The 121,896-nt window shown below is 50.3% G+C and overlaps 3 protein-coding genes and 2 pseudogenes across 9 annotated transcripts; 3 read left to right on the top strand and 2 right to left on the bottom strand.

Moving 5' to 3' along the window:
• Positions 1–19,253: 19,253 nt before the first annotated feature.
• On the top strand, positions 19,254–29,834 carry C20H1orf174 (chromosome 20 C1orf174 homolog). The gene is made up of 4 exons (XM_007980838.3): positions 19,254–19,373; positions 26,332–26,445; positions 27,879–28,367; positions 28,902–29,834. The coding sequence occupies exons 1-4, from the start codon at positions 19,359–19,361 to the stop codon at positions 29,010–29,012; spliced, it is 729 nt and encodes a 242-aa protein (XP_007979029.3). The 5' UTR covers positions 19,254–19,358; the 3' UTR covers positions 29,013–29,834.
• Positions 29,835–33,883: 4,049 nt separating this feature from the next.
• DFFB (DNA fragmentation factor subunit beta) lies at positions 33,884–65,248 on the bottom strand. 7 transcript variants are annotated; one of them, XM_037985140.2, is made up of 8 exons: positions 64,786–65,248; positions 63,693–63,841; positions 55,225–55,413; positions 52,015–52,094; positions 50,077–50,247; positions 47,327–47,427; positions 40,778–40,905; positions 36,022–36,122 (listed from the first exon to the last, which is right to left on the bottom strand). In XM_037985140.2, the coding sequence occupies exons 1-8, from the start codon at positions 64,935–64,937 to the stop codon at positions 36,118–36,120; spliced, it is 975 nt and encodes a 324-aa protein (XP_037841068.2). In that variant the 5' UTR covers positions 64,938–65,248; the 3' UTR covers positions 36,022–36,117. The 7 variants fall into 7 exon arrangements, with proteins under 7 accessions (XP_037841067.2, XP_037841066.2, XP_037841069.2 ...); XM_037985139.2 differs by lacking the exon at positions 40,778–40,905 and having other exon boundaries at positions 33,884–36,122; positions 63,715–63,841; positions 64,824–65,241; XM_037985138.2 differs by lacking the exon at positions 40,778–40,905 and having other exon boundaries at positions 33,884–36,122; positions 64,786–65,241.
• LOC119619343 (ATP synthase subunit g, mitochondrial pseudogene) lies at positions 37,147–37,835 on the top strand (annotated as a pseudogene).
• Positions 65,249–65,278: 30 nt separating the features above from the next.
• CEP104 (centrosomal protein 104) lies at positions 65,279–110,777 on the top strand. The gene is made up of 22 exons (XM_007980840.3): positions 65,279–65,672; positions 70,528–70,654; positions 74,672–74,845; positions 75,865–76,003; positions 77,821–77,883; positions 78,189–78,265; positions 82,699–82,867; positions 83,358–83,513; positions 84,924–85,151; positions 85,715–85,912; positions 87,306–87,473; positions 88,135–88,308; positions 90,612–90,788; positions 91,520–91,726; positions 92,131–92,238; positions 95,773–95,809; positions 96,082–96,148; positions 96,844–96,952; positions 98,783–98,921; positions 99,104–99,171; positions 106,216–106,306; positions 107,102–110,777. The coding sequence occupies exons 2-22, from the start codon at positions 70,542–70,544 to the stop codon at positions 107,215–107,217; spliced, it is 2,778 nt and encodes a 925-aa protein (XP_007979031.3). The 5' UTR covers positions 65,279–65,672; positions 70,528–70,541; the 3' UTR covers positions 107,218–110,777.
• A 6,645-nt stretch (positions 110,778–117,422) lies between these two features.
• LOC103225723 (large ribosomal subunit protein eL31-like) lies at positions 117,423–119,740 on the bottom strand (annotated as a pseudogene).
• Between the last annotated feature and the right edge of the window lie 2,156 nt (positions 119,741–121,896).

Consider the following 121,896-nt stretch of genomic DNA (forward strand, 5'->3'; position numbering starts at 1 on the left):
AGCCCTTTGTAGCTGGTGAATTGCCAATAGAGGTCCAGAGGTGGGGGTGTACTGCTGGGAGAATGAGATGCCCTCAGACACCCTGTCCTCCAGCGCTGCAGAACAGCCCTCTGCCTGGCAAGTCCAGGGGTGGTGATCCTGGAAATAAATCCCCTACGCTATTAACCCGGGAGGGCTCTCGGTCTGTCTGTCTGGTCACGACCTGCCATCACTCCAGCATTCAGGGCCATCTGCAGCCAGTGTTTTGGATGAGAATTTGACCTGGAATTAGCTCAAGAGTTTCCTGGGAACTCTGCTGCGTGAACACAGCGAAGCACCTCTGCAGGTTGTTTTTGGTCCCCCATGAGCAGAAACACATGAGCTTATTCCAAAAATAAGGAGGTTACACATGCTGACGCCCCACCCCAGGCAAAGACTCCTATGTAATCCAGGTGCTTTCCGTGGCTCCCTTGCAAGGCAGCTCTTCACAAAGAAAGCCTGCCTCAGAGACGCGCCTGAGCCTGGCTCTGTGGGATGTGAGGCTCCATCGTATTTGCAAAGGGGCCCTTTATTAGTCCGTTTTCATGCTGTGGATAAAGACATACCCGAAACTCAGCAATCTACTAACGAAAGAGGTTTAATGGACTTACAGTTCCACGTGGCTGGGGAGGCCTCACAATCGTGGCGGAAGACAAAGAGGAGCAAGTCACATCTTACATGGATGGCAGCAGGCAAAAAGAGAGCTTACGCAGGGAAACTCCCCCTTATAAAACCATCAGATCTTGTGAGACTTATTCACTATCATGAGAGCAGCACAGGAAAAACCTGCCCCCATGATTCAACTACTTCCCACAGGGTCCATCCCACAACACGTGGAAATTCAAGGTGAGATTTGGGTGGGGACACAGTCAAACCATATCAGGTCCCCTTTGGAATGCCAGTGCCCCCATTCACATTTGCACCCTCCAACTTGGCCTAGCTAGCTCCAGAGAGTGGATGACCACACGCGAGAGGAAAGGAGCAGAAGGAGAATTCAACCTGTTGAGCCCCTTCAATGGGAATATGCCCATCCTGGTGCCACGCGTGACACATGCCTTGTCACAGAAGCAGGCACAGTAGGCTTCGATGTCTTGGCACCCAGCACACACTTTCCCTGCCCTGGAGACCACCCATGCCCTTCTGGCAGTGGGGTGACCTCAGGATGGAGCCTACTCCACCCAGCTCCAGGGCAAGCCTGACCCATCAGCTCCGGCAGTCCCCTGGCACCAATGGCAGGGCCTGGGACCTCATCAGAGAGCAGGGACCACAGATACACTCCCAGGTGGTTGGAATCTGGGAGGATGCAGGCCCTGGGCTTTGGCCATGTCTTGCCCCAATCTGGAACTCGAGACTGAAGCCCACAAGGAGGTGACAAGAACCAGAGAGGGAGGCTAGACCCCAGGATTTGCAGTTATGAGGCTACACCCCGGGATTTGCAGTTACGAGATCTAAGTCCTTTCTTTGGCTTCAGCCGATTAGGGTTGCTTCTCCTCATCACCTGCAACCCAGAGAGCTAGAATAGATACAGCCCCCCTGTCAGATAAGGGAACCAAGGCTCAGAGCGACCAGGCAATGCAATCAGGTTCATGCCACTATTTACCTGCAGAGCTGAGCTTAAAACTGGAACTCAGATCTGTCTGCATCTACCTAGAATACAACATTCAGTTCATCAAAGGCAGAGACCATTATCTAATGGACCAGTAAGAAAGAATTTAAAATGCTGCCAATTAAACTTTAACACAATGCTTTCTGATTATCTATAATTTAATTTTAAAATTTGCTATGCTTTGGGAGGCCAATGTGGGAGGATCATTTGAGCCCAGGAGTTCAAGGCTGCAGTGAGCTGGGATTGCACTGCTGCATCCCAGCCTGGGCCACAGAGTGAGACCCTGTCTCTTAAAAAATAAAATAAATAAAATTACTTTCAAAATTCTTATAGACTTAAAAGGGCTTTTTTTTCTTTCTTTCTTTCTTTTTTGAGACGGAGTCTTGCTCTGTTGCCCAGGCTGGAGTGTGGTGGTGCAATCTCCACTCACTGCAAGCTCCGCCTCCCGGGTTCACGCCATTCTCCTGCCTCAGCCTCCCGTGTGGCTGGGACTACAGGCGCCCACCACCGCACCCGGCTAATTTTTGTATTTTTAGTAGAGACAGGGTTTCACCGTGTTAGCCAGGATGGTCTCGATCTCCTGACCTCGTGATCTGCCCATCTCGGCCTCCCAAAGTGCTGGGATTACAGGCATGAGCCACTGCGCCCGGCCTTTTTTCTTTCTTTTCCTTTTTTTTTTTTTTTTTTTTTTTTGGCATCCTAATTTCCCTCATTATACACAAACAAAAGAGGAAAACGTAAGTAAATCTGTTTTTGTTTTTGTTTTTTTTTTGAGACAAAGAGTCTCACTCTGTTGTCCAGGCTGGAGTGCAGTGGTGCGCTCTCAGCTCACTGCAACCTCTGCCTCCCAGGTTCAAGCAATTCTCCTGCCTCGGCCTCCCGAGTAACTAGGATTACACACACGTGCCACCACACCCAGCTAATTTTTGTATTTTTAGTAGAGATGGGGTTTCACCATGTTGGCCAGGCTGGTCTCAAACTCCTGACCTCCAATGACCCACCCGCCTTGGCTTCCCTCCCAAAGTGCTGGGATTACAGGTGTGAGCCACCGCACCCAGCCAATCTCTGTTATTTCTAAATGTCCTCACCATCAGAGCCCCTTCACCTGAGCACCCCCGACTCATGGCGCCGATGTCTGTGAGCCCCCATGCAGCGCCACCCTCTGGGTCGTCATCAGGAGCCACGAGACAGAGCGCTTCTGCTAAGAGGGGCCCACTGCTGTGTCTTCCAAGCTGATGACGCCCACTCCAAGTGTGAATGCTGGTCTCTTCTAAAACAAGTTGAGGGAGGGTTTTCTGCAACAAGAACCCTTTACTCCTTCCTCAGTTGGTCCGTACGTGGTTTGTGGACTGGGGTGTCAAGGCTGCAGTTGTCCACATGGCACCAGGAATAACCGCCAAGTTCACGTGTGATTAGAGATTTCATATGCTGAGATTGTTTTTTTAATTCACATGTGAGCAGACAACGGCAACTGCAGCCCGGATGCCGCACTTGCTGTCAGACGCATCCCAATTCAGAGACGCTGGGGTGGGAAAGGATGTGTGTCAGATTGCATGAAACAGATCAGAACGCGCACCCCGCTCTGGAGTTTGCAGAGCACTTACTCATTCATTAACTATCTCATTCGATTTTCAACACATCAATGGAAAGTATTTTTATCTGTACTGTAGGGATCGGAGATCCAGAAGCTATGCATTCCCTGGCCACATAGCTACTGCGTGGCAGGGCCCAGATCCAAGCCCAAGCTTTCTGCCTCCAGAGTCGACATTCTGTTTAAAATCAGGGAAATACCAAGGTGGAAGAGAGAAAGTTGGTGGCTTTAAAATGCTATTTAAAAAACTATCTGTTGTCAAGGTCTTGAGGGGACCCAAATAATATCACCCTTCTTCCCACCCAAGTTCTGGACCGAATAAGAAACGAGACAAATGTGTCTGCAGATGGAGAATCAAAGTCTCTGTTGTTACAAGTGAGGCCAGGCAGGCCGTGCAGCTCTGCAGGAGAGTCAGGTGGGCTCCTGCCCCGGAGCAGACCAACTGGAGGCTGAGCTGGTGGGACAGACACACTCACCACCCCCTGCCTCACCCCGATCCAGCCGAGAGGGGACAAGGAAGAGATGGGATGCCTTCAGCACACAGCCTGGCATATTTTATCTGAATCGACCTGGCAAGGGTGGACCATGGGCTGTCACCCACCAGGAAGTTCCCTGTGCCACCAAGGGGAGGAGGGAGGGCCAGGGGCCACAATGTCCCACATGGGTGTCCTTCACTGGGAGAGAACATCAGGAGTGCACACTAAACACCCCCACCCAACCCCACACGGTTCGTCTTGGTTCTGGGGCTATCGGAAGGTTTCATCTCGGGAGAGCTGCTCTCCTGTTTGATGGGAACCCCGCCCGTGGCCTTAGGATGACACGGAGATGATGCCTAGAGCCTGCTTTGAAGTCAGGGAGGCTGAGACAGAGGAGCTGAGCTGCTCTGGGCAGCGACTGTCACATGGTCCAGTCTAGATTCACTCAAGAAAGCAGTCAGTTACTCTATGGATTTCAGGAAAGGGGGTTCCATATGAGAATGAAGGTTTTTACAACTGTGGGGGTGGCTGGGGGAGGCAGGTCTGGAGTGGGGATGGTCACTAACTCATCCACCTGAAGCCTGGGAGCAGGGAGGAAACCAGAGTGTTGGGGGAGTCCCAGGAACCGAGGCCACCTGTGTCCAGCCCCCCAACACTTCACTTGGCACCGGGGCTAGGGAGGCTCGGTGGAGCCACTGGGCCTGCTATAGCCACCGCATCAACAAAGCCCCGGGGTGTGACCATCCTCACAGTGGCCACCAGTACCTCCCACACCCCCCAGCTCCGCTCATCCTTCCCCAAACCTCACATGCATTCAGCATCTGCCACCCCAACTCCCATCCCAGCAAGACAGGTTCTGGGACACGGAGCCTCCAGTCATGGCAGGGATGGCGAGTTGACCGCAGACGCTCTGGCCCTCCGGCTGCGGTGAGAGACGCAGGTGTCCGAATGTTCAGGAGAGAGGGGCGCTCCAGCTGCAGGAACTGAGAAGAGTTGCTGGCTGGGGGTGTGGACAGAAATCCCATGGAGGGCCCCGGGTGGAGGAGGGACTAACGACTGTGCAGAATGGTGGGAGTCAAGGTTCCTCTTAAATCTCTTCCCTTTCTGGGGCATTCGGGAGTCAAGGGACTCAAGGGCGGCCATCGCAGAGCCAGGCGGGGTGTTGGGAGCGCCGAGGGAGGATGCTGACATGGCCGCCCAGAGCAGGGCTGAGGGCCACAGCCAGTGCTGCCCTGGGGAAACGGTAAGCCCCCCAGGGGTCAAAGTAGGATGATGGCAGTCCCAGAGGACAGGCGCGGGGTGCACGTTACGTTTTCCTGGGGACGGCGAGGCCACGGTGACACAGCCATCACTGACGTGGTCCAAGAACCCAAACACTGACTCCAGCAAACAGTGAGGTCAATACCCGCGCTCACCCACATTCCTGGATGTCACCACGAAGGGCCCAGCCAAGTCCACGGGGGTGCTCTCGAGCCCTCGGTGGCTGCAGGGGCCATAGGTCTTGGCTGGCTCTCGCGTCCGGCGGCATCCCCGCACAGACCCCTGGCTTTCCTGCCGGAGATGGTTTCACATCAGGATGCTGAGAGCCGCAGCCCTGCCCCAGCACTGCCAACCCCTCCTTCAGCCTCAGTGTGGTCTCAGGTGCTGGGACCAACCTCGCTGTGTGTGTGTTTGTTGTTCATTTCCATCTCCCCAGTGAGACCCCGGCCTTCACGACGCATTCGGGCAGCTGCATTCACTGCTGAGACCCCCAGAGTTTACCTCAATATCAGCACATAATAGATATTCAGTAAAAACCTGAAGAACACGCTGGGAGCGGCAGCTACGTCTGGAATCTCAGCACTGTGGGAGGCCGAGGCAGGTGGATCACTTGAGGCCAGGAGTTTGAGACCAGCCTGGCCACATGGTGAAACCCCATCTCAACCAAAAATATAAAAAATTAGCCGAGTGTGGTGGTGCATGCTTATAATCCCAGCTACTTGGGTGGCTGAGGCAGGAGAACCTGGGAGGTGGAGGTTACAGTGAGCTGAGATCGTGCCATTGCACTCCAGCCTGGGCAACACAGTGAGACTCCATCTCAAAAAAAAAACCAACAACTTGATGATCAGATAGATGATCAATACTTCAAGTGGTTTCCAGCCCAAACCTCTCCAGTCAAGGCCCCAAACGAGAACCTCCTGGTTTCATTAACATAGGTTTGCCTAATGGCAACATTGGCCAAACCTAATGTTGATACAATTTTACTTTCCCATCTTTCCCTAAATGGAAAAAAAAAAAAAAAGTATTATCATTTGTCAGTGTCTTTCAAATGCTTGGAACAGAGAGGGAGACCTGTGGACCTGGGCTTGGCCTGCCTGAGCATGCCTGGGAGGAGGCATCCCCACCAGGTCTCCAGGAAGGGGAGGGGATTACAGCACCCCCTGAGTCCAGAGGACCCCCAGAAAGCACATCCAGCCACCCTCCATCCACACCGACCCAGTGGCCTCACCCAGACACCAACAGGCTGTGTCTTTTCAAGGTACCAGTGCAACTGGGCCTGGGGGCTTGAAGGTCAGAGGTCAGGGGTCAGTACAGTTGAAACCAGATAGGAGATTGTGTCAAACTCCAGAGAGATGGGGTGACCCCCTCACTGCCTCCTGTAGCCCCCAGGCTGCTTCCCGCAAAGCAGGGTCCACCTGGGCTCACTGAGCCCCCAGTGCGGTACGAGGGCAGAGGCTTGAGCAGAAGCCCACCAGGGTCTGGTCGCCAGACAAACCCAGTCCTGGTGAGGTCAGAGGCAGGCTCAAGGAGGAGGCCTGAGGCAGGAACAGAAATGTTGACCACGGTGTCAGTGGGGGCGGCACCGAAACCCACGTCTGCCTCCAAGAGCAAGAAGCTCAGCCTTTCTCTGCCTAGGCCTCTCCTTCAGGCTCGTGCAGTTCCAGCCCACAGAGCTGTGGATAGCTGCAGCAGACACAACAGAAGCAGCCAGCCGGCGTGTGGCCTGCACATCTTGGGGGCTCAGCAGGTGGCACGGCTGTGATTGTGAGGTGGCCTTGGTGTGGCCATGTGTGAGGATGACCTGCACCTAGGCTGGCTGAGGCTCTGCTCCTAGGAGATGAGGTTGCGGACAGGCGGTCTTCTTGAGGGGAGCCCAAATGCCAGCCCAGGGTGGTGGGCCCCTCAGTCAGCCCAGGTCAGGCCAGGGTTGCATGCCCCTGGAAGCCACAGCTCCATTCCCGTGCGCTTGGCTGTACTCACTCGATGCCAGGCCCCAGCAGCACCAGGTAGCAGCTCCCTGGACATGGGAAGACCATGCCTGCATCTGTGTTAGCGCTGGCTGTGGGGGCCCAGCGACCTGTCTGACCCCATGGCCAGCAGCTGGCCCCGGGGAGAGCAGGGCCTTCAGGACGGCACTCCCAGACCTCACTTTGTTTAGGATCCGCTCACTGCCAGACCTTCAGGGTGCAGTCTCTCCTCACAGGTCCTGTGGCGTCGCAACCGCTGAAAACCGTAGCCCCATCAGGCTCAGGAGGGGCAGGAGGAGCCGGCACCCACGTGGGCTTCACCCTGCTCCCAATGACAGGCACTGGCGCTCTCCAGACGGCAGTGCTGTGCTTGCCGGATAGTCTGCTGGGTGGACCTGCCAGCTGGCACCGGTTTAATTCCCACTCCCCTTCCTTGCCCCGAAGACTTGGGATAAAGGCCCAAAGTGCATGCCCAGAGGGTGGCTGGAAACCTCCCAGCCCCAGCGATTGTGGGGACCACCTATGTTAAAGGAAGACTGGCCTCTTGGGAGAGCGCCAAGGCACACATCCTCAGAAACCCTGGGGACCCATCAGCACCTCCCCAGGTCCCCCAGACACGCCGCCACAGCAAGATGAACTTGGCCAGTGGCACCCACTCTTCCCACTGGTCTGTAGGCGGTGGGTTCATGCCCAGATGCCAAGGCCCAGAAGCAGAGTGACGGACAAGGCCGGAGACAAAGGAAGAGAAAGGAGACGCTGGGGGAAGGGAGAGGGAATGAAAAGTGTTTGGAATGGCAAATAGGGGAGGGAGCTGAGGCCAAGAGAAGAATCTAGCCCTTTCCTCAAGGGAGACAGATGGGCGAGGCCAGGACCCAGCCCCGGGGGCAGGTTCCAGGCTCAGTCCAGGGCCTGAACTGTTGTGGGCCTCAGTTTCCCCATCTGCGAATGACGGATTCGGACCCGTACATCCAAGAGCTTCCTCCAACACAATTAACTGGTGACCAGACAACGTGCCTGGGAGGAGGAAGGAGGGAGCCAGATGAACCTCGGCCTGAACCCCAAGTCCTGCTGGGCCTCCTGGGTCTCAGTGGGTGGAGGCCACCATGAACTTGGAGATCTGAAGCTCAGGCCACCTGCTGGCAAGGCCCCTGTGGGTAGGGGCAGCCTAAAGAACTCAGCAGAGGGGCTGGGCTCCTGAGAACGGCTGGGGGAGGGTCCCCCTGGGCAGCAAAGGCTGCATGAAGGAAAAGACTAGCAGAGCAGGGGGTGCAGGGAGCAGCGCGGACACTCAACCCAGGCGGGAGCAAAGCCTCAGCACAGCACCCACCACCCTGAAATCTCCTCACCAGCTCAGAACCTGCCGGGAGAGCCGGGAGGAAGTGGCGGTCACTGGGATTCACGCTGTTTCCAGACCAGACAGCAGCGGACACGGAGCTCAGAGGCCCCGGCCTAGCCCACAACTCCCTCCCTGAGCCCCCGCGGGAAGCAGCTGCCGCCTCTCACGAACACATTCTTAATTCAGTGATTTCACTCCCTGGTGCTTGCCAAGGTATTGGATACCTGAGAAGCCAAAGATTCACATTCTCTACAGAGGCAGCTGCTGCCCCCATCCTGGCCTGCTCAGAAGACTCTAAAGGCTGTTAGTGAGCAACAGAGCTGTGTGCTGAGCCCTGCCTGCCGCCCGGGTACCCTCCGAGAGCAATCCTGAGAGCGTCCCAGGAAAAGGCCGGCAAGGCCGCCACGCCTGCCGCACCGGCTTCGTTACCCTGTCTCATCCTGCCCCCTGGCGTCGGGACTGCAGACACCTGAGCTGGCTCCTAACTAAGGCGGCCAAGGATGGCTCTCCAGGCGGCCGTCCCCTACTCAACAGGGGTCTGCACCAGTCCTCCTCCGGGAAGGATGCCCTGCAGAGACCCACATGGCCATGAACACGGAGAGTCCAGGTCTAACTCGATCTCGGCACCTCCTTGCTGTGTGATCCTGAGCAAGGTGTGTCCCCTCTGTGCGCCTCCGTCTCCCCAGGTGTCAACAGTGGACAATGAAAGAACCCATCTGTCTCACAGGGTTGCCGGGAGAATCACGAGATGATCTGAGCAAGAGGATCTGTGCCAGGCCCAAGCCAGGGCCCCCTCAAAACACGCAGCCCTCAGAGGAGCTCAGCCACCAGCAGGTCTACGGCACCACCCACGGTGTAGCCACGCAGCCAGGGGCTCCTCCTCTCCCAGAATGCCTGCCTCCCCCAGTGCCAGCCGCCGCTGTTGCAGGTGAACAGCCTATTCTCTGTGCAGGTGGAAGCCTGCAGCCGCACAGAAGTTGGGGTGGCTGGGCGTGCAGGGCTGGGGTGCTGCATTGCTTCTGAGTCCGCACATCCTGCTTCTCCATCGTCCTCGGGAGACTCTCGGGGACCCAGTGCCCAGCTTGAGAGAGAAATGGAAACTCCAGGCCTGGACCACAGGAGCTCAGTGGCAGCCCTGCCATTTCAGGGAGTCAGACGTCCCTGACGCTGGGCGTCCTCGCAGCAGAGTTTAAAAAGCCATTGCTAGGAAAAGCCCCACTGGGAACATCACGCTGAAAATCTCTGTTTGGATGCAGCACTTTGCCCCAAGGGTGCCAACAACCACAGACAACCACAGACACGGGTGCTATGTGCACCAAACCATCAACACCCCACTGACCTTAAAATGTGCTGACTTCTTTAAAATCCCAGGAAGAAATTAATAACAACATCTAGGGCAAGGATAACGAATTTTTCACTAAGTGGGAAGGCTGGCCTCTGGTTTGGAGAAGAGTCCGGGTCAAACTGGGTCCAGCCAAGTGAGGAACCTCAGTCCGGTTCCCATGGCCTTGGGGACGGACGAGGCCTTCACAGCCTGGGGACCCGTTTTCCTCACCCCAGTGACAGGGTGGAAGTCACCTTACAAATCACCACGGTGCACACCCCCCGGGCTGCGGCAGCCCATGCTCTGCAGACATGCAAATATTAAGACAACATTATCTGCACGCCTCTCCACAGGAAGGTTGCATCCCCTTAGCAGTGGGATCAAAAACTTTTTAGTAAATTAAAAAATTATTCAAAAGAACATTTCTCTCTCACTGAGAAAAAGGCAGGGTGCCTCCTTTTTCCTGAGAGGAAAAATCCGCTGTAAAATCTCTCTCTTTGTAATCAGGTACACACAATAGGCATTAATTCCAGGGAATTTCAACAGAAATCAGAAAAAAAAGAGATAAGAAAGTTCCAACCAGCCTCCGAAAAGGGGCATTCCAGACCCACCAGGGAGATATTCTATTCCCTTTTCTCCTTAGGTCACTTGTGTGTGGGGGCAGGAATGTCTGCGGTAGGAATTTAATCCTGCCCCAAAGAGGCCTGACCTCTGTCCTCAGCCACTGGGAGGTGACCTCCACGATGTCCTGCCTGATAGGAGTCATTGTTTGCCCAGGGCCTTGGGTCACGTGGGAGAGCCCAGTGATGTGACTCAGGGTGGAGGACAGCCACCATGATGGCCTCAGAGTGGGGCTGGCCATGCCAGAAAGACCAACGGTGTCATGGAGGGTGGGAGATGGGGCCATGTGGTGTCAATCAGCCCAAGGACAGAGACTGGCCATTTGGGTGGTCACTCCATCAGCCGTGCCCATGTAATGGGGCCCCAGTGAGAACCTGGACACTGTGGCTTGAGGCTGGCCCTGGCTCATGCTACCACATCGACGCAGGAGAGTCACACGTCCCAGTCCCACAGGGAAGGGACAGCAGGAGCTCTGCTCGGGGCACTTTTCCTGGACTCTGTCCCCTGCCTCCCCTCCTTCGGCCGATCTTAAATCTGTATCCTTTCCCGGTAAGGAACTGACGTATGTAGATGTTGTTCCCACTCAGACAGGCTGGCTCCCTTTCTGGCTTCTGCCACGACTGGAGGCTTCCTGAGGCCTCCCCAGCAGCTGAGCAGGTGCCACCGTGCTCCCCGTACAGCCTGCAGACCCGGGAGCCAATTATACCTCTTTTCTTCATAAATCACCCAGTCTCAGGTATTTCTTCACAGCAGTTCAAGAATGGACTAATACAGAAACCATAACTGTGAGTGTAACAGCTTTCAGGGAGTTCCAGGAGTCCTTCCAGTGAATCATCGAACCCAAGGGTGGCCCTAGGTGCCTGAACTTGTGATAGGTACCAGGGTGAGGCCTTGTGTGGACTGTGTCCTTGACCTTTGTAACTGGCCTGAACTCTTATCGAGTGTGTGTGTGTGTGTGTGTGTGTGCGCGCGCGCGTGTGTGTGTGAGACAGAGAGAGAGCAAGAGAGGAGAGAGAGAGAGAGGAGAGAGAGAGAGAGAGGAAACAGAGAGAGAGAAACAGAGAAATTCCCGACCTGATATAAATCTATTTTCCGGAATACTAAAGTTATACATCTTGGAACTGACAAATCCAAGGGAAAAATTATCCCCACCCCAGCCTCTAAATTCATGCAACTGAGTTAGCTTGAGAACGTCCAAGAATTCCAGACGGTTAAGTCCAAAATTCAAGATAAGGCACAGATATTGTTAGCTGCTCCTGGTCCACAAGCCAACACCCCTACAAACCCAGAGACACACGTGGAGACCAGATAACCACCAGGACTGGCCTCCATTCTGTGCCCAGACTTTGAAAAGGAGGATGGAGCCAGGCAGGGGGGGAACCTGCGCTAGAACAAGACGAGGTGAAACCATTGCACGAGGTGGCCTAGAGGGAGCCGGGAGCAAGCCAGCCCTGCAAAGCCCCCACCTGAGAAGCCAGGTTATGCCCGCCCCATCAGTTCACACCCGTCGGCGGCTGCGAGCGGGCGGTGGTGACCCTGGCTCTGCACTCAAGTTTGCGGACGCTGCCGTTCATGCAGCACTTAGCTGCCTCGAGACGCACTGACCTGAATCTGTTCTGGATTCTTAGCAAGCAGCATGACAAGGAAGTCACAGTCGCAGGGCCCTCGGTAGGCAAGTGTCCTTCGAGGAAACTGGGGAATCCTCCGTGCAGCGGAGCGAGCCTGGGTGAGCAGAGACCGGCCATCGGCCATTCCACTCCCAGGGCCCACGAGCAGGGCAGACCCCTCCCGACCGATGTAGAGAAGTCTCGTCTCTGAAACATGCCACCAACACACAGTCTCTACTGTCCTGCATCCCTAAACGCAGAGTGACGCCTATCCACGGCTCCCTTTCAAGTGGCTGAGACACTAGGCGGGAAGGCCCACAAGCCCCACCCCACCATCCAGCCGCACCCCTGCCTTCCCGCCCCAGCCCTGCCTTCCCACCGCACCCTTGCCTTGCGGCTCGCTCCTTCCTGCATCTTCCCATGGCCTATGCTGCCCCTAGGGGGCCCTCATGGCCTTTACTGTCAGCTAGTGAGGACAAAGCACCCCGTGACATCTCGGTAGCTCAGATGAAACCTGTTTGACTTGAAAGCTGATGATTTTAGCTCCCGAAGGCCACATGGGGGAATCAAACTGGACTTGAGGGCCATGGTTCCCAGTCCTGCCTGGGTCTGTGTCCTGCCAAAATGCAACACCCATGAGAACTGGGCAGGGCCCCACAGTGTCTCCTCTTGGGTGGCCTTGACGTGTGTCGGTGGCCGCCGAGGACGGATGCTTGGGTTTCAACAAAGGCAACCCGATCACGCAGCGGCGCCAAGACAGGCTGCGGGGCAGGGGAACCTCGGAACCCTGCAGTCTCTGCCCTGGGTGCACGCAGTTCTTCAGAAGTCCTCATCCTGCCCACGGCCTGAGCATGGCTACACGGCCACGGAGGGAAAAACAGCTGCCCGTCTATGACTAGTACGTTTTCGGGAACACCCATTTATCTGTCGGCTGTCCCTGCTATGCCCCTGATGTTTGGCCAAGTGAGCCTACGGGGTGCTGGGCACACGAGCATCTGCGAGTGGGAGGCAGACATGGATCTGTCCACACGCCCGCTCCCAGCCTGAACCTCACTCTGCCATCGGCACGATCCCTGGCCAGTTTCCACCACCAGCGGCCCCTGCCTGAAGGCAAGGGAGCTCTCAAAATAGGGCTTTTCATCTTGGTGTTTCTCTTTCTGACTGCCCAAAGGTTCTCATAAAATGGCATTTCTTTTTTCATCTAGCTGGAAGTTCAGCCTTTTCCAAGCTCTGTAAATCCCAGGCCTTTTCTTCAAAGGACACTGCAGCGTGATCCCAGTGGAGGGCTGGCAGTGAGACGCAATGTGGCCCACCACTCGGAGCTTTTATGCTGGATGACGTTGGAGTTCACGATTTGAATATTCCCCCCTGGTGTGCGGTTTCACTGATACCCAAATAGAGCGCGTTCTTCACATGGTCAGGGCACGCAGACACTACGGGGTTCCCGAGGTTCCCTGCTCTACATCCTCTCTCTGCAGCTGTGGGCGTGCACCGTGACTCCCCATGGAGGGTGCAGCTCCACCCCGGCGGGAGCAGCGCCCACAGCTCCCACAGCCCTGCCTGTGCGCTGCCTGCAGTGCTCTGCAACGTGCGTGCAGAGAGCCCAACAAACGTCTGATGAATGAAACCAGTGGACTCCACCAGGAGACAAGTCCTGGCCTCCACTGGAGCATCTCCATGGGGCCTGTGTCGGTGAAAAGTGGAAGCAAGCGAGTTCTCCTAGGTAGACCTCCACATCCTGCCTACTTACACAGTGACTGTGAGCTGCCATCAATAAGAACAGATGCACAATTTCTAGAACACACACAATTAGGTGCCCATAAAAAACAGAAACCAAAAATTAAAAGACAAGTCAATGAGAAAGAACAAAACAAAACCACAATATTGAGAAACTTTAAGGAAGGCTCAAATTTCCTGGCAAGGGGCAGAGAGGGGCCAGGGCTGGGCATGAGCCCGGGAAGAGACAGCCAGGCCGGGCTGACCCAGCTGGGTCAGGCCATGGGTCATGACCTCCAGGAGACCACAGAGCACCAGACTGGGGCAGGTGCCACGGACCCGCTGCTGCCTCCTGATCCCAGCAAGTCGTAGGACATGTGAAGCAGAAAATGGTCTACTCTACTCAAACCTGGTCACGTCACAGACTATTGATCAGTCTACAAAGTGGGCTACAAGAGTCCAGGGGCTCTTCAGCCCCCAGTGAGAGCCCCAAGGGGGCAGGCATTGGGCCCCTCCACCCGCACCTCCTTCACCATCTCTGCACGGCGCCGACAGTTCCTCCATACTTCACACCTGATTCTGACGCCACCAACTCCAGAAGAGACCCTCTGCCCCACGCTGGTGGCTCCCTGAGGCTTCTGGGCATCTTCCAACTGCCCCAGGGCGAGCCCTGTGAGTCTATCGGGCGCCCTACCAGGCTCGGAGCCTATATCCTTCTCTGCTGTGTCCTTCATTCAGGGCAGGACCTTGGCACATGCGCACGGGCAGACACGGGAGGAGCTGTGATACTTTCCGACAGCAGACGGCTGTCCTACCACAGGGTTATTTTTGCCCAGCTAAGTCAGGTGGACCAAGAGGATAGGAGACGGTGGGCTATTAAGAAAACATTAGTTTAGGTCAACTCAAAGAGAACTTTTCTCTTTTTTATGACGAAGTCTCACTCTGTCGCCCAGGCTGGAGTGCAGTGGCGCAATGACATTTTAAAAGCATGCTGCAAGCTTTTTTTCCCCTGCCTTCTCCCTCCCTCTCTCTCTCTATTACATCTTTCTTTTAATTATAAAGGGCCAGTATGCAAGAGACAACCCCTCCTCATACAGGCCACCATCTGTTGGCAGGAACACGATGTGCTCTGGCCGGGGTGGCCTCAGTTAACCAGTCTCCCAACTGCCAGTCAGTTGGAAAATCTCTTCAACTTTCTCACTGGCCCTGCGGTGTCTGTCAAAGGCAAATACTGAGCCGGGGCACAGCAGTGTTTAAGTTGGAATCTGTGGTATGGGCAAGAATGCAAAGTTCCCTCCAATCCACAATCCTCAAGTTCTCTGTGCGTGTCTCACCCCCAGCCAGTCAGCCAGCCCGCCAATGTCCCCTGGGTATCACCAGCCTCCGTTAACAAAACACGGACCCTGCCTTCCGGGGCTTACAGTTCACGTGGGGGGCCAGCCACGTACCAACCGGCACAGACTTCACACACCTGCCACCATGAGGAGTCTCCCTGTGCCCTGACCTGGCCGGGCAGGGGCACAGCTAATCAGGAATAAGAACGGAAGCAGACACTGGGAACCCGGGAAGCCGTGGCGCAGAGGTGGCTTCAGCCGAGCCTGGTTTTCTGCTCCCTCCAGGGTCTCCTGCAATTCCACATGGCAGCTTGAGGGAGAGTGGGGGAGAGGATTCTAGATTGGCTCCTCTGCCCACGCCAACACCTCCCACCTCGTCAGGAGGGGCAGCCTGTCCAGACAGGGCTCCACTGCACACTCAGCCCTGACTAGGAGGCCTTGTTTCCCCGGGGTGGGCCTGAAAGGGGCCTGAATCCTGGAGGATGAGGGAGGGAGAGGGGGCCCCAGCCACTTCCTCCCAGGATCCTCGCCTGACACCCCCAGCCCTGTGCTGTTGCCCATGTGGGCTCTCCCCCGTGGCTCTCATCACATTGCAAATGTACAATTCTGTGTGATGATTCCACGCCTGGGCTCGTGCCTGGCCCAGTCCCCAGCACACGGTGGAACCTGATACGTTGAGTGAATTAGTGGATGTGCTATGCTCTCTCTGGGATAGAGGGGGAGAAACGGGCCTGGCCCGCCACGGGGTCCTGGCGGAAGAGTGCAGAATGCTACAAAAGCAGTAACCGGATGACTGAATCTGGGGGGCAAGGGGGCATCCGGGAAGGGCCCCCTGAGGACAGGAGATTTAAGCCAAGTTGAGGTTTGAGGAACGGATTAGCCAGGCAAAACGTGGGCTGGGGGGCTGGGGAAAGGTTTTCAAGCAGAGGGAAGTGGGGAAGAGGCTTTGCAGCGGTCAGGGGCTCAGGGAGGCAATGTGGACAGCAGAGGGGCAGGGGAGCAGGTGCTGGGACTCTGGACTCTGTGCGTCTGGACTCCCAGGAGCAGGGAGTGGCAACAGTGGGCAAGCTCAGGAGCCCTTCTGCACACTCATTCAACAAACACCTGCTGGGCAGCCACAGTGTGCCAGGCACCATGCCAGGACTTACAGGCCACTCTAAGACTATGGCTCTGGATCCCAGAAGCAGGGATCACCCCAACAGCTGTGGGCCACCCAGGCCACAGGAAAAGGTGAGACCAGCCATGGGGCTTCAAAGTCTAGAATTAACAGCAACCGGCATCTGATAGGATGTGGGCAGGGTGAGAGAGACGTTCACGAATGGCCTGGGTGTCAGGCCTTAGCAGCTGGGAGGCCAGAAACCATCCTCATCCCAGACCCGGGGAGGGGACAGACCACAGTGGTGAAGTGAAGGAGAGTGCCCTTTGGGATGTTCAAGTCCACACGGCTTGGAGCCCAGAGCCCCCTTCGGGCGGGTGAGGCCAGGCAGTGAGGCGTTTACATCAACTGGCACCAACCACAAACAAGACAGGCAAACACCAGCCAAGCCCCAGTGGATGAGAACTCTGAGCTCCCAAGGACTGGGAAATAAAACCACTGAACCAAGCTTATTATGAAAACCAATCTCTGCGAAAATGGGACAGGCTAGGTGTTTAACAAAGTATCGCTGGCTCTCATTTTTTTCTGAACAGCTGGCAGCGATTATATTAAGTTTCCGTTTCGAATGGATTTCCTGCCAGTTACACATTTGTCTCCTCCCCTGCTGTACAACATGGGAAAAAACACGGGAGAATCGCGGGGCTGGGCTGGGAAGAGAGAGGATACAACAGCCAGGTAGGAGCGTGTGTGAGTGTGCACACACCAGGGATGCAAGCATCTTCACTCATTGCCGAAAGCAAAACCCCACGTGCAGTCTAATTTCAGGGCTCCACCTAATTACCAAACATCACGCTTCTAAAGAGAGTGGAGGCTGCATAGAGCTCAAGCTGGCAGGATCCTTAAATACTCTCTCTTCTCAGGCACTAAAAGGAGGCATCAGCTGCATGTCTGGGCTTTGAGGGAGTCATACCGTAAGAGCAGGCACACTGATGCTTTTGGAAGAGATTATTAATCACACCCTGCCTTGGAACAGTGCACAGAAGGACCCCAAGCAGGCCAGAATTCACAATGCAACGCAGTTCACTTTTCAACCTTTGTAGTTTAAGTGGAAAACCTAATGCTTCTAACAAAACTGCCTGATTTAAATGCTCTCACTTGCAAAAAACTAATAATGATTTTAAAAGGAAATACGACTCTCATTTATTTGCAAAGCACAGTACCGGCTGCTGGATGAGCCCTGTGCCCGAGCACCTGGGAGCCCGCCCTGGACTGGGCAGCCACGTGCAAGCAGAGAGGGGAGGGGCCAGGTGTCCTCGGCCACTGACGTGGTTTCCACCTCGTCCCCTTTTCTGAAGACACACATCCTAGAGCCCAGAGAACTCAAGGGCTGGAGGGTTTCAGGCAAGGCTGGATTTCATTTCTATGTTAAAATTCTTAAGAATAGGCCGGGCGCGGTGGCTCAAGCCTGTAATCCCAGCACTTTGGGAGGCCGAGACGGGCGGATCGCGAGGTCAGGAGATCGAGACCATCCTGGCTAACACAGTGAAACCCCGTCTCTACTGAAAAATACGAAAAACTAGCAGGGCGAGGTGGCGGGCGCCTGTAGTCCCAGTTACTCGGGAGGCTGAGGCAGGAGAATGGCGTGAACCTGGGAGGCGGAGCTTGCAGTGAGCTGAGATCCGGCCACTGCACTCCAGCCTGGGCGACAGAGCGAGACTCCGTCTCAAAAAAAAAAAAAAAAAAAAAAAAAAAAATTCTTAAGAATAGAAAAGTGGGCTGGGCGCGGTGGCTCACGCCTGTAATCCCAGCACTTTGGGAGGCCAAGGTGGGCGGAATATTTGAGGTCAGGCGTTCAAGACCAGCCTGACCAACGTGGTGAAACCCCATCTCTACCAAAAATACAAAAATTAGCCAGGCGTGGTGGCGCGTGCCTGAAATCCCAGCCACTCATGAGGCTGAGGCAGGAGAATCGCTTGAACCCAGAAGGCGGAGGTTGCAGTGAGCTGAGATCACGCCACTGCACTCCAGCCTGGGCGACAAAGTGAGACTCCGTCTCAAATAAAAAATAAAAAATAAAAAACAGAACAGTGGTCCTCAGCTTTATAAACACCTCCCTTAGCTGATGTGAAGGCCAGGATGTCAAGCAGCGGCCGAGGAGGACGCATCACAGCAGCCCAGGCCTGCTAAAGGAGTGTCTGCTGGAGGCGTGGCCGCTGTGCGTCCACTCAGACCTGATAGGGTGTGGCCACTGGAGGAGGCGTGGCCGCTGCGGGTCCACCCAGGCGCGCTAGGGGCGTGGCCACCTGAGGAGGCGCGGCCGCTGCGAATCCACTTTTGCCCCGTAGAGTAACCGGACAGCGGAGGGGTCAGTTCCCGCCTTGCACGTGACAGGGGGTGAGAACCGGACCCCCAGCCTGACGCTGGACCCCGGCCTCCTGGGCCCACCGATGCCCTCCACTAAGGCCCACTCCCGCCCGCGACGTGGGGGACAGCAGAGGCCACCCCAACCCAAAGCGGCATCTTGCAGGGCAGCCCAGCCTGCGACAAGCGCGCAAAGTTCCCTAGCAGGACCGCAGCAAGGGCAGGTCTAGGGGTCCCTCGCGCTGCTCAACGCCGCTAACGGGCGCTCAGAAACCAGCGCTCTGGGCACTGCAGAAAGCACTTCCCGCCCTCCTACAGGCTCTTGGCCAGGGACTGCCAGGGGAGGCGCCCCTCTCCAACATGGCGGCCACGGACGCACCAGGGAAGAGCCCCTCACAAACATGGCCGTCCGCCGCTCTCAAACATGGGGGCCACAGGGGCTTCAAGAGAAGCAACCCTCACGAACATAGTTGCCTGCCCCTCTCAAACATAGCGGCCACAGGCGCACCAAGAGAAGCGCCCGTTACAAACATGGCCGTCCGCCCCTCTCAAACATGATGGCCAAAGAAGCTTCAACGCAAGTGCCCCTAAAGAACATTGTGGCCCACACCTCTCAAAACATGGCGGCCACAGGTGCACCAAGGGAAGCGCCGTTCACGAACATGGTCGTCCGCCCCTTTCAAATATGGCAAACACAGAAGCTACAAAAAAAGCACCACCACTCCCAAACATAACCTCCCAGGCCTGCCATGGGCGTGGGAAACATAGCGGCTACAGGGGTAGCAAGGGACGCGCCCTCACGAACATGGCCTGCCACAGGACGACTTACTGCTCCAGTGTCCCAGCACTGGCCCAAAGCCCGCGAGCTGCGCCAGCCGCTTACGTAAAAGCCAACACTGTGGGGTCACATGACGAGGGCGCTGCGCTGTGATTGGCTCTGCTGACGTCGGACGCCGCTGCGGCGCGCTCTGCAGACTCCGGGTCGCCGCTCCGCCGGGACGCGTTGGTCCGGGGCGCGCGGTTCTTGGCTGTGGCGCTCACACTCATGAGGAGCCGGAAGGTGAGGGATGGTGCTCGGCAGCAGCTGCGCTGGACAGGGCGGGGACTCCGGGCCACCTGCCGTCTGGAGAGCCGGGGCGAGGTCACGGGTTGCCTGTGACCTAGGAACGGCCTCCGCTTGGGCCTCGCCCCCGGGAGAAGCGGGGGGCTCCAGGCCACACTCCCGGGAGAAGGGGAGCTCCCAGACCACGCCCCCGGGAGAAGGGAGGGGCTCCAGGGCAAGCTCCCGGGAGAAGGAGGGCTCCCAGGTCACGCCCCTGGGAAAGGGGGAATCCGGGCCACGCCCCCGGGAGAAGGGGCGCTCCCAAGCCACACCCCCAGGAGAAGGGGAGCTCCCAGGCCACGCACCGGGGAGAACGGGGACCCCGGGCCACGCCCTAGGGAGAAATGGAGCTCAGAGGTCACGTCCCCGGGAAAAGGGGCCTCCCAGGTTATCGCCCCCCGCAGAAGGGGGGCTCCGGGCCATGCCCCCAGGAGAAGGGGAGCTCCCAGGCCACGCTGCCGGGAGAAGGGGGCTCCGGTCCACGTCCTCGGGAGAAGTGGAGCTCACAGGTCACGTCCCGGGGAGATGGGGGCCTCCCAGGCCACGCCCCCTTGAAGGGAGATTTCAGGCCACTTTCACAGGAGGGTGGGGTGCCCTCTCCAGAACTGGTTTCAACTCCTGGTAGTGCTGGATGCTGCGGAGCTGAGTTTGTGCCCCTCAACTGCTGCCACTCCAGTGGAGGTCACACAGCGTGTGACCTCAGGTTGGCCCCATGTACTTAATGTGCTAAAAGTGGGGTGATGTGGGATCCACCCAGAGGGTGGTGAGGATTTAAGGGGGGTGCCAGTGTCTGGCAAGGGGCAAGTGCTTACCGCTTGGGTTTAACAGTTAAAGGTGAAAGACCCTTTTCACAGTGCACCTGGCGCGGGTCCAGGTCCACCTGGGAGGCTCTGAGCTGCTTGGAGGCTCTCCTGGTTTATTCAAATGGAGTGACCACTTGTGAATTCCAACTCCTTTTGCTATTTTTAATCTTTGAACCAAAACTAGGCAGCATACACTTGGATCTTTTTTTAAATCCAGTCTGGTAGTTTCTGCCTTTTGATTGAATTGTTTAGCCCGTGCACATTTAATATTATTGATATACTGTAGTTAGGTTTACATATGCCATTTTACTTTTTCTTTACTTTATACAAGTCTGTCTTTTTCTTCCCCTATTCCTTCTTTAAGTGGATTAAAGTGAATATTTTCTAATGTAGCATTTTAATTTAATGATTTTTTTACTACTTTTTTTGAGTTTTTTCCAGTGCTTGCTCTGTGTTTTACCATATACATCTTAATCTTCATACTCTCCATATACATATTAAGCTTCAGATTTGTACTAGGTTAATTCCAAGTGACACGGAAAGGTTACCGTTATATGGTTATTTTTGTGGTATTTTGTTATATGTATTACATCTGGTAATGTTACAAACTCAACAATACAGTGTGATCATTATTACTTTCTGTCTGTGGTCATTTCCTCAACCAGTAGGGCTTTGCCTTCACCCACTTTCTTTGTTTTGTTATTGGCAAATATAGTACACGTCTATATTATATACATGTTATTGTATACAATTGCTTTTTAAATTATGAGAAGGAGGTAGAAAAATAGGCATTTAAACTATCTTTATAAGAACATAATTACATTTACTGGTGCTGTTTGTGTGGGCGTGTGTGGGTTTGAATTACTGTCTGGGGTCACTTGCTTTCAGCCTGACGAACTTCTTTTAGTATTTCTTGTAAAGTGAATTTTTATTTTGTTTTTTTGTTTTGAGACCGGAGTCTCGCTCTGTTGCCCAGGCTGGAGTGCAGAGGTGTGATCTCAGCCAACTGCAGCCTCCACCTCCCAGGTTCAAATGATTCTCACCTCAGCCTCTGGAACTGCTGGGATTACAGGAGCCCGCCCCTACGCTGGGCTAATTTTTGTATTTTTACTGGAGATGGGGTTTCACCATGTTGACCAGGCTGGTCTAAAACTGACCTCAGGTGATCCACCACCTCAGCCTCCCAAAGTGCTGGGATTACAGGCATAAGCCACCATGCCCAGCCCATTTTTGAAGTATAGCTTTGCTGGATATAGGATTCTTGGTTAACAGGTTTGTTTGAGTACTTTGAATATGTTTGAATATTCTCCATTGTTTCAGTCAGTGGTTCATTTATTGAGGTTCCTGTCTAAGTGGCTTTCTTCTTGTGGCTTTCAAGATTTTGTTCTCTTATGACTTTCAAGATTTTACCTTTGATCTTTGTATTTTTACAGTGATGTGTCTGTGGATCTCTTTGCATGTATCCTATTTGGAGTTCAGTTCATTAAGATTCCTGGATATGGGGTCAGGTACGGTGGCTCCCACCTGTAATCCCAGCACTTTGGGAGGCCGAGGCAGGCAGATCACGAGGTCAGGAGATCAAGACCATCCTGGCTAACGTGGTGAAACCCCGTCTCTACTAAAAATACAAAAAAGTATCCAGGCGTGGTGGTATACACCTGTAGTCCCAGCTACTCAGGAGGCTGAGGCAGGAGAATGGCGTGAACCTGGGAGGCGGAACTTGAAGTGAGCCGAGATTGCACCACTGCACTCCAGCCTGGGTGACAGAGCGAGACTCCGTCTAAAAAAAAAACAAAACAAAACAAACAAAAAGAGTCCTGGATATGTAGGTTGTTTTTCTATAAATTTGAGAAGTTCTCAGCTGTTATTTCTTCAAATATTTTTTCTGCTCCTTTGTCTTTACATTTTTGTGGTTCTTATTATGTGTGTGTTAGTGCACTTAATGGCGTCCAGCATTTCTCTGCGGCTTGCTTTATTTTTCTTCATTCTTTTTTTCTGTGTTCTTCAGCGTGCATAATCTATCGCTCTACCTTCAAGTTTGCTTATCCTGCCAGTTCATGTCTACTATTGAGCCCTTCTAGTGAATTTTGTTATTTCAGGTTTTGTACTTTTCTACTCCAGAATTTCCATTTGGTTTTTAAGTAATTTCTCTTTATTGATAGTCTCTTTGATGCAACGTTATCTTATTTTTCTTCTTTATTCATGATCTTGATCTTGTTTATCATGGCTACCTTGTCCTTTATATATGTATAAATCTAACGTCTGGTCACTCTCACAGACAGCTTCTGTGGCCTGCTTTTATTCCAGTGTGTGAGTCTGCTTTTCTGTTTCTTTGAGTGCTTCATAATTTTTTGTTGGAATTATGTCTTCATAATTTTTTTGACATTTTAGATAATATATTTTAGCAATTCTGGGTACTGTCCGCAACCCTGGGGCTTGTCATTGTTGATATGCTTATTTGTTTAGCAACTGAGTAGATTGTTTTGATATATATTTCCCCTGCCACAGTGTTCAGCCTCTGATATTGCTGGTGGGGGGTGGCACCCAGCTTTGGGTATGCCCACAGCCACCCTGGATGACAGTGGTTTTAGCGGGGTCCTTTTCCTCTTTCCCTGACCACATCCGGCTGTTAAACTTTACTAATGCCAGCTTATTGTGCTATTCTCAGCAACAGCCTAGGCATAAGTTGCTCTGCAAACTAATCCGATCAAATTGTGGCTTCTTTGAAGGGATATTTTCTAAGGTCAGTGTTTGATTAGTTTGTTCTAGGCCCAAGACGGCTCCTTCCAGCCATGGTAGTCTCTGGCTCTCTTCTGCAAACTAGTTGGCTACAACTTGGCCTATTGCTTGATTCTCCACTGCCCCCACTCCTTCATCACAGCCTCCACTGTTCTTGAGCAAGCTCCCTTAGGCTTGAACTTCTCCACATTCCATTGCAGTGAATTTGGTGCCTTTGGGGAGACTTAAGAACTGTCTGTTTAGTTGCCTGCCCCTCACCCCAGGCAGAGCCTCTGAGCCAGGGCCATGCAGCTGAGGACAGTAATAGGCTTCTCTCTGAATGGGGGTTGGGGGAGCCAGCAGCAGCCTGAGATCCCCCAAGTTTGCCTCCCCCGGCCTGGAACCACCTTACATCTAGGACAAGGTTGATGGGGCCCCAGTCTTCTTGGTTCACTGGGCGGAGCCTCCTGCAGAGGCTCAAACCCTGCTTGTAGAAGGGAGCCAAGGTGAAGCCTCCATTCTATAAATAGGGTCTGAGCAGAAAGGAATTCCCCTCTTCTCAATCCTACTCACTCAGGACCTAGTCTCAGCCACAGGTGGGATGAGAGCAGAAAGGGAAGCACTGCTGTCCTGCCTCTCCTGGGAAGAAACCCCGCCGCCTGGGAGCTGGGGAGGTGGCTCTGTGTTCTTGACTGCAGCAGGATGGCGCTTAAATGCCACAGACTCTCCATGTCCTTACCGAATGTATGTAGGTGTTCCAGAGCAAGTGTTTCTTCGTTTGCTGGGTTCCCGTAGGACCATTCCCAAAGGCTCTCTAAATGACTGTTGGGGGACTGCTCATCACCTTCTTTGAGTAGGAGGTCAGTGAAGCTCCTCAGGCCATCATGCTGAAGTCAGTCTCGGCCAGCCCTTTTGGAGAAACCATGTTTGTGCTTGTGACATACCAGTTATTAAACAATCTACTGGAATCAGGAGAATCTCAATGATGAGAAAGTCTTTCCTTTTTTGGATTGCGGGAGCAACCCAAGCTGCCCAACTGCAGAGCAGGAATCTGCAAGTGAGACTGTGACCAATTCCTGACATTTTGGAGTTGACACCTTGGAGGTGGTTAATCCATGGTGAAACTGAAGCTAAGCTGCTCTCATATTTTGATTCCTGTCAATCCGGAGGGGCCAGCAAGTTGCCTGCTCAGGTGTCTGTAACAGCCCGTGCTTCCAGGCCCACGAGATCGTCTGGCTTTTCTCTGCGGAAGGGGCCGAAAGGTCCACCTGATGAACCTGTTGCACGCAAAAAGTTCAGAACCACTGCTGCCTAGATGCTGACAGAAACCTTGAGAAGCACCTGCTGTGGGAAAAGATCTGCAGGCCTAGAACACAGAGCGGGTGACAGCTTCTTCATTTCAGTCCTCACCTCAGGCAGCTTTTGGGGGTCGTATCTAGGGTGAGCTGTTGTGATGGAACAGAGATTTGGAGGCCAGGCATCACTTGTGTAACCTCATAAGCTCCTCACCCAAGTCGTCCTCATCTGAAATGGGCGTGCCACTCCTTTAAAGCTGCTCAGGCACCGAGGCAGGCTCCCCACGCAGCATACTCCGCGCAGAGCAGCAAAGTGCCCGGAGGAGGACTCACAGCAAGGAGGAGAGGAGGGTCAGTGGCTTTCTAGGACAGAGACGTCTTTTCCCTACAATGGCGTTTTAGGGAGATGGGCTTATTTAGGACCCAGTGGGAGGATTTTGATGAGAGACGTTTATGGCAACTCTTAGCAAGTTCTGTCACCTCTGTTGCCTCAGTAACCTTGGTGTAACTGTGACCATGACATCTGCGGGGCTCTCAGCAAAGCCCTGCCCTTGTAAGAGGACGGAGGCCCAGCCCCTCCGTGTGCTGTGGTAGCAGGCACTTCACCCAGCCTGTGGGTACCTGGTGTGCCCTGTGTACAGCTGGCAGGTGTCCTGGCCTCTGGTGGGCTGCTGCCTGCTCTTCTCCCTCCTGTTTCAGACGCACGCTCTGACTGCCACAGTATCACACGGCCTTGGAGCTGCCACCCCATAGGGCTTCTGGAACTGTCTTGGGCTATGGAGTGCACGGCAGAGACAGATTATTTCTATTTTTTTTTTTTCCTTTATTTCTCTTATCTGCTGTTGGGCAGGGTGCTCTTCGTCCGTCCCCTTCTGAGTTCCAGTTCTAGGACCTGTTGGCAGCAGCTCCTGGACCTTTCCTGGCCACGTCAACCTGCATTGCTCCTGTTTATTGCTTCTGCTGCTCACACTCCTTCCTTTCGAGTTTTCTAAGTGCGTGTGATATCTGGACTGGATTCTGGAACAGAAGAACCGTTCATGGAGAAACTGATAAAATACAAATACAATCTGTAGTTTAGTGAAGAATCCTGTACTGTTGCTTAGTTTTTAATGTTGACAATGTCCTGTAGTTGTTTAACATTAGTGGAAGCTGAGTGAAGGCTACATGGCAACTCTCTGTACTATTTTACTATTATTATTTTTTCACAGACATGGTCTTACTCTGTCACCCGAGTGGAGTGCAGTGGTGCAGTCATAGCTCACTGCAGCCTCAAACTCCTGGGATCAAGCGATCCTCTCACCTCAGCCTCTCACGTAGCTGGAACTAGAGGTGCACACCACCACACTTGGCTAATTTTTTTTAAAATTTTTTTAAAGATGGGATCTCGCTGTGTTACCCAGGCTGGTCTTGAACTCCTGGGCTCAAGCAGTCCTCCTACCTCAGCCTCCCAAGTAGCTAGGATTACAGGTATGAGCTATCACACCACTTTCTTTGTACTATTTTTTGCAACTTTTCTGAAAACCGAAAATTATTCCTCAATAGTTATTTTAAATGTGATGTCTTTACTTAATTTCTTTCTTGTTATTAGAAGAGTTTGCTTTGCATTCAGGATAAAAGAGAGGTGGACCAGTTTGTTAATGTTAAGATTTGTGAAACAGTAGCTAGCTGCTTTCAGCTAATAGAATAGAACTCTAATTTGAGGGAGAGAAACTTTGGTTTCCTCATGTTACCTTTTTCTAAGAACTTTGACAATGTATAAAAGTTGGAGATCCTTCTAAGGAAGGCATGTGCTGCTTATTCTAAATGCTTCGAAGTTGACTTAATTCCCACTAATGGACAAATGGTGGTTACTGGAGACATACGAGGTAAGGGGGACAGATTGTCCCAAGCCTCCGAGATCGTGGAAAGAGTAGATCCTGTATCCTAATCCCAGGCACAGTTTGGTTTGGATTTACACATTCGGGCCACAGCTGTCTCCACAAAGATGATAAAATCCTGGAGTGGGAGGGGCTGTCTTCGGGTGTTTAGGTGGGAAGTTCTCGTCTGCACGGTCACGCCGCCTTCCTGAGATCGCTCTCTGAGTGGCTCTCAATCTGTCAGCTCACAGGTGCAGTGCGGTCTTCGGCGCGCTTGAAAGCACGAAGTTGTTCAGCAGCCGGGTTGGCCTCTGCCCAGGAAGCCGCTGGTTCCACGTCTGCCAAGACAGCATGTCTGGTGAGCCCTGTTACCATGGAGAACGCCAGGATCCTGACTCTAGGGTCCATTTTTATACAAAATTGCCACTCCAAGATGTGTTGCTTTATAAAAATATCGAATGTTACTTGTCTGCCAGAGGGGGACTATTTCAGAAGAAAAGGTGACAGCACTGTAATTGCCTTCAGAGAAAGACACACTTGGCAGGTCGGGGCTGACTTTCCTAGCACCTCCCTACCCGTGTGTGTGTCCAGACCAGGCTCTGATCCTAGCACTGCACACCCGTGTGTGTGTCTAAACCCGGGCTCTGATGCTAGCACCTCCCCACCCGTGTGTGTGTGTCTAGACCCGGGCTCTGATGCTAGCACCTCCCCACCCGTGTGTGTGTGTCTAGACCCGGGCTCTGATGCTAGCACCTCCCCACCCGTGTGTGTGTGTCTAGACCCGGGCTCTGATGCTAGCACCTCCCCACCCGTGTGTGTGTGTCTAGACCCGGGCTCTGATGCTAGCACCTCCCCACCCGTGTGTGTGTGTCTAGACCCGGGCTCTGATGCTAGCACCTCCCCACCCGTGTGTGTGTGTCTAGACCCGGGCTCTGATGCTAGCACCTCCCCACCCGTGTGTGTGTGTCTAGACCCGGGCTCTGATGCTAGCACCTCCCCACCCGTGTGTGTGTGTCTGGACCCAGGCTCTGATGCTAGCACCTGCCCACCCGTGTGTGTGTCTAGACCAGGCCTGAGGCCACTTGTGCTCATTGTTCTGTTCTTAGATGGGCTGTCGAGTCATGCTGGCTCATTGCCGTGCAGCCTCACCCCCAGAGGCTTGAAGAGAAAGGCAGAGTGGGTGGGGAAAGGAATCTCATGCCATCTGCCGTTCACCCTAGCCCAGCCATCACTCACTTCCGAGGAGTGAGTTCCTGAACTTCCCGGTGAAGTAGAGCCGCTTCCTGGAGCCCACAGCTGAGGGGCTGGGACTTGGCCATATGCCAGCATATAGCACAGAGCTTTGCTCATAATGAGGTGCTTGGTACAATTTTGTCAAAGTCAATTTAACAAATATTTCTTGAGCACCTACTGTGTGCCAGGCACTAATTGGTGAATAAAGCAAAGACCCCTTCCTTCCCAGAGCTTATGCCCTAGCAGAAATGAATGAAAGCTGGGTTCTTTTATTGTAATTGTATAACATATAAATGTGTGCTTCAGAATTCGCCTCAGGAGCTGTAACACCACTAGGGAAAACTGAAAGTGTAGGAGTGATGTGGGGTGTGTCTAAATTCAGTCTCCGTTGTATTTTGTCCCTTGGTGGCAGAACAGTGAAATGGCGATCTGTGAAAGTTGTGGTCACAGCATCTTCATCATTTCAGATGTGAGAAGAAATACTAGCCTCTGGATTGAAGCCTGTTTTATTTGCTAGATGTGTCTGGTTCCCCTTACATTTTTTTTTTTTCTTGACAGACTTCCTCATCCCACAAAGCCACAGACAGGCGAACGTCCAAGAAGTTCAAATGTGACAAAGGTCATCTTGTGAAGTCAGAATTACAGAAGCTTGTCCCTAAGAATGACAGCGCTTCTTTGCCAAAAGTGACACCTGAGGCCCCTTGTAAAAATGAGTTTGCTGAAAGCAGTGCCTTGCTTCCAGGCAGCGAGGCCGGCATTTCCGTGCAGCGGGGGGCTGCAGGTCTTCCCCTCGGTGGCTGCAGAGTTGTGAGTGACTCTCGCTTAGCAAAGACTAAAGACGGCCTGTCCGTGCCGAAGCACAGTGCCGGGTCAGGAGCAGAAGAATCCAATAGCAGCTCCACTGTGCAGAAGGAGAATGAGCCAGGGCTAGAGACAGAGGACGTGCAGAAGCCACCACTTCAGATGGACAACAGTATCTTTCTGGATGACGACAGCAATCAGCCAATGCCTGTGAGCCGGTTCTTTGGAAACGTCGAGCTCATGCAGGTAAGGGCGGCGCCTTCCTCCTCCCATGGGTACTCAGGCAGCCAGCCGCACTTTCAAGTCACACACTCCCCACTCAGTGCAGGTAAATAATGCCTCGACACAACATTAAACATAAATTAATCATTTGAACCCACGAGGAGAAAATGAAAACATTGGCTAATTGGGGGCCCTCCCTCCATCTCCCGAGCTGAGAATCACTGCCATTGGGAAAGGCAGCGGTGGGAGGGGGCCTCCCGCAGCCACAGGTGTGTTTCCATGAAATCATGAAATCGGGTTTGTGGTTTTTTTGAACATCCACCCCACACTCGCTGTTGCTTTCTTTTGTTTTGAACCCAGCATCTTTCCTTCTTTTTACCCGGTCAGCCCAGTAGGGAGGAAGCTGTCCTCTCGAGGCGAATGCTGGGACTCAGGCGTTTTCACGCGTCTGAAAGGGAAGAGCGCTCTGCGAGCCCCAGAGCTGCTGGATGGGGCACACGGCAGATGCGGGTGCAGATGTGTGTTGCTCGTGACTGAAGCCATGTTTTCTTCTCTAAGGACCTCCCACCTGCGTCTTCATCGTGTCCTTCAATGAGCAGACGAGAGTTCAGAAAAATGCATTTCAGAGCCAAAGACGACGATGATGATGATGATGACGCAGAAATGTAGAGACCGTACAAAATGATGTCCTTGCCCTATTTCATACCATTAACAATTTGACAGTTTAGCACATTACAAGATTTATATAAAATGTATCTCCAAGAGAATGTCTTAATCAGACTTCAGAACTGACCCATCAAAGTCAATAGTGCAAAGCACTGAATACCTGTGGAGGAGACACTCATGGGAACTCAAACTCGGACAGTCTTTGAGGTTGCAAAGCTGCTGTACTGTGCCAATGTCCTTTCTTTTTTTTTTTTTTTTTCTTGAAGACAGAGTTTCTTTCTTGTCCCCCAGGCTGGCATGCAATGGCGCCATCTCGGCTCACTGCAACCTCCACCTCCCGGGTTCAAGTGATTCTCTTGCCTCAGCCTCCTGAGTAGCTGAGATTACAGGCGTGCGCCACCATGCCCAGCTAGTTTTTGTATTATTAGTAGACACAGGGGTTTCACCATGTTGGCCAGGCTGGTCTCAAACTGCTGACCTCAGGTGATCCGCCTGCCTCAGCCTCCCAGAGTGCTGGGATGACAGGTGTGAGCCACCATGCCTAGCCAGTGTCCTTCTTGTACACGTACATACATGGTGACGGCTTGAGTCAGCTGCAGGGCAGTGGGCTCAGTGAGAGGGATTTTTGTAAAGACAGCTCTTCACTTCAGCTCAGTAGCTTTGGTCATAGGCAAGTTTGTTTTCCATTATCATAATTTGATCATACTTGTGATGAATTCAATGCTAGTTCTTAAAGAACTCTTATTTCTGTATGCAGAGCTAACGTTTACTTTGGAAATTTTGCAAAATACACGTAAGAAAGAAATAAAATATATTTTGAAAATATTTTGAAAGCAGTCGTATGTTCTAAAACTGGATTCCTTTTTCAATGCCTGGGAGCTGAGTGGAGGAAGTGCATCCTGCCTCAGTCTCCTGCTCCCAAATGTTCATAAGGCGGGGTCCATCTTTTTTTTTTTTTTTTTGAGACTGAGTCTCTCTGTTGCCCAGGCTGGAGTGCAGTGGCGTGATCTCGGCTCACTGTGAACTCTGCCTTCCGGGTTCAAGCGATTGTCCAGCCTCAGCCTCTCAAGTAGCTGGGATTACAGGCATGCACCACCATGCCTGGCTAATTTTTCATATTTTTAGTAGAGACGGGATTTCACCATGTTGGCCAGGCTGGTCTCGAACTCCTGACCTCAGGTGATCCGCCCGCCTTGGCCTCCCACAGTGTTGGGATGACAGGCGTGAGCCACTGCGCCTGGCACGGGTCCATCTTTTAGACCCGTTCACCACTGAGGCCCTTGGGACAGGGCCTCTTCCCTTCTCTTGAGTGTACTTCCACGCCCACTTGTCTGCCGCAGAAGTGTCAGGCTTTCCTAGTGTGTGTGGTGGAGAAGGCCAGGCTCTCCTCCAGGCCACAGAGAGGTCCGTGTGCAGCTGCCTGACAAGAGCCGCCCTCCCCAGCCCCAGCGGCATCAGGGAGCACGTCGCTGCGTGTGCTCGCCCAGGGCAGTGGAGAGAAGCCGTCGGGAGCGCTGTCTCCATGGCCTCTTCCTGCCACCACCTGCACATAGAAGCCGAGTGGACCAAGCAGGAGCAAGCTGGGGTCCCTGGGTGACGAAGGACGGGGAGAAGTTGCCTGGGATGCGGGAGACTGTGTGGGCCTTTTCATGAGGGAGCAAGTCAGTCTCGCTGGTTTGAGCTTTTATACGTTTCTAGTTTAATTACAAGAGCAGCTAGAATTAACCCTGTGAAAATGTCCTGTGAAGCACAGGAAGGATTTTCCATAATAGATGAATTGGAAGCAAAATACAGTTGAAGCGCCCTATGAGAAGTGTTTCTGCTCCTTACTGTTCAAACACTGCCCTCCCTGAAGCTGTCATTCTCCACTTCTAATGTGATCCTTTTCTCATGAGCTGTGACCTTCACCTGCTTTGAATAACTTTGTGATTTATTGATCAACAAACTATAATTTGGAAATGTGTCTTGTAAAGTCATTTTATGATAACCAGGGAAATTAATTTACAACTTTTGCCAGGCACAGTGGCTCACACCTGTAATCCCAACACTTTGGGAGGCCAAGGCAGGCAGATCACTTCAGGTCAGGAGTTGGAGAACAGCCTGGCCAACATGGTGAAACCCTGTCTCTACTAAAAATACAAAAATTAGCTGGGTATGCTGGTGGGCGCCTGTAATCCTAGCTACCTGGGAGGCTAAGGCAGACACTTGAAGATCACTTGAACCCAGACACTTCAAGGCAGACTACTTGAAGATCACTTGAACCCAGGAGGCGGAGGCAGATCACTTGAAGGCAGGCACTTGAAGATCACTTGAACCCAGGAGGCGGAGGTTGCAGTGAGCTGAGATCGTGCCATTGCACTCCAGCCTGGGCAACAGAGCAAGACTCTGCCTCTAAATAAACAAATAAATAAAGTACAGCTTTAGATTGCTGCATGAATAACTATTAATAACAGCACCTATCTTGGTGGTGATGAGAATTTTTCCATCCTCTAAGCAGAGTTCAGTGAGGTGCGCGGTCCCAAACGATGATACACCTGCAGAGGAGACGCAGCACGCAGAGTGGAAAGTGTGTACATTCCTGGGGCCACCCCTGTTCACTCACAGTTGTTAACCTGCACTAACAAGCACTCCCAGGTAGAAACACTTTCCTAGTCTACATGTGGACTGTAGCCTGCACAGACCTAGGGGGATGGAACAAAGGGGGACAAATGAGGGAATAAAAGACAAGATACAAAAGAGTGTATTTGTGCTGATGCACAGCCCTGGCGCAGGCCGACTGTGGCTCTGCCTACAGTGCGCTTCCTCCTTAGCGGCAGGAAGGTCATGTCTTGTGGTCATGTTCGCTGCAGCTTTGCCGTCTGGTGGGAGCCTGGCGTTGGGCTGGTTGAGGCTGTCTGCAGGCCCCTACTGAGCTCTTCCCTTGGAAGCTTCTTACGGATGCCAGGATCTCCCAGCAGGTGACCCTCAGCCCCACAGAATACACGATTCCACACTCTTAGCTCCTAGAATTTTTCTCCCTCTTGTGTGAGAATGGACAGACCACACACTCTTTGTTGCAGAGGTTCAGCCATCTTTTCTAACCTGAGACTCTGGGTGACGTAACTCCTGATAGGTGGTAGCTCTTTGTAACAATCACCAGCACCTCGCCCCAGCCAAGGGCCGGGAAGCAAGAAAAAAAGCAATGACCAAAACACCACGTCACAGCCAGGAGAGCCTTGGACGCGTCACACACAGCTCAGCAAGTCTGGGTTTCCGGTGTCTCACCTCCTGGAGAAATGAAGCCTCAAGTCAGAAAGGGTGAGGAGGGGCACAGACGAGGCCCAACAACAGCAGGGTGGCGCAGAAGGCCTGAGGGACACAAAACGTCCGAGGCCTAGTCTTGGGCAGTGGGGCAGCACTGTGGAGCCATGTGGTAGAGGCATAGCAGCCCTGAGTGTCCAGGGCAAGGTGGCACAGCACGCCTGGACTGCTGAGAAGGAAGGACTTCCCTCAAGAATGCGTCTTAGGCCGGGCGCGGTGGCTCAAGCCTGTAATCCCAGCACTTTGGGAGGCCGAGACAGGCGGATCACGAGGTCAGGAGATCGAGACCATCCTGGCTAACACGGTGAAACCCCGTCTCTACTAAAAAAATAAAAAAAAAAAACTAGCCGGGCGAGGTGGCGGGCGCCTGTAGTCCCAGCTACTCGGGAGGCTGAGGCAGGAGAATGGCGTGAACCTGGGAGGCGGAGCTTGCAGTGAGCTGAGATCCGGCCACTGTACTCCAGCCTGGGCGACAGAGCGAGACTCCGCCTCAAAAAAAAAAAAAAAAAAAAAAGAATGCGTCTTGCTCCAGGTGCAGGGGCTCACGCCTGTAATCCCAGCACTTCAGGAGGCCAGGGGGGGTGGACCGCTTGCGCCCAGGAGTTCGAGACCAACCGGGACAACGCAGTGAGACCTTCTCTACAAACATAAACATAAATTAGCTAGGCATGGTGACACACGCCTGGAGTCTCAGTTACTCCGGAGGCTGAGGCAGGAGAATCACTTAAACCCAGAAATTCAAGGCTGCAGTGAGTTGAGATCACACCACTGTACTCCAGCCTGGATGACAGAGCAAGACCCTGTCTCAAAAAACAGACAATGATAGAATGTGTCTCTGAAAAAGGCCCAGTTCTATGGCTGGAAAACAGAGCAGCTCGTCTCCTGAGGCTGGAGCAATGGAGCTGGAAGGGCCTCACAGCTGTCCAGGCCAGGCTCCTTGCTGCACAGGTGGGATCTGCTGGCTCCAGAGAGTTCTTCAGACCCTGCAAGAGGGATCTGAGAAGAGGAACCAGGCCCCCTGGTTCCCAGGCCTTGACTCTCCCACTGTTTGTCCTTCCCTGATCAGAGCAGATAAATACCACCGTACCATAGATGGGACTTCTAGAAATTCCCCACACAGGACTGGGTGATTCTAAGGTATTGCTTTAGCTCTCTGAAGAAAATGTAACAATGAAGTCAATTTGTAAAAGATCACAGACTCCGGCCGGGTGCGGTGGCTCAAGCCTGTAATCCCAGCACTTTGGGAGGCCGAGACGGGCGGATCACGAGGTCAGGAGATCGAGACCATCCTGGCTAACACGGTGAAACCCCATCTCTACTAAAAATACAAAAAAAAAAAAACTAGCCGGGCGAGGTGGCGGGCGCCTGTAGTCCCAGCTACTCCGGAGGCTGAGGCAGGAGAATGGCGTAAACCCGGGAGGCGGAGCTTGCAGTGAGCTGAGATCCGGCCACTGCAGTCCAGCCCGGGCTACAGAGCAAGACTCCGTCTCAAAAAAAAAAAAAAAGATCACAGACTCCATATTTTTAATCCTTATTTTCAGCATCCTCAATGAGTACAAACTTTTTGACATGTCTATTTTTGAAAAATCTTTATTGCTTTTCTTGATTGTACAACACATGTAAAAATTCAAATATTACAAAATGACTTAATTTAAAAAGTACATTTTAACATAGTATAAATGCCCATTTCAAAAAATTCAAGTATCATAAAATACATGATGTAGAAAATGAGCCCTCTGTAATCCAGCCCTACCCCCGTATCCCCCAGGATTACTGCTGTTCAGATCCGCGTGTTTCCTTCCAGATCGTCTCTGGCACCTGCCACCCACATGGCCTACATGAGCTCCATATGATCTGAGATGATAGTAACGCTGATCAACCAGCAGGGTTCAGCTGCCGGTGCACTGAACAGCTTCCAGTTTCTACACAGAAACACTTTCCTCATCAAAGCTTGAAACTGCGACATAGTTTTGCACTATGTAAATGTATCAGGTTGAATCATGAAATTAATGAACGCTGACCATTTTGGGCCTAGAAAACGGCAATTTCATGTGGTTCAACATAATAGCTATGGCCCTACTCATAGGCATTGAGGAGTTTCCTACTTTTTGCCATTATGAACATTCAGCAGGCCAGGTGCAGTGGCTCATGCCTGTAATCCCAGCACTTCGGGAGGCCAAGGCGGGCAGATGACCTGAGGTCAGGAGTTCAAGAACAGCCCGGCCAACATGGTGAAACCCCGTTTCTACTGAAAACACAAAAATTAACTGGCCATGGTGGCGGGCACCTGTAATGCCAGCTACTTGGGAGGCCGAGGCAGGAGAATCGCTTGAACCCAAGAGGTGGAGGTTGCAGTGAGCCAAGATTGCACCACTGCACTCCAGCCTGGGCTACAGAGTGAGACCCTATCACACACAAAAAAAAAATCAGCAGGGAATGTCCTTGTATGTTCTTTATGGAGTACAAACATCTTGCTCCCAAAGCATGACACCTCTCTTTTGGGCATTTAGAAGAGGCAAGAAGGATGAAGCTGCCCATTTGCCATGGAAATGGAGACCCAGCAGAGAGCTGATGCATAAACAACTCATCCCTCAAGCAAGAGTGGCCTTCAGCCATCACACCATTTCAGTATGGTGACCACATTACGTGAGCAAACCCAACACAGGCAAAACCAGAGAACAGAAGAATTCCTCAGCTCAGAGACAAATCTTATCCCTACTGACCGGTATGACCAGGAACTCACAGAAATGCAGCGAGTACACCAAAGCTGTCCTCTGGAAGTTGGGCTGTCAGAAGGTATAAAAAATGATTTTCAGGCTGGGTGCGGTGGCTCACACCTGTCATCCCAGCACTTTGGGAGGCCGAGGCAGGCGGATGACTTGAGGTCAGGAGTTTGAGACCAGCTTGGCCAACATAGTGAAACTCTGTCTCTACTAAAAATACACAAAATTGGCTGGGTTTGGTGGCAGGCACCTGTAATCCCAGCTACTCGGGAGCCTGAGGCAGGAGAATCACTTGAACCCAGAAGGCGGATGTTGCAGTGAGCTGAGATCACGCCACTGCACTCCAGCCTGGGCAACAAAAATGAAACTCTGGGCTGGGTGCGGTGGCTCACACCTGTAATCCCAGCACTTTGGGAGGCCGAGGCAGGCGGATCACGAGGTCAGGAGATCGAGACCATCCTGGCTAACACAGTGAAACCCTGTCTCTACTAAAAAAGACAAAAAAATTAGCCAGGCGTGGTAGTGAGCGCCTGTAGTCCCAGCTACTCGGGAGGCTAAGGCAGGAGAATGGCGTGAACCCAGGAGGCAGAGCCTGCAGTGAGCCGAGATCGTGCCACTGCACTCCAGCCTGGGCAACAGAGTGAGACTCCGTCTCAAAAAAAAAAAAAAATGAAACTCTGTCTACAAAACAAAAAAAAACAACAATTCGTAAATGTACTGAAATCAGATTTGCAGGAAACATGTTTTAAGGTTTTTTCCAGGACTACTGGAGTGACCAAAAAAAAAAAAAAGGCACCTGTTAAAATGACGCACACGTCAGGCCTCGAACCAAGACCAGAACGTAGTGTGTACGTGTCACTAGCGTTTCCGCACAGGCCGCTTCCGCTTCAACCTTGGCTGGGGTTTGTAGATTCTGTTCGGGTCACAGTTGAGCTTGTGGATGGTTTTCTTATGGCAGACAATGTGCACTAGTTTTAGGTTCTCTGAGGTAAACAGCAGGCCATAAAAATACTCCCAGTCCACTTCTCTTCCGTCTTGTTCCTTAATTGCTTCCACCAGTGTAGGAATGATGGTGCGTTTCTTTTCTATTCTGCAAAGTAAGGTTAGAAACATCATTTTCTGTGGTCACAGTGCCACAGGCAACAGGTCACAGCAGCGCACTGCAGTCACAACTCTTCCCAAATTCCCCTAAGTGCCGTCACAGACACGCGGCCGAGCCAGCTGGCCAGGTCTGTCAAGCAGAGCCTGATGCAAGCAGCCTTGCTCATGTTACTTTTTAAAACTCGACTTGTGGCCGGGCACGGTGGCTCACGCCTGTAATCCCAACACTTTGGGAGGCCAAGGCGGGCAGATCACTTGAGGTCAGGAGTTCGAGACCAGCTTAGCCAACATACTGAAACTCTGTCTCTACTAAAAATACACAAAATTGGCTGGGCATGGTGGTGGGCAACTGTAATTCCAGCTACTTGGGAGGCTAAGGCAGGAGAATCACTTGAACCCTGGCGGTGGAGGTTGCAGTGAGCCAAGATCACGCCACTGCACTCCAGCGTGGGCAACAAAAGCAAAACATCATCTCAAAAAAAAAAAAAGACTTTTGTCACTGTTCAGAATACTGAAAAGTACGTGGAAAATAAAGGGGGTCAACCACCTTCCCATCACTTACAGTCACCCACCAACAACTGGCTTAACTGACTCCATGTTTCATCCACATATAGATTTACCCCCAAAAACATTACATGATAGGACATGAAAATTTTACAAACAGAGCCTTACAAAGGAAGCTGAAGTCACTTTTGATCCCACTTGTAATCTCATGTCCCTCCTTCCCCTCACAGGTAATCACTATTAAGGGTTTGCTAATGATCTTTCCAATCCTAATCTTATACCGTTATACACATATATGTGTGTCTGTTTAAAAAACTACATGAGGCCAGGCACAGTGGCTCACACCTGTAATCCCAGCACTTTGGGAGGCTGAGGCAGGCGGATCACCTGAGGTCAGGAGTTCAAGACCAGCCTGGCCAAGATGGCAAAACGTCATCTCTACTAAAAACACAAAAATTAGCTGGGCATGCTAATGTGTGCCTGTAATCCCAGCTGCCCAAGAGGCTGAAGCAGGAGAACTGCTTGAACCCTGGAGGCAGACTTTGCAGAGAGCAGCACTGTGCCACCGCACTCCAGCCTGGGCAACAGAGTGAGATTCTGTCTGAAAAAAAGAAAACAAAAAACTGTTCCGGGCGACGGACTTCGCATCCCAGAACCATGGCCCAATTTGTCCGTAACCTTGTGGAGAAGACCCTGGCTCTGGTGAACGCTGCTGTGACTTACTCGAGGCCTCGATTGGCCACATGTTGGTACTATGCCAAGGTTGAGCTGGTTCCTCCCACCCCTGCTGAGATCCCTAGAGCTATTCAGAGCCTGAAAAAAATAGTCAATAGTGCTCAGACTGGTAGCTTCAAACAGCTCACAGTTAAGGAAGCTGTGCTGAATGGTGTGGTGGCCACTGAGGTGTTGATGTGGTTTTATGTTGGAGAGATCACAGGCAAGCGTGGCATCATTGGCTATGATGTTTGAAGACCAATCTTTAACATCTGGTTATATTTGATTTATTATTTGAGTGTTATTGGACCATGTGTGATCAGACTGCTATCTGAATAAAATAAGATTTGTCAAAAAAAAAAAAAAAAAAGAAAACAAAAAACTACATGAGGCTAGGCGCAGTGGCTCACGTCCATAATTCTAACACTTTGAGAGGCTGAGGTGGGCGATCGCTTGAGGCCAGAAGTTTGAGACCTGCCTAGCCAACATGGTGAAACCCCGCTTCTACAAAAAATACAAACAAATTAGCCAGGCATAGTACTGCACGCCTGTAATCCCAGCTACTACTCAGGAGGCTGAGGCCTGAAAATCGCTTGAACCCGGGAGGCGGAGGTTGCAGTGAGCCAAGATCATGCCACTGCATTCTAGCCCGATTAGAGCGAGACTGTCCCAAGCACACACACACACCATGATATTGCTGTTTCACTTATAAACCATTTGGAAGACTGTGCAGTAACAAGCATAGGAACTTGCAAACTGACAAGGTGGGATTGGAGACCGCATGGCCAGGAAGGTTTATGGTGGGTGGCGATAAACTGGTGCAGACCCCTCTCCCTGCAACCCACAGAAATGCTGAGCTGCAGTCGCCTTTTTTTTTTTTTTTTTTTTGAAACAGAGTCTTGCTCTGTCACCCAGGCTGGAGTACAGTGGCACGATCTCGGCTCACTGCAATGTCCGCCTCCTGGGTTCAAGACATTCTCCTGCCTCAACCTCCTGAGTAGCTAGAATTATAGGCATGCACCACCACACCCAGCTAATTTTTGTATTTGTATTTTGTATTTTTAGTACAGACAGGGTTTCACCATGTTGGTCAGGCTGGCCTTGAACTCCTGACCTCGGCCTCCCACAGTGCTGAGATTACAGGCGTGAGCCACCACACCCGGCCAAAAGTCACCTTGTTAAAATACTTAGTTGAGATCAAAAGAAAGGGGCTCCCCAGCTGCCAGAAACCAAAGAGAAATTAGTGGACACAGGCAAGCTATGGTTCGGGGGCTCACCAGGGTTCCAGTCCCTGATACAGGCCCAGGGGACCCTAGAAAGACAGGGAGGTGGGACCAAGACCCCTGCCATAGCCATTAAGGGGGATAGAAAAACTTGAGCAGAGCCCGGTGCTTGGGTAAGAGGAAGGGAAACCCACTGAACCCATTATCTAATGCTGTAGAAGCAGCCGCCACCAAACGCAGTGGCTTCCGGGGGTTGGCCTTGGGGGCCTTCTGCTGGTGTTGCCTGGTACACTCGGGGGCTGTGTCTGATGGAGGGTGGCCTACGGCTGGGCCGTTCTCCCTGTCCTCTTCCATCCTGAAGGGGTCAGGACAGGCTCCCTCACATGGTGACGGCAGTGTTCAGAGGGGACAAGTCCCCCAGGCAAGCAGGCCTCTGTTAGCTCAGTGTTGCCTTCGCTGGTGTCACGTGGACAAGCCCGAATTCAGCGTGGGGAGAGAAGGCAGGGGAGCACACAGGGTGTGGACACCGAGAGTGCGTTCCTGTCCCCGCCTTCACGGTCATCCGCAGAACGCAGGGTGTACGGCCCAAAGTACACAACCAACAAGGCAGGGAACCACAAGCAAGAAATGGCAGGAAGTTACTTCCAAGCCACGGAAACCCTGGGCATCTGCAGGAATCAAATCCGAACCCACGAACAGCCACACTGAAGGGGCGCCGTGACCCCCCAGAGCACAGCGGAGGCCTACAGGAAACACTTCCCACTGAAGCCAGCTCCAGGCCCAAACACACAGCAGCAGAAGCTCCACCAGAGCCACGCTGAAGGCACCGTGACACCCCGGATCACCACGGAGGCCTACAGGATACACTTCCCACTGAAGCCAGCTCCAGGCCCAAACACACAGCAGCAGAAGCTCCACCAGAGCCACGCTGAAGGCGCTATGACACACTGGAGCACCACAGAGGCCTACGGGATACACTTCCCACTGAAGCCAGCTCCGGGCCCAAACACACAGCAGCAGAAGCTCCACCAGCAGGAGAGGCCGACCCAGCAGTGGCACAGGGCTGCCCACACGACAGACCCTTTAGGAGCCCAGCACAGTCCACAAGGACCCTCGCTCCTGACACCAACTACAGCGGGGAGGTGTCCCTGAGACCACCTCAGACTCCATAACTCCCTGAAAGGACTCGCAGATTCCCCAGTGAGCCGGTGGACTCAAGGTTATCGTTTCTTACAGCTGCAGATGAAAATCAGCCAAGGTTATGAGGCACAGGGCGGGCGGTCCAGGAAGGTTCCAATCCCAGAGCTTCCAGCTGTCCCCTCCCTGTGGGGTCATGGCCAGCCCTCACTTCCCCAAGCACTAACTTCCACAGCCCTCTGTGACAACACTGCCAACCGGGAAGCTCACCGGGCCTGGATGCCAGCCTTCACCGGGGCTCACACAGACATGGCTGATGGCCCACGGGGCCAACCTCCGCCTCAAACCCTCTAGAGGCCAAGCTGTCCCAAAGCCCCCACCCTAAATCACCCCATTAAACTATCCAGTGACCCAAGGTCCCCAGGTGAACAAAGACACTCCTACCAGGCAGGACATTTCAAGGCATTGGAGTTTACCTCCCAGGGCTCAAGAGAAAATGCCAGACCTCTCTGCGGGCAAGGCTGAATGCTTTAGTGTGTGACCATAAAACAAATATGCTTAAAATGGATGATTACTGAGTAAAGTGATTAAAAAGAAATGGAAATAATGAAAACAGACTGGCATAAAAAAGGCTTGTTTTATAAAGAACCCAAAAGCACTTCTTTTGGACTCTTTAGGAACCCAGAAAAGGAAGTATGTACTCAGTGGACAGAATGGACACATGACAGCTGAAGAGAGAATTCCTGAACGATACAGGAGTGTCTTAGTGCGCTCCAGCTGCCAGAGGAAAATACCACAGACGGAGTATTTACTCTCTCACAGTCCTGGAGGCTGGAAGAGCAGGTGCCCGCAGGCCGGGTGCTGGTGAGGGCTCTCCTCCTGACTGGTAGATGGCCGCCTCCTCACTGTGTCCTTACGTGGTAGGGAGAGAGGGAGAGTGAGCTCCCTTCCCATTTTATAAGGACACCACTCCTACTGGATTAGGCCCCACCCTCAGGACCTTCATTATCTCCCAAAGACCTTATCACCTGATGCAGTCACATTGGGGATTAGGGTTTCAACATACGAATTTTGGGGGACACGATGGAGTCCACAGCAGAAAGTCCCAGTGAGACAGCAGCCCAGACGCAGGCACAGCGTGAGGAGAGCAGAATGAGGGGGTCCAACACACAGCTAACGGGCACTCCTGGAAAACTGCACAGGCAGAATCAAAGAGAAGCCACACCTCATCAACATGGAAGCATTTTCCAAAACCAAAGAAAAGCGTGTCCTCAGCACAAGGAATTCAAGTCCCAGGCAGAATTCAAAGGAAAGAGCTCTACCTACTTACCATTTTCCAAGAGGAAGAGAAAAATCTAAAACTACCATTAAAAAGGCAGAAAATTAGGCTGCCAAAAGACTTCTCACAAACAGATTCCAGAAGACAATGGAGTTGTTCTTCAAAGTACTGAAGGTAGGTATCTGTCATCCTAGAATTCAGTACTAACTAAATAATTACTCAAGAGTGGAAGCTGAACGGATCTTTTCGAACGCTGAGTAGAGTTTACCCCTCACAGCCACTCATAGAAGAAACACTAAGGGCTACACATCAGTAATCAGAAAATGAACCCAGAGGTGAGATGCAAGAAGCACTGGCAAATGCAGTCGCAGGTGAATCTGTTGATAAATAAATGGAAGTGTTGACCATAAAACCACACCAGCATTTTGTGCAGGATTAAAATAAGGTGAGACAAGAACGCTAAAGAATACTGCAGAGGGTCACTACAAGGCCGGCCCGGGAGAGGGGACAGCAGCAGTGCCCTCTTCCAGTATCACTAACATTGGGGACACCATAAACGTCAAACCACGCAAGGGTAGGGTGATGGGCAAGGGAAAGAAGGAAACTCAAGTCAGTCAAGAGAAGGCACAGAAGAGACCAGAAGAAACCAGAAGAAAGTGAAGATGCGGCATAGTGGATAAAAACCCAGAGTAAAGCAGCTAAAATCCAATCTATGTATTCACTCAACAAAATGGTCAACAGAGATTCACTGAGTGGGCTTAGCGTGGTGGCTCACACCTGTAATCCCAGCACTTTGGGAGGCTGAGGTGGGCAGATCACTTGAGGTCAGGAGCTCGAGACCAGCCTGGACAACATAGTGAAACCCTGTGTCTACTAAAAATACAAAAATTAGCTAGGCATGGTGGCGGGCACCTATAGTCCTAGCTACTCGGGAGGCTGAGGCACAAGAATTGCTTGAACCTAGGAGGCAGAGGTTGCAGTGAGCCAAGATTGTGCCACTGCACTCCAGCCTGGTGACAGAGACTCCATCTCAAAAAAAAAAAAAAAGAAAAAAAAGATATTCACTGAGTGGCCACCATGGCCAAACTCTATCCCACGTCCCACACACTGGGGACGCAGAGTCATGTTCTAGGAGACAGTAGCTGTCACCACACCTGCAGCAGGTTCCCACTGTGGCTGAATGACAGAATCTCAGGTTAGATGAAGACAAGAAGGCCGTTACCCTTGGCTAACAAGGGATAAGCCCAAACCTAATGGCACACAAAGGCCAGAGGAAAGGGGTGGAAACGCCACAGGACCGAGAGAGAGCGGGCACAGAATAGAAACCTGGCACACTGGAACTGAGGTGCTGAGCGTTATGAACACCCACAAACGCTGACCAGTTACAAGGAAACAGACCACAACGAACGGCAGGCAGGAACGCAAGACACCGCACACAAACACGAAAACATGTTCGAAACTAAAAGGACTTCTGAACAACCCATGGATCGAAAACAAAATCATAACGTAAATCATGCAGTCTCAAAACAACTCCAGCCGGGCGCGGTGGCTCACACCTGTGATCCCAGCACTTTGGGAGGCTGAGGGGGGTGGATCACTTGAGGTCAGGAGTTCGAGACCAACTCGGTCAACATGGTGAAACCCCGTCTCTACCAAAAATACAAAAATTAGCCAGGCGGGGTGGCGCATGCCTATAATCCCAGCTACTTGGAAGGCTGAGGCATGAAAATTTGCTGGAACCTGGGAGGCAGAGGTTGCAGTGAGCCAAGCTCACGCCACTGCACTCCAGCCTGGGTGATACAGTAAGACTCTGCCTCAAAAAAAAAAAAAAAAAAAAAAACTGAACTCCCAAGACACAGCTCATGCAGCCTAGGAGAAACTGCGTTAAGCATAGGTTAGATACAAAAGAGACACAAACTAATGAAGCAGCAAGAAGAAACCCACAAAGGTAGAAGGTAGGAATAAAAAAAAGCAAAGGTCAATAAAGTGAAGTAAAGGGCTGAAGACAGCTGTGAAGAGACAAAAAGGAAAGTTCTCCAGAGGCAGGGCTCACACAGGCCATGAGGACCCTGCTATGGTGCTAAAGACACGTCCCTAGAGCTCCAGGAAAGGGGAGCTTTCCAGGCCCCACTCACCACAGCCCTCCCACCACAGGCAGGATTCTCCTGGGCTGAGAAGTCAGGCCCACCCAGAGCCCACATGGACACTCCGCGTGCCACCTTCTGCCCAGGGGCCCCTGAACCGCACAGGCTCTGGGCCAGGCCATCCTCCTCGGACAGGCTGAGCCCCACAGCCCGTGCTCTTCAGTCGGAGAGGGAAGGTGTTCCAAGCCTGGATGCTCTCTGTGCAGGCCCCTGGTGTGAGGTGGCACTAAGGGTGGGAAGAGAAGGGGCAAGCAGCAGGTGGCAGGCCGTGTTTGGGCTCCACTACCATGCACATCCCGGAAATGGGAGAGGCCTGCAAATTCTTCTCGAACCTTCCCAGCCATGATGCTACATAAGTCCAGGAAGGGGGATAGCATGCATTTTATTGCATCGTTAGCTTTTTTTGTTTTTTGTTTTTTTTGAGACGGAGTCTCGCTCTGTCGCCCAGGCTGGAGTGCAGTGGCCAGATCTCAGCTCACTGCAAGCTCCGCCTCCCGGGTTTACGCCATTCTCCTGCCTCAGCCTCCCGAGTAGCTGGGACTACAGACGCCCGCCACATCACCCGGCTAGTTTTTTGTATTTTTTAGTAAAGACGGGGTTTCACCGTGTTAGCCAGGATGGTCTCGATCTCCTGACCTCGTGATCTGCCCGTCTCGGCCTCCCAAAGTGCTGGGATTACAGGCTTGAGCCACCACGCCCGGCCTGCATCGTTAGCTTTTATTCTTAAATAGTTAAATATGTGACACGTGGTGTCAACCCCCACAAACGTCAGGGCAGGCCTGTGGCAAACAGACCAGTGTCTCTGCAACCTTCTGAAGACCGGTGCTAAAAACGACATTTTTAATTAAAACCCAACGCACTTATCTGTGTGTGAGTATACATATTTAGGAAGCGTGAGAGAAAATATAACTGCAGCAAACACTTGGTGAAATATTCCTCTGACTCACGCTGTCCCGTCTGCTATTTTCATCTGTACTCTGTTCTAGGATGGCCTATTTCACTCTGTAAATGCTGGTTGTGTCCCCTAGGTTGACGTCCCCACCCACCATGATCTTGAAAGGGACAAGAGCATTTGGACGGCCGGGAGAAAACATTTTTGGGTACTTGGTGCACGTGGCAAGGGGCCCAACAAACCAGCAAAGAGTAGGAGAATCTCTTTCGGATAGACAGGGCAGGGAAGGATTTCTTAACACACAAAAGGAACATCTGAGCACATTAACATTTAAAACCTGGGCCAGGCGCAGTGGCTCATGCCATAATCCCAGCACTTTGGGAGACTGTGGCAGGCGGTTCACAAGGTCAGGAGATTGAGACCATCCTGGCTGACACGGTGAAACCCTGTCTCTACTAAAAACTTCAAAAAAAATTAGCCAGGCATGGTGGCGGGCGCCTGTAGTCCCAGCTACTCGGGAGGCTGAGGCAGGAGAATGGCGTGAACCCGAGAGGCAGAGCTTGCAGTGATCCAAGATTGCACCACTGCACTCCAGCCTGGGTGACAGAGCGAGACTCCGTCTCAAAAAAATGAAAGAAAATAAATTAAACTTGTTGTGGGCCAGGCACAGTGGTTCATGCCTATAATTCCAACGCTTTGGGAAGCCAAGGTGGGTAGATTACTTGAGGTCAGGAGTTTGAGACCAGCCTGGCCAACATGGCAAAACCCCATCTCTACTTAAAAAAATACAAAAATTAGCCAGGTGTGGTGGTGTGCACCTATAGTCCCAGCTACTCGGGAGGCTGAGGCAGGAGAATCGCTTGAATCTAGGAGGTGGAGGTGGCAGTGAGCCAAGATCACACCACTGCACGCCAGCCTGGGCGACAGAGTGAGACTCCATCTCAAAAAATAAATAAATAAAACTTATGAAAAAAGATATCATAGGATTAATGTATCCAGAATGTGTAAAGCATGCCCACAAATAAGACCACAGCCCAAGACAGAACGAGCAAAGGAAAGCAACACAGAAGACACAAGTGGCCACAGACTTGGAAAGAGAAGCTCAACCTTCCTAGTCATTAGGAAAATGAAAATTAGAGCAAGAGAATCTGTGTCTCACCTATCAGGTTGGGAAAATGCAGAACACTGACACCAAGTGTCAGCAAGAACCTGGGAAAACATGAACTCACACGGATGGTGAGCGTGTAGGCTGGGACACTCGAGAGCAGCCTGGCCAGGCTCAGAGAGGGGACAGCAGTGTCATTAGGACCCAGAACACTCCCTAGAGGGACTCAAGCTCAGACACTGGGGGCACCTTCCCCATGCTTGGATGCACACCCCAATCCCCAGGCACCTGGGTTCTATGTGGATGGGGCCTAAGAATCTGAATTCCCACCCGGCTCCCAGATGTTGCTAATGCTTGAAAGTGACCACACTTTAAATAGCACGGAACCAGACCATATGGGTTCATTCCATAGAGTGTTCATCCCAGGGATTTTTATAATGATGAGAAATTAGAAATAACCTAAATGCCTACCAGCATGGAAAGATGTTAAAATTAGAGCCTATTCAAAAAGTGAAGTGTTTTGCACCTGCTAAAATGAATGTGCCAAATCTAAGCATAGTGTGCAATGAAAAGGTATACTGCAGATGACAGTGTGGGCCATGGCGTAGGTGCATGTCAAACGCACACGCATGTGGTAAAGGTGCAGCGACAGGGATCTGAAGGGCACACACACCTTTCACAAGAGCGTGTTCCTCAGGGTAAGGTGTAGGGGCTGAGTACGGACAGGGTAAAAGCTCAACTATGACCATAGTGTTTTACATACTTTAAAAATACCTCACTCCGAAAGCAATACAGGTTGAGTGTCCCCATCTGAAATGCTGAGGACCAGAAGTGTTTTTGATTTGGGATTTTTTTAGGATTTTGGAATATTTACATTACACTGACTAGCTGAGCATCCTTAAAAAAATCCCAAATCCGGCCGGATGCGGTGGCTCATGCCTGTAACCCCAGCACTTTGGGAGGCCAAGGAGGGCAGATCACCTGAGATTGGGAGTTCAAGACCAGCCTGACCAACATGGAGAAACCCCTTCTGTACTAAAAATACAAAATTAGCTGGGCATGGTTCCACGTGCCTGTAATCCCAGCTACTGGAGAAGCTAAGGCAGGAGAATCGCTTGAACCTGGGAGGCAGAGGTTGCAATGAGCCAAGATCGCGCCATTGCATTCCAGCCTGGGCGACAAGAGCAAAACTCCACCTCAGGAAGAAAAAAAAAAAAAAAACTCCCAAATCCTAAATGCGCAGATGAGCATTTCCTTTGAGCATCATGTTGGTACGCAAAAAGTTTTGAATTTTGGAGCACTTCAGATTTCAGATTTTCCGATTAGGGATGCTCATCCTGTACAGCCATTTTACGGGCATTTGAAGGCTTTTGTCTTCAAAAAGCAAGGGCAAGGCTACAATTATATTCAAGGAATGCATCTCAGTTTAAAAGAATGAAGTTTTCCATCCTGCCCATTTGTAAGAGCCACACAGCTCGTACAGCTATGAAACACTCCTGCCAGCTGAGACTTCTGCCCAGGCTGGTTCCACAAAATAAGCCAGCCAGGCATGGTGGCGAGCACCTGTAGTCCCAGCGACTCAGGAGGCTGAGGCAGGAGGATCGCTTGAGGCTAGCAGTTCAGGGCTTCAGTGAGCCATGATCCTGCCACTGCACTTAGCCTGGGCCACAGAGCAAGACTCCGTCTCTAAAAGAAAAAGAAAAAGGGGAAAACACCCTTACCTACCGTGACACCAGGAGCTCCCGCTTTCTAAGCTCGCCCTGGTTCGAACTCACAGAGGCTCAGAACCTCTGGCGGCCGAGGGCTGGGACCTATGTTCTGGGGAAGGACGCTGCCCACCAGCTCCATCCACAGGGAGCACTGGAGGGGACAGGAGGGATGGCTCCAGGTCCAGCACGTGTACTGACAGTGGAGGGAATGGTGTGTGCCCACTCAGGAGCCTCCCATGCTGCTACCAGGCACCACTTCCCTAGACTGTAACATGGGCACAGCCCTTGAAACCCAAGGAGGCAACACCATGGCAGGGACAGAGCTGTGGCAGGGACAGAGCTGTGGTAGGGATGGGGCCGCGGCAGGGACGGGGCCGCAGCAGGGACGGGGCCGCGGCAGGGACGGGGCCGCAGCAGGGACGGGGCCGCAGCAGGGACAGGGCCCCGCAGGCACTCTCAGGTCTGAACCTTGCTCTGTGAGCTTACATGTGATCCAGGTTCCAGGTGCTGAAGAGGATCCTGCTCTCCCTGTTACTGTAGGGGTTGATGGAGTGTCTTGATAAGCAGCTGTCCATGTCAAAGGGACCCTGGGGGCCAAAAGAGAACGAGGGAAGGCCAGAAAGTGAGTCTCTCTTTTTTTAGACGGCATCTCACTCTGTCGCCAGGCTGGAGTGCAGCGTCACGATCTCGGCTCACTACAACCTCTGTCACCCAGTTTCAAATGATTCTCCTGTCTCAGCCTCCCAAGCAGCTGGGACTACAGGCATGTGCCACCATGTCCGACTAATTTTTGTATTTTTAGTAGAGGCGGGGCTTCACCATGTTGGCCAGGATGGTCTGGATCTCTTGACCTCGTGATCCGCCCGCCTCAGCCTCCCAAAGTGCTGGGATTCCAGGCGTGAGCCACCGCGCCCGGCCGGAAGTGGGTCTCTTATACCATTTCAGTCACCAAGCGACATGCTCTGGATGTGCAGCCCCACCCAGAGTTCATGTCGGCATGTCAGTCCCAGGGTGGGAGGTGGGGCCTGGTGGGAGGTGATGGATCCTGGGGGCGGATTTCTCATGAAGGGTTTAGCACCATCCCCTGTGTGCTGCCCACGCTGGAGTGAGTCCTCCTGGGATCTGGCTTAAAAGTAGCACCCACCCCTCATTCTCCCTCTTGCTCCTGCTTCCCCCACATGAGACGTGCCTGATCCTGCCTCCCCTGCCACCACAAGTGTGAGTTTCCTGAGGCCTCCCAGGCAGCTGAGCAGATGCCAGCACCATGCTCCCTGTGCAGCCTGCTGCACCATAAGCCAATTACACCTCTTTTCTTTATAAATTACCCACTCTCTATTTCTTTATAGCAATGAGAGAATGGCCTAATACACCAAGGCAGGTGATCTTACTGAGAGGCACGCCCCTTGGGGGTTGGTCCCTGATCCAGGGTGTGCTGCTTTAGGGAGATTCAGAGTTCTGCCTTGGCCGGGCGTGGTGGCTCACGCCTGGAATCCCAGCACTTTGGGAGGCCGATGTGGGTAGATCACCTGGGGTCAGGAGTTCAAGACCAGCCTGGCCAACATGGTGAAACCCTATCTCTACTAAAAATACAAAACTTAGCCAGGCATGGTGGCGGGCACCTGTCATCCCAGCTACTCGGGAGGCTGAGGCAGGAGAATCACTTGAACCTGGGAGGCAGAGACAGACTCGTCTCAAAGGAAAAAAAAAAAAAAAAGAGTTCTGCCTTTGGAATCGATCCTTCTTTTTCCTTCATTACCCCTAACAATATGTTCTTAGTTTGTAAAGAGGATAAGGTAGTTATTGTCACTGTTACCCCTGGGGTCACACACCAGCACCCCCACCTCATGGGAGGTGAGGCCAGGAAGGTACTGACTTGGCAGGGCAGGGCCAGAGCATGAGAAGCAAGGACCCAGGCCCTAGAAGCTCCCTTTCCAGCCACTCCCCACAGCTTCCTGATGTTTTCCTGTGATCCCAATGCAGAGGCAGGGCTGCCTCACTGAAGGTGCCATGGCCATGGCTTCCGTCTTCCCTGTAGCCCACAGCCCAGCACTCGGCACACTCATTTGTGCACAGACTTCTGCAGAGCACATGCCTGGAGCCCCCGTGCCCACTTGCATTCTGTGCCCCCATCACCCTGGGGACTCGCAGCCTCCCCAGCAGAGCCCACTGCTTCCCACTGCCATGCCCAGGGCACCTGGTCCCTCCCAGCCCACTCTTGTGCCCCCATCTATCAGTCAACCCGCTTTAAGGCCTCACTGCCTCCCTGGGGCCGCTCCCGACTAGCCCTCACACCCAGGACGCTGGCCGCACCTCCTGCGGCCCCACGGCCTCCTCTGCCTCGCTCTTTTATGTGTCTTTCACCTTCCACTGTGCGGGACTCACCCTGCTGTCAGGGATGAAGGATTTTTCATCTTTGCGTCCCAAACCCTCCCACAGTGCCAGGCACAACATAGGTACTCAGTCAGTGGTGAGCAAGCGCACTGCAAAGTCTAAATGTTAAGCTAACTTGGAAGAAGTGTTTTTGTGGTCAGAGCCCACCACCCCCAGAAGGATCTGCCTGGCAGGAGCAGCAAGGAGCCTTGTCCCATGAGAAGAAGCCACTGGAGGCCGCACCCACCACCTGGCCCCTGCCACTGGACCCACTGAGCGGCACTTGGAAGATCACAGGCATCAGTGGACCTTACCAGGAATGCAACTGCAGTGTGCAAACACCAAGAGGCGCCTCAAGTTGCTCCCCGCCCCATGGGAGGGAGAGGGGTATGCCCAGGACTCGCCAGAGACACAGATGTATCGCCACTAAAGGCCAGACCACGCCTAGCATGGTGCAGAAGGGGCACCTGGGAAGGCAGTGGGGGAGCGTGGGCCTGATCTCAGCTTCCAGCTTCCAGAACCGTGAGCAGTAACTAGCTGCTGTTCCAGCCTCCCCGGCCAGGGTGATCTGGGGTCATCTGTTATGGCAGCAGGGGCTGACTGAGACACCGCCCAGCCCTACCGAGACAAGCCCTGGGGCGGGGCCCTGCAGCCTTCTGCAAGCTCCCTAGGGACTCCTGTGTGCATGGCAGCTTCAGAGGCACTGCTGAGACACCGCCACCCTCCCTGGGAATGTGAGGGCTGCACCTCTTCACAAGGCTTTGCCCAGGCAGGCCAAGGGCTGAAGGTCCCCGCCCGCCTCGCCCCAGTGGGCTGCGCTCCGCAGGCCAGCCGGGTGGCCCCAGGATAAAGGGCACACAGCTCACCTGGCAGGAGAACCAGCCTTCCGGCGTGCAGAGACGGCCGCCGCCCTTGGCTCCTCTGTCGAAGTAGCTGCCATTGTACTGCACGGACCGGAGCTTCTGGCACATGGAGCTGAGGACCCGCAGGAATTCCTCCTGAGCCTCCGCACCCACCAAGGAGGGGTAGGAGCTCACCTGGAGGAACCAAGCAACATCGCTGAGCCTGGTGCACAGTGCCCCAAAACCCGCACTGAGTCTCGATCCATCCCACTCCACGGCCCTCTGAGACCCTGCCCAAGCCCAGTCCTGTGGTCAGCGGGTCTGAGTTCACATGGCCTCTCGGCCACTGCTGGGCTGTCCCACCCTGGGAGACTCTGACCTGTGAAATGGAGGGAACTACGCCAGCCCCCAGGCTGGGTGAGACTTAGATGAGATAACGGACTGGGTGTGGTGGCTCACATTTATAATCCCCACACTCTGGGAGGCGGATCACTTGAGGTCAGGAGTTTGAGACCAGCCTGACCAACATGGTGAAACCCCATTTCTACTAGAAATACAAAATATTAGCGGGGCATGGTGCCATATGCCTGTAATCCCAGCTACTTGGGAGGCTGAGGCAGGAGGATCGCTTGAACCTGGAAGGCAGAGGTTGCAGTGAGCTGAGATTGCACCACTGTACTCCAGTGAGACTCCATCTCAAAAAAGAAGATGAGCTAGCAAAGTTAGGCAGGCACGGCTGTCCCACCCTGGTCAGACGGGGAAGCGCCTGGTCATTGCACTTGCAGTGAAGAGTATCAGGATCAGTCAGCTCCGCTACAGGGAGCAGGCTGGGAAATGCACGAGAACATGGCCGGTCACCAGGACCTCGAGGACATGCAGAAAAACATAGGGAGTGCAGAGCAGCATTAGCAATTGTGCCACAGAGAGGGGTGGACTGAGGGCTCAGGGGCCGACCACGCAGGGCAGCACTGGGACAGGAAGCCCATTACAGTGGCCTCCACAGCACCCTCCGCGTGCTAATGATGTGGCGTGGCATGGTGTGGCATGACAGGGTGTGGTGTGGCATGACAGGGTGTGGCGTGGCATGGTGTGGCATCACAGAGTGTGGCGTGGCATGGTGTGGCATGACAGGGTGTGGCGTGGCATGGTGTGGCATGGCAGGGTGTGGCGTGGCATGGTGTGGCATGGCAGGGTGTGGCGTGGCATGGTGTGGCATCACAGAGTGTGGCGTGGCATGGTGTGGCATGACAGGGTGTGGCGTGGCATGGTGTGGCATGGCAGGGTGTGGCGTGGCGTGGTGTGGCATGACAGGGTGTGGCGTGGCATGGTGTGGCATCGCAGGGTGTGGCGTGGCATGGTGTGGCATGACAGGGTGTGGCATGACGGGGTGTGACCTGGTGTGGTGTGGTATGGGGTAGTGTGGCGTGTCATGCTATGTGATGAGGAAATCCACATTCAGATGGGGTGGATGGAAATGAGGGCAGAGCTGACTCCACCTTTGGGAGGGAGGAGGGAGAGGCGGAGAGGTTTGCAGACCAAGGATGGGCTCATGAGAAGGGCCTCAGCTCCCTGCTAGCGCCTGCTGACCTTGGTCACAGTTGGGCAAATGACAACTCAGGCTCTGGGCATCCTCTCCCCTGTCTGCCCTGATGCTTGCCACTGCTGCCCAGGAAGAAGCCTCGTGGGGAGAGGAGGGGAGGCAGGCAGGAGCCACCACCACCCCGCTCCCCAACCCCAGTGACCTCAAACACAGCTAAAAAGGCCCAGTGGGTGCTCACCCCCATGAAGGGGGAGGCACAGCGTCCATGCGCTAGCTTCCCTCACCAGAGCAGCGCCACCAGATCCACGCAAGCACAGAGTGTGGTCCTACCAACTGCCCATTGTGAAGACCACAAGCTTCCAGAGCCCACAGAGCTTGGCTTCAAAAACCCTCGAGCATACCCGGCCTTCACACAGGCTCACCTCTCTCAGGTAACTCCGGATCCGGCTCTCACAGCTGTATCTCAGATAGCCAGACTTATTCTGAAATCGGGACTCCAAGCCTGCAAGGAAAATGAGAAGACCCCCAAGTCCACAGGGCAGGCCAAGGGCCTCTAGGTCTGTGTCCCACCCAGCTCAGGTGCCAAGCAGGGCAGAATATGAGGGTCATACTGCCTCAGCTTTTTGACAGGGTCTCGCTCTCTCCTCCAGGCTGGAGTACAGTGGCATGAACACAGCTTACTACAGCCTTGACCTCCTGGGCTCGGGGAATCCTCCTGCCTCAGACTCCCAAGTAGCTAGGACTACAGGCACGCACCACCACAGCTAGCTAACTTTTTACATCTTTTTAGAGATGAGGTCTCACTTTGTTACCTAGGGTGATCTTGAACTCCAGGGCTCAAGCTGTCTTCCAGTCTCAGCCTCCCAAAGTGCTAGGATTATAGGCGTGAGCAACCTCACCCAGCCAGATTGCATCATCTTGAGAAGTATTCTGATGGTGACACAGACAGCATCCCTGTTTGGTTTTTGTTTTTAGAAGCATCTCAAATATCACCAAGGAGCTTCTGCCTGGCCCTCAAGCCCTCCTTTCCCAAAAACGCTACAATCTCTCAGCATCGCTTCTAATGGGCTTACAATGCCAGGCCAAAAGCTGGAAGCAAACCAAGTGTCAGGGAATAGAGAGAGTGTGGTATGTACACGCAGTGGAGTGAATGGACAGAGCGTGGTATGTACACACAGTGGAGTGAATAGACGGAGCGGGGTATGTACGTGCAGTGGAGTGAATAGACAGAGTGTGGTATGTACACGCAGTGGAGTGAATAGAGGGTATGTACATGCAGTGGAGTGAATGAACAGAGCAGGGTATGTATGTGCAGTGGAGTGAATAGACAGAGCAGGGTATGTACACTCAGTGGAGTGAATAGAGCGGGGTATGTACATGTAGTGGAGTGAATAGACAGAGCAGGGTATGTACATGCAGTGGAGTCAATGGACAGAGCGGGGTATGTACATGCAGTGCAGTGAATAGAGAGACTGTGGTATGTACGTGCAGTGGAGTGAACAGACAGAATGGAGCATGTACACACAGTGCAGTGAATAGAGAGAGTGTGGTATGTACACGCAGTGAAGTGAATACAGAGAGTGGGGTATGTACATGCAGTGGAGTGAATAGAGAGTGTGGTATGTATATGCAGTGGAGTGAATAGACAGAGCATGGTATGTACGTGCAGTGGAGTGAATAGACAGAATGTGGTATGTACACACAGTGGAGTGAATAGACAGAGCGGGGCATGTATGTCCAGTGGAGTGAATAGACAGAGCGGGGTATGTACGTGCAGTGGAGTGAATAGATGGAGTGTGGTATGTACGTGCAGTGGAGTGAATAGAGCAGGGTATGTACCTGCAGTGGAGTGAATAGACGGAGTGTGGTATGTACATGCAGTGGAGTGAATAGACGGAGTGTGGTATGTACGTGCAGTGGAGTGCATAGAGCAGGGTATGTACCTGCAGTGGAGTGAATAGACGGAGTGTGGTATGTACGTGCAGTGGAGTGCATAGAGCAGGGTATGTACCTGCAGTGGAGTGAATAGACGGAGTGTGGTATGTACGTGCAGTGGAGTGAATAGACGGAGTGTGGTATGTACGTGCAGTGGAGTGCATAGAGCAGGGTATGTACCTGCAGTGGAGTGAATAGACGGAGTGTGGTATGTACGTGCAGTGGAGTGAATAGACGGAGTGTGGTATGTACGTGCAGTGGAGTGAATAGACGGAGTGTGGTATGTACGTGCAGTGGAGTGAATAGACGGAGTGTGGTATGTACGTGCAGTGGAGTGAATAGACGGAGTGTGGTATGTACGTGCAGTGGAGTGAATAGACGGAGTGTGGTATGTACACACAGTGGAGCATCATTTGGCCTTAAAAAGAAGGAAATTTTGATATGTTCTATGATATGGAAGAACCTTGAGAACACTGTGCTGAGTGCAATAAGTCAGTTACAAAAGGACAAATACTATGTGACTCCATTCATATGAGGTCCCTAGAGTCATCAAATCAGAGAGACAGAAACCAGAATGGTGGCTGCCAGGGGCTGGAGGAGGGGGAATGGAGAGTGAATGTAACGGGGACACGGGTTCAGCTTTGTAAGGTGGAAGGAGTTCTGGAGATGACAGTGGGGATGGCCGCACATGTGACTGTACCTAATGCCAATGACCTGTGCACTAAAAAATGGTTGAGATGGTAAATTTTATGTCATATGTACTTTATCACAATTTTTAAAATAATTATAATAGGCCAGGCATAGTAGCTCACACCTGTAATCCTAGCACTTTGGGAGGCTGAGGTCAGAAGTTCAAGACCAGCCTGGTCAACATGGTGAACCCTCATCTGTACTAAAAACAAGCCAGGCGTGGTGGCACGTGACTTAATCCCAGCTACTCCGGAGGCTGAGGCAGGAGAATCGCTTGAACCTGGGAGGCAGAAGTTGCAGTGAGCCAAGATCATGCCACTGCACTCCAGCCTGGGTGACAGAGCGAGACTCCATCTCAAAAAATAAAATAAAAAGAATAAAAAGTCCCAGCCGGGCGCGGTGGCTCAAGCCTGTAATCCCAGCACTTTGGGAGGCCGAGACGGGCGGATCACGAGGTCAGGAGATCGAGACCATCCTGGCTAATACAGTGAAACCCCATCTCTACTAAAAAAATACAAAAAACTAGCCGGGTGAGGTGGCGGGTGCCTGTAGTCCCAGCTACTCGGGAGGCTGAGGCAGGAGAATGGCATAAACCTGGGAGTCAGAGCTTGCAGTGAGCTGAGATCCGGCCACTGCACTCCAGCCTGGGCGACAGAGCAAGACTCCGTCTCAAAAAAAAAAAAAAAAAGAATAAAAAGTCCCATCTGAGGGCTGCCCTGGACTCTGGCCCCACGTGAGTCCTTGCTGGGTGCCTTTCCCACGAGGCTGGAAAATGAGCACGTTTTCTTCAGAGTCCCCCACCTCAACCCACAAGGGTACAGGCCAGCCCTTCGTTGGGGGCTTTTTGGAACCCAACTTCTCCTGGCACCTTAGGCTCTGAAAAAGGCTTTCCCCTGCCAGCTGCAGCCTCCACGCACCTTCAAACCACGCAGGTCCTCAGCCCGGGTGCAGCCCCCACGCACCTTCAAACCACATGGGTCCTCAGCCCGGGTGCAGCCCCCACGCACCTTCAAACCACGGCGGGTCCTCAGCCCGGGTCTCAGCTGCAATGTTCTGGCTGACATTGTGCAGGAGGTCGGCCAGCAGCCTCTGCCTCTGCGGGGCCTGCTCATCACACAGCAGCTGCTGGGCGGCCTGGACGAGCCCCGCGTGCGGCTCGTGAAATGCACTGAGGAAGCGCCCGATGTCACTCACATCTGCCACCAACGGGACAAACAAAAAGGTGCCAGTCCAGCAGAAGACACGTCCTGCCCCGGTCACAAGAAGAGCCTCCGCCCGCATCTCCCGCCATTCCCCAGGGCCTGGCAATCACCAGGACTCAGACTCCCGGGTCTTTGTCCTTGCCCTGACACCAGCAGCCGGGGACCACGCACCAGGGCAGCATGAGGACAGAGAGGGGCGGGGCGTGCTTTAGAAGACAGATGAAAGCGCACCGAGAGACGGCTGCTTTCCCATTTGGCCTCCTCCCTCCAAACCACGCCGCCCCTTCTTTGGCCCTTCCTGGAGACCTTGCTTTCAGACCCTTCCAATCACTTTTCCTGCTCTCTCCTGGAGCCTTTTCACAACTCCCTGAAGCAGCGAGCTCTCCAGGCAGGCTCTTAATAGGAAGTCAAAGCAAATTCTACCCAGGACCTTAACAAAATGTTAGCAAAGAGAATTCAGTAACATGCAAAAAGAAGTATCACCACGGCCAAGTGGGAATGCAAGGCTGGTTCACACCTGAAAATCGATCAGTGCGATCCACCAAGTGAGAAAAGTCTCACGATGACATCAGCAGATCAGAAGAAGACAGGAGGACACGCCGCAGAGCGAGGACTTGGGGGAAGCCCTCAGACCTAACATCAAAAGCACTGCATAAAAGAGAAAGTCCACACACTGAGCTTCCTCAAAACTAAAAACTCTTACTCTGCAAAAACAAGCTCTTAAGAGAATGAAAAGACAAGCCACAGGGTAAATATTTGCAAACCACATGTCTGACAAACCACTCCTGTCCAGGTATTTTGGTGGCAGGGGAGGGTGACTTTCAAAACTCAACAGTAAAAAAATAAATAAATAAACAATCCAATTAGAAAATAGACAGCTGGGCGCGGTGGCTCAAGCCTGTAATCCCAGCACTTTGGGAGGCCGAGACGGGTGGCTCACAAGGTCAGGAGATCGAGACCATCCTGGCGAACACGGTGAAACCCCGTCTCTACTAAAAAATACAAAAAAAAACCTAGCCGAGCATGGTGGCGGGCGCCTGTAGTCCCAGCTACTCGGGAGGATGAGGCAGGAGAACGGCATAAACCCGGGAGGCGGAGCTTGCAGTGAGCTGAGATCCGGCCACTGCACTCTAGCCTGGGCGACAAAGCAAGACTCCGTCTCAAAAAAAAAAAAGAAAAGAAAAGAAAATAGACAAGAGACATGAAACACTTCACCAAGGAGAATCTACAGATGGCAAATAAGCACATAAAAAGATATTTAGGGCTGAGCGCAGTGGCTCACGCCTATAATCCCGGCACTTTCAGAGACCAAGGTGGAAGAAACACTTAAGGGCAGGAGTTTGAGACTAACCTGGCAACCAACACCCCATCTCTAAACAAAAAACGCAAGACACCATCTCTAAAAAAAAATTAATTAGCTGCGCATGGTGGTGCACACCTGTAGCCCCAGTTACTTGGGAGGCTGAGGTAGAAGGATTGCTTGAGCCCAGGAGTTTAGGGTTGCAGTGAGCCATGATTACCACTGCACTCCAACCTGGGCAACAGAGCGAGACCCTGTCTCTACTTTTACAAAAGATATTCAGATAGTCAGCATTGTTAGCCATTAGGGAAATGCATATTAAGGGCGCAATGAGACATCACCACACTGCAATCAGAATGGCTAAAATTAAACGTAGCGACAGCGCCAAAAGCTGGCGAGGCTGCATAGAAACTGTGTAGTAGAAAGGTAAGATGGCCACTCTAGCATACAACTTGGCAGTTTCTTTTATTTTAAGTAGCTTTATTGAAATATCATCCACACTCCTTACAATTCATCCATTTAAAGTGTACAATTAAGATGCCAGGCGCAGTGGTTCACGCCTGTAATCCTAGCACTTTCGGAGGCAGAGGCAGGCAGATCACAAGGTCAGAAGATCGCGACCATACTGGCCAACATGGTGAAACCCTGTCTCTACTAAAAATACAAAAATTAGCCGGGTGTGGTGGTGCATGCCTGTAATTCCAGCTACTCGGGAGGCTGAGACAACAGAATTGCTTGAACCGGGAGGTGGAGGTTGCGGTGAGCTGAGATCACTCCACTGTACTCCAGTCTGGTAACAGGGCAAGACTCTGTCTCAAAAAAATAAAGTGTACAATTTCAATGGGTTTTATTATATTCCCACAGTTGTGCAGCCACATCCATAGTCAATTTCAGAACATTTTCACCACCTCAAAAAGAAACCTCATACTCTTTAGCTGCCAACCTCCCTCCCCTCCACCCTACCTCCAACCCTAAACAACCACTAATCTATTTTCAATCTCTCTAACATCCCCATACTGGACGTTTCCTATGAATGGAACCCTACTGCATGTGCGGGCTTCTTGACTCGGCATGGTTTCAAGGCTCGGCCACTCTGTGTTTCATTCCTCTTCATGGTGAGTAATTCCATCGTAGGGAGGTGCCACCCTTTGTTTATCCATGTGTTTATCCTTGGAGACTTGGGTGGTTTCTGCCTTTTGGCTGTTATGAATAAAGCCACTGTAAATGCTCAGGGACGAGTTTTGGTGTGGGTGCGTTTTCATTTCTCTTGGGTACATACCTAGGGGTGGAGCTGCTGGGTCATGTGGCGATTCTGTGTAATTGTTTGAGACACTATTTTCCACAGCAGCCGCACCGTTTTCCCTTCCCACCGGCGGCGCCTGAGGGTTCCAGCTGCTCCGCATCCTCGCCCACGCTGGTTGTTATCCAAGTGGGTGTGAAGTAGCATCTCACGGTGGTTTTGATGTGCAGTTCCCTGATGACTGATGATCTCAAGCATCTTTCCATGTGCTTACCGACCACCTGAATATCTTCCTTGGAGACATTTCTTTCTATTCAGAACCTCCACCCATGTTTAACTGGGTTATCTTTTCACTATTAAGCTATAAGGATTCTTTATATATTCTTTTTTTTTTTTTTTTTTTTTTGAGACGGAGTCTCGCTCTGTCGCCCGGGCTGGAGTGCAGTGGCCCGATCTCAGCTCACTGCAAGCTCCGCCTCCCGGGTTTACGCCATTCTCCTGCCTCAGCCTCCCGAGTAGCTGGGACTACAGGCGCCCGCCACCTCGCCCGGCTATTTTTTTGTATTTTTTAGTAGAGACGGGGTTTCACCGTGTTAGCCAGGATGGTCTCGATCTCCTGACTTTGTGATCCGCCCGTCTCGGCCTCCCAAAGTGCTGGGATTACAGGCTTGAGCCACCACGCCCGGCTGATTCTTTATATATTCTGATGCAAGTCCCTTATTAGATACATGATTGGCAACTATTTTCTCCTATTCTGTGGGCTGTCTTTTTTTTTTGAGACAGAATCTTGCTTTGTCGCCCAGGCAGGCTGGAGTGCAGTGTCTTGATCTTGGCTCACTGCAAGCTCCACCTCCCAGGTTTACGCCATTCTCCTGCCTCAGCCTCCCGAGTAGCTGGGACTACAGGCACCCGCCACCACACCCGGCTAATTGTTTTGTATTTTTTGGTAGAGATGGGGTTTCACTGTATTAGCCAGGATGGTCTCGATCTCCTGACCTCGTGATCCGCCCACCTCAGCTTCCCAGGGTGCTGAGATTACTGGTGTGAGCCACCGCACCCAGCCTGTGGGCTTTTAGCCTCATTCATGGTGTCCTTTGAAGCAACAGAGTTCTTAATTTTTCTTTTTTGTTTTTTTTTTTTGAGATAGAGTCTCACTCTGTCGCCCAGGCTGGAGTGCAGTGGTGTGATCTTGGCTCACTGCAGCCTCCACCTACTGGGTTCAAGCAATTCTCCTGCCTTAGCCTCCTGAGTAGCTGAAATTACAGGCACCGGCCACCACGCCTGGCTAATTTTTGTATTTTCAGTAGAGACGGGGTTTCACCATGTTGGCCAGGATGGTCTCAACTCCTGATCTCAAGTGATCTGCCCGTGTCGGCCTCCCAAAGTGCTGGGATTACAGGCGTAAGGGACTGTGCCCGTCCCGAAGTTCTTAATGTTGATGAAGCCCAATTTATCTATTCTTTCTTCTGCTGCTCATGTTTTTGGTGTCAAATCTAAGAATCCTTTGGCAAATCCAAGGTGATGAGGACTTATCCCTATGTTTTCTTCTAAGGGCTTTATATTTTTAAATTTTACATTTAGGTCTTTCATTTATTTTACTTTTTGTATAAGGTACCAGCTAAGGGTCCAACTTCATTCTTTTGTATGCAAATATGCAGTTGTCCCAGCACCATCTGCTGAAGATACTACTCTTCCCCCTCCATTGAATGGTCCTGGCATCCTGACCATAGATACACAGATTTCTGAGTGCTCTATTCTATTCCATTGATCTATGTATCTGTCCTTGTACCAGTGCCAGTCTTGATTACTGCGGCTTTGCACTAAGTTTTGAAATCAGGGTATGTGGGTCCTTCTACTATGTTATTTTTCACGGTTGTTTTGGCTATTCTGGGTCTCTTGCAATTCCATATGAACTATGGATTAGAATCAGCATGTCAGTTTCTACAATGAAACCGGTGGAATTTTCATAGGGATTGTGTTGAATTTGTAGGTCAATTTGGGGAGTCCCCCCATCTGGACAATGTTAAGTTTTCCAATCCATGAACATGGGATGTTAATCCATTTATTCAAAACTTTCATTTCTTTCAACAACATTTTGCAGTTTTCAGAATATAAGTATTACAATTTTTTGTTACACTTATCCTATTTTATTCTTTTTGATGCCAATGTAAATGGGATTATTTTCTGCTTCATTTTCAGATTGCGCATTGTAAGCATATTTCTATATTTGCGTATTGATCTTGTATCCTTCAACCTTGCTAAACTTGATGATTAGTTCTAATAGTTTTTTAGTGGATTCCTTAGGGTTTTCTACATACAAGTTCATATGATCTGCAAATAGAGATAGCTTCACTTCTTCCTTTCCAATCTAGATGCCTTTTATTTTTCTTGCCTAAATGTCCTGGCCAGATCCTGCAGTACCATGTTAAACAGAAGCAGCAGGAGTGGACATCCTTGTCTTCAGAAACTCAACACACACCACACAATGCAGCACTGCACGCTTGGGCATTCTCCCCAGAGGAATGAAAACCCACATCCCGCAAAAACCTGTCAAGAGGGCCAGATGCGGTGACTCACGCCCGTAATCCCAACACTTTGGGAGGCCAAGGCAGGTCTATCGCTTGAGCCTAGGAGTTCAAGGCCACCCTGGGCAACATGACGAAGCCCTGTTTCTACAGAAAATACAAAAGCTAGCGGGGCATGGTGGTGCACCCCTGTAGTCCCAGCTACTCAGGGGCGGAGGTAGGAGGATCGCTTGAGCCCAGGAAGTGAAAGCTTCAGTGAGCTATGACTGCACCACTGCACTACAGCCTGGGCGACATGGTGAGACACTGTCTCAAAAGAAAACAAGAAAGAAAAAAGAAAAACCTGTACATAATTGGCCAGAGCAGCTTTATTTGTAATAGTCAAAAACTGGAAACAAAATATCCTTCCACGGCCGGGCGCGGTGGCTCAAGCCTGTAATCCCAGCACTTTGGGAGGCCGAGACGGGCGGATCACGAGGTCAGGAGATCGAGACCATCCTGGCGAACACGGTGAAACCCTGTCTCTACTAAAAAAATACAAAAAACTAGCCGGGCGAGGTGGCGGGCGCCTGTAGTCCCAGCTACTCGGGAGGCTGAGGCGGGAGAATGGCGTAAACCCGGGAGGCGGAGCTTGCAGTGAGCTGAGATCCGGCCACTGCACTCCAGCCTGGGAGACAGAGCCAGACTCCATCTCAAAAAAAAAAAAAAAAAAAAAAAAAAAAAAAAAAAATATCCTTCCACAGGCAAATGGCTGAACGAACTGTGGTAAAACCAAACCATGGAATACTATTCAGCAATAAAAAGGAACGGACTATGGATACACACAACTTAGATGCATCTCAGGAGCCTTATGTGGAGTAAAAAAGGCTTATCTCAAAAGGTCACATACTTTATGATTCCACTTACCTAATATTCTTTTTTTTTTTTTTTTTTTTTTTGAGATGGTGTCTCGCCCTGTCGCCCTTGCTGAATGCAATGGGGCACTCTCAGCTCACTGCAACCTCCACCTCCTGGGCTCAAGCGATTCTCCTGCCTCAGCCTCCCAAGTAGCTGGGATTACAGGTGCCTGCCACCATGCCCAGCTATTTTTGTATTTTTAGTAGAGACGGGGTTTCACCATGTTGCCCAGGCTGGTCTTGAACTCCTGATCTCAGGTGATCCACCCGCCTCAGCCTCCCAAAGTGCTGGGATTACAGGTGTGAGCCACCGTGCCCAGTCCCTAATATTCTTTAAATGGCATAATTATAGACATGGAGAACATATCAGCAGTTGCTACGGGCTAGGGATTGGTGGTGGGCAGAGGTAGGCAGGATTATAAAGGGGAGAACCTTGAGTGATGGATGGGAGAGGTCTGTACCTTGACCCTGACACTGGTCACAGGAATCTGCATGGGGAGAAATGACAGAACAACATGCACATTGCACTAGTGTCGGTGTTCCTGTTTTGATATTGTACCATGATTGTATCTGATGTCCCCTTTGAGGGAAAGGGTAGAGGTACATGGGACCTTCCTATCTGTGCAACTTTCTGGGAATCTATCATTATTTCTAAATAAACAGTTTAGGCCAGGCACGGTGGCTCACACCTGTAATCCCAGCACTTTAGGAGGCCAAGGCAGGAGGACAGCTTGAGCCCAGGAGTGTGAGACTATCCTGGGCAACATGGTGAAACCCCATCTCTACAAAAAGTACAAAACAATTAGCCAGGCATGGTAGCACATGCCTGTGGTCCCAGCTACTTGGGAGGCTAAGGCAGGAGAGGATTGCTTGAAACATGGAGGTTGAGGCTGCAGTGAGCCATCACTGCACTCCAGCCTGGACAACAAAGTCTCAAATATATAAATAAAATAAAATTTTTTTGGCCAGGCACAGTGGCTCATGCCTATAATCCCAGCACTTTGGGAAGCCACGGCAGGAGGACTTCTTGAGCCCAGGAGTTTGAGACCAGCCTGTACAACAGAGCAAGACCCCATTTCAATGTTTTAATAAAAGAAAAGAAAAAAAAATTTTTTAAGTCTAACGAGGAGGAGGACTAGTGGTCTCAGGGAAGAGAGGGGGATAAAGCACCAGAGAAAGGAGGGACAGAGAGACAGAGACAGGCAGAGAGAGCCAGAGCTGTCAGACGGAGGAGAGAGCCAGAGACTGCGAGATGCGGGGAGGGACAGAAAGAGCAATGTGCTCTGCTCTCTTTCAACTATGCCCCGAAACGGGAAAGAAAGATAACATCCAAAAGTGAGGCATACCCTGAGCACACCCTGCCCAGCCCCCACCTCCTGCAGGGGCCACCCCAGGGAACATCACAGTGATATATTTTCTGGCTGCCTCCTCTAAAAGCACAAGGCCCAGTGGAAAAGGGGGCTTGCAACCTTGGAGCACACTCCAGAGGCGTCACCCCTCAATGCTGACAGCGGAGCCCCCAACACTGCAGCCAGGGAGGTGGCCACATGGACGTGACTCTTCAACTTCTCTCTTTCTGCTCCTTAGGCCAAGGAGCCAGAGTTCCATCCCTCAGAGCAGCCATGTCCTTCCTGGGGTACCAGAAGCATCTCCTGGAGTGTAACCTCCTTTGTACAACACTGGCCGACTCTCCCAGGTAAAGGCACATGATGGCGTCTCCCGCCCCAGTGGCCAAAAGCTCTCTTTTACGGGAGTCAAACAAGCGCAGACCTTGGCATTCAGCTGGTTCTGAAAGGCAGGACTTTCTGTCCTGAGGCTTCAGTACAGATACCCATAAAGAACTACCACTCAAAGCAACTGCCCCCCAACATGAGCCCTGAGGACAGCATCTCAGCAAACACCAACCGAGAACAATGTGAGGGCATCCCACGAACCACCACCCCGGCCTTCCAGAAGGGTGCTCAGCCCAGCAGAAAAGAAAGGTGTCTATTCCTGGCCCCACCTTCCCCACGAAACTGTGCAGGCCCCAACCCCAAAGCCCTCCCTCTACCCTTAGGAATTGCTAAGACACCTCAAATGAATGTAAATGAAATTCCAAGATTTTTTGAAGAAAAAGACAACCAACCGAACAGCTGAGTTCAAGAACCAGAGGACTGAGGACTCTGCCACCTAAGCAATGCTGACCGGTTCTGACTCCAGAGGGCTTCCTCCTTGAGACCCGAGAGTTCACAGTAAGGGGGACCCTTCACCACCCTGATGGGCACCGGGAGCTAAGCCCCCAGGACCTCCAAGAGTGCCAGCTTCCCGCCCACCTCCAAGGTCCTTGCCACTCACAGCCCTGCCAGGCCTGGCCCGAGGTGAGCAGCACCAGCTCGGCGTTGTCGGGAACGCTGGGGAAGTAGTCTTCGGTGAGCTCCGTGCCATCCTCGTACAGGCACAGCCGGGAACCGCGCTCAGGGAGCTGCAGGGGAGGGAGAGGTGACAGGAGGAGGAAGGGTCTCAAGACGAGGGCTTCTCATCTGCAGGCCCCACAAACGACCAGAATGAGCTGTGTTTAAAGAAGCAGGCTCAGGCTGCTGCCTGTATACCACAGCCATGCCAACGCCCAGGCAAGTACGAGGGAGCGGAGCAAGGGCGCCTGACTGCGGGCTGTTCTAAAATTCGAAGAGTCAGGAAAAACACAACAGGTGGCGACTGCTGGCTCTGCAGGACTCACCCTTTTAAAATGAGCTCCTGAGGGTACTTCAAATAGAGCCTGTCTTTGACAGCGCGGCCTCCCTGCTGCCAGGAGCTGAACACACAGCTGCCAGGGCGGTGCCGGCACACGAAGGAGAACGGTTGGATGCCTCTGTGCACAAGTGTGGCCGGCACGTGGCACTGTTAATTTGTTGGAGTCTGGTTCCCTGGTACTCTGCACTGGTCAGTTTTAGGCATTTTATGGCAATTCCCACCCAACCCGCACCGACCCCGGCAAAGCACACCTGGTAACCCTAGTACTGGTCCAAAAAAGAAAACCACCCTAGAATAAGGTGACGATTGCAATCCCCAGCTGCGAGGGCTGGAAGGGCCTGCAGAGCCCACCCAGTCAAGGCTTTCATTTTACGCAAGGGGAAGCTGAGGCCGGACAGGCAGAGCAGCCGTGACCCCGCGTGCCAGCACCTGGCACTCAACCCGGGTTTCCTAGCTCTGATGCAGGGCTGTCCTGCCCGAGCGGTGGGAAGAGGGAAGGGGTGATCCAGGTCGCCCCCGAAGCTCCCTGCGCTCTGAAGCCAGGCTCAGGAACCCCAGGCTGTGGCGGCCCGGGGGCCTAGCGGCTGAGGCGAACGAAAACTACCCGCCCCGGGCGCCGTCCGCACCCTCCGTTTTGGAAGACGAAAAGCCGCACCTCCTATTCTCCCCACACACCTCCCCGGCCGGCCGTCCCCGCCCAGCCCGGCGGGCACCTGGAAGCGGAGACAGCCCTTGCGCAGCACCTCCTGGCAGCTCCGGCCAGCCACGCCGAACTTCCTCGGGCTGCGCAGGGCCCGCAGCTTCACGCTCTTGGGCTTCTGGAGCATTGCAGATGTGCTCAAGGCCTCTGGGTCCCGCGGGCGGCGGCACCCGCTGGCTGGCTGCTGAGATCCGTCCTCGCCCTGGCCGCAGGGGTCTGCACCTGGTGAGCTCTGCAAGCTGGCACAGGCCGGGCGCGGATCCCGGAAACTACATTACCCAGAAGGCCTGGGAAAAGTGAGGCCCGACGTGGTCTTGTGCGCAGGCGTCGCCCCACGGATACTACATTACCTTACCCAGAAGGCTCGGGAAAGCAAAGGCGCGACACCACCTGGTGTGCCCCAGGTGCCGTGGCCCCGGAAACTACACGACCCCGAGGGCCCGCGAAGCGTGGGGCCTCCCCTTGTGCGCCGGCGCGGCCGGGGACGGGGCGGGGTCGCGCACGCGCAGAGGCCCCGGTCCAGGGCTGGGCTTGGTTGTCATGAGAGCGGCGGCTGCGGCCGGGGCGATGGGCAGAGGTTGCCGGGGCTGCTCCTTCCCTGTCACTGCCGCAGCAGCTTGGAGTGCAAGGCGGCCTGGGGCGGCGGAGGGGGCGCCCCTTGTGTTCCGTCTGAGGAAGCTGCGGCTGCCGAGGAGGTCCACGAGGGCCGGGGCCGGGGCCGGGACCGGAGCCCGCCCGCCCCCGGGGTCCGGGTGCTGAGGCGCCGCCTGGCCGCCTCCCCGGGCCGCGGCACCGCTGCGACCCAGCCGATCTCTCCACCGGGGCTGCGGCAGCGCCAGTCGGGGCCGTTCCCTCTGAGCAGGTACCTTCCGGGCCGCTGCGGCGCCGGGCCAGGGCCGGAGTGGGGAGCGGGGCGCGGGCGCCGCTGGGGCGCGGTCCCCACCTGGGAGCTGGGTACGAAGCCTGGGTGCGCGGTGCAAGCCCGGACGGTGTGGAGTTAGATTCCGGCTTGCTGTTGCCGAAGAGCCGGCGCGGCCCGGTAGTGCCAGATGCCGGGGAGCGCAGCATGGGTGCTGGGAGCGCCTGCCCCGGCCGGGACGGCCCATTTAGCGTGGAATATTATTTTCAGGTCCGGCTTTTCCTGTTCTGGATGCATAGCACATAGCGGGCCAGTTTCAGATGTGTTCTGCTGAGCAAAACTTTGAGGAAAGTTGCTCTGCCGCTATAGAGATTAAAGTTTGATGGTTGATTGTTTTTTGTTTTGGGGTTTGTTTTGTTTTGTTTGCACTTGAGTTTCAGATTTCTCTGAAGCCCTTTCAGTCGCTAAGATGACTTGACCAGAAACCCATAAGCCTTTCAGACAGTCTCTGTCGCCCAGGCTGGAGTGCAATGGCACGAACTCAGCTCACTGCAGCCTCCGCCTCCCGGGTTCAAGCGATTCTGCCTCAGCCTCCCGAGTAGCTGGGACTACAAGCGTCCACCACACGCCCGTCTAATTTTTTTTATTTTTAGTAGAGACGGGGTTTCACCATGTTGGCCAGGCTGGTCTCGAACTCCGTACCTCAAGTAATACGCCCTCCTTGGCCTCCCAAAGTGCTGGGATTACAGGCGTGAGCCACCGCGCGCGGTCACACTTAAGTCTTCTTAAAAAGATAATCAGAGCCAGGCGTAGTGGCTCACGCCTGTAATCCCAGCACTTTGGGAGGCCGAGGTGGGCGGATCACGAGGTCAGGAGATAGAGACCATCCTGGCTAACAAGGTGAAACCCCCGTCTCTACTAAAAACACAAAAATTAGCCGGGCATGGTGGCGGGCGCCTGTAGTCCCAGCTACTTGGGAGGCTAAGGCAGGAGAACGCCGTGAACCCGGGAGGTGGAGCTTGCAGTGAGCCAAGATCACGCCACTACACTCCAGCCTGGGCAACCGATCAAAAAAAAAAAAAAAAGATATTCAGAAACAAGTTTTGTTTCCCAGTCTTGTAACAAAATGGAAGTTGCTACATTGAGTTTCCGTTGAATTTATAGTTAATTGCCTTTTACCATGCCAGCACTAGGAAAAGTGCAGTGAGGGATGAGACCCCCATGGAATAATCGCTGCCTGGGGAGAGATGTACTCTGGCACTTGTTGGGATGCCGATGACTGTCCCTGGAACAACGGGGATCCCACATGCCTCTGGTGAGGAAGACTAGCCAATAACTGGACGTTCAACAGAGCTTTGCTTCTTCCCAAATTGTTAATGGTGATTTTTATAGAGCCTAAAAGTGGCAATCTTCAGTGACACTCCAAGTATCTTATGTAACACTTGAAGGTTTACACAGAGGGGACCCTAGGCTACAACTGGAAGGTCTTTGGGAGGGGGTAGACTGAAAAAGGAATCCTTTTCAAATACCAGACTGAGGTAATAGCATTGCCTCCACAGTGCCCATGCATTTCTCTTTGCTAGTTCTTAAATGCCAGTACTTTGTTTTAGATTTGTTGGGAGCAGTATAGCATACTGGAAACACCCTTCTGTTTGACAGAAAAGGTCCTCTGTTTACGTCTTTGAGCCATAACAGAGAGCATTGGTTAGGATCAGAGACTAGCCAGGCTTGGCGGTTCACGCCTGTAATCCCAACACTTTGGGACACTAAGGTGGGAGGATCACTGAAGGCCAGCAGTTCAAGACCAGCCTAGGCAACACAGTGAAACCCCTTCCCTACAAAAAAAAAAATTAAGTGGCTGTGCATGGTGACATGTGCCTGTAGTCCTAGCTACTCAGGAGGCTGAGACAAGAGGATCACTGGAGCCCAGGAGTTCATGGTTACAGTGAGCTATGATCATGCCACTGCAGCAGTACAGCCTGGGCAACAGAGCAAGAACCTGTATAAAAAAAAAACTGGGGCCGGGCGTAATGGCTGATGCCTGTAATCCCAGCACTTTGGGAGGCCGAGGCGGGTGGATCACCTAAGGTCAGGAGTTCAAGACCAGTGTGGCAAACATGGTGAAACCCCATCTCTACTAAAAATATAAAAATTAGCTGGGTGTAGTGGCGTGCACCTATAATACTGGCAACTTGGGAGGCTGAGGCTGGAGAATCACTTGAACCCAGGAGGCAGAGGTTGCAGTGAGCCGAGATTGTGCCACTGCACTCCAGCCTGGATGACAGACTGAGACCCCCTCTCAAAAAAAAAAAAAAAATTGGAGACTGGAACCCAACAGCTTGAGCACAAGAGCTATTTTCAAGGTGGGATAGGGAGTGACAGGCCCTGCCCTTAAAGATGATGTAAGGAACCTGGCATGGTGGCTCATACCTGTAATCCCAGCACTTTGGGAGGCCAAAGCGGGGAGATGGCTTGAGGCCAGGAGTTCGAGACCAGCCTGGCCAACATGGCAAAACCCCATCTCTGCTAAAATGCCAAAAAAAAATAAAAATAAAAATTAGCCAGGCATGGTGGCACATGCCTGTAATCCCAGCTACTTGGGAGGCCGAACCACAAGAATCACATGAACCAGGAGACAGAGGCTGCGGTGAGCCAACATCACGCCCCTGCACTCCAGCCTGGGCGACAGAGTGAGACTCTGTCTCAGAAAAGGATAAAAAGATGATGAAAGGATTGGAGGGCTTCCGAGCTGAAGGGTATTAACTTTGAGATTTGATTGTTTGGCTGGACTTCAGAATTCAGGACAAGAAGTGAGGGTCAGGGGAGAGTTGGCGCATTGATCCGTAGATGGGGAGCCCACCAAGAGCTCTGGAGGTAGGACGTGGATGGAGATGACTAGAGCTGGGTCTGAAGTGCGTTCACACAACAGGAGCTTAGGACTTGTCTGAGGGAGGTGCTCCGGGTGAGGACACCAGGCAGCTGCTGTCTAGAAAAGACAGTGGGATCAGAAGGAAGGGTAGGCCTGATAAGACCTGGCACACCGCTGGGTGAGGAGTGGATGAAGAGAGATGCTGTGGCCAAGGGAAAAGTACCTCTGGGCTCAGAGCCCGTGCGACCCAGAAGTGCTAGGTCACGAGGAAAGAGGAGCCAGCGACGCGGAAGTGCTAGATCACGAGGAAGGAGGAGCCAGCGACCCGGAAGTGCTAGGTCACGAGGAAGGAGGAGCCATGGGCTGTGCGTTTCTGGCATAGGGTGCCGGGAGTGCAGGTGTGGATGTGCAGCTAACAGTGGGTTGAATCACACTCATCCTTTCAAAATTCTTTTTTTTGGTTTGTTTTTTTAGAGACGGGGTCTCACTAGCTTACCCAGGCTGGTCTCGAGCTCCTGGGCTCAAGTGATCCTCCCACCTCGGCCTCCCAAAGTGCTGAGATTATCGGCGTGAGACACCACACCCAGCCTCATCCTGTTTTGGGGGGCTTTTTAAAAATTATTTTCTGGGTTGGTTTAGTTTTGTTTTCGTTTAATATACAGTAACATCTTGCAGTGAACTTTGTGCAAAAAATAACTAGGATCTCAATGACGGTTTGTCATTCTATTCTAGTGCTTTTGTTCATACACTCCAAGAAACATCAGCAATAATGCCAGCCAAGAATTAATATATTGAAGTGGTCCTCCTCAAATTCTCAATGAAAGTAAAAGAAAGATCTAGATCATGCATCAAGCATGTCAAAATATGTAAAGTTTTACGTGGGGATATGTTTATATGTTACCTCCTATTGGGGATTTCAATTAATAGTTTATCTTATCCCAGAAAACTTCTAATGGAGTCTTCTTTATCCTAGTTTAGTGAGGAGCCTTTTTTTGTTTTCCTGATGATTTAGACCTAACCCAAATTGGTTTACTTAGGAAGAATCTGACTGGCTTAGTAACTGAAAAGTAACCCAGAGTCCCCGAGCAAATTGGGCTCAATGTCCTGTGAGTCAGTCCCTCAGCCTGACTCTACGTGAACGTTTTTGTACTTAATACGCCTGCCTGTCATTCCTGCTCTTCCTTCTGCTCATACACATTCATTTCGCAGTTGTTAGGCTAGCGCCTACGTTGCCTTTTTCCCCTTGTTGTATCACTAATTAATGTACTAGTTCTATTTGTTTCCTAACTAATAGAAATACATTTGTGTTTATATTCTAGACAAAAACTATTTTTGCCATAACAAAATATAAACTAGATGGCTTAAAACAACAGAAATTCATTCTGGAGGCTGTGTGGGCAGGACTGCACTCTCGCTCTGGAGGATGGGGGGATCCCTCCTGGCCTCTTCCTAGCCTTGGGTGCCTGCTGGCTGCCCTCGCCTGTCCTCGGCCGTGCTCGGCAGGCCCGCTCCCACTTAGAGATGCGTCGCTCTGGTGCCTGCCTCTGTCGCCACATGGTGCTCTCCCTTTGTGTGGCTGCGTCTCTTCCCTTCTTAAAAGTCACATTGGATTGGGCCCACCCCGAGGACCTCATTTTAACTAGATCACGCCTACAAAGACCCTATTTTCAAATAAGGTCACATTCACAGGTACCACAGGTGGAACTTTAACCTATCTTTTTGGGGAATACAATCCATAACACTAGTCAAACTTTTTGGACACATGTTTGGGAAAAGTCAAGATAACTTAAAAGATACCTTAAACAGAGTCAGAAGTATCTATACGTTAAATAAAAAAAAAAAAATAGACTCTTTCAAAGAGATGGGAAAATTCTGAATACTTAGTGCATTATTGTGTGTGTCAGCAAGGCATGAACTAACCCTTTAAATGTTCATGTGTTCATGAATTCCTTTGTTTTAAAGAAATCTTTCCTGCTCTCTTATAAACAGCCCAAACGCGCAGAATGCCCCACAAGATTGGATTTGTCGTCGTCAGCTCATCTGGACACGAAGACGGCTTCAGTGCCCGGGAACTCATGATCCACGCACCGACCGTCAGTGGGTGGCGGTCACCTAGGTGAGGGCTGGACGGGGCGGGGCTTGGGCTGGGAGTCTGCCCCGGGTCCCTAAGGAGGGCACAGGGCCTCCTTTCATTCAAAGCCTCCGATTTTACTATCACTCGGACATCAGGACCGAGGATGTCAGCGTGCAGTGCAGTGTCAGGCATGTCTTTCTGTTTATATTTTTAAATAAAATGTGTTGACCCTCTTTCACTTATAACATTCACTCACACTCCCTGAAGAAAATGTGCAGATGTGGAGAAGGAGGAGAAATGAGGCCCTGTAATTGTCTAACCGTATTCCCTGATCACATGCTGGGCTGCACATTCTCATCAAGTTTCTGTGCAGAGATGGCATGTGCAGCTTTGTTTGCTTTTACAGTTGGGCTCCTGTGATGAAAGAGTGTGTGGCTAACTGCTTTTATATGATGCCAAGCTTTAACCAAAATAACTGCTTTTATATGATGCCAAGCTTTAACCAAAATAACTGCTTTTATGTGACACCAAGCTTTAACCAAAAGATTGTGTCTCTCACATTTCTCTTAAACACGCGTATACTTTTGTTAAAATGTTCAACTGGGCACAGTGGCTCCTGCCTGTAGCCCCAGCTACTCAGAATGCTGAGATAGGAGGATCCCTTGAGCCCAGAAGTCCAAGGCTGCCATGAGCTATGACAGTCACTGCACCCCAGCCTGAGCGACCGAGTAAGACTCTGTCTCAAAAAAAATGTTCATTAGATGAGTGTTTTGCTTGATTATTTTCCTAAAACATTTAAGTCTTTTTGCCTCTGCTGCTTTGGTCTTTACAGCTGAGCCCCTTCATGCACTCACTTGGCATCTGCCCTCTGCCCTCAGTCATGTGATTAAAAATCCACCTCCACCCCATCCCACCTCGTCAGCTCTGTGCTCTTCGTGACTTACTTTCAAGCCTGAGAAGTTACTATGTATTCCTAACTCATGAATGCGTAAATATGTATGGCATTTTAAATTCAATCATATAATTGTGTCTTGCTTTTATTCAGAAGACATGTTGCTGAAAATTGAATGTAAATCTCATTTAAAATTAAAACATATTTTCCTTTTGGGGTTTTTGAGGAGATGCAACAAGTAAGACCCCTGTCCATGCATTTCCCGGAAGTGAGTTCTGAATGAACCAGAAGTGAGTTCTGAATGAACAGAAATGAAGCAAGAGTCAAGCAGAAAGGGCCAGACAGCGCCTTTGTCACCCGCCCGTGGGGCTGAGATTGCAGGCGAGCCAGCATCCTGATACTGCCCTGGCCGGGGCCGATGCACTGCCCTGCAGGGTCCAACCTATGGCTGGAGGGTCCAACCTATGGCTAGAGGGCAGGAGGAGGAGCACACCCATGCGGGCAGCCCAGTGCTCCGCCCTCTCCTCCCAGACTCCCGGTGAGCCTACTCATGCCTCTCCCAGGCAGCAGCATCCCCTCTGCAGAGGTCCTGTGCGCTCACTGTACTTGTTCCGTGTTTATATGGGGCTTGAAGGTTCTCTAGTATACACCCAGCCACCCTTTTTGGTAATAGTTACAAAAATCACGGCCGGGCGCGGTGGCTCAAGCCTGTAATCCCAGCACTTTGGGAGGCCGAGACGGGCAGATCACGAGGTGAGAAGATCGAGACCATCCTGGCTAACACGGTGAAACCCCGCCGGGCGCGGTGGCTCAAGCCTGTAATCCCAGCACTTTGGGAGGCCGAGACGGGCGGATCACGAGGTCAGGAGATCGAGACCATCCTGGCTAACACAGTGAAACCCCGTCTCTACTAAAAAGTACAAAAAACTAGCCGGGCGAGGTGACAGGCGCCTGTAGTCCCAGCTACTCAGGAGCCTGAGGCAGGAGAATGGCGTAAACCCAGGAGGCGGAGCTTGCAGTGAGCTGAGATCCTGCCACTGCGCTTCAGCCTGGACAACAGAGTGAGATTCCGTCTCAAAAAAAAAATAAAATAAAATAAATCACACCCATATGGTTCTCTTGTGCGTTGACATGGTATTGCTTTAAAGGGCATAACCTACACTCACTTCAGTAACGTGCTTTCAGAGGATGTACCTAGGAAAAGGATCCATGTGCCCTTGGTCACCACAGACTCCCACTGGGTTTGGCTCGGGGTCTCTTGACATCCCTGAGGTCAGGCACATCACAGAAAGACAAAGGAGGATACCCTGAAGCCTAGCCTCCCAATGGCAGGACAAGGCGCTCTGTTACCACAGGTCAGAGAAAATGTGGGACCCTCTACATCGGAGCTCAGGGCATAGATTGATGCAGCTCCAGGAGAGACACTGAAGTGGGGTTAAAGAGATCCAGGGAGACCCCCAGTGCCATTCATGTGACCTCAGAATTCAGAGAGCATAAACCCTTCAGAGCAAGACATTTTTCCAAGAAAGCATAAAGTTTGCACTAACTGTAGCCTCTGGGCATCCATTTTTTTGGTTGTCAAATTATTTTTATTTTTTAAAATCTGTATCTGTCAATTTATCTTGAAAGGATAAATATATACTAGCCTTTTTAACTGTGAGGTTTCTTGAAAGGTATTTTTGATTCATCTATAAACTGTTGATCAGCTGCATTTGAGTAGCTAAATCATAGGCCCGTTTTGGAAGGATTTTTAAAAGTACAATCCTACATCACTCAATCATGGGGACATTCTGAGAAATGCATCATCAGTCGATTTCATCAAACACCTGGAGTGCCCTCAAACCCAGGTGGTACAGCCTACTCTACACACCTAGGCTCTGTGGCATAGCCTGTTGCTCCCGGGCTGCAAACCTGTACAGCACGTGACTGCGCTGAACATGGTAGCGAGTATAACACAGTAGGTATCTGTATATCTAAAAATAGAAAAGCTAAGTCAAAATACAGTGTTGTCATCTTATGGGACCACTGTCTCATGCAGTGCATGACTGTATACAACTTCAAAGCTTTGCTGGTTGTCTTGCTTCTCTTTAAATAGTTTTGGAGTTTTGTTTTTTTTTAATAAAGATTTTTAAATAATAGATTACTTATTGTCCTTATGTTCAGATAATCTCACCGCAAATGATAATTTATGTGCCTTGCATTTAAAAGCAGTAACTATCTAAAGCAGCACTTTACTGACATGAAAGACTAAAAAATTTCATTTCAAAGTTGCTCGGTTTCCCAGTTTGTGCCAGCTGCCCTCCTGCCCCAGATGTGCGTCTCTTGAGCCTTTGCATTTTTGGAAGCGATATGGGGTCTTTGCTGACTGCTGTGATTCTCTACCCAATTCTTAGTTTTTTAATACGTTATGTCACTTCTTGGCTGGCCACAGTGGCTCACACCTGTAATCACAGCACTTTGGGAGGCTGAGGGGGGAGGATCCCCTGAGCCCAGGAGTTCAAGACCAGCCTGGGCAAAGTTTTAGCCAGGCACAGTGGCACACGCCTGTGGTCCCGGCTCCTCAGGAGGCTGAGGTAGGAGGGTCACTTGAGCCCAGGAGATCAAAGATGCAGTGAGCCATAATCACACCACTGCAGCCTGGGGGACAGAGCGAGACCTTGTCTTAAAAAAAAAAAATTATGTCACTTTTGAGCAAAGTTAGAAGCTCCAGCACGGGCCATAGCATAGGCCTCTCTCCCTAGACCACTATGGGTGAATGGCAGGCACTCCTTCAATATTGAAACCTTGGGGCCCTTAAGCATTTGAGTTCCTATGGAAGATCCTTTGGCTCCATCCTGCCCACTAGTACCACCTCGTAAGATTGATTTATCTTATGAAAAACTTCAGGTTTCATGTCAGACCATTTACTAGCTACCAACAGTATGATTCCTATAGGGTTACAGGCAGCTCAAGTCAAATGTTTAATCCCAAGCTTCAGCTCCAACATGACAAGCTCGAGAGAACGGGAATCATGTCGCAGGCAGGTTTGTACCATCAGTACCTATACAGACTGTCCAGTTCAAAGTGGGTGTGTGGTTCATGCTTCTTACCTGCAAGAATGAGGTGCTAGCATCTAGAAACCCTCTGAAGGAACTGTTCAGAAAAAATAAAAATATGTTTGCTTTCAGATTTTGCCAGTTTCCACAAGAAATTGTCCTTCAAATGGTGGAGAGATGTCGAATAAGGAAACTACAGTTACTTGCTCACCAGTATATGATTTCAAGTAAAATTGAGTTCTACATTAGTGAAAGCTTACCTGAATATTTTGCACCCTATCAAGCAGAGCGATTTCGAAGACTTGGGTAAGAATGAAATATAAATGTATAATGGCGGCTTTTAGACTAATTCTACCTGAAAGCTCTTTTTTTTTTTTTTTTTTTTTTTTTTTTTTTTTTTTTTTTTTTTTTTTTTTGAGATGGAGTCTCACTCTGTCGCCCAGGCTGGAGTGCAGTGGTACAATCTTGATGCGCTGCAACCTCCACCTCCAGGATTCACGACATTCTCCTGCCTCAGCCTCCGGAGTGGCTGGAACTACAGGCGCCCACCACCATGCCCGGCTAATTTTTTGTGTTTCTAGTTGAGACAGGGTTTCACTGTGTTAGCCAGGATGGTCTTGATCTCCTGACCTCATGATCCGCCCGCCTTGGCCTCCCAAAGTGCTGGGATTACAGGCGTGAGCCACCGCGCCAGGCCCTGAAAGCTCTTAAAAATGAATTGCCCCTTAACTTTTGGTCCTATGTTATATACTTCTATTTGGTTCAAGAGTACATAATTTCTTAACACCTGCCTCTTACGGAATATGCTTAAAAAGCAGCATTATAATTTCTATGAATTCTGCTATTCAACTCTACTTTTCAGATGTAGAAATTTTCTTAATACTAATTAGATGACCAATCTGGCCAACATGGTGAACTGTGTCTCTACTAAAAATACAAAAATTAGCCGGGTGTGGTGGCGAGTGCCTGTAATCCCAGCTACTTGGGAGGCTGAGGCAGGAGAATTGCTTGAACCCGGGAGGCAGAGGTTGGAATAAGGCAAGATCGCGCCACTGCGCTCCAGCCTAGGTGACAGAACAAGACTCCGTCTCAAAAAAAAACAAGAACACTAATTAGAATTTGAGTTCTAGGGGGTTTTCCTAGGTTTTTCTTTCTAGACTTAGCTTTTATTCAAACCTATTGATCCTGTGTAGGGGTAGTCTAGCTTTAAAAAATAAAACAATAAAAATAAATAAGCCTCTTGAGTTCAATCAGAGCAGGGGGCAGTTTTACTGAACAGCACATTTTCAAATCAGCGTATTCTTCAGTTGTGTTTTGTTTTTCAGCTACGTGTCTCTCTGTGATAACGAAAAGACAGGCTGCAAAGCCCGGGAACTAAAATCAGTTTATGTGGATGCAGTAGGACAATTTCTTAAACTGATTTTTCACCAAAACCATGCCAACAAATACAACATATATAATCAGGTAAGATGCATGCAGCTTCGCCTTCGATCCTGCCCCTACCTTCTTTGTGGGATTATGTGGTCACGTATCTTTTCTTAGATGCATTTTCAAGATGATCTTATAAGAGAGGATCTCTTCTGGGAGACTGCTGAGCTCTCTGAGCTGTGCTGTCTGATCCAGCAGCCTCTGGGCACACGTGGCCAGTGCCTACCACGAACTGGCCTAGTGCCCAGAGCTGCTGCCAGCATCACCAGACAGTGGGCTTCAGAGACTCAGTACAAAAGGAGAATGCAAAACCGTTCATGAGAACTTTTATGTCAGTTGTATGTGATGAAATGATAATATTTTGGATATGTTGTGTTAACCTGTATTATTAAAGTTAATTGCATTTTTAAATTTTTTAATGTGCCTACTTAACCTTAATAACACATGTGGCTCACATCCTATTTGTGTAGGACAGCACAGTTCTAACTAAACCCTCCCAACGTGCACGAGGTAAAGCCCCTAGTAAAAATTGCGGACACATTAATGTTGCGTGTAATCCAGAATCTCTCCAGCTCCAATCCGCTAATTCTTCATCTCTTCCTTCCTCCCTCCCTTTCTTTCCTTTTCTTTCTTTTTCTCACATGATTAGTGTAGTAGAAATCAGTTGTGTCCAAAGCAATCTTGTCAATTAGCACAAGTATTTACAACTCTCCCTGCCCCCTCCAAGAGGAATTCGTGCACCCAGCAAATCAAATCTCTAGACCAAGCGGGTGAGCTGGACCAGAGTGCAGAGGTCCAGTTAAGCTGCCTGGCGCCTTCAGCACGACACGCCAGGAAGCCAGAAGAGTGATTCTTAACCCTCTTCCTTCCTCTCCCCACCTGCATGTGTTGACCAGCAATGACCTGACTTAAGTAGTTGGTCTACAGTGGTTGGGGGTGCAGGATGGAAAAGTGACTCCCCACCTCAGTTGAGACTTATCGACTTGGATATTCTGAGCTGTGTTAACTTTTCATTGTCTAAGTTCCCAAGATCCTTCAAAGATGAGCTCCATACTGAATCTCAAGGGGATGTCTGTGTTTTCCTTTTTTTTTTTTTTTTTTTTTGAGACGGAGTTTAGCTCTTGTTGCCCAGGCTGGAGTGCAATGGCGCAATCTCGGTTCACTGCAACTTCTGCCTCCCGGGTTCAAACGATTCTCCTGCCTCAGCCTCCCGAGTAGCTGGGATTACAGGCATGCACCACCACACCCGGCTAATTTGGCATTTTTAGTAGGTACGGGGTTTCTCTGTGTTGGCCAGGCTGGTCTCGAACTCCCGACCTCAGGTGACCCTGCCGTCTCAGCCTCCTAAAGTGGTGGGATTACAGGCGTGAGCCACCGCCCCCAGCTAGAACATCCTTTAAATGGTTAAAATAACCATTTGGTTAAGCATTAGAATACTAACTTACATAATTTATTTAAAATTCTTTGTTAATTATTAAAAATTCTTTACATTAGCATAACATTTTAACAATTAATACACTTTGATATACATCATCCCATTTGATAACAGTATAGGTCAGTTTGTTATAAAGGAGTTAAGTCCAGCCTGGGCAACATGGTGAAATCCTATCTCTGTAAACAAACACAAAAATTAGCAGGGCATAGTGGTTCACGCCTATAGTCCCAGTTACTTGGGTGGCTAAGGTGGGGGAATCGCTTGAGCCCGGGAGGTCCAGGCTGCAGTAAGCCATGATCACACCACTGCACTCCAGCCTGGGTGACAGACGAGACCCTGTCTCAAAGTATGTAAATAAGGGGGTTAAGTCTTTTCAAACATTGTATATTTAATTTCTGTTAATTTAACACTTTCTTAGGTTGCTTTGGTTGCCATAAATATCATTGGAGACCCTGCAGATTTCAGTGATGAAAGCAATACTGTAAGTTTGGAAAGTTTTAATTCCTAAGGAAGTAAATGTATTTCTAACTGGAGGGGGTCATTTATTTTCACCCCAAAAAAAGTATCATTTTTATAATCTGCATAAAATTGACTAGTGAATAACTTTCAGATGATTTTTAGGAGCTATAGCATATTAAACTTTTCTTTAACAGTTTTAGCTGTCCCTCCGAAAGAGGAGGATCACTGAACCTTGTTGACAGCTTTATATGAAATAAGTCTTGTAGTTAAGGTTTTGTGCTGTTCCTCTTCTCTCTGAGACACTAAGCAGCTGTTTTGCTCCCAAAGGCCTCTCGAGAGAAGTTGATTGACCACTACCTTGGGCACAACAGCGAGGACCCTGCTCTAGAAGGAACTTACGCCAGGTAAGAGTCCTGCTCCCCAGCAATGAACTTCTGTTACTTTCCTCAGAATCGTGAAAGGGTCAGTCATTTCCAAAGGATTATGGACTTGGAGCCTCTAAATTCAGTTTAGAGCTGGATAAGCCACTGATTGGATTGTCTGAAAATTACATAAAGATTAAGGTCACTGTTTTATTTAGCACACCTTCATTTATTTTTTCCCTTTTTTTTTTTTTTTTTCTGGAGACAGAATTTCACTCTTGTTACCCAGGCTAGAGTGCAATGGTGCCATCTCGGCTCACTATAACTTCTGCCTCCTGGGTTCAAGCACTTCTCCTGCCTCAGTCTCCCAAGTGGCTGGGATTACAGGTGCCTGCCACCATACCCAGGCTAATTTTTTGTATTTTTAGCAGAGATGGGGTTTCATCATGTTGGCCAGGCTGGTCTCGAACGCCTGACCTCAGGTGATCCACCCGCCTCAGCCTCCCAAAGTGCTGGGATTACAGATGTGAGCCACTGCACCCAGCCACACACCTTCATTTACTCCCCAGCAGAGACTACTTCCTTTCTTGTATTCAGATATTACTAGAAGTTTCCTAAAATGCATTTAAACAAAGATCTGTCAGCCATCCTTTGATATTTTATCAGCACAAGCAAATTTATGGTAAAAATCAAAGATATTAATTGACCCAGGTTATCAGTTCTACAGACATCACCTTACGGCCTCTTCAAAAGTTTAGAGGAGTGAAAACTATGTATCACATAGGTTTTTAACAGCACAATTTTTACCAGTCCCTCTCTACCCATTAAAAATATTTTTTCTCACTGGTAAGTTTAGCTTAAAAAAAAAGAAAAAAGAAAAAAGGATATGGGGAAAGTTCTTCATGTTAACAATTGTAGGCTGAGTGTGGTGGCTAACGCCTGTAATCTCACCACTTTGGGAGGTCAAGGCAGGAGGACTGCTTGAGATCAGGGGTTTGAAACCAGCCTGGGTAACATGGCAAAACCCCATGTGTACTAAAAATACAAAAATTAGCTGGGCCTGGTGGCACGTGCTTGTAGTCTCAACTACTCAGGAAACTGAGGCAGGAAGATCGCTTGAGCCGAAATCATGCCACTGTATTCCAGCCTGGCTGACAGTGAAACCCTGTCTCAAAAAAAAAAAAAGTATACATATTTTTCTGCTGCTGTTGCCGCTTCCTCTTTTTTTAAGCAGTGTAAGGACTGGGGGTGAATCCACCTTTGGAGAGCTAAAGGGCCTCACTGCGCCATCCTCGGTCACCCTGTCTGTCCTAGGCACCTCTTTGGGACGGTGGCTCCCTTGCCACCTACCTGCTGTGGGTGACAACGAGGGGACTCCATTCCAGAGGTGCCTGGTCTAAAGAAAAGAAGGGAAGGGCTGGCATAGTTGCCACAATGAGACAAAAGAGGAATTGAAATGTTTTTTAGGCCAGGCGTGGTGGTGCACACCTGTAATCCCAGCACTTTGGGAGGCCGAGGTGGGCGGATCACTTGAGGTCAGGAATTCAAGACCAGCCCCGCCAACATGGTAAAACTCCTTCTCTACTAAAAACACGAAAATTAGCTGAGTATGGTGGCGCACACCTGTAGTCCCAGCTACTCCGGAGGCTGAGGCAGGAGAATCCCTTGAACCTGAGAGGTGAAGGTTGCAGTGAGCCAAGGTCATGCCACTGTACTACAGCCTGGGGGACAGAGCAAGACTCCATCTCAAAAAAGAAAAAAAGTTTTTTAAAAATAAAGAGGAATCCCAAATAATCCTTGGTTCTTCTTTGACAGCAGCTTCCCAATAAAGATCAACTTTTTAAACTTTAATAGAAATTTCAAATTTGTCCGCAACGTTTGGTGTAATTTCACTTTTACCCGCATACAGACTGCTCGCATAAAGTGATTAATTCTTGATCCAGGCTCTTCTATTTGTACACAATGTGGGTCAGATTTTCTCTGCGGTTGCTCAGGAGCCACGTGTGATTTGCTGAGTGTGCATTGGGGGACAGCGAGCCTTCCCTCCTGCAGAGGCTGCCCCGCCTCCCCACAGGCCTGGTGCAGACCAGAGCTGTCACAGACACTTGTGAGTGTGGAGTGCTTAGAGATAGAGGCTATTCATGTAATGTCTATAAAAAAAGTAACACCAGCCTCTCAGTCTCTCCCTCAGATGCCTCCTTTGCCTAATAGAAAAATCACAGTAATCTTCCCATCCTTCACACTGGGGATTGGAAGCACTGTGGGGAATGAGCGCTGAGAGTGGATGGCTGCCTCCCTCCTGCCAGCCTCACCACAAGGACCGCGGCTGGGACTCTGCCCTTACTGAAGCAAGTGCAGCAGGGCAGGAACAACCAAACTGATTAAGTCTTTAGTGTCTCAGTATCTCCAATAAAGCTGCTTTCTGTCATTTTGATTTAGATTTTAAATCTGTTGCCTTAATCCAATCAGCCGGGTGGGATGGCAGGCTATGGTTTGCCTGTCCTGCCCCACGCCCGGGGTTTTATGAAGGCTAAGTACAAGGGCTGGGAAAAGCTGTGTAACTGGCATGTGCGGGCCTGTGCTGGACGTGGAATCCGGTCATTGCCACTGGGGGTTCTCTACCGAAGTGGGTAGACGGCAGCCCACGCTGCTGCTGAATCAACAGGAGCTGGGACTGGGTGCCACAGGACATGATGTTTGCTTTGAAGGATTTTTACAATCAAATGAAGTCTTTGTGTTCATCTCTGGGACAGCAAGGCAACGTGACTTAGAGTGTCATATGTGTTACACTAAAAATAGTTAATGTGATCTTGTAGACACCCCAAAATGTTTCGCTGTTTAGTCATCCCTGGGATCAGATACAGTTCAGAGCTGCTGGTGCTGTCCCAGCCACCAGCCTGTGGTGCTGCTGTGAGCAAAGTACCGTGACCTCAAGGGTGGGGAGATGCCAGCGGGGGCTGTGAGTGCTTAAAGGGGGCCTATTCCATGCCCCACTTGAATTCATTATAATACAGATTCACCAACGACACTTTCATGACAGATGTTTTCCTTAAAACGCACCTGTCTTGAAGGATGTTCCAGTCACCATGAGCAGCCGGCTTGTTTAATGGGCTTGATACAGCAGCTGGGACACTTCGATCCTCGTCCTCTAGTCAGGTTTTGTTGCTTGGTGAGACTAGCTTTATTGTTTACATTCTAGACCCTACCTAGAGCTCGAAAGGAGGAATAGAGGTCATATTTAATCAGAAATGAGTTATTCAGGTGACTACAAAAGATCGCTTATTTCTGAAGGAATGCTTTTGATCTCCTCTAGGACATGGTGGTTGACACCATACAACTTAACCCTTTGAGTAAAACCTCAGTGGTAGCAATTCTTAACCTATCATATTCATCAAAAATACTGTGATACTGGCCGGGTACAGTGGCTCACACCTGTAATCTCAGCACTTTGGGAGTCCGAGATGGGTGGGTCACCTGATGTCAGGAGTTCGAGACCAACCTGGCTAACATGGCGAAACTCCATCTTTATTAAAAATACAAAAAATTAGCCAGGCGTGGTGGCGCACGCCTGTAGTCCCAGCTATTTGGGAGGCTGGGGCATGAGAATAGATTGAACCCAGGAGGCAGAGGTTGCAGTGAGCCCAAGATCATGCCACTGCACTCCAGCCTGGTCAACAGAACAGGACTCTGTCTCAAAGAGAAAAGTACAGGCTGGGCACAGTGGCTCACGCCTATAATCCCAGCACTTTGGGAGGCTGAGACTGGTGGATCACTTGAGGTCAGGAGTTTGAGACCAGCCTGGCCAACATGATGAAAATCTGTCTCTACTAAAAATACAAAAATGAGCCAGGTGTGGTGGCACACACCTGTAATCCTAGCTACTCAGGAGGCTGAGGCGGGAGAATCGCCTGAACCCGGGAGGTGGAGGTTGCAGTGAGCCGAGATTGTGCCACTGCACTCCAGCCTAAGCAACAGAGTGAGACTCTGCCTCCAAAAAGAAGAAAAGAAAGAAAAAAATACTGTGGTGTTATAAAATACAGTGCCTGGACTCCATCTTGGGCCCGCTAGTCACATTTCTTAGGGTGGGGCTTGGTCATCCATTTGTTTTTGGTTTCATTTTTGTTTTTCTTCTTCTTCTGCAGTTGATTCACATTCACCTCCGATTCCCAGGGCCCACAACGAGGTGAGGCCCAAAGTCTGCACTCTGAGCAAATGCACTGAAGGCTCAGATGCCCTGAAGTGCAGTTTGGTTCATGGTCAAGAGCATGAGCTTTGGAGTCAGAAAGGCCTGCTTGCAATTAGGAGCTCTGTGACCTGAGGCCCGTTACTTCTCTGAGACTCATTTTCTCCTGCAGGAAATGCTCTGTGAACCATGATGGAGCGTGGTAGGGAGGGGCATTTTCTCAACTGTGCATCTTCAGCACGGAACTCCTAGGGCTTGACATTATCTCTAAAATATGCATTTCTTCCCTTAGGAGATCTGACTACATTTCTCCGCTAGATGACTTAGCTTTTGATATGTACCAAGATCCAGAAGTTGCACAGATTATACGAAAATTAGATGAGAGAAAACGGGAAGCCGTCCAAAAGGAACGCTATGATTATGCCAAGAAACTAAAACAAGCTATTGCTGATTTGCAAAAGGTATGGCTTTTGGAGAAAACAGTTCCTAATTTATGCCTGTAATAGGTTTTATGTATACTTAGAATAACTACATGGTAAAAGAAACCGGTTACTAAAAGCTGTGAAGTTAATGTGAGTTCAGAGATCTCAGCAAAATAAAGTTATGGAGACAGATAAGCACTTTAAAAATGTAAATGGAAGCAGAAGCTTTACCTCTTCAGACTCATGTTCAGGTGCCAGGGTCAGCCACCTCGTTACTAAGACCCCGAGCATAATGGGAAAATAGGAAAACCAGCTATCCCGAAAGTCATGACGAACCCATGGGCTTATTAGATGCCAGTACAGCAACAGCAGCCAGAACTTTGCTATGAGTGTGGCCCATTCGTTCCGTTTCCCTGTGCTCGCTCCCTCTCCTCACAAGATGGTTCAAGCATGACTCTTAAAAATTAGCTTTGCATTTGATGTGAGTTGATCCAAATTTGAAACAAAAAGCAAACATTTTGTGCTTCAGGTTGGTGAGCGCCTTGGGAGGTATGAGGTAGAGAAACGCTGTGCTGTGGAGAAGGAAGACTATGATCTCGCCAAGGAGAAGAAGCAGCAGATGGAGCAGTATCGCGCTGAGGTGTACGAGCAGCTGGAGCTGCACAGCCTTCTGGATGCCGAGCTGGTGGGTGTAGGAGCCCGGACGGGGTGGAGGAAAGCCTAGGAGAACAGAGATTCAACTGTGTGGTTCACAAAGGTGGATAGATACCTTTGAAGTGTAGTGTAAAACACTCTGCAGTGCTCAGGGGACAGTTATCATAGATGGACTCAGCTCTGTGCCTACGTCAGGGAGGCTTTGCCTCAGCATGTTCTTTCAGGAGGCTCACAGTCGTGGGAAAGGGAACAAGCCAGGGTCAGGAAAACCGAGGCCCTGCTGCTTTTCCGCTGCATCCCTTCATCTCTCCAGCTGCTTCCTTATTTGGAAAAGGCAGTGATGACCCTGCCGCACTGACCCCTTGGTGTTGTGAGGATCAAGTGAGAGCGAAATACTAACAGCTTCAGTGTATTGAGAACATGTTTCCCATAAGGTGCTCTGCCTCTGATTTTAGAACTCATGCAGATGGGGCATTCAGCCCACATGACAGATTAGGAAACGAAGGTCCTGAGATACAGAATAGTAGTTGAGAGTGCACACTCTCAAGGCCAGGCATGGTGGCTCATGCCTGTAATCCCATCACTTTGGGAGGCCAAGGCTGGAGGATTGTTTGAGCCCAGGAGGATTGTTTGACCAGCCTGGGCCACATAGAGAGACCCTGTCTCTACAAAAAATAAATAATAGTCCTAGCTACTCAGGAGAGTGAGAACAGAAGATCACTTGGGCCCGGAAGTTCGAGGCTGCAGTGAGCTATGATCGTGCCACTGCACTTCAGCCTTGGTGATGGAGCAAGACCCTGTCTCTAAAAAAAGAGGGAGCATACTCTGGAGCTGGATTGTCTGGGTTCAAATCCGGGCACCACCATTCCAGCTCTGTGATCACAGACTAATTCTTATCAGCTTTATGCCTCAGTTTTCCATCAGCTTTCAAGTGGGAGTAAAAAGAGTAAGCATTAATGAGCCTGCCTGTCCAAAACATTCAGTACCATGCCCAGTGTGCAGCAACTGTGCAGTCAGCTTTACTTGTTGGGTTACACAACATCACTTTCCTTTGTACACACAGTGAATAGCAGTGCCAGATTCTGAATAGAAGTCCACTTGGGTGCTTTCTCCACACCACCGTGCTCCTTCAGGGGCACATATGTGTGGACATCTCCATGCACAATGTTCATTCCTTCACTAGCATTTTGGGTGTGTGTGTCACTTTTGTAGTCCACACGGAAATGTGGAGAGACAACTGAGATGAGTGCAGCTTGATTGTATGGGACTTTCAAGGAGATTTCACTCTGTGGAAGTTTCTCTTTGGTTTTGAAACTTTTCTTTGTGCCAAGGAGCCTCTTCCAGCACAACTTTCTAAAGTCTTATTCATCTGGAGGAATGAGATGGATATGTCTATCGTGGCAGTGGCATTTGAAATTAAATGTCCCTTTTTGTTCCCTAGATGCGAAGACCTCTTGATTTGCCCCTCCGGCCCCTCGCTCGTTCTGGCAGTCCTCGCCACCAAAAGCCAATGCCCTCACTACCACAACTGGAAGAAAGAGGAACAGAAAACCAGTTTGCAGAACCTTTCCTTCAGGAAAAGCCTTCATCATATTCTCTAACTATTTCTCCTCAGCATTCTGCGGTAGACCAGTTACTCCCTGCCACAGATCCTCATCCAAAGATCAATGTAGGTAATTCTGTTTCAGATTGGTATTCACTTTATTTGGATATTTGTAGAGGACCTGTGTTATGCCAGGTACTATTCCCATGCATGGAGTGCATGAGTGCACCCCAGCCAGACCCACCTCTGTTCCATTCTAGGAGCCATAGTGCTGAGTGAGAACATAGCCACATAAGCAATAGACCTAATGACACCTTGTGTGAGCATGTTTATTAAAATCAGGCTTGATGCTTATTTCTAAGCAATAAACTAAGAACATATCAGAGATCTTGTCAGAAAAAAAGATGTAATAGCCTTTACTTTAGTAGTCTCCATTGAGGCGGAATCTACCTTGCTTTTTTTATTAGGTCTGTAATGAGTTTACAAAGGAACAGAAAGCCTCATCTAATCTTTTCAATTATATCCTCTTTGTTGTATAAATTATTCTAATCTGATGATACTGATATTTAGCAAAATAACATCTTGCAGATCAGGTAAGTAAGCGCAGTAAGCCTGCCCGTGAGAGGTGCCTTGGAGTATGCGACCCATGGAGCTCCCCAGCACTTTCCTCTCTCCTTCGCTCACTGCAGGCAGAGTCCCTGCCCTATGATGAGCGGCCTCTTCCAGCTATTCGTAAGCATCATGGGGAGGCAGTGGTGGAGCCGGAAATGAGTGATGCAGACATCAGCGATGCTCGGAGGGGAGGCTTGTCAGGGGAGCCAGAGCCCTTAACCGAGAAGGCCTTGAGAGAAGCCAGCTCTGCCATCGATGTGTTGGGAGAAACCTTGGTAAAAAAAAAAAAACTGGGGGGGCAGAGGGGAGGGAAGGCTGTATGGTGTTCACACCTTTTTGTACTTACACATAAAGGAGGCAAAATGCCCAGGGCTTTGCATTTGTAATATTGTTCACTTCCCTTTGTTCTCGCTGGATTGGAAAGTCTTTTGTTAACTTTTTTTTTTTTTTTAAGAAACAGTGTCACTCTGTCACCCAGGGTGGAGTACAGTGGCATGATCATAACTCACTGTAGCCTTGAACTCCTGGCCTTGGCCTCCCAAAGTGCTGGGATTACACATTAGCCACCGTGCCTGGCCCTTCTGTAAATTATGAATTATGTGAAACAGCAAAAACACGAGCTAAGATTATCAATGGGTACTCATTTCACCCTGGGTGTCCTTCTGGCATTCATGGAGTTTGTATTAAACACCTGCTGTCTTCTGAACACCGGCTAATTCCAGCACAAAATGATGGCATAGCAAAAGATGGAAGTATCTCCTTATAGAAATGAGTAGTGTTGGCCGGGCTCAGTGGCTCACGCCTATAATCCTGGCACTTTGGGAGGCTGCGGCAGGTGGATCATGAGGTCAGGAGTTCAAGACCAGTTTGGCCAAGATGGTGAAACCCCATCTCTACTAAAAATACAAAAATTGGCCAGGCATGGTGGCAGGCACCTATAATCCCAGCTATTCAGGAGGCTGAGGCAAGAGAATTGCTTGAACCCGCGGGGGGGCAGAGGTTGCAGTGAGCCGAGATTGCACCACTGCACTCCAGCCTGGGTGACAGAGTGAGACTTTGTCTCAAAACAAAAAAGAAATGAGTAGGATTTTCACCTCATTCCCAGCTTTAAAATATTTCCCTTGGAGGCCAGGCGCAGTGGCTCACGCCTGTAATCCCAGCACTTTGGGAGGCCAAGGCGGGCGGATCATGAGTTCGGGAGATTGAGACCATCCTGGCTAACACGGTGAAACCCGTCTCTACTAAAATACAAAAATTAGCTGGGCGTGGTGGCAGGCCCCTGTAGTCCCAGCTACTCGGGAGGCTAAGGCAGGAGAATGGTGTGAACCTGGGAGGCGGAGCTTGCAGTGAGCTGAGATGGTGCCACTGCACTCCACCCTGGGCCACAGAGCAAGACTCCATCTCAAAAAAAAAAAAAAATTTCCCTTGGAGCATTTAATACTTTTTATATTTTAATGTCTTAAATTTCCTTATCAGAAAAAATTATTTCTCTAAATATGCGTATTTACTTGTAAAAGTTCTGTTACTAGAAATGAATCAGTTTATAAAAGTTCTGTTATTAGAAATGAATCATCTTGCTTTAAAAAAAAAAAAAACAAAGCCTTCAAGTTGTGTAGTACTAGAGGATGGTTGTGTGATGTCATGCAAATGCTGCCTGTTTTGTGGTAGGTTGCTGGGGCCTATTCTAAGACATGGTCCTACCGAGAGGATACACTGCTTGCCTTGTATAAGAAGTTGATGGAAATGCCTGTTGGAACCCCAAAAGAAGATTTAAAGAACACACTGAGAGCATCCGTCTTTCTCATTAGAAGAGCCATAAAGGACATTGTGACCTCCGTGAGTGCCCTCAGCTGGTGCTGGCTCCAGCATCCATGGACGAGATCATGTGCCATACCACAGAAGACCAGAGCAGCTTGAGAGAGGACCAGTTGGTCATTGACATGGTCACCAACTGTAACTCGATAGAATCACTAAGAAATGAGGTTCTCTAGCAAGAGCTATATTGTGCAACTGATCTTACATGAAGGGTCTGGGAAATCTGCCTTTGCTTGGGTCATTGTCTCTGGTCTCGAGCAACATGTTCTGCAAAGCCAGTTGTTTGCGGAGGCCTGGTTCAGTGCTACCACATCTTCAGTTTGTGTTCTCACTTTGCATGAAACCTGATGAGGTTGAGAGTTAGTGTTTTTCTAATGCTGAGTGGGCCTTAAGAATGGACATTGCACAGTTGGGCTTACCCATTGAAGCAGGGCTGTTAGATACTCGGTATGAAGGGAAGATGGGGAGTGATTTATGACAGAGTGAAATAAGAGCATATGTCCTCTATATGCAAGGTACTACTGTGTTTAGAAAGCAGTTTTCAGTTTGCCATTTTCAGCCTTTCAGACGAGACGTCATTTTCAATATAATGTTCATATGTATTACTGATAGTAAATTCTATGTTTCCTCTTGGTAGAATTCCACTGTAGTAACTCATCCATGTTTATCCCTTTTCTCTTAGGTCTTTCAGTCTTCTTTGAAATTGTTGAAAATGATCATTACACAATATATTCCTAAACATAAACTGAGTAAACTTGAAACAGCTCACTGTGTGGAGAGGACCATTCCCGTTTTGCTCACCAGAACTGGAGATTCTTCTGCCCGCCTCCGTGTGACAGCTGCAAATTTTATTCAGGTCTGAACTTCACCACGGCATTTGAAACCATAGATGATAAACATATTCGTGTAGCTCTCTGGCTTTCTTAACACCTTACAAGATTCCGTCTCTACTCAGTTAACATTATTCTCAGGGATTTGCCATCACACTTTACTTATACTCTAAAAGGTCATTTTGTCTTAGACATAAACTTCAGTTAAAATCTACAGTTGGGTTTTTCCAACATTTCTTTTATCCAACATATGCCATTAATTTTTTAAATAAATAAAAACGGAAAATGATATAAAAATAGAAAATCTGAGGGTAAAGAAATAAAAGATACAACTGTCTTAATCGAAATATTTTCATTCTTTCACCAAACGTGCCTCCTCTAGACTAGATATTATGGGAAATACTGAGATAGAGATAAATGTATGAATTTGGGGCACACAGTTATATACTATAATGTGGAAATATGTTTTGCTGTCTTTAAACTAGCTAATGAATTCATCTAGTCTAGGAGTTCTTAAGACTCTCCCTTTGGGCTTAAGAAAGCTTATGAATTAAGTTTTACACAAAATTTTGTGATGTGCAGATCCTTCTTAAAAAAGAATCCAGGCCAGGCTGGGCGAGGTGGCTCATGCCTGTAGTCCCAGCACTTTGGGAAGGTGAGGCGGGTGGATCACGGGGTCAGGAGATCGAGACTATCCCAGCCAACCTGGTGAAACCCCTTCTCTACTAAGAATACAAAAATTAGCCGGGTGTGGTGGCACATGCCTGTTGTCCCAGCTACTTGGGAGGCTGAGGCAGGAGAATTGCTCGAACCCGGAAGGTGGAGTTTGCAGTGAGCCAAGATCGCACCACTGCACTCCAGCCTGGGCGACAGAGCAAGACTTCATCTCAAAAAAAAAAAAAGAATCCAGGCCAGGCGGGGTGGCTCATGCCCATAATCCCAGCACTTTGGGAGACCAAGGTGGGCAGATCAATTGGGCCCAAGAGTTTGAGACCAGCCTGGCCAACATAGTGAGACTCTGTCTCTGCAAAAAACACAAAAATTAGCCGGGTATGGTGATGCAGCCCTGTCGTCCCAGCTACTCGGAGGGCCGAGGTGAGAGGCTTGAGCCCAGGTGGTTGAGGCTACAGTGAGCTGTGATCTCGCCACTGCACTCTAGCCTTGGTGACAGAGCAAGACTGTGTCTCAAAAGAATCCAAAGGGGTCATTTCTCTAAAATATGAGTAACCACAGATCTAGTTTCATTTAGTAAACCTAAATTTTCAGAGTAAATAAGGAAAACAAATGCTAATAAAAAGTAATAATAAATGCTGTCATGCTAATGTGCTACAATACACTCCTGGTTAAGACAGCTAGAATTTGGGGGTGGGGAGGCTCATCTTTCAAAAGATATGTTGCAGATGAGCAATGTTATAGCTTCATTTAATTGTTTTTAAGCCACATTAATTTCTGAGCAGTTTGGTGGTGCTAAAATGTTCTATTTCAGATAACCTTAAGGCAATCTGTTGAGGGTTACAATTATTGTGCACCAGTGTGCCGGTTAGCAGACTAAATACACACTCCCAGCATCTGTTTGTCATTAAGGAGTTTACTGTCCAGACTTCCCTGGAGAATGCTCTTCTTCTCTTAGCTTTTAGATTTATACAGAGTCACTCACAGGCCCAAATACAGAGTGAATTGGGCCAGCAAGATGAGAGATTATTTTAGATGATAGGACCTACAGACCTATTGGAAACAGGTTTATTTCTGATTGCAACTTAATGCTTCAACATCTTATTTTTTTCTCTGTATCTGGTTAATAAAGTGATAAATATCTTAATTACATAAAGACTTGTTTGTTTAGGGACATTAAAATATGTAATGGTACTTACATTTTTTTCCGTCTTAATCCACTAGTAACCACATCACTGCAGAATCATACACTCTTGGCTGACATTTAATAAATACTAAAATAACAAGGATTCTAGCAACAACTATAATTTCTTTTAGAATTTTAGAAATGAGAAAACCTCTTCCTTAAAGCTGAAGAGTACTGAGAACAGAAACCTTCAAGTTTTCAGTTATGCTTCTGAAGAGCTTTCATTACACATAAAATCGTTTTATTCTTCGTGGTTTTATTTCCTGTGACTCAGGTTTTCATTTCTAATCGTTGTTATGTTTTAAATAGAAATACAAGCTTACAGATCGGTGCTCTTATTGCTCTTTGTCACTATCATTCTGTATTTCCCTATTTTTTCCTTCAGTGTTTAGTTTAAGATCATGCTGCATTGTACTAAACTGCCTCCAGCATTTTCCAGTAAAAATTAACAAATTACATTGGCTTTCTTAGGAAATGGCCTTGTTTAAAGAAGTTAAGTCTCTCCAAATTATTCCATCCTACCTGGTGCAGCCATTGAAAGCAAACTCTTCAGTTCACCTGGCAATGAGTCAGATGGGCCTCCTTGCCCGGCTGCTGAAAGACCTGGGCACTGGGAGCTCGGGCTTCACCATTGACAACGTGATGAAGGTAAGCGGACCTCGCCTGTGACACACCACCTGGCCTGGCACTCACCACAGTGCCTGGAGCATGGCAAGGGTCTCATCAACGTTTGTTGAAGGAATGAGTGAGACTGATTTCAGAAAAACAGCCAGTATTTCATCCAACAAATGGGGGCCCCCACACGCGTCCTGCTGTCTAATGGTACATGGTGTGTACAGATCTTTATCCATGGAGAGAAACAAATCATAAAAAACATTTCTTTGTCTTTAAGAGACAATAACAGCAGTGTGATGAAGAATATCAGGCACAGGTTGAAGCCCCTGATCTGAAATGCTTAAGACCATAAGTGTTTAGGATTTCAGATTGTTTTCGGATTCTGGAATACTTCCATTATATTTACTGGTTTGGATCGCAAATCCAAAAACCTGAAATCTGCACATCGGCTACACAGAAGCGCCCACCTCCAAGGAGGATGAGAAACCGTGGGCCCCGGAGACGCACAGTGGGGATGGAATTACACTATAGCCACAGCGTTCTGTTTCTTACAAAGATCCAAAACAAGCGTAATGAAAGTATAACACGGCTTACATCGAGACGGTAGATCCGTGAGGTTTTAGGTTTGAAGTACCTCATAATACTTAAAATGGATGTTTTCTCTTTTCTTTATTTTTCAAATGTTTATAATGTACCTTTTTTGTATGCTAAAAGAAATTAATTTTATTTTAAGAATCAGTAACAAGAGCCCCTCCCAACTTTAGTTTTCAGTGAGTTCCCTGGAGCATAGAGTGTATGAGGTCCGCGAGACGGCAGTTAGAATTATTCTGGACATGTACAGACAGCACCAGGCTTCCATTCTGGAGTACCTTCCTCCGGACGACAGCAACACACGCAAGAACATTCTCTACAAAACAATTTTTGAGGGATTTGCTAAAATAGATGGCAGACCTACAGATGCTGAGATGAGGGTGAGTTAACTGTGGTGAAGTTATGACCTCATCCTATATTGAAGAAGTTACTTGGTACATAAATAAGTAAATACGTAATTTGAAGGAGCCATGTGTATGGGAAGCTCAGGCGTACTGGGTAAGAACAGGTTCCTGCGTTTGGATCCTGGCTCCTCCACTTTCTGCCAGTGAGAACCTCAGGTTCCCAGGCTGCAAACGGAATAATGATAGCCGTGAGAACATGGCGGGTTTATCTATCAATAAACACCGATGAAATCAATGGAAAAGATTTGCTTCTAACTTGTTATTAGTCTTAGTGAATATTATAATTTATAAGAAATATAGTTGATATGCCATAGTTTGTCTCCCAGTTTCTAAGATTACCCTAACAAGCTAGTCTAATGGAAAAATAATTTTCTTACCAGGCACGGAGAAAAGCGGCTACAGAAGAAGCAGAAAAACAAAAGAAAGAAGAAATTAAAGCTTTACAAGGGCAGCTGGCAGCACTGAAAGAAATTCAGGCTGAAGTTCAGGTTGGAAGTAAACACGTCTTTCACCTGTGTGCTTTTAGCTGCGATGTATTTTGCTGTATAGATCCACATCATACTTGACTTATTTTTCATGGAATTATGCAAATGAGCGTCTTGATTCCTTCTGTTTTTTTAGGTTAGTTTTGGGGTAGATGACAGAAGCCCTCCATGGAGAGGTGGAATTGGGTGGCAGATACTCCTGCTGCCCCTCCATCCTCTGTCAGAATTGATATGAGCTGCTGCATAGATTTAGGTAGGGACCAGGGGCTGTGGGCACAGAGCTGCTCTCCTCCACAGCTCTCCAGCCACCTTCAGAGACAAAGGAGAAAAATCAGCTTGACTATAAAGGTCTGCTTCAGCGCATTAAAAAGGGAAGGTTTCAGGTAAACATTCTGTTTCCATGAACCCTTACTCTTTAAGCCTATGGGGGTGTTATGTGTACTGGGAACAAATATTTGGTTGAATATAAATGTGTTCCTTTTCAACCTCCCTGCTTCTAGGATATGAATTAGCTTCATAACACTAATTTTATGATGAAGTTTCTTTCAGTTGATAGAAAATTTCCTTTAAAAGAAGAAATAAGAGGCCGGGCGCGGTGGCTCAAGCCTGTAATCCCAGCACTTTGGGAGGCCGAGACGGGCGGATCACGAGGTCAGGAGATCGAGACCATCCTGGCTAACACAGTGAAACCCCGTCTCTACTAAAAATACAAAAAAACTAGCCAGGCGAGGTGGGAGGCGCCTGTAGTCCCAGCTACTCCGGAGGCTGAGGCAGGAGAATGGCGTGAACCCGGGAGGCGGAGCTTGCAGTGAGCTGAGATCTGGCCACTGCACTCCAGCCAGAGCGACAGAGCGAGACTCTGTCTCAAAAAAAAAAAAAAAAAAAAAAAAAAAAAAAAGAAATAAGAGGAGGCAGAACACACGGAGTTTCCGTTCCTCAGACCTGAGGTTTCAGCCATGCCAGGTGAATGAGTTCTGGGACCTGCTGGCACCTCAGGCCTGCAGCCCACTTGGCTGCACAGCTCACCCAGAGCTGCTCAGAGGGCAGAGCTCATGTCAAGTGTTCTTACCACAGATTTTTAAAAGACAAAATGGGTACAAATGGGGAACAAAAGATCAAATGTGGCTGAATATATGCTGAACTTCCTATGGCAAAAAGTCACAGTGACATTTCCACCAAATGTTGGAACGTCAGAGTGACAATCAGAAAAAGACACAAGAGGCAGAAGGAGGCAGGCAGACCTTGGGATGGGGGGTGAACCTCTGGCTCAGGTCCGCATCGTGGTGTGGACGACTTTTGTGTGCTCAGTGACCCTCGGTGGCTCAGCACACACTCATTGTGATTAGTACACAAACAAGGACACGGATGTCACAAACTGAAGGGTTTTCCTCCAGCCATGAGCTAGCACATACTAAGCCCATTGCCAGGCGCCTGCCTCCCACCTCCCTCACCACAGCCTAGGACCTGGTGGCAGTGGCCCCTGATGTAGCAGCTGTCCAGGAGCTGTTGTTCCCAGCACTGTCTGTCCCGGGGTCGCCTGTGCTGACGGGCTGCACAGCACTGTCTGTCCCGGGGTCGCCTGTGCTGACGGGCTGCACAGCACTGTCTGTCCCGGGGTCGCCTGTGCTGACGGGCTGCACAGCACTGTCTGTCCCGGGGTCGCCTGTGCTGACGGGCTGCACAGCACTGTCTGTCCCGGGGTCGCCTGTGCTGACGGGCTGCACGGCCTCCACACAGCTGTCCTGAGAGTCTGCAGCTCCTGCTCATTGGCTCAGTGTTTATGGAGCACCTCTCTGTGCCAGGCACCATCTGGCTGTGGAAATACAGCAGGCGGCAAAGTAAAGTCCCGCCCTCATGGAGCTGGGGCTCCCGGGAGGAGCAGACAAGGGAGAAAGACCCAGGCAGTGGGTCCCTGCTGCAGGGTGCTAGGGGCCATGGGGTGCTGGACCCTCGAGGCCAGTACAGGCCTGCGCCTCCACACAAGGCCTGGTGAAGGCCTCTCCCAGGAGAATGACGGGATGGGATTTTTTTTTTCTCTTTTTTTATCGGGGTGAAATATGCAGAGTGTAAATCTTAGCATGTTAAGTGCACACTGCGGCGGCATGGGGTGCCCTCACATTGTTGTGCAATCATCGCCACCATCCATCTCCGGAACTTTCCGAATTTACATATTAAGTCCTTTTCTGGTTCTCAAATCATACTCTGGGCCACAGTGACTCACTCCTGTAATCACAGCACTTTGGGAGGCTGAGACAGCAGGATCACTTGATTTCAGAAGTTCAAGACCAGCCTGGGCAACATAGTGAGACCTCGTCTCTACTAAAACTTTAAAAAAGCACTTAGCCAGACATAGTGGTGAGCACCTGTAATCCCAGCTACTCAGGAGGCTGGGGCAGGAGGATGGCTTGTACCCAGGAGCCCAAGGCTGCAATGAGTTATATTTGCACCACTTACAGCCTAGGCAACAGAGTGAGACCCTGTCTAAAAATAATGATAATAGGAACAAACCTGTGCTCTTCTGGGGGGCAGGGTGGGTGTCTGTGGAACTAGAATCGCACTGCTGCATGTGTTTTCCACAGTCAGTGGTTGAGTTTGAGAGAAATTACTAGCATGTAAAATTGAATTTTCTATAAGTGTAGTAGACAGTATTCTTCTTTATAATGCATCATTTAAGTGCCATCTATAGAGCGACCAACTTGTTCCTGTTCCTCTCAAGCCTGAAAGTCTCAGGGAGTCCCCTCAGCACCCTCACACTGAGATGGTGTGTCCCCTGCGGTTTTCAGTGTTGATGGAGACTGCGGTGGTGCTGGGGAGTCTGAGGGGCAGGGAGAAGACGTGATGGGGTCTCTCAAGGCTAGGAGGGCTGCTGGGACGAGCTTAAGAGTTACCTGACTGAGAAGGGCGCCCAGGTGCATCACGAGCCACTGGGAGGCCACGTGGAAGGGATCTGTGGCCACAAGAGTCATCTCCACAGAGTGGCAGGGCTGAGGGCCCAAGGGGAGGGGCTTACGAGAGAAGGGGAGAGGGAGTATCCATGCCTCTTTTGAAGACAGAGCATATTGATTCCTCTTTCCAAAAGTTTAGTTATTTTTCGATAGAAATTCTTTTTTTTAATTTTTTTATTCTGAGACAGGGTCTTACTCTGTCACCCAGCCTGGAGTGCAGTGGCATGATGTCAGCTCACTGCAACCTCCACCTCCCAGGCTCAAGTGATCCTCCCTCCCCAGCCTCCTGAGTAGCTGGGACTACAGGGCACACCACTACAGCCGGCTAAGTTTTGTATTTTTTGTAGAGACGGGGCTTTGTTTGCCATGTTGCCCAGGCTGGTCTTGAACTCCTGAGCTCAAGCAATCCACCACTCACCTTGGCCTCCCAGAGTGCTGGGATTACAGGCATGAGCTACCTTGCCCAGCCAGTAGAAATTCTAAAACAAAACCCAGAAATGTGCTTTCATGATCAAAACATATCCTCAGCAGGCTCTCACTCATACTCACACTGCAGCCCTTTGTCCCTGACCTTACTGTTTTTGTGTCTTAGGAAAAAGAAAGTGATGCTGTGAAGCCAAAGAATCAGGGTATGTAAAGAACTGGGGTGCACAAAGAATCGGGGTGTGTAAAGAATCGGGGTGTGTAAATGCATGTCATGGAAGCTCCGTGTGGAAACGGCTTCCGTCCATTCAGCAAGTATGGCTGCACACCTGCTGCACCTCAGCCATCTCCCAGCTGAATGGAAAACACTGCTACCTTTTCACTTGTATCATGGTTTTATAGCTCACATCAAACTGCTTACTAAAATTTTGAAAATCATTTCTATAAAAAGTTATTTAAATTGTTTTAATCTCTTCAGACATTCAAGGAGGGAAAGCAGCCCCTGCCGAAGCTCTGAGAATCCCGGATGAGCACTATCTAGATAAGTGAGTTGCGCTGTCTTCCACCCCCATATGATGGTCAGGCTGACGGGCGCTCTCCAGATAAGTGAGTCGCGCTGTCTTCCACCCACTGTACGATGGTCAGGGCGAGGAGCCACACAGAAACCCTGGAAAGGGAACATGTCCTCCCTAGTTGGCCCTTCGTAGTCATCATAAAAGGTAGGAAATGTGCCTTCTCCACTAACCAGCACCCACTCCGAGTCAGTCCAGACAGCTTTTTCTCTGTTGCCCCAATGGAAGTTGCCAGTCTGTTTGTCAAAACTGTTGTAACAGGCACAGAATATCACAACAGCAAAATTCTTTTTACTCTACAGCAGCCAGGACAGATCTATAAGAATGCAGGGTCTTTGTCTTATCTTTTTATTGGAACTTAAAATATCCTTTCTGCTTGATGATGCTGAGTGAAAGTCTGGAAGGACCGTACGCCCGTTGATTTCAGGTGCCTCCTTGGCGAGGGCTTTCCTATCGTGCTTTAACACATGCCACACCCAGCCTCCACTGCTGCCTGCAAGGGAGGCCCAGCCCAGGCCCCGCAGAGCAAACTGAGGCAGTTCAGAATGAGAGAGAAACTGCACACAACACCGGGACTGCGGCAATTCAGAATTTTGGGACGTGGGAGCAGAACGGCCATCAGTGGAACTAGATCCTTACCTTTATTTCCTGTTTTTCTTTCCTTTCAGTTTGTGTATTTTCTGTGGGGAAAGGAGTGAATCCTTCACAGAGGAAGGTCTCGATCTCCACTACTGGAAGCACTGTCTCATGCTGACAAGATGTGACCACTGCAAACAGGTCAGGCCAGGGGCACAGCCGCCCAGCTGCTTGCATGAGCATGAACACCTGACTGTTGAAAGACCGAGTCACAAAGCTGTCCCAAGGCTTAGTATTTTCAGAGAGGTTGTGAGAAAAGTAACTGAAACCTAACACACCCCTGAAAAACGCACGCGAGTTATTCCATATGACAGCCCAGTGAACCGTAAACGTGCTGTGCGGCCACCTCCCCTCAGGGCTCTTCCCAGAGTCAGCAGGGGCCTGATTTCTGACACCACAATGGGTGCTCCTTGCTCTTTGAGCTTTGTAGAAACAGAACCATGTGGTGTTATGTTGGATTTCTTGCTTTGTTGTGTCCACAGCGCCTTCATCCATCTGCTGCTGTGCACGAGGGCTGTGTCCAGTTTGGGACCATGACGAGCGATGTTGCCACAGCAACATCCTGGTGTCTTCCAGGATGCACGGGAATGCACTTTCTTGGGTTCACAATGTGTCGTGGGATTGCCGGGTGTGCTGATGCTCAGTGGGGCTGCCCAGGAGTGCTCCAAAGGGATTGTGCCCAGGCACTGCCACCAGCAGCACGGGCACTGCCTCCCTTCCCACAGTGCCCCTGCGGCCACGCTTCCTGCTGCCTTGGCGAGTTCCCAGTGTGCCTGTCCCTGGTGAAGATGAGGTGGAGGGCCCGTTCTTTTGTCTGCAGGCATTGGCTGTCCTGCAAAGCACCTTCTGGTTTCTCACCCATTTACCTCGGATTGTCCATGTGTTTTTATTGATTTGGGGCCATTCTTTATACATGTGGATGTGAGTGCTTGGTGAGTCGCATGAATTGTGACCACCTGCTCCCACTGCACAGCATGCATCTTCACTGTCTTCAGTGTCTTGAGGAAGACTCATTTTTAATGTTAGCATTGCCTGCCTTACCAGTGTTTTTCATGGTTCGTGCTATTTGTGTCCTGTGTAAGAAGTCTTCCCCGATCGCCTAGGTTAGGCCTTTCTTACATTACTATAAAGAAATACCTGGCTGGACACGGTGGCTCACGCCTGGAATCCTAGCATTTTGGGAGACCGAGGCGGGTGGATCACCTGAGGTCGGGAGTTCAAGACCAGCCTGACCAACATGGAGAAACCCCATCTCTACTAAAAATACAAAATTAGCCAGGTGTGGTGGTGCATGCCTGTAATCTCAGCTACTCGGGAGGCTGAGGCAGGAGAATCGTTTGAACCCAGGAGGCAGAGGTTGCAGTGAGTCGAGATCACACCATTGCACTCCAGCCTGGGCAACAAGAGTGAAACTCCATCTCAAAAAAAAAAAAAAAAAAAAAATCCCTAATACTGGGTAATTTATGAAGAAAAGAGGTTGGACTGGCTCACAGTGTGTCAAGTCCTGCGGCCTGAAGTTATAGAGTATACACAAGTCATTCCTGCCAGAGACACCAACGTAGCAGGAGAATCTCTTACATCTCTTCTGTGGTGCTGTTTCTGTGCACATTCTTAGAAATAGCTGGGAGCCACGATATGAACCCAGGGCCACACGTATTACCACTGAGCCACTCTGGGTCCTCATCCAAGTTTCACACTCAGGTCGACCGTAGCTTCCCCCATCCTTTACAGTGGCCCCTGCCCGATGCTAAGGCGACAGGAAAGGAAGGACGTGGGGTCTTCAGCAAAGTATCACAAGTGACTCCAGACAGTCTGTGGGCAAATGCCAAAGATAGAAGCCTGTGGCTCACTTCATGCGCAGGTGACACAGATTTCCCTGGGCAGAGGGAGTTGCCCACAGGCTCTGCAGGCTGGCCAGAGGGCGCTTCAGCTTTCTCAGCAACATGCTTCGCTCTGTATTTCAAAATCCAGGTGGTGGAGATATCCAGCCTGACGGAGCACTTGCTGACGGAATGTGACAAAAAAGACGGGTTTGGAAAGTGTTACCGTTGCAGCGAGGCTGTTTTCAAGGAAGAGCTGCCCAGACACATAAAAAATAAGGAGTGCAACCGTGAGTACCCCTTCCCAGGCTCCCGTGCCCTCGGGTCACCAGGTGTCCTCCTGGAGGAAGTGCCACTGCTCTTGGGCCTCTGCAAGGGCTTGGTGAATTAAAGGGCACCTGCGGGCAGGCCAGCAGCATGTCTTGTCACCTGTCATTCAGGGAGTGACTGAGTCTTTTTGAAATCATTTCAGCTGCCAAACCAGAGAAGCTGGCAAACCGGTGTCCTCTGTGCCATGAGAACTTCAGCCCTGGAGAAGAGGTGAGGGGCCTAGCGGGGGAAGGGGCCAGTGAAGTAGGTGACACACCTGTGGATGATGGTGGTGGTGGCGGTGGTGGTGACGGTGATGGTGATGGTGGTGGTGTTAGTGCTGGACCACAGCCACAGAGTATAGCACATGAGTGTCCAGGGAGTGGACAGCGTCTACTGAGCCCTGTCTGAACAGTTCTTCCGTTTAGCTACGTGTTCACATGATTTCCTTCCCTATGTTTACAAATGGTTTATCGAGGAGCCTCAACTCACTGAGGCCCAGCCTGTGTCACCGGGACACAAGCATGAGATGGTTTTATTTTGTTCTGGTCATTGCTTTTATCCAGATACTGAGGCCCTCAGTGACACCTTGGCCAGATTCTGTAACACTGCAGCCCCTTTTGCCTAATAAAACCTAGGCCTATTTGGGTAAACGATTCTCCTTCCTACCCGATTCCAAGCTCTCCTCCCGGCCTCAGTGTGCTGCGCTGTGACTCCGCAGGCTTAGTGGGGACGGCCGGCTCGCACTTGCCCACCCTTCACTTCCCCATGTGCCCAGCTCCTCTGGCGTTGGAGGCGACAAGGAGGGACGTGGGCGTGCAAGGCTCCGTGGCAGCTATTCTGGCCCTGTCCAACACGAGGGGCTGGCGGTGCCCTCTTTAGGCCAGGCAGCGAATGCTGAGCCCTGGGGCCCTGCTCAGGACCCAGTTTTGGAATCTGGCTCAGCCACTTCCACTCCAACCTCCTTAGCTCCTGCCACCTGCTGCGTATCACTGTGTCCTGCTGCTGGCTCCCCTTGTCCCAGCTTTTCAGCAAGATGGCTCCAACCCAGCCACTGTAGCTTTCTCTTAACCACGGAAAATTCACACACCAAACAGAGAAGACAGCCCCCAGCCGCTCTCAGCCATAATGTCTGCCCAGTTATCTGGCTCTCTCTGTCTGTCTGTCTGTCGGTCTCTCTCTCTCAAAATTTGAAATGCATCACAGAGTACACAGAAAAGTAACAGAAACCCTCAGGACTCTCCCTTGTAGCGGTCACTGAGCTTGAGCAACTAGCAGCTCAGCCAGTCTTGTTTTTCCCGTGCCCCCACGTGCTCCCCTCTCGTGTAATGTTGAAGCCAACCCAGACAGCATGTTGTTTTATCTGTAAATGTTCCCATACGGAGCTTTTGGAATCGGGACTGTTTTACGTAGCCGCAGCCTCAGCCTTCCAGACATCAGTCACATTGCCACATCTCATCAGCTCAGAAGCGTTTGATTACCGGGATCCATAGAAGGCCCACATGCGGTACCTGGTTGGTCTGTTTTGAACAAGTTCATTCTCTTCGTTTTTTTCCCTTACGATTCACTTGGCAAAGGAAGGAGGCTGTTTGCCCTATAGAGCTTACCATCGTCTGGATCTGCTGACTACGTCCCCTTGGGGTTGCTTAACGTGTTTCTCTGTCCCTGTACTTCCTGTAAATAGGAGGTTGGATCTCTGGCCTCATCAGGTGTGCACAGGCTTGGTGTGGGTGTGGCCGCTTCACAGGCAATGCTGGTGTGTCCCCCAGGAGGCGCGTGATGTATGACGCCGGCAGCTGCTGATGCTCAGGGCCTAACCCACTGGCTCAGGAGGGGCCTCATTCTGTCATCCCTGCTTCGTTCATCTGCTGGGATATTCCTCTAAATGGAAGCTCATCCACTCTGTGGTTGCCCAGGGTTAGACTTTCTGTTGGAAAGGTAGAATGAAGGTTTAATTCTTTTCCTTGGTTTATTGGTTTTCAGAATAGTAAGCTGGGTCACTAGCATCTTCCATGGCAGCTAATTTGTTTTGTTTTGTCTGTAGTGTCATTATGAACCATGGATTTAAATTATTTGATGTGTTCCAGTCACTGCAGTTACCATGCTTAGTGATGCGTGAATTATCCCAGCTCTGGCCTATGGCAGACTCTTCAGCTGGGCCCCTGAGGCCTGGATGAGACCCATGCAGCCTCAGAGAGTTCCCTCCTGTTTGCCGCATTCCTGCCCCGGACCTGGAATCAGCCATCTGGTCCCAGAGGCCTGGTTCCTGTTAGTGGGACTGGATGTCTCAGGACAGCGCTGGGGGCCTCATGCCCATTGCGGCTGGGTGGGTCGCTGTGGCTGGACTCTCAGTGGACACAGCCGGGAGAAATCAAGGGAAGTAAGCTCTGTCACTCATGCACACACACTTCCCCTTGCCGTTCTGAGCTGCAGGCTTTATTTAACCTTGTCTCTCCCAACATCTGTGTCTCCTTTCTTACATCCATGGGCCCTGGTTCCTAACGGCCCGGGAGACAGAATTCAGGAATTGCAGGCGACCAATTCACCTTGGCGCCCACTGCACGTGGGGCAGCCCCAGCACAGTGGCACCTGCACCGCCGGCAGAAGATGCCGCCGGAAATCAGATCTGTTCCCAGTTCTTGTCCTGACCACATCTTCCACTGGTAACGGGGAGCCCAGTGGCCCTGTGTTGGAGGGACTTGGGTGAGTCCTGGCTGGCAGTGCCACCAACTGTAAATACATTCATTTTATATTCCATTTCTAGGGGACTTTAAAGAATTAAGTTCTGTAATTACCAAAGACATGTTTCCAGGTCAATAGAATCAGGCATCTTGGAAGACAGAGGCCGCCGTCCTGCCCCGCTTCCATCTGCCTTCCTCCACCCCAGACAGAGGAGGCCGCTGTCCTGCCCCACTTCCATCCACCTTCCTTCACCCCAGACAGAGGCCGCCGTCCTGCCCCGCTTCCATCTGCCTTCCTCCACCCCAGACAGAGGAGGCCGCTGTCGTGCCCCGCTTCCATCCACCTTCCTCCAGAGGCTGCTTTTCCTACAGGGCATCCTGCCCCTTTTCTACCGAATACAAGCAGCTCTCACTGCACATACATCTTTTCCCCTGGTTATTTCCAGAATGTAGGGGCCTTTGTGTTTGCATTCGAGTTGTTGCCTTTACTCGTCCTTCCGTGCGATGCCCATCGTCCCCTCTGATTTCAGTTATTGCCATTGGTTCCCTACTAAGAGCAGTACTCAGATTCTCCAGTAACCACCTTTTCCTCCTTCCCTTCTTGTTCCCAACATCTGATTTGAATTGACATCCTCTTACAGGTAGTACCTGTAAGGCTGTCAGCAGGCGTATCTCATGTGTCATCTGCTTTCCCTGTATCTAATTACCTACACTGCCTGGCCCATCACCTCACACCCTGCAGTGTGAGCAGATAACAGGCACTCACTTATTACCTCGTGGGTTCCCTGGGTCCGGAGCCAGGCTTCGTTCTCATCTGTGGGCCCTGCTAGGGAAGGACTCACTTCCAGGTTCATCCCAGCAGCTGGCAGTAATATGTTCTTGGGGGCTGTCAACCCGGAGCCACTCATCTCCTAGAGGCCCCCACCGTCCTCAGCACCAGAGGCCTCTCTGCTGGATGGTTCACTTCCTGGAAGCCAGCAGGAGACTCTGCCACTCCAGCCTGCTGAGACACATCTTTCTAATTTTGTGTGAATTGTTTTGCCATTCGTTTTCCAAATATTTTTCCTCTCTTCAGCGTTCCCTCCCTTCTCTCCCGCCTGAGTGTGAAGACTGCAGTATCTGTTCTGTGGGTCACTGGGCTTTGTCCGGTGTTTCCTTTCTGTTCTAGCTGAACGGCCCCGTACCCTTTCTCCTTCCATCTGCAGTCCTCCGTTAAGTGAATTTTTCATTTCCAATCTTGTACTTTCCAGTTCCAGTATTTGTATTTGGCTGGGATTTCTTTACAGGTTTCATTTCTCTGCTGAGATTCACCTCTGTTCACTCATTAAGATCACCTGTTTTTAACAGCTTTATGGAGATCTAGTCTGCACAGCCTCTCCCCGTGTACAGATAGTGGGTGTTCATGTATTCAGGGTTGCACAACCATCCACACACATTTGAACTTTCCCATCACCCAAAAGACAGCACTGCCTACGTGTCGCCCCTTTTCTCCCCAGCCCCCTCTCCAGCCCCTGGCAACCATCTGTCTAGTTTTGGTCTCCATGGATTTGGCTACTGTGGACATTTCCTGTAAATGGAATTGGACATTATGCGGCCTTTGTGTCTTTGACTTAACATGTTTTCAAAGTTTGCCCGGGTTCTGATAGATCAATAGCACTTCGTTGCACGTTTAAGTCCTTGAATATAGTAGGTATCTGCTTTAAAGTCCTTGTGTGCTAATCCTAATGCTAATCATTCAGAATTTTTCTGAATGATGTGAAGGGGGGTAAACAGTGAAGTTCGACATCCTCCACACTGCTCAGAAGAAAGCTTCGAGTGGATCTTAGATTCAAATGTGAAAGGCCCAATTATGAATCTCTCAGGAGATGCTAGAGATAAGAGAATAGTCTTCAGAATAGGAAGGGATTTCTCAAACAGGACACAGAAAGCTTAAGCCTTGATGGAAGAGGCCGATCAATTCAGTTAGATAAAATGGAGAACCTTGGGGCAGAGTTTGGGTTTTGTAAAATGAAAAGGGATCTGGAGTTAAGCATCGTGAATGTGCTTGACACTACTGAACTGTATACTCGTTTTGTAATAAAACTATTAAATCGTAAAAGGTGAGAACCTTCTCTCCATCAAAGGACATAAATAGACTGGAAGGCAATACTGGGGATGAAAAATCATTGACCATTATCTTCAAAGTAAGTGGAAGGCAATGCCCCTGCAGGGTTTGAGCGGAAGAGTGGGCATGACCTGGCGGGCCCCACGCCAGCCACTTTTGCTGCTCTGTTGAGAGCAGCCTGTGGGACAGAGAGGTCGGGTGGTAGCAGAGAGCTGAGTGGCAAGAAGGGGTCAGATTCTGGACACGCACTGCAGGCAGACCCAGGACTTCCCGGTGGAGTCCTCATGACGTGGTGAGGCGGTGACTGCGGTCAGGAACCCAGGGTGCTCAGGAGCTTAGCCTGGAGCTGTGGAGTGAAAATGCCTGTCAGATGCGCAGGCCGGTAGACATATGGCTGCAGGTGGAAATGTGGGGATTGTCAGCGTGTATAATAAGTGGGTTTAAGGTCATAATACTGGAAGCGCTCTCCTAAAGAGCAAGTGTAGACAGAGAAGAGGCCCACAGGCTAAGCCCCAGGTAGAATGGGAGTAAGAAGGCAAACCAGGCGCTGGGGAAGAAACACACTGGGGAGGAAGCCTGACGAGGGTGGCGTCCTGGAGGCCCCAGAGCACAGCCCATCAGAGAGGATACCCTGCTGGCCTGGCTGGGCTCAGCTGATCACAGCCGCCCAGCTCTTGCATCTGCACTTGGCTACAGGGCAGCCAGGTGGCTCTGCTGGCCCTGACTGGGCTCACACACGTGTGCCTGGGGTCCGCAGCTGGAGACTGATCTAGGATGGTCTTGGAGGCAGCTGCGGCACCTCAGCCTTGCTTATGTATCTGACCCCAGCACACCAGCCTGGGCATGGCATTCCCACAGCAGTGACAGAGGGCAACAGTGAGACGAGCCCAGGCACATGAGTTCATTTCAGCCTGCCCTGCCACGTGTCTGCCACTGTCTCATTGGCCAAAGCAAGCCACAGTCACCCAGATTCAAGGGATGGAGAGGGACCCGCCACTGCTGTGCTGGGGAGGGAGGAATTGGAGCCTTAGGGCAGGCCGTGTCCCTCCACAGGGGAGCGGGGAGCAAGTGCACCCCATGTGCTGATGGGCCACATCCTGATGAGAAGGCGCCCCAGCTTTAGGGACATGAAGGTTGCTGGTGGCCTGGAGAGATGAGAACCCAGGCCTGCCTAGAGCAGCTAAAGCGGGACAGGAGTGGGCAGGGCTGGGGCTGCAAGTGCTCCAGCATCCTGAGGGCTACCGCAGGCAGCCGGAAACTGACAGCCACTGGTGACAGTGAGAGAGGAACCAGGGAGAAGCAGGGCTATGTCTAGTGGAGACCCTGGTCCACCAGAGAATGGGAGAGCGGCTGGAGCAATGTCCCTGGGGGGTGTAGTTTGTTTTTGAGACGGAGTCTCACCCTGTTACCCAGGCTGGGGTGCACTGATGTGATCTCGGCTCACTGCAACCTCCGCCTGCATTCAAGCAATTCTCCTGCCTCAGCCTCCTGAGTAGCTGGGATTAGCTAGTGGGGACATGAGATGCGCCACCACGCCCAGCTAATTTTGTGTTTTTAGTAGAGATGGGGTTTCACCAAGCTGGCCAGGCTGGTTTTGAACTCCTGACCTCAAGTGATCCACCTGCCTCTGCCTCCCAAAGTGTTGGGATTACAGGCGTGAGACACTGTGCCCAGCTTCACGAGTGTTGTTTAAATAGAAGGGAAGAAACCAGGAACAACCCGAATGTCCAGAAGACTCGGGGAATCAGAAGAAAGGTCCCGCGTTTACATCCAGCAGGGGGATGGGATGAGCTCCCTGTCCCCATGCAGACGGTCCCACAGGTGGTCCTGAAGGAAGGAAGCTGGCTGCCCAGGCGGTCAGGCCTGCGTGAGCCCCGCGTTCTTCAGGGTGAGTGCATGTGGCGTGGCTCAGGAAGAACAGGGATGAAGAGAGTGGGGACCCCACAAGGAACCACGGGCAGCAGGCTGGCGGGGAGCCCGCGGGGCCTGGCGCCTTCTGTCTTCTGGCCTGGAATGTAATCACGTGGGCACGCTGCTTCTTACCCTTGCATTTGTGTGCACGCTCTGCTGTGCTCAGAGACCCTGACGCCAAGAGCCCTGTGTGGCTGGGTGGGGACGTGAGATGAGGCTCCCGCTGTGCTCAGAGACCCTGACGCCAAGAGCCCTGTGTGGCTGGGTGGGGACGTGAGATGAGGCTCCCGCTGTGCTCAGAGACGCTGACGCCAAGGGCCCTGTGTGGCTGGGTGGGGACGTGAGATGTAGGCTCGCCTGGTGACAGGACTTGGTGCTTGCTGAGTTGTGCCCCGCACAGATCACAGAGGGTATCATGACATATCCGAAGGGAGGTGCCCAGGTGAGGGAGCCGTTCTTCTGCAGCTCCTGCTGGTGCAGCCACCCCTCATTTTCAGCTTGCACAGCGAGTCCTTTGGGTCTGGGGCAGCGCACCAGGCCCATCTTACCTGATTAACACTGATGCCTCCTCCGCTGCAGGCGTGGAAAGCTCACCTGATGGGCCCCGCCGGCTGCACCATGAACCTGCGCAAGACACACATTCTGCAGAAGGCCCCGGCACTGCAGCCAGGTGAGGGCCAGCGGCACTGAGCGGGTGGAGTCTGCATCCCTCCATTTTGACTTATTCAAACGACCATCCCCAGCCAGGGCAACATGGCTTTAAAAGCAAAAAAACATCCCTTTAAATATCCCTTTAAAAGCAAAAAAAAAAAAAAAAAAAAAAAAAGGCATCCCAGCCTCTCTTCATGTTCTGGTTCCTTAGTAAACAGGCTAATAATCATAACTGCGTGACCAAAATCCTTCACCTGCAAACGGGCTGTGCAGTGCGAAGGCTCCGCAGCTGGCCTAGGATTCACACTCCAGTCCTCCGCTCTTTCTACATCACTGACGCGAGTGTTTAGAATCAGGAAGCTGGCCAGGCACGGTGGCTCACACCTATAATCCCAGCACTTTGGGAGCCAAGCCAGGCAGATCACTTGAGGTCAAGAGTTCGAGACCAGCCTCGTCAGCATGGTGAAACCCTATAAAAAATTGGCCGGGCACAGTGGCGGGCACCCAGCTACTCAGGAGGCTGAAGCAGGAGAATTGCTTGAACCCAGGAGGTGAAGGTTGTGGTGAGCCAGTATGGCACCACTGCCCCCCAGCCTGGATGACAGAGTAAGACTCTGTCTCAAAAAAAAGGAAACTGAAGAGTAGACCCCAGCAGCCTCAGGCCTGGCTCCTGTCGCCGGGTGACGGCCATCAGCATGGATGTTGTTGCTGGGTGTCTGACCACTCCCAGCCGCTCACACTGTGGCCGCAGGTTCTGCACCTGGTCCATGGGTAGGAGCGCCCTCCTAATGTGGGTCCTGTGCTTGCTCTGCAGGGAAAAACTCAGCTGTGGCTGCATCAGGCCCCTCGGGGTCAAAGGCCGGAAGCAAGATCCCCACCCCAAAGGGCGGGCTGAGCAAGAGCTCCAGCAGGACGCATGCCAGGCGCTGACGCGGTGCTTGGGCTCCTTTGTCTCTGTAAGGGACGGAGCAGGTCTCCTGATTCTACACCATTTCTCCAGAACTCTCTGGCCTTGGTGACCCCATGCTCTGGTTGCTGTCCCCGGCTCCCAGCCATGTACGCCTCTTACATGTCTGTGCCGTCAGCTCTCGTGCAAACGATATGTATGGAACTAACCAAAGATCCTGTGTGCAGCGCCAGGACCTGGCCGCACTGTACGTTAAGCCTTCGTAAGGGTTGTCTCAGGCCTGCCTTAGAATCAGAAGAGGAGGCGTCCTGTTTGGAGAGAGCCAGAGAGCACCGCCTGGGGGCGCTAGCGCAAGGCCCCGGTCAGCACGGGCACGGTCCCGCTTTGCTTAGTGCTTGGAGTGATTTCCATAAAACATTCACCGGAAACCTTTTGCACATCGGTCTCTGCCACACGCAGTAGAATTTCCGCAGGGCTGTGGCTCGGCCAGCAGTGGTTCCAGGAGAGTGGCGGTGTGCACAGGCCTCCAGCCGTGCCTTCTCCCTGCAGGCCCCATCCGCTAGGCCTGCTGCCCAGTGCACTCAGCCCCGGGCAGCAGAACTCACGCTCCCACTACAGCAAGAAATAAAGGCAAAAGAGAACATCTTTTTTTAAATTGTAGTTTTTTTGAGAATTGGTCCCACCTCAGCGCGCACCTTGCTGGATGCTTCTCCAGTAGTGCTGCCTCTGTGTGAGGCATCCGCTCGCTGCTGGAACTGAGGTAGACACAGGTGTGGGCCCCTCCCGTGCCTGTGCTCAGAGGCACTTCACATTCTCCACACTTTGGAATTCCTGAAGACGTGGAGGAAGTCACTGTTAAAGGAATTTCCACCTGATCACCCTGTGTTCACAGCAGGCAGAAGCCCGCTGGTGTGGGCCTCCCACCCCTTCCACATCCATGTTGTGATTGGACCCGTAAGTTTACTTTCTTCAAACGGTTCATAGGATGTTTAAAACACCAACACATTGCTTAAAATGATGAAATCAACCCTCAAAAAACAGTCTCCTAACTCACCCCCTCCTGTAGGAGTGAGCTGGGGGTTTCATCCATAGCTTTGGTTGGGCCTGTGTCACATCCAGGCAGCCATGTGGAGGGAGTCAGGGTCTGTCTGGAAGAGTCCACACTCTCCCTGCCCCAGCCTGTGCTCCCAGGGGCCTAGGCTACCATGGACTGAAGGGCAGTCCCCTCCCACCCGGTGCCCAGGGCTTCTGCTTGCCTCACGGGTGTTGCATGGGCAAACTTCGAAAATGATAGTTAGAAAGGTTTGGGTTGATGCAGTTTGTATAAATGCAATGAGTCTATAAATATGTTTTAGTTGCCAATCGTGTGAAACAACAAAATGTCTAAAAACTAATCCCTGTTTGAACAATGTACTCCCTGGCCTGGATACATTAATAACCATGAATTTGCATGAATTAATCTCCATGTTTGGTAAACTAATACCTCTGGTTGACTCAGAATACTGAGTAAGATACAAGACCTACCAATAACCTTTCAGAATATGCTGTGCTTGGCTGGGCGCGGTGACTCAAGCCTATAATCCCAGTACTTTGGGAGGCTAAGGTGGGCAGATCACAAGGTCAGGAGATCGAGACCATCCTGGCTAACACAGTGAAACCCCGTCTCTACTAAAAATAAATAAATAAATACAAAAAATTAGCCAGGCTTGGTGGTGGGCATCTGTAGTCCCAGGTACTCGGAAGACTGAGGCAGGAGAATGGTATGAACCCGGGAGGCGGAGCTTGCAGTGAACTGAGATTGTGCCACTGCACTCCATCCTGGATGACAGAGCAAGACTCCGTCTCAAAAATATATATATAATCTGCTAAATGTTGTTTATCTGTTTGTTTGAGATGGAGTCTCACTCTGTCGCCTGGGCTGGAGTACAATGGCACGATCTGGGCTCACAGCAACCTCCACCTCCCGGGTTCAAGCAGTTCTCCTGCCTCAGCCTCCCGAGTAGCTGGGATTACAGGTGCATGCCCCCATGCTCGGCTAATTTTTTGTATATTTAGTGGAGATGTATATTTAGCCACGATGTTGGCCAGGCTGGTCTCGAACTCCTGACCTCGTGATCCGCCCACCTCGGCCTCCCAAAGTGCTGGGATTATAGGCGTGAGCCACCATGCCCGAGTTAAATGTGTTTGAAGTATAAGGAGAGACGAGGGCAGGCGCGGTGGCTGCTTGGTGAAACCCCATCTCTACTAAAAATACAAAAATTAACCAGGCGTGGTGGCACATGCCTGTAATCCCAGCTACTTGGGAGGCTGAGGCAGGAGAATCGCTTGAACCCAGGAGGCGGAGGTTGCAGTGAGCCGAGATCATGCCACTATACTCCTGCTCAGGGAACAGAGCAAGACTCCATCTCAAAAAATAAAAAGTATAAGGAGAGAAATACTTTAAAGTTTATTAGACAAAACAGAGTATAGATGCCGAGATGTCTGTAAAATGATTTTTCTGGTTTCAAAGAGATGTTGGCCATTATTTTCTAATCAATTTTTAAAATACAGACAAAACATTTCTTTAAACAGAACAAGAATGAGAAAAGTTAACCAAGGAATTATTCTTTTCTCACCAATCAAAACTTCTAAGAAAAAAATATATATACACACATATATACTTTCTCTATATATTGTAACTTAAAGAAAATATTTATAAAAAGACTTCATTTTTAGTGATTGACAAGCAAACTTGGGTTCATTTAAAACAGGTTCCTCTTTTGTTATTTACAGAAGAATCATGGGATTTTTTTTTTTTTTTTTTTTTTTTTTTTTGCGGGCTGGGGGTTTGAGACAGAGTCTCACTCTATTGCCCAGGCTGAAGTGCAGTGACGTGATCTTGGCCCCCTGCAACCTCCGCCTCCCGGGTTCAAGTGATTCTCCTGCCTCAGCCTCCCGAGTAGCTGGGACTACAAGCGCCCACCACCACGCCCAGCTAATTTTTTTGTATTTTTAGTAGAGACAGGGTTTTACCATATTGGCCAGGCTCGTCTCGAACTCCTGACCTTGTGATCCACCCACCTCGGCCTCCCAAAGTGCTGGGATTACAGGCGTGTGCCACTGCGCCCAGCCCAATCCTGTGTTTTTTGTTGAAATGATTCTACCAGTGATTAGTGGCTACTGAGAGTTTTACAGGGTTATACATTGTTAAGGGACCAAGAATCAAATACAAAAAATGTAAAAGGAACTGTAAAATCCCTTGGTCATTCATAAATAAATGTCTAAATTAGGAATACTAATTAATAATTGAATTTTCACTCATGAATATGTTCTGAATATTTAATATTTATTTCTATTATTTCTGTTAAGGTATTCCATTAAATCTAATTTAAAAGAATTGTATATATAAATTAGAATTAGAATACAAATGTAAATACTTTTAATGAAATTTTGCAACTTTTTAATATTTTAACATAGTTTTCTATTTATCTTTATTTCAAGTACCAGAATTACAAAATATCTAAGTAATATATTTTTGTTGTTGTTTTAGGACTTAAGGGTTAATTCACCCTTAGTATATTAATATAATAAAAAGATCACTAAATGTTTTGTCACTTTATTTCAACATTACAATTAAAAAGCAATTTGTCAATTACCTTTACTTTAATAAACATGCAAGTGTAGCCCAGCCCTGAAACCTTAGAAAGCACATTGAAAATCGCTGAAAAAAGACACAGCAAATACGAAGTTGCCCTGAGGGTTTGGTCCCTAGAATAAGTTATTTGTCAAAACAAGTTCACTGCTGAAGAAACTGGCTGATTTGAAGCCACGTGGAGATGAGAGAAAATGACCAGTTTCGTCCTGTGGAATACATTCCGAATGTCCTGTGTGTTCTCTGACTGTGCCCAGGAGAAGATTATACTTTCTAGTCTCTTCACGGGTTTTCCCCCCTTTGAACGGGATTTTACCAGCCCTCAAGGCTGTTTTGCTTTTCAACTAAGCACTGTACCATGGTCACCCACCTACTGCCCAGGAAAGCCGGGGGTAGTGGCTGTGGCACCCTCGATTGGAAAGCTGGGTGGGCTGAGCTGTGGGAGGAAGGTCATGGCCAGGGCTTAGGCTGTGAGCCAACCCTGTGGAGAGGTGTGGCCTTAGACCACCCAGCAGGATGGAGGCGGGTCTGCGGAATCCTCACCTCAACCATGCAAGGCCGGTGTTGTCATCCCCAACAACAGAGCAGAGGCAGCTGCCAGGCACACACAGCCACAGCTGCAGGGCAAAGCTGCCCCTGCTGCCCTCTGACTGCAGAGAGGAAGGTGCTGGTCCAGAGGAACCTTGGCACTGTCTGGTTCTTGAAAATAGTATGGGGGATCCTGACTCCACTGATGTGTTTGACCACACCTTGCCTCTGCCTCAGTTTCCTCACCTGTAAAACGGAACTGAGGGTCCCTTTGCTGTGCACTGAAAAGGACACACACTCTAGGCACTTTCCAGCCCTCTGCACAGCTGGCCTCAGGGTGTCAGGCACCTGCCCCTAAATGGGGAGCACTTCTGAGTGTCAGCTGAGGTGAGGTCCAGCTGGCAGAGGGCAGTGGGCAGCCCAAAGGCAGGGGAGCCCCCACTGCCCACCCACCCAGCTGCAAACTCCCACCAGAGCATCTTCCAAACTCTGGTGTTCCTGGGGCATCCCTGCTTCCTAAGAATGAAGCCCTGGAGCAGGGCCAGGCAGGGGGAGGGAGGGAAATCTCTCACCCTAGGAACTTTTTGTGTGTGTGTGTGACGGAATCTCACTCTGTCACCCAGGCTGGAGTGCAGTGGCACAATCTCGGCTCACTGCAACCTCCGCCTCCAGGGTTCAAAGGATTCTCCTGCCTCAGCCTCCCGAGTAGCTGGGACTACAGGCATGTGCCACCATACCCGGCTAATTTTTGTATTTTTAGTAGAGACAGGGTTTCACTATATTGGCCAGGCTGGTCTCGAACTCCCAACCTCAGGCGATCCACCTGCCTTGGCCTCCCAAAGTGCTGGGATTGCAGGCATGAGCCACTATGCCTGGCTTGGAACTTTTTCTTTTAATTCCAAAGACAGGGTCTCACTCCGTTGCCCAGGCTGGAGTGCAGTGGAGCTGCCATGACTCACTGCAGTCTCCAACTCCTGGGCTCAAGCCATCTTCCCACCTCAGTCTCCTGAATAGCTGGGACTACAGGCACAAGCCACCACCCCCAACTAATTTTTGTGTGTGTGTATATATATGTGTGTGTGTGTGTGTATATATATGTGTGTATATATATGTGTATATATGTGTATATGTGTGTGTGTGTATATATACATATATATAGATATATATATTAGAGGTGGGGGTCTCGCCATGTTGCCCAGGCCCCCCATAAACTTTGATCACCAACATCAGTGTCCTCAGGAGCCCGTTTGCCTCTGTAATGTGGATTTCACACCTCCTGTGTTGTGGCAGACTGCTGTTACTACTTGAGACCGTCATCATGAGACTGAAGGAAGGGGGACGAACATAGAAATGAAAACTTAAAACAAAAGTGACTATTTTAAAGGAAGGGTAACACGGGGAAGAAGGAGAGAGCTCCCTGCTTCTAGTGAGCAAAGGCACCGCCTGCCCGAGCTTCCACAGCCCTTCATATTTATTGGGTAGCAAGAGCAGGGAGGAGGAGGTAACAACTGGTCAGCTGCTTAATTGATCACAGGTTCATATTGTTACTAACAGGCTTCAGATGTACCTAATCACGGGAAACACTGCGATTGAGGCGTCGCTGCCCTTGGCATTCCTTCTGGGCGGCAGACGCAGTTTGTCAGTTTGCCAACATTCTGCATTTATGAGAAACAGTTTGCCGTTTACTCATATCACCTCCAGTGCTATACTGAGTTGATCGTGACCCTCACTCTTTCAGCCTGCAACAGTGTGCTACTCTAGGTAGCAGCATCAGGCAGCACTCTGTTGCCTGGTGCTGGGGGGTGAATGTGCCCCACAAATTCACAGGCTGGAAACTCACTGCCAGGTGCAACAGTATAGGCAGGTGGGGCCTGACAGTAGGTGCCGCCCTCATGGTTGGATTTGTACAACCATAAAAGGACCTGGGGCCAGACACAGTGGCTCACACCTATAAACCCAGCCCTTTGGGAGACCGAAATGAGAGGATCACTGGCATCCAGGAGTTCAAGACCAACCTGGGCAACATAGTGAGACCCTATCTCTACAAAAAATAAAAAATTAGCTGGGCATGGTGGTATGGGCCTGTAGTCCCACCTATTTGGGTAGCAGAGGCAGGAGGATCACGTGAGCCCTGGAGGTCGAGGCTGAAGTGGGCCGTGATCATGTCAGTGCACTCAGCCTGGGTGAAAGAGTGAGACCCTGTCTCAAAACAAAAAAAAAGTAGGCCGGGCACGGTGGCTCACGCCTGTAATCCCAGCACTTTGGGAGGCTGAGGTGGGCAGATCACCTGAGGTCGGGAGTTCGAGACTAGCCTGACCAACATGGAGAAACCCCATCTCTACTAAAAATACAAAATTAGTCGGGTGTGGTGGCGCGTGCCTATAATCCCAGCTACTTGGGAGGCTGAGGCAGGAGAATCGCCCAAGAGGCGGAGGTTGCAGTGAGTCGCGATCATGCCATTGCACTCCAGCCTGGGCAACAAGAGTGAAACTCCATCTCAAAAAAAAAAAAAAGTGGGTGGGGGGTCTTGGGCGTGGGATCCCCCTCTGCCTTCCCCCTGTGAGGACACAGCCTGCCCTCCCCCTCTCCCTCCAGAGGATGCTGGGACTCCCAGCCTCCACGGCTGTTAGAAAGAAACCTCTGCTTTCTGTAAATTACCCTGTCTCCAGTATTTTGTTATAACAAGCAGACTAAGACACCTGATCCTCTTTTTTTTTTATTGTTTGAGATAAGGTCTCTCTCTGTCATCCAGACTGGAGTGCAGTGGTGTGATCTCAGCGCATTGCAACCTTCAACCTCCTGGGCTCAACTGATCCTCCTGCCTCAGCCTCCTGTGTAGCTGGAACTACAGGCACGTGCCACCACACCCAGCTAACGTTTACACTTTTGTACCGGGGAATCTCACTATGTTACCCAGGCTGGTCTGGAACTCCTGAGCTCAACTGATGCCCCCACCTCAGCCTCCCAACATGCTGGCATTACAGGCATGAGCCACCACACCCCGAGTGGTCCTGTTTAAAATGCATCCAATGGCCAGGCGTGGTGGCTCACGCCTGTAATCCCAGCACTTTGGGAGGCCAAGGCAGGCAGATTACTTGAGGTCAGGAGTTCAAGACCAGTCTGGGCAACATGGTGAAACCCTGTCTCTACTAAAAATACAAAAATTAGTTGGGTGTGGTGGTGGGTGTCAGTAATCCCAGCTAGTTGGAGGCTGAGGCAGGAGAATCACTTGAACCCAGGAGGCGGAGGTTGCAATGAGCCGGGATTGCGCCACTGCACTCCAGCCTGGATGACAGAGCGAGACTCCATCTCAAAAAAGAAAATATGTGTCCAGTGCTGGGAGTTGCCCCATAAGAAGCGAGTGCCTGGTGCTCAGTGGAGGCACTCAAGCTAAGGGTGCCCTGTCCCTGACCCTAGCCACCCTGACTTTGGTTTCTCAGCTGTCTCCTCAACTCTGGGAGTCTGCTGGGCTCTGCCACCCAGGCTGGAGAGCAGTGGTGAGTTTGATATGGTTTGGATCTGTGTCCCTGCCTTCATCTCATAATGAAATGTAATCCTCAATGTTGGAGGAAGGGTCTGGTGGGAGGTGACTGGATCATAAGGGCAGATTTCTCATGAAGAGGTTAGCACCGTACCCTTGGTCCTGCCCTGATGATAGAGAGTTATCATGAGATTTTGAAATACACTTTCATGGTTGTTTAAAAGTGTATGGCACCTCCCCCTTACTCTCTAGCTCCTGCTTTGCCTCTGCCCTGAGTAAAAGCTCCCTGAGGCCTCCCCAAGAAGATGCTCATGGCCATACTTCCTTCACAGCCTGCAGAACCTTGAGCCAATCAAACCTCTTTATAAATTACCCAGTCTCAGCCAGGCGCAGTGACTCACACCTGTAATCCCAGAACTTTGGGAGGCTGAGGCGGGCAGATCACGAGGTCAGGAAATCGAGACCATCCTGGCTAACATGGTGAAACCCCGTTTCTAAAAAAACTACAAAAAAAAATTCACCAGGTGTGGTGGCGGGCACCTGTAGTACCAGCTACTCAGGAGGCTGAGGCAGGAGAATGGCATGAACCCGGGAGGCAGAGGTTGCAGTGAGCCGAGATCGCACCACTGCACTCCAGCCTGGGCAACAGAGCAAGACTCCGTCTCAAATAAATAAATAAATAAATAAATAACACAGTCTCAAGTAATTGCCCTTTACAAACCTTATCACAACCTACACTGACCATCTACAACATGTTTGATTTTCTGACTTGTCTGATACTTCTGTCTTTTCTAGTCATTTTACTTTAGGATAAGAATTTACCACATAATATCCTTTCTTATATAAAATTATTTTCTTTTCTCCCTATCCTTACCAAAAATACATCTTCATAGCCAAAACTTGTTTTATTACTCTCTCCCCTACTTATTAGTTTCTTTTTATCTTTCTTCATAAATAACTTTTAAACAACTTTTAAATGACATAAAATTATTTGTTCTCTTAATAAGAACACAATTTACAGAATTATATATTAATTAGAATTCCTATTCTTAGTACCTTAAATTTTAGTGAAAACCCAGGAAGCAAGAAATCTTTTTTTTTTTTTCTTTTTTGAGACGGAGTCTCGCTCTGCCGCCCAGCCTGGAGTGCAGTGGCTGGATCTCAGCTCACGACAAGCTCCGCCTCCCGGGTTCACGCCATTCTCCTGCCTCAGCCTCCCGAGTAGCTGGGACTACAGGCGCCCACCACGTCGCCCGGCTAGTTTTTTGTATTTTTTAGTAAAGACAGGGTTTCACCGTGTTAGCCAAGATGGTCTCGATCTCCCGACCTCGTGATCCGCCCATCTCAGCCTCCCAAAGTGCTGGGATTACAGGCTTGAGCCACCGCGCCCGGCCAACAAGAAATCTTGAACTATCAGATATTATTTTGTAAATGAAACCATTCCATAAGTTTTAGAAACACATTTTCCCATAGCACAGTCTTTTCTTAATTGGAAATGACCCAGACATCCAATGAGCATTTATTATTTAATGCAAAGTAATTTTAAGAATTTTTTAAGATGGAGTCTCACTCTGTTGCCCAGGCTGGAGTGCAATGGCGTGATCTCAGCTCACTACAACATCTGCTCCCAGGTTCAAGTGATTCTCCTGCTTCAGCCTCCCGAGTAGCTGGAATTACAGACACGTACCACCACACCCAGCTAATTTTTGTATTTTTAGTAGAGACAGGGTTTCACCATGTTGGCCAGGCTGGTCTCGAACTCCTGACCTCAGGTGATTCACCTGCTGAAGCATCCCAAAGTGCTGGGATTACAGGTGTGAGCCACCACACCTGGACAAGATATTAAATTACACGAAAAGTCCACTTATAAGCATTTATCTCACTTATACGTACTCAGCTTTTTCCAGTTTATCTAGATTACTTCTGAAAACTGAGATATTATACAAAGCTAGTCATGATTTGAAGTTATTTTCCTGTTAACCATTTTTTAAAGACAGGGTCTCACTGTGTTGCCCCAGCTAGAGTGCAATGGCACAGTTACAGCTCACTGCAGCCTCACGGGGCCCAAGTGATCCCACCTCGGGCTCCTGAGTAAGTTGGACTACAGATACGCATTACCACACCCAGTGAATTTTTTAAACTTTTTGTAGCGATGGGGTCTCACTACATTGCCCAGGCTGGTCTTGATTTCTTGGGCTCAAATGACCCTCCTGCCTCAGCTTCCCAAAGTGTTGGGATTACAGGGATAAGCCACCATGTCCAGCCCTTGTTAACCATTTGTAAAGTCTGTGAACATTAGATGTTCACCTAAGTAAGAATTTTAAAATTAAACAAATGGGCATTTTGCCAATAACTCAGAAGATTCAGCTGTTTCCATTGAATCAACAATCTTAGTCTTATTTGTCAAAAAAAAGAAAAACAAAGATTATTCCTGTTTTATCTAGATTTATAGTCTCATAACATTTGCGCCAAACCCTGACAGCTTAAAACATTTAGCAGAAGCAAATGTAAAACTTATTTACCCAGGCAAAAATGTATATTGATGATACTGAAGACATTTTTATTTTTCTTTTACCAATAATTCTAAAGCCAGCTTTTTTTAAAAAGTCAATTTTATAATTTTATTTGATTTATTTGATGATCAGCGATTAGTTCTCATTCACATTGACTGTCTGTAGATTTTTGAAAGTGGTAACAGGTACATACGTAACCAAAGTATGGAACTTATTTGGTGAATCTTCATCTTCATTATGTTTTCTGAACAGCCGCACACGGATTCGGTATGGGACATTCCTTATTTCTTTGGCCCAGACAGCTTTATTGAGCCTGTATCAATGTGCACATCTGGAGTTCCCATCTCCTTCGTGGCAAATTTCCGAATCTCTTTGAGTGCCCGAGGGGCACACTTCTTGAAACCCACTCCATGGATGTGCTTGTGAATGTCGATGGTGTATTCTCGGGTCACCATCTCGTTGATGGCAGAACGGCTCTTTTTCTTCTCGCCACCCTTCTTTGCGGGAGCCATTCTGCCAGGTCCAAGTTTTATTTATTAAAGACTACTAAATTCATGTGAACCTGAAAGGCATTTGGACTTAATTTCTGAGTACTCATCTACTTATAAGCCAATTTGGTAGCCTTCTAGACACAACACATAACATAATACACGCACATATATATAAACACATCTAAACGGGTATACATACACACATATATACATAAACACATCTAAACAGGCATACATACATGCACACAGATCCAATAGCTTTCACCTTGGAACTCCTGCCATGACGCAGCATCACAGACTCACTGACCTATAAAAGAGAGCTGGATCCAAGTTATTTCTGACAAAATTGGAACCTGTTCACATGGTTAGGCTTTGTTTGCCCTAATAGGTAATCCAAGACAACTGTGGACCAAAATTTTGGATAAAGCAATGTTCACGGCAGTTTTGATTTTAAAACCTTTTTTCCTTCAGTTTCAAATAAGTTTCCAATGTTTATATTTTAGCTAGAACTGGCTGAACCGTATAAGAAAAACAAAATTTCCAAGTAACCTTAAAACAGTGAGTTTTATCTCAACACCAGTAACTTAACAGCAGATAAAGGGGAGAAATAGAGAGCTTTAGAAGACTCAAACTCTACAATTGCAGGTTAACCATGTGAGCTCTGAATTTTCCTTATTGTAGTCTGCCCATCGTTTTAAAACATGCACAAAATGGGCCACAATATGTAACCAGCTGGAGTCTCAGATAGTCTAGAAAATAGTTTACATGCTTTTTCCACCAACAAAATTTGACACAGATACAGGAACTACTCTGGAGTTCCAAAGAGGATGACAAAATCAAAGGAAATTCCTGGAACCTGTTTCTCCCCTAGTGATACGGTTTAGCTCTGTGTCCCCACCCAAATCTCATCTTGAATTGTACTCCCATAATTCCCGTGAGTTGTGGGAGGGACAAGGTGGGAGGTAATTTGAATCATGGGGGCAGTTTCCCCCATGATTCTCAAGGTAGTGAATAAGTCTCATGAGATCTGATGGTTTTATCAGGGGTTTCTGCTTTTGCATCTTCTTCATTTTCTCTTGCCACCACCTTGTAAGAAGTGCCTTTCACCTCCCGCCATGATTCTGAGACCTGCCCAGCCATGTAGAACTGTAAGCCCAATTGACAACCAGATGGACCTGGTCTTGGCCATTGCGATGCAGACTGTGCCCAAGCACCCTCGGAGTGGGGTGCAACACTAAACAGAGACACAAACACAAACAGATCCAATGTAGACAGAGCCCTCCAAACAGAGGGGAGACTGCAACAAAGTCCTGAGGTCCTGTCCCAAACCCAGAGAGCACCACGGAGTGACCTGCATTAGGTCCAGATGGCAGAGACCCAGGCGGCACCACAGACTACCAATACTAGCTCTAGACAGCTAGAGCCCCAGATGGCAGACGCAGAGGATTTCCAGGTGCACTTCCGTTCACATCCCACATGCTGCTTCCCTCCCACCAGCAGAGGGGAGGGAAGGGAAAATCCCCAAGACAAAGGCAGTCTCGGCAGCTACTAGGAATTCCCTAAGGTCCTAGCCCCGGGGTCAGCTGACCATGAGCAGTTGGTATTTGCAAGTGGCTGCTGTCCTGCCTGGTAGCGAGCGTGTGTAAGCCCTGGGACTGCTATGTCCAATCTCTGCATCCATTGGAAACCAGGCACACAGGCTGAGCCACTCACAACACAGTGCATCACACAAGGCACCAGATTTGTAAGCTGCTCAAAGACCAAAAACATGAGAAGCGAGGTGTGGTGGAAGGAAAGCAGATTATTTAAAAAAAAATACCAGCAGACAGGACATGGCTGGGCTCATGCCTCCAAGAGACCCTCTGTCTCCTGGTCTGAGAGGTTTTGGAAGGAAAACTTGGTGTGGGAAACATGTAGGGGTGGTGCAGGAGGATGCAGAAGGGTGCAGGGGGGTGCAGGGGGATGCAGAAGGGTACAGGGGGGTGCAGGGGGGTGCAGCGGGGTGCAGAAGGGTTCAGGGGGGTGCACAAGGGTGCAGGGGGTACAGGGGGATGTAGGGCTGCATGTCTTGTTCTGAAGGTGATCTCGAGAAATAGCCTGTCTGAAGGTCCAGTTTAGGCCATCCTGACTTTGGCCCAGTAGTGGTGGGCTCACTGTTCCTAACTCCCCCAGAGCAGTAGGATTCATATCTGGGTCTCTGAGCCTGGTTTGCTTCAAAATTACCCCCTGGAAGTTCTTTTTTGGTGTTTTTTGTTTTTTGTTTTTTGTTTTTTTTTTTTGAGATGGAGCCTCCCTCTGTTGCCCAGGCTGGAGTACAATGGCACAATCTCAGCTCAGTGCAACTTCTGCCTCCTGGGTTGAAGCTCCTGCCTCAGGTTCCAAGTAGCTGGGATTACGGGTGCCCACCACCCCGCCTGGCTAATTTTTGTATTTTTAGTTAAGACAGCATTTCACCATGTTGGCCAGGCTGGTCTCGAACTCCTGACCTCGGGCGATCTGCCTGCCTCAGCCTCCCAAAGTGTTGGGATTACAGGAGTGAGCCACAGCGCCCAGCCTGTAAATGATTTCTGTGTATTTATTTTTTTTATTATCAGAGTTGATTCTCTCCTGGATCAGGAAAAAGGCCCAGCAAAGCAAGGAGACTGCCTTCAGAGTGCAGATTTCCCTCACAATAGACAGCCTTGCAGGACCATTTTAAGATACAGCAAGGAAATAGAATTTGGGGTAAAATATTTCAATTTCTTTATCTGTCACATAATGCTCTACTAGAGGCAGGCTGGAATTTGGTATCATTGCGCCAAAGAGTCATTTGTCAGCCTTTTTTTTTTTTTTTTTTTTTTTGAAATGGAGTCTCGCTCTGTCACCCAGGCTGGAATGCAGTCGTGCAATCCTGGCCCACTGCAACCTCCGCCTCCTGGGTTTAAGCGATTCTCCTGCCTCAGCCTCCTGAGTAGCTTGGATTACAGGCGCCCACCACCACGCCCAGCTAATTTTTATATTTTTAGTAGGGACGGGTTTTCATCATGTTGGTCAGGCTGGTCTCAAACTCCTGACCTCAAGTGATCCACCCGCCTCGGCCTCCCAAAGTGATGGGATTACAGGCATGAGCCACTGGCCTGGCCTGGCTTTGTCAGTCTTCAGGTCTGTGTTGATGTTAACGATGGTCAGGTGGGCCCGAATTCCCACGGGGAGGAGTGTATAATGAGGCATGTCCAACCCCCACCCCCCACATCCGACCCTTCCCCTCATGGCCTGAACTAGTTTTTCAGGTTAACTAGGGAATGCCCTTGGCCCACAGGAGGGGTCCACTTAGGTGGCTGGGGGGCTTAGAATTTTATTTTTTGGCCAGGTGTGGTGACTCACACCTGTAATCCTAGCAATTTGGGAGGCTGAGGCAGGTGGATTGCTTGAGCTCACGGGTTTGAGACTAGCCTGGGCAACATGGCAAAACCCCAGCTCTACAAAAAATACAAAGATTAGCCAGGTGTGGTGGCGCATGCTTATGGTACCAACTATTCAGGGGCGAGGTGGGAGGATCTCTGGAGCCGGGGAAGTCGAGGCTGCAACGAGCTGAGTTGGCACCACTGCACTCCAGCCTGGGTAACAGAGCAAGACCCTGTCTCAATAAACAAACAAACAAACAAACAAACAAATAAATAAGAATTTGGGGTCCGGGTGCAGTGGCTTGTGCCTGTGAGCCTACCACTTTGGGGGGCCGAGGCGGGCAGATCACCTGAGGTCAGGTATTAGAGACCAGCCTGGCCAACACAGCGAAACCCGGCTAATATAAAAATTACATTAACCCAATTATAAAAATTAACCGGGCGGCTGGGCGCAGTGGCTCACGCCTGTAATCCCAGCACTTTGGGAGGCCGAGGCGGGCGGATCACGAGGTCAGGAGATCCAGACCATCCTGGCTAACATGGTGAAACCCCATCTCTACTAAAAACACAAAAAAATTAGCAGGGCATGGTGGCGGGCGCCTGTAGTCCCAGCTACTCGGGAGGCTGAGGCAGGAGAATGGCGTGAACCCGGGAGGCAGAGCTTGCAGTGAGCCG

This window comes from Chlorocebus sabaeus, chromosome 20 (assembly GCF_047675955.1).
Source record: "Chlorocebus sabaeus isolate Y175 chromosome 20, mChlSab1.0.hap1, whole genome shotgun sequence".
NCBI classification, from domain to species: domain Eukaryota; kingdom Metazoa; phylum Chordata; class Mammalia; order Primates; family Cercopithecidae; genus Chlorocebus; species Chlorocebus sabaeus.

Bases quoted from the DNA above. Each gene is read 5' to 3' on its own strand.
- CEP104 (XM_007980840.3), top strand. From the start codon at position 70,542: ATGCCCCACAAGATTGGATTTGTCGTCGTCAGCTCATCTGGACACGAA. The intron at 74,846-75,864 runs GTAAGAATGAAA...TTTGTTTTTCAG, and splicing joins GAGCGATTTCGAAGACTTGG to CTACGTGTCTCTCTGTGATA. The intron at 76,004-77,820 runs GTAAGATGCATG...ACACTTTCTTAG, and splicing joins AATACAACATATATAATCAG to GTTGCTTTGGTTGCCATAAA.
- DFFB (XM_037985138.2), bottom strand. From the start codon at position 64,937: ATGCTCCAGAAGCCCAAGAGCGTGAAGCTGCGGGCCCTGCGCAGCCCG. The intron at 63,842-64,785 runs GTGTGTGGGGAG...CCTCCCCTGCAG, and splicing joins GGGGACGGCCGGCCGGGGAG to CTCCCTGAGCGCGGTTCCCG. The intron at 55,414-63,692 runs GTGGGCGGGAAG...CGTTGGTGGCAG, and splicing joins GAGTGGCAAGGACCTTGGAG to ATGTGAGTGACATCGGGCGC.
- C20H1orf174 (XM_007980838.3), top strand. The intron at 26,446-27,878 runs GTGAGCCCTGTT...TTTTCTTGACAG, and splicing joins CTGCCAAGACAGCATGTCTG to ACTTCCTCATCCCACAAAGC. The intron at 28,368-28,901 runs GTAAGGGCGGCG...TTCTTCTCTAAG, and splicing joins GAAACGTCGAGCTCATGCAG to GACCTCCCACCTGCGTCTTC.